This window comes from Pleurodeles waltl, chromosome 8 (genome assembly GCF_031143425.1).
Source record: "Pleurodeles waltl isolate 20211129_DDA chromosome 8, aPleWal1.hap1.20221129, whole genome shotgun sequence".
Lineage (NCBI taxonomy): Eukaryota > Metazoa > Chordata > Amphibia > Caudata > Salamandridae > Pleurodeles > Pleurodeles waltl.
In genome coordinates this window covers 1,157,297,919-1,157,442,097 of record NC_090447.1, presented here as the reverse complement: position 1 = coordinate 1,157,442,097, position 144,179 = coordinate 1,157,297,919, and positions in this window count along the sequence as shown.

Genomic DNA, 144,179 nt, shown 5'->3' with positions numbered 1-144,179 from the left:
TTCTCCGCCCCTTGCTGACATCACTGCCAGGGTCTGGCACACCAAATGTTCAAAGAGAGCTCCCTCCTAGGTTTGCTCCAGTTGTCTGGGCCTTCTCCTTTGTTCAGTAGGCTTGGGCAGGCCATCCCTGGTCCAGTAAGACAGCTGAGTGGTTGATGCAGATAATTCCATCCCAACTCCTTTTCTCCTCAGGAGTGGGGTGACATATTGCTAACTACTCCCTTTGTGTGGGGAGGCCTTTGTTCCTGCTGCTGGAGAGAAATGCTATTAACTGGGCACAGCAGAGTGACAAAAGGCTTGGGCTCTGATCCTGAGCTGAGCCAGAGAAATATGACAGTACTGGATGACCCATAAAGTATACTGATATCATTTTGGAAATTGCAGAAGTGATTTTCCTGCACAGGATACACCCCAGTTTAGGGCATCAATGGTCTGTATAGGCCATAAGAAAACAAAACTGCACTCTAAGGCAGTTCTTTCCCTATGTGTTCAATAAGGTGCCACTGTAGACAAAACAGTAAATCACACTGAATTTTCCTATTAGTATACACTACCATTATAAGGCATATCCCAGCTCAATACCTAAGCCTGCAGAGTCTCCACTGCGCCAGGCTACCTATGTGCAGTTACCAGGCTGTGCACAACACTAGTCTCCCGCATGCAACCCGCATGTGTATGGACAAGTGTGGGTACCCATGTTAATGTGTAACCAGCTAAGTGCACCTTACCCTTGCTACGTCACAGTGGCCATATCTTAATAGGTGGACACAGGCGGTAAACATGCACAGTCCAGTTGCCATTTGATTACTGCAGATGAGACACATGTAGTGAGACTCACAGACAGAAAAAAGTCGGGAACCGGGTGGTTCAAAAATAAAAAAATCAGGGTGTACTGAACAGGTGGAACCCAATTGCAACACCAAGTCAGGGGCAAGGAGGGCCACTCAAGACCCTTTACAGGTAAGCTGCTGTTGTGGAGAGGAGGAAATAGTGATGACAAAGGCAAGGAGAGGCTGACAGAATTTTCAAGAGGCACCTAGTTATTCACACTAGTGATCATGGACTGCTCCTTGGAGGATAAAGGTCCAAAACCCAATTGAAGTGGCTCAGGAGGGCCTGCAATATTGTTAAATTTAGTTGCTATACATATATGGCTTGAGGAGACCTGACAATCCTCTGAGTATCCTACCTCCAAAAGTTTCTACTTGTGACTGCATAATTCCAAAAACTGACCCCGAGTAGCAGGTCTCTCGAAGGGACTGGTGCATGATCCCAGTCTCTTTGTTGAAATTGCGATTCTGTCACCACAACTGTGTCAAAGCACTGTGCTTCCTCTGACCCAACTACCACTTGGACAGCCCTATTCCTGTGGGCCATGGGGCTCAAGTCATACAGGGGAAGCTCAACAGTAAGTATTGCCTGCCACAAAACATGGTAACACTGTTATAGACATAGACTGCACCTGATCATTCTGACTAGGGAACTGGTGGCCTGGGGTCACCTTAACCCTCCCCAAATGTATGGGTGTGCTGAGAAAAGACACTCAGCACCAAGCATGAGTGCCAGTTGTGTGAGAAGGGTAACTTGGGTCCTATAGGAGAGCACTGCACCTGAGTCAATTATGAAGTTCCTGGGAGAGCTGTTAATAAAAAAAAGCAAAAGCTGGGTGGATCAAAATATTTTCCAGCATGATTGCTAGACGTCTGATGGAGAACCAGAATACGGGCTGGAGCATCCAAGTACTTTAATAAATGCTATGCATATTTTAGGTCTCGACAGGGAGATTTAAGAGCCCATTTAGAGTTTGGTAAATGCATGTCATCTGCCAGAAAGACCAGATGACCTGTCTGCTAAACTCATGGTTCGTCCTAAGCATTTTCAGGCTAGGGAAAAGGATGGTGGGGCCTAAACTTACTTTACTGTCAGAAACCATTTGCTCACCACTACAAGTCTGACAGGTCACACATTTCTTTGCTCAGGACTGCCACACAAGGCATGGAATTCTCATGCATTGAAATAAATTAATGGCCCCAACACGCTTGGAAATACCCCCTGTATGCGGAAGTAAATTGATCTTTGACACATGGATACAACAAAGATGGCTTCTGCTCTCAAAAGTCTACTGCCTACAGTGCAACTGCCACATCCATAGTAAGTGGCTATCTATAAATCAGGAAAGCATTCCTATACCAGACGGGTAGAGGTCACCTCTTTTGCTTACTTGGTAAGTGGTGTGGCCACCCATCATTCTTAAAATTATTCTAATATGTTCATGTTTTAGATCTGCCTGAAAGTTGTATGATTGCCTTATTTTGGTTTGGTTTATTGAATGCAAATGGTTATTGTTGTCAAAGGGTTTTGGTCTCACCCTGCCAACAGATCCTAGCAAGACAAGTTAGGATGATGACAAGGCTTACCTAAAGCAGTGTATTCCGCAAGTATCTAAATGAACATCATGCCTATTTAACCTGTGGAGTTTTAATTGGAAACTCGTCATAAACATATGACAACTCCAATATGTGAACAAGATTCAGTGGACAAACAAACTTCCATCCCGAAGGACATCAGAATTGTTGCCAAAACACTGCCTAGTAAAACCAAATTTGTAGTTATTGTTCTTCCCTATTCGACTATCCCCAAGGTAAAAAGGGCTGGATGACACAAAATGCTGGACTACAAATGTAACATTATTGACAGCACTCTAAAGAAAGACTTGAGGTTCCAAAAACACATAAATAATACTGTTAAAATGTCTAATATCTCATCAGTTTCTTCAGATAGACAATTTTTGTTTTATTTGGCCATGACTTTAAACAGATTGAATAAACTTTTGTCCACTGCAGGTTTCCCATTTAAGATTTTGAACTTCCCATTTAAGGATTATATAAATGTTAAACAGCCTGCTTAGTTCACAAACATATCCTCTTAAAAATGCCATACAATATGAAACTAATGGTCTGGTTTGGAGTTTGGCGAATGGAGTTATTCCATCACAAACATGACGAATATCCCGTCTAGCGTATTATCATCCCATTATATTCTATGGGAACTGTAATACGGCTGATGAGATATCTGTCACATTTATGATGGAGTAACTCATCCTCCAAACTCTAAATCAGGCCCTAAGGATCTGGTGGATCCTGATGCTGCCACAGTATGGATACTTTTCTGCTTCTCCCTCTTTTTAACAAAAACACTCTCAAACGTTCTTTATCCAGATGCACTTCTAGGATCTAGAACTCATATCCAAACACTACCCACCCCATACCTTCTCTCTACTTGTGCAAAACCATACTGTTATTTTTATAACCATGTCCTTTTTTTAATTCACTAGTCAGTTTCCTTGTTACTTTTTGCATGAAAATATTTTTCTTCTGCAATCACAGTTTATGGTAGGATCTACTGGAACCCCCACAGTTTTTAATCTGTTAGTCTGTCCATTGATAGTTCCCCCGATCTCTGCTATAATTTTGACCTTATGACTCTGGATGAAAACTCCCCATAATCGACTACACAAATACCTTGAAATGTCCTGTTCATGTACATATGTAGAATAAATGTATATCCTTTTTCCTCTATACTACTTTACTACATAATTTGCATCTTTGGTTTGTTTAATCTATCTAACCACTCCTGTATGTTTTTAAATTGTGTAGTGCCCTTTTCCAATATTGCTGTGCATTTGCAATTTGTGCACTGCTTTTGCTTATACACAATCTTGATGGGATCACATGTGCCCCCTTCTCAGCAAAACTTTCTAATGTCCAGTCAGGATACCTACATGCTACATAAACACATTTAGATAAAACATTAAGCATGGCTGAAGGTGAATATGGTATGTATGAAAAAATCAAGTCAGTGGCACTGGTCAACTGGCAATACCTGTACATAGGTGAATAAATGCACTAAAACACAAGCATGCATGCAACAATCCAGGAAACATCAGGCAACTGATTACAGAACAGTGCCATGTCACTAGTGCACACCACATGTCTCTAAAGATAAATAGTGGAGAGTGATCAGGGATTATAATACACAATGGAAGTAACTCCAATATCATTAAACCCAGAGAATTCCCAAAACACAAATCTTTCTGTGGAGAAAATAGGGACAATGTGTCAGACTCCTAAAATGACCATCTGAGGAAGGATGAGAAGAAAGAGAAATGAATCGAGTACTTCTGGTGCAAAATACTAATATCAGTGTGGTAAAACCAAGAGAGGCCAAACCCTTTACTGAACATCTGAAAGCATTTTGCAATGAACATATATGTTGTTGTGGAACACAAGCATAACATGTTGGCAGAAGGGTTTCAGAGTAGTAACAGATACAATGTCAGTGCTGTCTTTTCCATATGTTAAAGGTCACAACAAACTGGTCAACTACTGCAATCCAACCTTCTTATCCAGAGCATCTTTTACCTCTTTTCTGAATTCTTAAAAGTTATCAATAACATAACACTAAGCACAGGAATTTGAATTAGCCATTAAACATAAAAGGAATGTCAGAGTACTTTTATTATGAAAGTAGGAGCATAAACATTCATGTGAGAGCTAGTTTTAAAAATCACGCACAGCAAATGCGTAACTACTGAAATAGTTAATGGACCTGTCCAAAAACCTGCAAGCCAGTTCCACGATTTTAAAGATTGATTGGTAAGCTGCTAAAATTACATGAAAAAAGGCTTAGATGTCACTAAATAAAACAGATCCAAAAAGACAATGGAGTAACAACAGTCATCTATAGTGGATCAAAAAGTGAACATCTGCACTTTTGAGCAAGTATTGCACACAGCCCCTGCTTTGCAAGGCCAGGGCTTTGACATTTGGTGTTTGTGGTTTGCATCATTTAACAAAGGAAACACATGTTGACAAAATGTTTCTATGACATGACATTGGGGTCAAATGTTTTGTGGCTGAAAAACTAATGTTGGCTTTACATTCATTACATTAAAATACAGAGTACAAAAATATTGAGTAAAACATATAGGCCCTCATTACGAGTTTGGCAGTGCCTGGACCGCCAAGCCAGCTGTGGCGGTCACATTGCTGCAAGGCCGGAGGAGTAGAACGCCATATCATGACCATGGTGGTGATCAGAACAGAACACAGCCAATACACTGCCAGTACCACCAGTGCATATGGACCTCCGCGACCGGCAGTAGGCATATCTAGACCGGCGGAGACCATGTTTCTGGTGAGCATATTATGAGGTAGCACACGGCAAGGATTTCCTGTGCAGTCGCACCGCCAGGAAAAGCCTGGCGGAAATGAGCAATATAAACGTTCACTTTCAGAAACAGACACGTCCTCAGCTGCAATGGAACCCAAACTTGAAGTCTTTCCACTGTTCCTATTGGCCATACAACTCCAGAATGAGTGTCGGCGATGAAGACAACAACCGTAAGTACACCTGCCTAGCATACACTGGAGGAATGGCAATTAGTACACACCCACACACACCCGGCACAGCTAGTGATGGCCACAAGCACACGCAAACAAACACCCATACCAACACATACAGACACCTAAATACGCACACACAAACAACACACACCACCGCCAAAATACACGTGGCATACACACACCACACCGCAGACACACACCACTGCCACTGTCAAACACATTCATACACAACACCATTGACTCACACAATGACAACATCATTGCAATCACACAAACGCATTGGCAGAGAGGCACACCGCACACCTCTACATACTGGCAGCAACACGTAACAACAGAACATAACCAATCCAAACCAAAACACTGCCAAACAACGTGTCAGAGCACACTCCATGTCCACCCAACATACAAACCACATCACAGATGCATCACTACACACACGGATGCGCACACCACTAGCACACAATGCCACAGAACACCATCACGACACATCAAAACAAGGCCATAGCACGCCATCCACCCACATACATGTGGAAGGAAAGGCAGGACAAGTATGTAACCTTCGACACCAACGGTACCGTCGTGCAGATGTATTGCAATAAATAAAATTAGCAAAAGTCCAACTATATACAACATAAGCCTACTGGCCAGTCCACAAATCTAAAGTGCCCCAGGCACACAGGGCGAAGTATCTGGCCCCAACTTGACTCCTGACTGCATAGTGGCCTCCACATGGCAGGGGCATCAACGGGGCAGGCAGGCACCTCTGGGGCGGGGGGGCAGAGGTGGGGGCTTGGGTTTGGGAGTGGGTTCCTTTGGCGTGGGTTTAGGTCTAGGGGGTTTGGGTTTTGCCTTAGACTTTGGGGAGAGGCCTTGTCCTTGGATTTCGGAGGGCTGGCCTTCTGTCTGGTGGGGGTTGATGTTTTAGCAGGGGAGGGTCATGGGCAGCACCAGGGGAGGGGGATGAGAGTACTGGGAGGATGAAGGGCTGGGTTTGGGGAGGGTAACGGGGTGCTTGAGGGTACGACGGGCTGGGACAGTGGGAGGGAACAGGGAAAACTCATAAAGGAATCTTTTTTTAGGAACACAAGGGTGGTCATGGGAAAAACATTTTGGAGTGGAGGGAGAGGGAGTGGTTGTGAGGTGTGTACATGTAGGTGTCTTGGATGCAGGTGCATGGGTGGAAGCCATGTGTGTGCTGGGAGTCTGTGGGGTGGGTGAGTGAGGGCATTTAGGTGTCTTGGGATGAGGTGGGGGAGGAGATGCAGGGAGATGCCAGGGTGGATGTGTGAGTGTCTGTTGGGGTGGCACCTGCAGGTAAGGTGGATGTGCTGCATGTGGGGGTGTTGGCAGTCATGGTGAGGGTGCATGTGGTGTATGGGTGGATGTATGCAGGTCTGCTATTTTGGTGACGATGGGTATGAGGGGACTTGTGGATGGATCCGGGACTGTTGTGGTGATAACAGGTTTGAGTGGTGTAGTGTCTATGAGGGAGGTGGTGGTGGGGAGTCTGTGTAAGGAGTTGATGTTGTATCTGCATGTGTGAGTTGTCTGTGAATGGCGGTGGTGGGTGCTGTGGTGCTTGTGTTTGTCTTTGCGAACTGTGTCTGTTGGGGTGGATGAATGGTGGTCTGACTGTGTGTTCTGGATGGATGTGGGGAGAGGGGTGTAGGATTGGGCATAGGTAGCTGGAGGGGGGACGGAGGACGAAGGGACATTGGCTGCCATCAACGAGGAGGCCAGAGCCTGAAAGGATCTCTGCAGGGCAGTCAGGGCACCTTGAATGCCTTGCAGGTAGGCATTGCTCTGCTGCATCTGTGATGCCAGTCTCTGGATGGCATTCACGATGGTTGACTGTTCCACAGAGATGGAACTCAGGAGGTTAATAGCCTCCTCATTAAGGGCAGCAGGGCTGACTGGGGCAGAGGCAGAGTACTGCGGCAAAGGAAATGCCCACCCTCCTGTGTGAGTGGGCATGGGCAACTGGGTGGGGAGCTACAGGGAGGGCAGTGCTGGTAAGGGGGGTGGTGGACAAGAATGGTGCTGAGCTAGGTTCAGATGGGTCCACCACTGCCTGGGAGTGTCCATCGGAGGAGGAATCCAAAGAGGATGTTGTAGATCCAGTTTCCCCTGTGGCACTCTCCTCACCCTCTGTCCCACTGGTCACCTCGGCTCAGCTGGTATCAGCCTCCTGGGTCCCGTGGGCTTCAGCTTCTCCACTCACTGGTGCCCCTTCTCCTTCGCCTGTTGATGCTGATGCACACAAAGACAGAGGAGGAGAGGGAGGGAGGGTGGGAGAGAAAGAAAGTGTAGAATGGGTCAGTACCTACCCATCATTCACACAGAACGACAACTTATCATTCTGCTGGTGTGCCAATGCAGGGCATGCCTTCACATTGACATGCATAACTGTGGGAAATCATATGGGAAACCAAAGCTATGCAGAAAAAACCTACTGATGTGGGAACATTGGCAAACATTGACTACAATACAGGTCTAACAATGTATACTTGCATAGTACTTTTCACATTCCCATGGTCAATTAACTTGCCATATCCAGTACTATATAAGCTACCATGATCATGCATGGGAAGGTAGCATGCCAACAAATCCATGTTCAATGTGGTCAGTAAGTACTTGCCCCCTGCATCCATCTACACATTCAGGTAAAGGCAGCTGATTGAGAACTCAGAAATTACCTCTGTCGTTATGGCAGAGTACTACTGATGGCAATGGCTTTACACCTCAGGTAAACAGATGCTGATGGAAGAGGCAGGTCTCTCCAAATATGTTAAGGGTGACCAGACAAACCCAAACATGGAATCAGTCCCTCCTAAGTCACTGTCTTCATGGTATTGGCACAAATACTCAATACAATTCCTGCCAGGGTGGCTGACACCTATAGTCCATGTGCATCTGCCAATGATCCACACTACATCTTACCACCAGCATGCTACCCAAACCCATACAAGCCAAACTTTAGTGAGGTGTGAGTGTGTACTTACCTTCTTGAGGCTGCTGTGCTGCCCTCAAGAGCCCAGCCACCTAAGGATAGGCCACTGCCAAAATGCTGGCCATTAGGGGGGTCAGCGTCCGACAAGCAACCCTCGCTCGTTGGTAGGATGTCCCAGCTGGGCCTCAGCGGTCTTAGGGGCCCAGGGTCTCAGGTCCTTCCACTACTTTTTGCAGTGGGTTCTCCACCGACTAAGGACCCCCAGGGTCTGAACTTCCTTGGCGATGGCATGCCAAATCCCCTTCTTCTGATGAGTGCTGACCTACATGGGTGACTCAAACAGAAGGAGAAAGTCATGTAGAGTGGCATCACAGCAACAGAAGTGAACTTCATACATCAGACACATCTCATGCCCACACTAACGTGTCTTAACGGCACAAAAGCATTAGCTCCATTGTCATCTGCATGCATCCACTCTATGTGTTTCGTGACAACACCTTTCAGCCTCACACACACCAATATCAGACAGGACAGTATTATTGGATTCACCTGCTGCTCTGGTGCCCCATACAACTGTACATATAGAGGAAGGACCCCTTCCACTAGCTTTTTTAACTCCTCCTCAGTGATGGCCGGGGCCCTATCTCCTGCAGGATGTGGCATTTTGGCTTTCAGAGACAGTACACAACAGCTCACACAGTGGTGGTCTTGCTTGCAGGAGTGTCAAGAGACAAGTGAGCTATGCAACCGAAAATGGCGGTTACGGCCGCCGCATACATGATCAGCACCACTGGCGGTGATCTTCATTGGCCCCAGTCTCCCACAGGCAACAATGTTATCCAATGAGGAGGTGCACAGAGGTTGTGACTTCCTATTGCCATGACGACTAACGCTGGTGGGATGAGGTCACTTACATCTGTCCTGTGCATGCAGGACAGGCGGCTGCTATTTTACATGTTGTCTGTGTATTGTAGGTGTGCAATGAATGCGCCATGGATGATATGTAGTGATGATTGCATAGATTGACTATGTCCACACAACAAAGCTTAGTTCACACATGTCACATTAATGGACTGTGTAGTTAGATGGACTGATGACAATAAAAGGACACTTGCACTCACTTGCTGCATCATTGACGGCGTACCCATATCTGTATGTTAAAAAAGTTACATACAGCTAATTGCCTGTGGGAATAGGGTGTTGTCTTCAACCTGTGGCTTTTCCTCTCTCCTATTAGTAGATACTGTGTAATGGTAAGAATGAGACATGCACCAGTGTACCGCCCCCAGCCAACTTTGCTACCCTGGAGAGAGACACATCACCCAGACCTATCGTCTAAACCAGCAGACCATCATGGAACTGTGTACCCAGTAGGAGGCGGATCTCTTGCCTGCCATTCGGAATCCCAATGCAGTCCATCGCACAGTACAGGTCATATCAGTGCTACACTTCCTTGCCTCAGGCTCGTTCCAGATTACAGTGGCCTTGGCAGCAGGGATGTCACAGTTGATGTTCAGTATTGCATTGAAGGATGTACTGCGTGCTTTGCTTAAATACCTGGACAGCTACATCAGGTTCCCCAATGTGTGGATTTACCCACTGTTAAAGCTGACTTCTATGATTTGGGAAATGTCTTTCAGGTGATAGGGGCCATAGATGGCACCCACATTGCTGTGGTCCCTCCCAGGGTCAACAAACAAGTGTGCAGGAACAGGAAAAACTTTTACTCCATAAATGTCGAGGTGATGTGTCTCACTGACCAGTATATCTCCCAAGTGACGGCCAAGTTTCCTGGATCTGTGCATGACTCCTACATTCTGAGGAACAGCAATGTCCCACACATGATGGCACAACTTCAGAGAGAGAGGTCTTGGCTCATTGGTATGTCTCCAATAGTATGTGTGCAACTATAATGTCACCTCTCATCACAATCTACCCTGTGTCCCTACCGGTATTGTGATAGGTCCAACATTTGTGCACACAGGTGACTCTGGATATCCTAACTTTCCGTGACTGCTGACACCAGTGAGATACCCGACAACAGATGGTGAAACCCGTTTCAATGAGGCCCGCGACAGAACAAGGCGTGTCATCGAGAGGACCTTTGGGCTGCTGAAGGCCAGTTTCCGGTGTCTACACTTCTCGGGAGGTGCCCTGCTCCACAGACCACTAAAGGTCTGCCAGATCGTTGTTGCCTGCTGCATGCTACACAATCTGGCCCTGAGACGTCACATTCCATTACTTGATGTTGAGGAGGTGGCAGCTGGACCAATGATCATCAATACTTCCAATGGAAATCAGGTATGTGTGAACTGTATTGTATGTGTACTGTACTCCTGTCTGCCTTGTGACATTAATCCTCCTGGCGTGTGCCATCAGGGAGGTGTTACTGTTCAATTGTCAGAGCTAAGTTTCGATGCTGTTGCCTAGCATCACATCTGCAAATCATTGGCCATGTTGTATGTTCCCAGTAATGCAATGTCAATGCAAAAGCACAGCCAACCAATGTAGTGTTTGCAGTTTAGCTACTTTTTCTCACAGTACACAATGGGCGAATTTGGTACATAACTTATATTGACAGTGGACCTTGGCTTTAGTTGTGTGATGTCAGCTGTGAGGGATCGAGCATTGTGAATGCATGTTTTGCAAATGTGGATCTGCCATGGTATTCATTGTTGATGTCCCACTTCCAAATTCACACTAGGGAGTATGACAATGTCCTGCAGGTGTGCTGAGGGGGCAACATTGACTCCTATTGTGATGGTTGTCTCTGTATTGCTATATTTGCAGGTCACTTACGTTGTGCTGCTCTGGTACCTGGCTGGACTGGTGGCTCCCTTCACAAAGGATTACAGTGTCTTGCTGTTCTACCATCAAACTAGCTGCACATTGCCCCCCGTCTGTCCATCTTACAGACTTTTGCAGGTTAATGATTTCACGGAAATCACATGTTGTACTACAGATTTTCTTACTTGTCACAATAAAGACACGTGAGCAGTAGCCGAGCTCAATGATGTTTATTTTTTTAACAATTGCAGTGGGTGAAGACTGTGGTCATGGTGGATGAATTCATCAGAACAGTTGGCCCATCTGCAGGTAGACCAGGTCCAGTATCCAAAGGCCATGGGAAAATGGAGACGTGACAGTGGACAGTCAACAGGGTGTGTCAATGGCAGACAAGGGAGAATGTTCAGGAGAGGGTTACTTCCAGGCAGTTGTTTTGGTTGTGGCATCAGGTCCTGCAGGATGTCTGGATAGACTACCTCACTTGCGTGAGGGGTCCTCAGCTACAGAGGGAGGGGCGCTAGTGGCCTGTGGGTCCTCTGGCAGGAGCTCCATTCCACTAGTTGCATCAGAAGTGGGTGGCTCTGTTGGTATGTGGATAGTGGAAGGGACCTGCTGGTGGGTCGAAGACGCACCCAGGATGGTTGTTAGTTCTTTGAGCACCCCTGCAATGGTGGCCATGGTAGCACTGAGGGTCTGCCACTGCTGCATGGCCTCCTGGTGGTATTCCTTGTGCAGCCTCTTGTTTTCATGTAAAGTGGAGAGTATCTGGCCCATCTTGTCCTGGGATTGCTGGTCTGCTCCTAAAACGTGGTTGATGGCCTCCTGGCCAGTTGTTCTCCTTGGGGGCCACATCCATTGACCCACAGGTGCCTTCCTGTTGCCCCTGACCCCCTGTGCCCCTGGAACAGTGTGCCCACTCCCAGTTACACCAGGACCTTTATTGTCTTGGGTGTGAGAGGTAGACTCTTGTTCCTGTACTGTGGGGCACACTGCCGATTGACTAGTCCATAGGACACAGGATTTGGGATGAGGGGTTGGTTGTGCTGTTGTTACTACAGGGGTGGGGAGCTCAGATGTGGGCAGGGTGAGGCTGGTTGTGGTTGACTGACTAGTTGTCCCAGATGGACCAGGTAAGTAGTCTATGTACAGAGTAGTAGTCCTCACTGGAGCCTTCATCCTGGGGAGGACTGGCTGTCTCTGGCATCCTCTGCAGGGTGGCAGTGAAGGGGTACCTGTCGACGGAGAGGGAGTAAGTTACATTGTGGAGGTTAACTTGTTCATATCATTGTCTGATGCATTTGGTGGCTTTACTTGCTATGACAGATGCGGCAATGCAGACATTGTTTGTGACATTGGTTTCATTTTCCAATGAGGGTTGTGGTAGGGGATAGCATTCCTGTTAGTGCTGTGTAGTGGTATGCAGTCAAAGCATACAGTTGGTGTAGGTGGTACAATGATTTTACGTGCAGGTGCTCCACTGTGAAGTAGGAATAGCAGCTTTTCATGTGTAGGGAGTAATGCATTGTGGGAGTTGTAGTGCTTGCCAGTGCAAGTGCTATCCATACACTAGGGAGGGACTGTGTGGGGATATTGGCAGTGGGGTGGTGTGCCATGCAGCGGAGGGGCATTAGGTGATTGGTGGGGGGAGTAAGTGTGAGATGGGGAGAATTGGGGAATGATAAAGTGGTAGGATTGCATACTATACAGGAGTCGTTGGTGCCAGGGGAGTGTTAGTGACTTACCAGAGTCCAGTCCTCCGGTTATTCCAGTCAGGCTCTCCGGATGCAGGATGGCCAAGACCTTCTCCTCCCATGATGTGAACTCTGGGGGAGGAGGTGGGGCCCACCGCCAGTCTTGTTGATGGCAATTTGGTGTCTCGATGTCATGGAATGCACCTTCCCCTTAAGGTTGTTCCACCTCTTCCTGATGTCCTCCCTTGTGCATGGATGGTTGCCCGCTGAGTTACCCTGTCGACGATCCTCCGTCATAACTCCATTTTCCTGATTATGGATGTGTGCTGGACCTTCGCTCCCAACAGTTGCGGCTCTACCCTGATGATTTCATCGACCATGACCCCCAACTCTTCGTCTGTGAATTATGGGTGCTTTTGAGGGGTCATGGTGGTTGTGATGTGGTTGGGGAGGGTGTTGTCCACAAGGGTGATGTGTATGGTGCTTCATGGGGTGTGAGATACTTAGTATTATGTGCTGGTGTGTTGTGGTGTTTATGTACAGTTGTGATGTGTGTATAGTGCTCATTGTGCAGTTGTATGGTGTGCGCCGAGTGTGAAGTGTATATATGCCTATGATGTATCAGTTCTAATTTGTTGGTTTGTGGGTCCTTGCTGTGTCTACCTTTGGTTGTAGTTGCAAAGGGTTGTGGGTTGTGTGGGGGTGTGTTTTATAGTGGCGTGTGTGTGTGTCTATTGTGTGTATGTGTCTCAGGTGTGGGGTATTCGTATTGCCCAATGTGGTGTGGTGTTCAGACTGGGGTGTGTTTTTGACTGCAGCGGTTTGCACCGCCAACGGTTTACCGCCATGCGATGACCGCTATGCTGATTTGTGGTTCGTGATATGGAGGGCGTTTTTTTGTCGGTGTGACGGTGCTTGTGGTGGGACTGCCTCTCTCCTGCCCTCAGTCGGCCTGGCAGTTTCGGATTTGAGGCTGTTTTTGAGCAGTTTTCAGTATGTAGCTAGTAATATGGCGTGTTGTCGGTATTTTGGCTGCTGCCACCACAGCGGTCTTCAAAAAAGACCACCAGACTCGTAATGAGGGCCATAGCATACACATGTGTATATTATTTAAAAGTATATAACATTATAATAATGTAAATACAACTAACTACCTTTAGAAATTCATATATAAAGATATGTATATTTTAAAACCAATGTAAACATTTTAAAAAGTAAAAGAAATATTATACTTAAATACAAATTAAATATAAATTAAATAAAACTATTCAAAATTATTACATTGCATGCAAATTCTGTACATTGAAAATGTTTAAACCACTAATCTATTATGACATAGGTAAAGTTACAGAATAATTTGAATGAATAATTAAATGTAAATATAAAAAGACATTACCAAAATTATTATTACTCCACAAAATTTAAAAAATAAAATAATAACATAAATGAATTTTTTTTAAAATGAAACAATCAAAACCAATATATAAAATAACCAATATTAAAAAATGTGAATATAAAAATCATGTACAGACATTAATAAAATGGAAAGCATATTTACAAGTCTACATCAAAATAATAAACATAACAAAACAAAATAAGGAATGAACTAACTGCTTTAGGACAAAAATTTAAAGAAACACATTAAAAAAGTGTTTGGTTTAGGAGAGTTCAGATTTAGGGGCAGATTTAACAGCCCCTAGAGACACCGGAGCGTCACTTTTCATGATGCTCCTGTGGTGCTCACTGCTGCTCCATATTTATAAGGAAGTGTAATGCCACTTTTTGTTTCGTTACGCCTCCTTGTAAAGATAGGCCCCTCCAACGCAGTTTTCTGCATTAGAGGGGCATGCAACGGGTGTTCCATCGGAACCCATTGCTTTTGATGCCGCCTCAGATTTACAAGTTGTCGTAAACCTGAGGCAGCGCCAAAAGCTAATGCCATCCTAGGTGGCATGGCTTTTATTCCTTCTCATTTTTTGCTTTTTCTATGTGTGTTGCATTCTGCATTCTGCAGCACGCATAGAAGAAGCAAAATGCAATGGATGATTGTTTATGTGCAGGAAGGTGTTTCTTCCTTCACATAAACGATCCTTCCGAATTGACGCTTGGGACTTCTATGTGTGCTGCATTTTGCAGCACACATAGAAGTGCCAAATCACCATCATAGAGTGTTTCTGTGCAGGAAGGGAGACCTTCCTGCACATAACAAATCTATCCCCTCAACGCAGACACCCTTGCACTATGCGTTGGTGCAGGCAGCTTAATTTAGCACCGGCACAGGGGGAAACACAGGGCTGGATCGTATTTCTGTAAATATGGCGCATCCCTGTGTTTCAAAAGTGGCGCAGCGCGGGGTTGCTATTTTTGCCGCAGCACCTTTGGAGTGCCACTTTGGCTTAAATCAGGGCCTTACTATTTACCATTGTGACCTAAGCAACAGTGAGGGGAAGTATTGGGCTTTGAAAGGGTTGGATTTACTATTCTCAATACTACCTAATCAACAGCAGGGAAAGTGTATTGCCCTAAGCAACAGCAGGGAAAGTGTTGGACTTTACAGGGTTCAGATTTACTCTTCCCAATCCTGAATTAATCAAAAAGGAAAAAATATAAAACAATTTAACTACTTAAGTGTGTGTATGTATTTTATATATTTAAAATTAATCCCTTTACAGGGTAGGAATAGGACAGGAAACAACTCCAAACTGGGGGTTGAGTAGGGGAATGGGCTTTTCCATAGGAAACATTTTCCATAACATTTAGCATGAGGAAATATACACACTTAAAGTTCCTCATGTGGAGCAAATGGACTTCGAAAAATGTTTTCAGGGGTACTGTGAAAACCGCAGTAGTTATGGCTTCCAAGAAACACATGTAGACACCTTTGTAAACTCTCTATCTTAAATCTACTGTAAATGTTGGCGTAAATAGTAGATTTACAATTTGTTTGTGTATTGGGTGCCAAGTGTTTTTGGGTTAGCCTAAAGGGAGATGTCTACTCAGTGACCTTTGATTTTGTGAAACACCATTTTATGTATTGTTTCTTGTGTAAAACATTGTGAGACATACCCACCAAGGCACTAATACATCTGTGGTCCTCCCAGTATATAAGTTTCAAATAAGTGGTGTTGAAAATTGGGTTTCTGGTTGTTAGAGTATGCATCCTGTACATGTAGGAACCATAGTCCCAGTCAGGGTTAGTCAGATACACACTGTAAATTAAACTGAGCTCACACTCTGGTAGGTTGGCACGGAGCAAGCAGGCTTAACTTAAGAGGGGATGTGTAAAGTATTTGTGTAACACATGCAAAGTAACTCTATGAAAACACCACATAAAGGCTATGTTTAGAAGACTAGAGAATATGTATCTGAGTAAAATGAGACCAAGACAACCAAAATCCAATCAGTAGAAGCTGAGATATGAATTTTTAAAGAATAAACTAATAATAGTGCTTAGAAGTCGCCAGCGGTCAAAATGTGACTTGAGGTCGTGCTAGACCAGAGCAAATCCAAAGTTTAGGCAGACCGCGATGGAACGCAGGTCAGATACAGTACCAGGTAAATCTTGCTGAACTTTTACCTTCTAAGTTTGGTGCAAAGAGTCTGTTTACAGCTGCAAAGAGCTGCCAGGTGTCGCAGACGGATGGGTTGGAGCCTTGCAGTCATGAACGGCCACACTGCTGTGTGAAGGGACAAAATTGTGCCCGCTCGCGCTGATCCTTTGTGTGAGTGATGCAGCTCTGGTGCGAATTGGCCCATTTCCATTCGCAAAGAACCCACCAGCTTGTTTTTCTAATAGCAAAAAGAGTACGAAGATCACTTCCAAGGGCCCAGGACTGGAAAGGCACCTCTTAGGGGTCAGGAGTTGATTCAATACGGATCCAGGAGCTCTAGCAGGTGCGTTGTAAGAAGTCTTTTGTGTCCCTGAGACTTCAAAAAACAGGAGACAAGCCAGCAAGCCCTTGGAGTCGCTCTGGGTTCAAGAGAGATGGGTCCAGTCCTTGTCCTCAGCAGGGTAGTGATCAGCAGGCTGCAAGAGGAACTCAGCAAAGCAGTGAAGCAGTTCCTCAGAACAGTCAGTCAAGCAGAGGGGCAATTCTTGTAGCGCAGTAGTCCTTACTCCAGAAAGGTTCTTCCCATGCCCAGTAGTGTACTGTCTTGGTAGGATCGGAGCCCAAGTACTTATACCTAAATGTGCCTTTGAAGTGGAGGTGACTTTAAAGCAGCTCCTTGAAGTCCACAGGCCCTCATTTTATCCCAGCCCTGGCTCCAGATTATAAGTAGGGGCTAATCATCCCTTTGTGTGGGGACAGGCACATCCATATTCTGCGTAAGTGTCATCTCCCCTCCACCCTTCCTGCTCAGGAAGGCCCACCAGAATGCAAATGATTGCTCAGACACACATACCCTTCCTGTGTTTATGGCTGTCTAGAGGGAATGCACAAGGTCTAGCCTAGCTGTAAGGTACCCGAGACGTGTATTGGAGACAGGCTGGAAGGCACACAGAGTAGTAAGAGAAGAGAAATGGCTACTTTCTAAAAGTGGCATTTCTAAAATAGTAATGTTATATCCAACTTTACCAGTAAAGAAAATTTATCATTTTAATTCCAAATATATGAAAAATGACAATGCTACTCCTTTCTGATCAGGAATTGCAGCTTAAAAGGATATTAAGGAATTCTCAATGCTGACCTATGAAAGGAGTAGACCTCACAACAGTGAAAAATGACTTTAGGAGTCAGGACATGTAAAATTTAAAAAGTAAATGTCCTGCCTTTTTGCTTACATAGCACCCTGCCCTTTGGGCTACCACAGCAGTGACTTATATGTACCAAAAAGGGATTTTAAGGCATGGCAAGGGGTTTTAAATGCCAAGTTACAGATGAAGTGAAAGGGCACACAGAAGCTTAGACATGTTACAGGGCTACTTAAGTGATGGGCCCAATCAGTACTGCAGGCCCGTTTTTAGCATTTAACTTGAAGGCCCTCAGTATATGATATACTACTTTTCAAGGGACTTACAAGTAAATTAAATATGCCAATTGTGGATACACCAATGTTACCAAGTTTAGGGGAGAAGCACATGTACGTTAACACTGGTCATCAGTGGTAAAGTGCTCAGAGTCCTAATGCCAACAAAATGATTCAGCAAAAAGTGGAAGGTAAAAGGCAAAAAGTTTGGGGTTGACCTGTCAGAAAGGCCATTTCCAACAAGTGGTAATGAAAATGGTAATGAAAGTGCTGGAGAAAGTTGAAGATAATTTTTGCACAATGTAAGCTGAAGTATAGGGTTGTTTTAGTGAAATGTGAAAAAGTTATTTTTCTAATAGTTCCTGCATTAGAGCACGATGACATTTTTATGCGTTATGTAATTGAAATTTTTTTTTTTGCTCATAACTGAAAACAATTGGTAATTTAGGCATCGTGCATTATGTCTCTTGCACATATCCAATTCCGTAGCCAGGGAATGTTGGCCAGAGTTTTGACACAATAACTCTTCTGATATAAGATTTTAAAAGTAATTGCAATTTTAATTTCTTTTGGAACGGATTACAACATTTTGTAGCGCATCATTTAGTTATTTGGGAGTCTAGTTTTTGAGGGTTAAAACTGGACAAGACCCAACCCATACTCTGATAGATAGCTTGTGTTAATAGCAACTTTTGGATGCATATTTGTTAATCTGGTTAATGTCTGAGTAAAAAATTTATTTTGGTGTAACATTTTTTTTATAATTAACATGTACACGTACGGGGCTCCAGGAGAGTTCTTGGGAACTCATAAAGTAAATACAACCGTTACTATTTTAACTTTCTGACCAGCTATCGTTCATATAAGGAAAGCTGCTGCCTTGTTTTCAATTTTCAGCATTGTTAACACGATGCAAAATTCGGGCTATTTCGAATATCAATTAAGGGACAATATAGGCTGCTTTCTACCGCTGCTATCATTATCATTAAAACTTTATGAAAACTACGGATGATCTAATCCTGGTAAAAACGTATTGGCCCAATTTAACCTCAGAAATGTCTGCATGGTCTTGGAACCTTGGATCTGTGGCTTTCAAAGAAAGAAAAAGGAAATTGTTTATGTGACAGTTTAGAAATTAAGCTCTGCTTCTTGTATCGAAATGTTTAATACACACTAAAATGCGTTTCTGTCAACATGATTATCCCCATACTCCACATGTATCTCTTTGAAGATAATAAACATTAAATCCACAAAGACTAAGGGGTCTTGTTTAGAGTTTGGAGGACAGAATATTTGATCAACACATGCCAGATATCCTGTCTGCCAGATTGCAAGTCCCATTGGCTCTGATACACTTATGACTACCGGAGGCAGATCCTCCTCCCACCTCGCCGCCAAGACCTGGAACACCCTTCCCTTGCCCCTACGACAGACTGAAGACCTGCTGACTTTCAGGAAGCGGCTCAAAACCTGGCTATTTGAGCAGTAGCAGCACCCCCCCCCCCCCCAAGCACCTCGAGACCCTCATGGGTGGTAGTGCGCTCTACAAATACATTGATTGATTGATCGATTGATACAGCCAAATGGATGCCTGCCAGGTTAGTGATGGAGCCTCACATCCACTAAAATCTAAATCAGGCACTAATGACCCCACTCAGGCCAGACTCCTGCCCACCATATTTTGAAACCTCAACCGGCCTTGCAGAGACTATTGTGCCTTCAGGGAATCCACTGTCTGTGTGACCACAGAAGAGCCATTGCGGTTCCTCCTAAGGCACTGAAAGTTTGGTCAGCGGCTGCAATTTTTCAGGAGGCCTCTCCCCAAACTTCCAACTCCCAAACTGGGAGTTTGTTTTTAAAAAAGAAAAATCAATGGCCCTCACAATTGTTTGCTGGGATGTAGGGCACTTTTCTATTTTTTTCTGATTGGGACCACCAAGTGTTTACTGGTGGTCCTGAAGAAAAAAAAGGTACATCAGATGGTCTGCCCCAAATAGGGCACACAGTGGGAGTTGGGGCTGTTGCTATAGGGTTTCTGGTGGCAGAGCCAGTGGGGGCACCACTGTCAGAAACATTACAATCTGCAATGCTCTAAATAGAACTGGAAAACTGTGAGTTTGGGAGACAGGGTCACCACTACATTCATTGCGGAATATCCTTCTCACAACATTCTAAAAATTCATTCCCCCGAGGGCCATATTGCTAATAGAATATAAACTCTGATATTGTAACAAAATCCTGCGTGCATAGAGGTTGGCATTCTGAGACAATGTCTGTGATTGGTTTTAACTAAAGCAATCTTTTTTTAACAAAATGCAGTTCATTTTTGTAGGAGGCTGGCCTGGTGTGTAGTAGGTACCTATGGTACTTACACCTTATACCAGGTCCAGTTATTCCATATTGGTGTAGTGTAGGCAGTGTCTAGAAGACAGGCTCTCTAGAGGTAGCTGTGGACGAGCATCCAAGGCTTATCTAGGAGAAATGCTAAGCTCATGCAATACCACAATAGTCACAAAGTACTCACACAAATAAAAGAAAACACTCAGGGGGTTATTACAACTTTGGAGGAGGTGTTAATCCGTCCCAAAAGTGACGGTAAAGTGGCGGATATACCACCAGCCGTATTATGAGTCCATTATATCCTATGGAACTCGTAATACGTCTGGTGGTATATCCGCCACTTTACCGTCACTTTTGGGACGGATTAACACCTCCTCCAAAGTTGTAATAACCCCCTCAGTGTTACAAAAATAAAATAACTTTATTTTGGTGACACAAATAATAAAAATACCTTAGAAGCTATACTCCCTTAGGAGGTAAGTAATACACAAATTATGTACACTACTATGCAGGAATAGGCATACAAACAGTTAGAAAACAGTGCAATTAGTGAAAATCACAAGAGTTAGGAATGGGCCTGGGGGAGCACAAACCATATACTAAGAAAGTGGAATGCGAAAGTCGGTCTCCCACCTAGGCAAGTGTAGGGTGCAGAGGAGAGCTGGGAGTACTTAGAAACCCCAAATGTAAGTACCAGAACCCACCCCAGTGACCAGGAAAGCAGGAGTAAATCACAGTCAGTTTCTTCGAACACACATAGAGGAGAACAGAAGAATATTGCAAAACCCAGAAGAGACTACAAGACACCAATAGTGGATTCCTGGACAAGAAGACCTGTGGAAGAAGGGGACCAAGTCCAAGAAGCACAGAAGAGTCCAGGAAGAGCAGGAGCCGCTGCTAACTTGGAAGAAGGTGCAAAAGGTGAACCACCGGTAAAGAAGAAAAGTAAGCACTACATCAAAGAAGATGAAGGTGGGTTCCTGGAGGGTGCAAGTGATATCCCACACCGGACAGAGGATTGCAGTTAGGTTTGTGTTGCCGGAGTCTGCCAACAAGCCTTGGCACATGCAAAGCTTGCAGTTAGCAGAAAATGGCACTGCCCGGGACCAAGAAGGACCAGGTAGACTATACTCAAGCGGGGGAGTCAGAGGAGGCCCTCAGAAATCTAGAGAGCCTTCAGAAGACCAGGCAGTGCACACAGGAGTCCCACAGCATGGGGACAAGAAAGTTGCAGAAGAGGCCCATGCACCACTACGACAAAGGCTTCCATGCTGCTGGAGAACCACTCAGGAAGCTGTGCATCGCAGGATAGAGTGCTGGGGGCTAGAACTACAAGATGCACGAAAAACTTGGAGGAAGGATGCCAACAAGCCTTGGCAGCTACAAATGACATGATGCATGGGGGTACTGTCTTCCGTGAGGAGGCAAGGTCTTATCTCCACCAAAGTGGGACAGCTGGAAGAGAGGATCGTCGGGACCACTTCAGTGTACCACCCATGATGCAGGATTCAAGCAGCTCTGCAGGAGAGGGGATCCACACATTTGGCCGTTGTCACATTTGGTGCCTGCTGAAGCAGGGGAGTGACTCCTTCACCCCAAGGAAGATTCCTTCTTCCTTCTTCCTTCTGGTGCAGGCTGAAGACAGGCTGTCATCGGAGGATGCACAACCGGGAAACTGTTGCAGTTACTGGCAGGAGGCGGAGATACAATATTTCAGGAGGCGTCTTGCTTCTCTTTTGCCGCTTGTAGGTTCCTGGAGGGTCCATGTGCAGTTTTGTCAGTGAGAAGTCGAATTGGAGGATGCAGAGGATTCCTGCTGGAGTCTTGCAATCCAAATCTGAGGATTCACCTAAAGGAGAGGCCCTAAATAGCCCTGAAAGGGGGATTGGTCACCTAACCAGATAAGCACCTATCAGGGGAGGGCTCTGATGTCACGTGCTGGCACTTGCCACTGTGATGGAATTATTCTTCACATCATATACCCGGAGTCCTAATTACCATCAATGTTTTAGTTTTACACCAAACTCAGTTTATCAGTGTGAATTTCATGGTGAATTACGTTGTTTCCGCTGTAATTTTAGATTAGTTCTGGTTGCATACTGTTAGAAATGGGGTTTTTGGTTGACAGTCAGGTTACCCCCTGTTCAAGCAAGGACCTTCACTCTAGTCAGGGTAAAAGAGAATCACCCTCAGCTAACCCCTGCTTACCCCCTTGGTAGCTTGGCAGAGCAGTAGGCTTAACTTCAGAGTGCTAGGTGTAAAGTATTTGTACCAACATACACAGTAACTTAATGAAAACACTACAAAATGACACAACACCAGTTTAGAAAAATAGGAAATATTTATCTAAACAAAACAAGACCAAAACTACAAAAATCCAACATACACAAGTCAAGTTATCTATTTTTAAAGATTAAACTAAAAAAATAGCGCTTAGAAACAAAAATGCTTCGATGAGATGTTAACACGGCGTCGTGACAGAGTCGTTCCCAACAAGCCGACACCAGCGGCGCCGGACACGGAGTTGTGTAGACCCCCAAGTACAGTACCTTTGGTGAAGAGTGAAAACAAGCCGATGCACGAAGTCGGGGATCGCGGCGTCTGTGCGAAACGTTGAATCCGCGCACTTCGAGCGGCGTCGGTCACGACGTGGTGCGCTGACTTCCATGGAGTCTCGGACTTCAGCGGGGCTGCAGCGGCATCGGGCCTGCGAAGAGCGTCGCATTCCAGCGAAGGTTACGGCATCGGGTGCAGGCGGCGTCACCGGATTCAGCAGTGCCGTCGGTTCGGAGTCGTCCGAAGTCGATTTCCTTGGATTTCCACCAGCTTTCCTTTCAAGGGCCCAAGGACTGGATAGGGCACCACTTTTCAGAGCAGGAGTCTCTCCAGAGACTCCAGGTGCTGGCAGAGAGAAGTCTTTGCTGTCCCTGAGACTTCAAACAACAGGAGGCAAGCTCTAACTCAAGCCCTTGGAGATTTCTTCACAAGATGGAAGGCACACAAAGTCCAGTCTTTGCCCTCTTACTCTGGCAGAAGCAGCACTGCAGGAAAGCTCCACAAAGCACAGTCACAGGCAGGGCAGCACTTCTTCCTCAGCTATCAGCTCTTCTCCAGGCAGAGGTTCCTCTTGGTTCCAGAAGTGTTTCTCAAGTCTGTAGATTTGGGTGCCCTCCTTATACCCATTTTAGTCTTTGAAGTCACCTTTCTCCAAAGGGGACTCACATCTACTTGTGAAATCCTGCCTTGCCCAGGCAAGGCCTCAGACACACACCAGGGGGTTGAAGTCTGCATTGTCAGAGGCAGGTACAGTCCTTTCAGAGGAGAGTGACCACTCCACCCCTCCCTCCTAGCAGAGATGGCTAATCAGGAAATGCAGGTTACACACCGTAACAAAAACAGTAAAATCAGAGTCCAGCACACATCAACAACCTGGGGAACAGAGGCAAAAAGCTAAGGGAGACCACGCCAAGGATGAAAAGTCTAACACGTGTCCCCTCCAGTTAAAAGTGGGGAGCAACTACCCAACCTCATGGGAGTTCTCATCACTAAGGCGGAAGAACCTGGACAGACCATCAGCATTGGCGTGCTCTGTACCAGGACGATGTTCCACCGTAAAGTCCATCCCCTGTAGGGAAATGGACCACCTCAACAGTTTTGGATTCTCACCCCTCATCTGCATTAACCATCTGAGGGGCCTGTGGTCGGTCTGAACTCGGAAGTGAGTCCCAAACCAGTAGGGTCTTAGCTTCTTCAGTGCCCAGACCACATCAAACGCTTCACGTTCTATGGTACTCCACCTACGTTCCCTGGGTAGTAACCTCCTGCTAATGAAGGCTACGGGTTGATCTAGGCCCTCTTCATTAAGCTGTGAAAGTACTGCTCCAAAACCATGCTCTGAGGCGTCTGTTTGCACAACAAACTCCTTGGAGTAGTCAGGTGCCTGCAGCACAGGTGCTGTGCACATGGCAGCCTTCAGGGCATCAAAAGCGTTCTGGCAAGCCTCTGTCCAGATCACTTTCTTGGGTTGCTTCTTAGAAGTCAACTCAGTGAAGGGTGTAACAATGGTACCATATCCCTTAACAAACCTCTGGTAATATCCTGTGAGACCTAAAAAGGCTCTCACTTCAGTCTGGGTCTTGGGAGGCTCCCAAGCTAGAATCGTGTCAATCTTAGGCTGTAGGGGTGCCACCTGGCCACTCCCCACCTGGTGTCCTAAGTACACCACCGCCCCCTGCCCTATTTGGCACTTGCTCGCCTTAATAGTGAGGCCTGCCTTCTGCAGGGCCTCTAGCACTCTCCAGAGGTGTTGCAGGTGTTCCTCCCATGTGGAACTAAACACAGCAATGTCATCCAGGTAGGCGGCACTGAACTCATCCAGTCCTGCCAACACCTGGTTGACCAACCTCTGAAAGGTGGCAGGGGCATTCTTCATCCCAAAGGGCATCACATTGAAGTGGAAGTGCCCATCTGGGGTAGAGAATGCTGACCTCTCCTTTGCCCCCTCAGTTAAGGCAATCTGCCAGTACCCAGATGTTAAATCAAAAGTACTGAGGTACTTGGCAGCTCCTAACCGATCAATGAGCTCATCAGCTCGGGGGATGGGGTGTGCGTCAGTCTTGCTGACCGCATTGAGACCCCGGTAGTCCACACAGAACCTAAGTTCCGGAGTGGCACCAGGAGCAGCAGCCTTTGGGACCAATACCACTGGGCTGGCCCAAGGACTGCTGGAGTGCTCAATAACCCCTAGGGTTAACATTTTGGAGACTTCCTCCTTAATGCAAGCCCTGACCCTGTCAGTCACCCTATAAACCTTATGTTTAACAGGTGTACTGTCCCCAGTGTCCACATCATGTGTGCACAGGTGTGTGACTCCTGGGATCAGGGAAAACAGCGAGGCGAACTGTCCCAACACGTGGCGACAGTCCCTCTGCTGTTCCTCAGTCAGGGAGGGGGAGAGGATCACTCCCTCCACAGACCCATCTTTCTCTCCTGCAGACAGGAGGTCAGGAAGAGGCTCACTCTCTTCCTCCACCCCATCATCTGTCGCTAGGAGCATGGATAGCTCAGTTCGCTCAAAGTGTGGTTTGAGGCGGTTGACATGTAGGACCCGCAAAGGGTTCCTGGGGGATTGCAAGTCTACCAGATAGGTGACCTCGCTCTTTCTTTCCACCACCTCAAAAGGCCCAGTCCACTTATCTTGGAGAGCCCTAGGCTCCACTGGTGCCATGACCTACACTTTTTGTCCAGGCTGAAACTCAACCAGAGTGGCATTCTGGTCGTACCACCGTTTCATATCCTCCTGGCTTGCTTCCAGGTTCTCCTGAGCGAGACTCCTGAAGCGGGCAGTCTGGTTTCTTAGTGCCAGCATGTAGCTAAGTACATCCTGGGGTGGTTTACTAGGAGCTTTCTCCAAAGCCTCCTTCACCAGACTGAGCGGTCCCCTCACAGGGTGGCCATATATGAGCTCAAAGGGGCTAAAGCCAAGTCCCTTTTGAGGCACCTCCCTGTAAGCGAACAGAAGGCATGGCAAGAGAACGTCCCACTTACGCCTCAAGGGCTCTGACAGGCCCTGAATCATGCCTTTCAAGGTGCGGTTGAATCTCTCAACCAGACCATTACTTTGGGGGTGGTAAGGTGTGGTGAACTTGTACGTTACCCCACATACCTTCCACAGAGACTTCATATAAGTGGATATGAAGTTTGTATCTCTATCGGATACCACTTCCTTGGGGAACCCCATGCGGGTAAAAACTCCCATCAAGGCACGTCCCACCACGGGGGCAGTGACCGTCCTTAGAGGGATGGCTTCTGGGTACCGTGTGGCATGGTCCACCAAGACCAGGATGCACCTGTTGCCCATGGCTGTCTTGGGATCCAGAGGCCCCACAATGTCAATTCCTACCCTTTCAAAGGGAGTACTGACTAAAGATAGAGGTTGGAGGGGAGCTTTGCATTTCCCCCCACTCTTGCCACTTGCCTGACAAGTCTGACAAGACCTACAATAAGCAACTGACTGCTTGTGCATCAAGGGCCAGTAAAAGTGGGAGACAAGCCTCTTATAGGTCTTGTCCTGCCCCAGATGTCCTGCCAAAGGCACATCATGAGCCAAACCCAGTAGGAAGGCCCTGAAGCACTGGGGTACCACCAGCATACAAGCTGACCCAGACTCAGGAACCTTAGGCTCACTATACAGGAGGCCATCCTCCCAATATATCAGGTGAGTACCTGGCGCCTCGCCAGCCGCCTGGGCTGCAGCCTGCTGCCGCAGCCCCTCAAGAGTAGGGCACTCCTTCTACGCTGTGCAGAAAGCTTCCCTGGTGGGTCCCCGTTCCTGCTGCCACTGTGACAGCTCAGGGACCTCCCCCAGTTCAGCCATCTGCTCCCCTGTAGGCTCCGGGGCATCACCCTCAGGCTCTGCCTCCTCCCGGACCGTGGGAACTTCTGGGGCCTGTTTCCCGCACCCCCTGCCCTTCCTCTTCTTGGCGGTCCCCTGGGCCACTGTTTCAGGCTCCAGGGGCTCTTGACTACCCTGATTGGCTGCCATAGACCGGGTGGATACGCATACCCACCCAGGCAGACCCAACATCTCCAAGTGAGACCTGTGTTCCACCTCCTTCCAAGGGGAATCCTCCAGGTCATTACCTAGCAAACAATCAACAGGCATGGTTGGACTCACAGCTACTTGCCAGGAACCTGAGACCCCCCCCCCATTCAAAGGGAACCTGCGCCACTCTGCAGAGGTGCTCAGAGTTGTCTATCGCAACTACTTGGTGAAGTACCCGGGGATCAATCTGCTCTTCAGACACCAGGTGACTCCTCACTGTAGTCACACTGGCTCCTGTGTCTCTCAGAGCCTCCACCCTCTGTCCATTGATGGTCACCCATTGCCTGTACTTCTTAGTGTTATCAGTCACTAGGTTTCTCTGGACCATCTCACTGTCCCCTAGTGAGATAAGGGTCATTTCTGCTGGTTCCCACCCACCTGAAACCAACTCCTCCCCAAGCGCTACACTTGCCAAACCCTGGGACGGTGCACCAGTGGGTGCCGGTGTACTTTTGGGGCATTTGGGGTCCCCCCTCACATGACCCACCTGGTCACATGCATAGCACTTACGGGGGGGAACACCTGCCACTGGCTTCCCTTTGGACAACCATGGCTTCTTTTCACTGGGGGGTTGGGAATCCTTACCCTGGGAATCAGTTTGGGGCCCTTTAGAGAACTCCCCCGGTTTGCCCTTACCCCCCCTTTCTTCTGAGAGGGACCCTGCCCACCCTTGGCGTGGTCTCCCCCATACCTCTTTTGGACCCTGGTGCTCTCCCAGCGGTCCGCTTCCTGTGCAAGCTTCCTGGGGTCAGTCAGCTTGCTGTCAATGAGGTGCTGGCACAGCTCTGGAAAACATAAACTGTACAAGTGCTCCCAAGCAATTAAATTGTAAAGCCCCTCATACGTGTTTACTTTACTGCCCTTCACCCAACCATCCAGTGACCTGCAAAAAGAATCAACACGCTCCAACCATGTTTGGGATTCCTTTCTCTTGTAGGATCTAAACTTTTCCTTGTACTGCTCAGGGGTGAGACCATACCTGGTGAGTAAGGCCTCCTTCATGACAGGGTAGGTGAGATCCTGAGCATCCCCTAAGGCTGTCAGGGTGTCCCTCCCCTCTGCCTCAAAATGCTTCCACAGGGCTGCCCCCCAATGAGCTTCAGGGACCAGGTTCATGTGGAGAGCTGACTCATAACCCTTGAACCACAAGTAGATATCATCCTCCCTCTTATAATCCCTCACAAGGTCTTTTGGGATGTGTACCCTTCTCTCAGGCTGCACTGTAGGATTGCTGCCACCATATCTACTGGACTGGCTTCTATGATCCATCTCTCTCAAGCTAAGCTCATGAGCCATCGCAAACTTCCTCTCCTCAAGGGCTAGCCTCCTCTGCTCCAATTGGTACTCCCATGCTGCCTTTCTGTCCTGTAACTCCTCAGGTGTCAGACCCTTGGATGAGACACTGCTACCTGCCCTGGAGACCTTCTCCCTGGACATAACAGGCCCACCCACAATACCATTGTGTACTGAACACTCTTCCTCATCTCCCTCATCCTCTGTGTGCCCTTCAGTGCTCTTGGCTGTCACCCAGGCCCTCAGCGCCTTTTGCAGCTCCTCCTTCCTGGATGAGCTCTTAATGGGACAGTCAAAACTTTTACAGAACTGCTTCAACTGAGCTTTGATATAACTCTCCAATTTCTCAAGGTCAAAGTCAGCTCCAACTGATGCATCTCCTGCATGGGACATGATGAAGATTCAAAAACAAGTGTAAAGTTCCAAAGGCAGAAAAACAAGTTCCCAAATGAAGTTCCAAAGAAAGTCAATCAGGGAATCAGCAAGATAAAAATGAATGTAGAGCAAAAACAGTCCAAATAGAAAAAAAAAGAAACTCACAAGACTATTAGTATGTGGTCACGTAGTGGTCTAAACTCAAACAGTAGTGTACACTTAATTACTGTATGTCAAGTACAAATACAAGTCCAAATCCCAACTGCTGATCACCAATGTTAGAAATGGGGTCTTTGGTTGACAGTCAGGTTACCCCCTGTTCAAGCAAGGACCCTCACTCTAGTCAGGGTAAAAGAGAATCACCCTCAGCTAACCCCTGCTTACCCCCTTGGTAGCTTGGCAGAGCAGTAGGCTTAACTTCAGAGTGCTAGGTGTAAAGTATTTGTACCAACACACACAGTAACTTAATGAAAACACTACAAAATGACACAACACCAGTTTAGAAAAATAGGAAATATTTATCTAAACAAAACAAGACCAAAACGACAAACATCCAACATACACAAGTCAAGTTATGAATTTTTAAAGATTAAACTAAAAAAATAGCGCTTAGAAACAAAAATGCTTCGATGAGATGTTAACACGGCATCGTGACGGAGTCGTTCCCAACAAGCCGATACCAGCGGCGCCGGACACGGAGTCGTGTAGACCCCCAAGTACAGTACCTTTGGTGAAGAGTGAAAACAAGCCGATGCACAAAGTCGGGGATCGCGGCGTCTGTGCGAAACGTTGAATCCGCGCACTTCGAGAGGCGTCGGTCACGACGTGGTGCGGCGACTTCCATGGAGTCGCGTTCTTCAGCGGGGCTGCAGCGGCGTCGGGCTTGCGAAGAGCGTCGCGTTCCAGAGAAGGTTACGGCATCGGGTGCAGGCGGCGTCAACGGATTCAGCAGCGCCGTCGGTCCGGAGTCGTCCGAAGTCGATTTCCTTGGATTTCCACCAGCTTTCCTTTCAAGGGCCCAGGGACTGGATAGGGCACCACTTGTCAGAGCAGGAGTCTCTCCAGAGACTCCAGGTGCTGGCAGAGAGAAGTCTTTGCTGTCCCTGAGACTTCAAACAACAGGAGGCAAGCTCTAACTCAAGCCCTTGGGGATTTCTTCACAAGATGGAAGGCACACAAAGTCCAGTCTTTGCCCTCTTACTCTGGCAGAAGCAGCACTTCAGGAAAGCTCCACAAAGCACAGTCACAGGCAGGGCAGCACTTCTTCCTCAGCTATCAGCTCTTCTCCAGGCAGAGGTTCCTCTTGGTTCCAGAAGTGTTTCTCAAGTCTGTAGATTTGGGTGCCCTTCTTATACCCATTTTAGTCTTTGAAGTCACCTTTCTCCAAAGGGGACTCACACCTACTTGTGAAATCCTGCCTTGCCCAGGCAAGGCCTCAGACACACACCAGGGGGTTGAAGTCTGCATTGTCAGAGGCAGGTACAGTCCTTTCAGAAGAGAGTGACCACTCCACCCCTCCCTCCTAGCAGAGATGGCTAATCAGGAAATGCAGGTTACACCCCAGCTCCCTTTGTGTCACTGTCTAGTGTGAGGTGAAAAACAACCCAACTGTCAAACTGACCCAGACAGGGAATCCACAAACAAGGCAGAGTCACAGAATGGTTTAAGCAAGAAAATGCTCACTTTCTAAAAGTGGCATTTTCAAACGCACAATCTCAAAATCAACTTTACTAAAAGATGTATTTTTAAATTGTGAGTTCAGGGACCCCAAACTCCACATGTCCATCTACTCTCTAGGGGAATCTACGCTTTCATCATATTTAAAGGTAGCCCCCATATTATCCTATGAGAGAGACAGGCCTTGCAACAGTGAAAAACGAAGTTGGCAGTATTTCACTGTCAGGACATATAAACCACATTACTATATGTCCTACCTTATCCATACACTGCACCCTGCCCTTGGGGCTACCTAGGGCCTACCTTAGGGGTGCCTTACATGTAAGAAAAGGGAAGGTTTAGGCCTGGCAAGTGGGTACACATGCCAAGTCGAATTTACAGTGTAAAAATACACACACAGACACTGCAGTGGCAGGTCTGAGACATGATTACAGGGTTACTTGTGTGGGTGGCACAACCAGTGCTGCAGGCCCACTAGTAACATTTGATTTACAGGCCCTGGGCACCTCTAGTGCACTTTACTAGGGACTTAACAGTAAAACAAATATGCCAATCATGGAGAACCAATTACGTACACATTTTAAACAGGAGCACTTGCACTTTAGCACTGGTTAGCAGTGGTAAAGTGCCCAGAGTAACAAAAACAGTAAAATCAGAGTCCAGCACACATCAACAACCTGGGGAACAGAGGCAAAAAGCTAAGGGAGACCACGCCAAGGATGAAAAGTCTAACACATACCTTCTGCACAGGAAGTAGTCTCTTTTGGAACAGAGGCGTGTTTAACATTTGAGTAAACTTTGAGCTTACTGTAAGAACGTAGGCATGTGAAACCAGGACACAACTTCAAAGGTAACTCGCTTTCTTTATTCATAAATCCAGTTCTTTCGTAGCGAAAACATCCCGACCTCCGTCTCTCTCCCAACCGTCATTTACCACTCCTCTCCATTCTCCTCTCGCTCACCATTCTCATTCATCTCCTCGCGCACACACCACCAGACATTCTAACACTCACCTTCTTGCGCTCCCAACCCGGAACTAGGATATAACACTTCTCCCTTCTTTAACCAAAACAACAGTAACAGAACATAAACATTTTTTTTTTTTTTTAACATGCAAACTAATTACAACTAACTACAGTATTTTGTAAAATAGATACTTCACAACAAGTTATAGTCTTTGAGATATGACGGAGGTTTGACAGATCTGTTCGATCTCCTCACATGTGAACTGCACGGCAACTCTTCCGCGATATCCTTCCAACTACTTGAGTCTGAGTTCCGTGCATCCTTCCGACCACTAGAGTCTGAGTTCTGTGTGGAGACTCCAATGGCCTTCTTATGAGACACATTCCTACACAAAGAATTGAGATTTCCTTTAAATCTAACAATTCTATTCAAATTCCAAACTCTATGATCATCTGTTTTCACAGCATTAGTAAACAACTTCACAACCTTCATGGGACCAGAGAGTTTTTTTTTTATCAAAGGATTTTTGATAAGAACATAATCACCAACATGAACTTCCGTTTTCTTCACAGCATGAGTTTTATCAAAATAAATTTTACTCTTCATCTTCTTTGCACACTCCCTGGACCTCCACTCATCATTCACCATCATCCTACCCCTGCCATCAAGTAAATTATTAACCCAAGAAGGTTCCAATTCAGAATTTCCACGCCTACCTCGAAACAGAGTAAAAGGTGTTTCTCCTGTAGACGTGTGAGGGGTATGTCTTTAGAGATAAACCTTTTTTAGCACTTCTTCCTTCCAATTCAATTGGTTATCTTTTGCAATTGAGATAGTTTCTTTGAGAACCCGATTGAAATGTTCCACCATACCATTACCCTCGGGATGATACAACGAACAGAGTTTGTGTTTGACACCACACCCATGCAAAAACTCATTCATTTCTCCTGAAACTAACTGCACTCCATTATCTGTGAGAATGGTAGTGGGTAAGCCTTCTTGAATTATTAACTTCTTGATAAATTTTATCACCTTGTTAGTTTTGATACTCCCAGTAAAATTTACCTCAGGCCACCTTGAAAACATATCAATAACCACAATCACGTATTCAGTCATACCACCACTCTGAATGGGTCCTAAGATATCAAGTGCAATATCATGCCACGGCCCTTTTGGAGTTTCCTTAGTGATCATGGGTTGAACACGAGGTTTCAAAGCTTTTTCACTCACCGCACACTGTAGACAATCTCTAACAACCCTTTCAGCTTGCATGTCCATTCCTGGCCACCAATAGGAGGAACGCAACCTCTCTTTGGTTTTAGATATGCCCATGTGACTATCGTGAGCCTGATTTACTAATTGACTCCTCACACTTCTAGGAGGTACCAACCTCGTACCTCTCAATAACAACCCATCAACACAAACCAATTCATTTCTCACATTCCAAAATTCAGCACTTCCCCCACAACTTTTATTTTTAATCCTCCAATCCTCTTGTATCAACTTGATGACTTCCTGTAGCACCACATCTCTTGAGGTTTCTTCACGCCATTTGACCTCAGGGATTATTTCAAAACTGACTTCACACACTTGATCAAAACATTCTGTATCATCACCCTCCAGACCTTCACTCTCATAGTTCCTACTTTCTGTAGAAACTAATCTAGATAAAACATCAGCCGACAAGTTATGAGAACCAGGGACATATTCTACAATAAAATCGTATTCCTGTAATCCAACAATCCACTTAGTGATCCTACTAGAGACAGAATCAATTCCCTTAGAGTAGAAAACTTGACATAAAGGTTTGTGATCAGTCCGCACGACAAAAGAACCTCCCCACAAAAACTTTTTTAACTTCTTAATTGCCCAAAAAACTGCCAGTGCCTCCCTCTCGATCACAGAATATTTGCTCTCAGCACCTCTAAGACTCCTAGAAATGAAGACAATGGTATTTTCAGGATTTAAACCACCTTGTTGTAAAACTGCTCCCAACCCTTTGTTACTGGCATCGGTCGTCAAAATAGAACGCATATTGGGATTAAAATTCTTGAGTGCAGGCGCTATCACCAGAGAATTCTTGATACTACTAAATTCCCTCTCACACTCATCATCCCACTTGAAATCAGTACCCTTTTTTAGCAAACTTCTCATGTTGAAACATGAACTGGCAAAATTCCTGACAAATTTACCGTAAAATTCAGCCATACCCAGGAATCGCACTAGTTCCTCCTTCGAAGTGGGAGAAGACAAACACCGAATAGAGTCAACCAGTTCTTTCTTGGGTAAAACACCCCCACCAGAAATAGTGTGCCCTAGATAATCAATGACCTCCACTCCAAACTTGCACTTCTCAGCCTTTATAGTTAGACCACTTTCAGTTAACTTCTTAAGTACCTCTCTGAGTCTTGTCATATGTTCTTTGAAGTTCTTACCATAAACAAGTATGTCATCTTGATATATACATACTCCACACAAACCTTTCAACACACGTTCCATCAACCTTTGAAAAACAGAAGCAGCAGAGATCAGACCAAAAGGTAATCGTACAAATCTGAAGGTGCCATATGGAGTAATGAAATCTGTGTAGTTTCTACATGATTCATCTAGTTCGACTTGATGATAAGCCGACGTGAGATCTATTGTAGAAAAAAACTTAGCTCCTGAGACTGTAGACAGCAATTCCGTAATGTTAGGAAGCGGATACCTATCCACAACAACACACTTGTTAAGCTTGCGGAGATCCACACAAAGTCTGATCTGGCCATTCGCTTTCCTTGCAATAACAATAGGGGCCAACCATTCTGTGCCCTCCACTTCTTCGATTATTCCTTGATCCTTTAGTTTCATTAACTCAGTTTGAAGATCATCCCTTATGGAAAAAGGTACGCTCCGTACTTTGCTGCAAAAAGGAACAGAACCAGGAAACAATTTGATTTTGTGTGAATAACCTCGCATGCAACCTATCTTATCACTAAATAGATTTCTGAAGTCTTGACGAAGAGTGGAAATGAAATCTGGAACCACATCAGTGTTATTTACTTCTCTCACACCCGGCAGTTCCTTAAGAACAATAGAAGGAGAACTGTTGGGGTCAAGCATCACTCCCAAATCTTTTTGATGCCACCAGCTAATTATGCTATCCCCTTTTTTTGAAACATACACCTTCCCCGTAGCAAATCGTTGAGCATATTCCAGTAAACCTATGAAATAACCATGTAGTTCTATGGGTTCTCCACCATAAGCGCATGGTCTGATGTCAGGTTCGAAAAGTTGAACTTTGCCTTCTAGATGTTCTTGATACAGTTGATTAGATATTATTGTTATTTTGGCACCAGAGTCAAAAAGCATTAAGGTTCTTGCCCCTTCCACTATTACGTAATCTACTGGACCCTTAACTCTGCAGTCAGAAATCTGTAAAACAATCTGACCACACTGAAAGTCATCAAGCCTCTGAGTTTCATCAAGGTCAATATCAATGGAGGCGACAGACTTCTTAAACTTCCTTTGGTTGCATACCGCAAAAAAATGACCCTTCTTCTTGCAGTACGAGCAGTAAGCTTTAGCAGCCGGACATGATTTATCATTGGCAAAATGTCCTTCTTTGCCACATCTAAAACATCTTTTATTGTTAGCAGACCCTTGAAAGGAGTTATTGGGTCTATTGTCTTTCCGCACTACAGACACTTCCTTGTACTCTTGTTTCTTCATGACATCAACACACTTTACCGAGTGTTCAATTCTCTTTGCAAGTAAGATGACCTCATCTAGATGTGGATCATCTAACAACCATAGTTCGTCACGTACTTTATCCATTTTGCATCCTAGCATGAATTGATCATGAATTCGTTCATCCAAAGTAGAGCCAAACTTGCATGAGGAGGCCAAACGTCTCAGGTCTGTTAAGTAATTCTCAACTGTTTCTCCTTCAACTTGTAGTCTCCTACCAAAATAGTACCTCTCCAAAATTGTGCTGATTTTCGGTAGATAATGTAAGTCTAATTTTTTAATACAAATTTCATATTCATTTAAGGCAATAGAATCAGTGTCAGGAATATCTGGAAGATGGTCAAAAATCTCTTGACCTTCCGTACCTAGGCAGTGAAGTAACAAAGCAGTCCTCCTTTCAGTACTAAGTGATGTACCACAAACTCTAGAATATCTTTCAAATACCTTCTTCCATTTGCTCCACTTTATTGGAGGATCTCCAGGAGTGGAGAGAAAAAAAGGTGGAGCAGCAACATTCTGCATTGTGTATGGAGAAAGAAAAAAAAAAATTATATATATATATATATATATAATTAGTTAGTGAAAAACTAGACGAAAAGATTTGTTTCTGACAACCTTGTGAGGCAGTCGCAGGAGAGACGGCACGCAAGAAGGAACGGCAAAAAACTGCGTGATGGCAATGAACTCCGAAATTAGCACTTCATATGACTTTCAACGATAAGAAACAGAATTATCCTGGAAATGGGAAACACTGAAGGATTTTAGTTTTTTTTAAAAGCATGAAAGTTGCTTTAAAAACGGGCTAGATATGCGCTGGCATCAGCATGAGAATCGCCCTGACATCAGCAAGCACTTCAGTTGACTTGGTAACAGTGAGTTCAAGAGCGCAATCTGCGCTCAAATCTAAAATGTGAAAGACGAACGAAACACGTTTGAAAACAAAGAAAACCATGAAGGCCTAGTAGGCAGCTTACGGTTACAGTTCACGCAAGTTCATTGACCTCTCCTTTTCCTTCCGTATATGTTTTCTCAAGTCAGGATGCTTTCCGAAGTTGGCGTGGGAAAAGCCTCTCGTCGCCAGTGTAAGAACGTAGGCATGTGAAACCAGGACACAACTTCAAAGGTAACTCGCTTTCTTTATTCATAAATCCAGTTCTTTCGTAGCGAAAACATCCCGACCTCCGTCTCTCTCCCAACCGTCATTTACCACTCCTCTCCATTCTCCTCTCGCTCACCATTCTCATTCATCTCCTCGCGCACACACCACCAGACATTCTAACACTCACCTTCTCGCGCTCCCAACCCGGAACTAGGATATAACACTTACTTTAACAGGAAACCAATTTTCAAATTCCCAGTATGCCTGGTTGTCATTTTGAGACGATTTTCACGATACAGTAATTGAGAGCAGGCACCAACACAACCGGAAGCGTTGAGTACAGGCAGAAAGTGTAGCTAGAGCACAAAGGAAAAGAAAACAGAGCGAGTGAATTCACAGTGTAGGATGCGTCTCTTCAATAGGGCGGGTGGTCAGTATTGTCAATTGTAAAGCCTTATGAAGTATTTCAGATCAACTGGAAACCATATGAGAGGGCATAGAACCCAACACAAATGTATGTGCATCAATTTAACCAACTGTAAAATTTGTCCTGGGTTTACACTTTGTTCTGGTGACTCTAAGAGAGTCTCATCCCATTCAATAATAGCCCGATGCTATATGTCAAGACCTCACTCCAGTGCTGAATTGGTTGCAAACCTGCGTGTTTTTTTTCTGAAACATGGATCTGAAATAAACTGTAGGAAAGTGTAATTGTTCAGCATTGTAGGGGCTCCTGGCGTGTGCATTTAACAGTTTATGTGAGTTTGTATTTAGTTCATATTCATGAGCTACTGTATTACAACAGGAACATACATCATTGAGACAATGTGCGAATGCTCTGCTTGGCGGACCTCCATATCAAACCATGAAACTTCTCATGGTTATCGAACGATTTTTTCATCTTGTATAGCAGTCGTAGTACCCAAAAATGAATCCAGTGGAACAGGATCCTAATTGTTTCTTAGTTCATACTCACATACTTGTATTTGTTTTAATGTTTTCCACTTCCATATCATAGCTGTTCAGCTTTCATTTGACATGTTACTTATGAGTGATAAGTGATCATGGGCCATATGTACTAAAGCATTTTCCCATAGACACAGAATGGGTAAAATCCTTTGGTACATCTGGCCCCATGTGTCTTATTATTAAGAGACATTGTTTTACCGCTTTCGTCAACATGTTTTTGGGTCTGATGCATCAAAAAGTTTTGCAGCCCTAAAACCCCTAACTTGCTATGTGCAAAAAGTATATTGTAAATCACACGTGAGTTTGGGACTCTGGATCAACTCAGTGTAATTTCCCTGCCGTTCGGAAGAAGGAGCTGCGTTCCCCTCCTTATAAAAAAACGCAGTGAAATGTTTCAATGTTTTGTGACTGCAATGCAACCCTAAACAATACAGAAAAGCCGATCCCTCAAATGGGATGTATTGCATTTGCAAACTGGGATCTGTGCATGAGAGGCAGCTTCCAGTTTATGAAAGTGATACCTTCACACAATGCCATTTTTTGTTGCAGCCGGACTCTTTTATTGCAGTTTAGATGAATGAAGGACTTGGGGTCTGATGGCCTTCCGGAGCTTCATCCATGCACCCAGAGCCATTTGGAGAGATTCACAAAATAAATCCTTTCCTCATAAAAAAAAAAAGGGAAGGGCATCTACGAATTCTACGGAATGTCACTGCTGTGCTGTGATGGATCTGTACATCTACAGCGGGCATAAATAATCTTGTGCCGCATCACAGATGGTGTACAAAAATTGGATTGGATTTATGATCTGATGATCCAGTCTTAGTACATTAAGCCTACAGCCTTTATTCACCGAAACCATGTAGGCAACATCGAAATATGATGTTTCACGCAAAAGCAAGGATTTTGACCTGCAGGAAAAACAGGTGCTGAGGGCTGCACGTGATAAAGGAACGCTCATTAAATAACCCTGATAAAGTGAGTGTTTTTTGTGTGCTTTTTTGCAGTGGCCAGCACTAGGTGTCTATCACATGGCAACTGCAATTGCAAAATGGCTCTGACTTTCCCCGTGATTAGAAAGTTGATTGTATTATTATCAACACCGTTGAAGAAGCAAAAGAAGGAATTATAGTACAATATAAAGCTTGGGATGAACTTTTAGTATTTAAAAGAAACAATTTCCAACTGACCTAAGGAAATCCAATACGCTGGAACTGGGTTTATATTTTCATTTCCACTCTGTAGCTCTGCTTTTAGATTAATTTTAAGCTAACAAATGTAGCACTGCGTGTAAAAAATATTTTCAAAATATTCTTTTAACTGCCAAATAGAGCTCGAGTGTACTCCACAATGACAACAGTTTTTTAAGACAGTTTATGGTGTTTTGGGTGCAAGTCTGTAATCGATCAGGGACTCTATTTTGCTTTACTGTGGCATTCCAGCACGTCTTTTGTTTGGGTCGGGGTTCTTTTGTATCTTATTTTAAAATATTTACATTTCGCCTATTACTCTGGGCAAGCAAAACGCTTACTTCCTTTGTATTGAAAGTCCCATTGCTGAAACTCATGGATATTAATAAAACCCGATCTATCAGACAATGGTTATCATACCTTGCTAATGCCGAAAATCTAAATTTTTCATCCTTTACTGGGCGTGTGGTTATAAAAACTGATATCAGTTTTAGAAGAAGATAAGTTACTTCTTAAGCTCTGCAATAAGTTCCCTAGAACCAGTAAGCACTTCGGTATTCAGATAACTTGTCAAAATGTTCACTCAGATCATAAACAATGTTTGGGTCCCTCAGCATTTTCACACTGGGCTATACATATCCGTATTATACCTATATACCTAAAGGCATTACAAAGTAAAGAAACCGTATTTATTGATAATACTTCTCCATTGGAAAGCTTACCTTTGCAGCATCTGCTCTCATTTACATACGTATATATACCGAATCCGATTCCAGAACTGAGCATGTCCAAAATATATGTAAATTGGCCTCCCTGGCCTCTTGGCAGTTAGGGCACTTTGCGGTAACAACACCAACTTTTTCAGTGCCCTTGGCAAAGTAGAAAGTATGCAAAAATTGTTTATTTTAGGAAAGCAGGCGTAGTTCATAGAACGTACTTGCTAACAACATCATGTCATTTGATGGAATATTGTCCTTCCCATTTATTTCCAGGCTGGCCGCTTCTCTGTGTCATATATTTTTCCAAAGACAGCAGCTAATTCCGTGCTTGTCCGTACCTGTGCACTTTTGTTCCAACTAACTCCACTGTCTTTTTTTAGCTCTATTGTTATTTCTTGTGACCTTACATTAACATTAAGTTGCCAAGCATATGGAAGTCATTGGCTCACAATGCTTTATTCAGTTTATCGTTTAAGCACTATGGTAACTTGGTAGATATCCACAGTGATTGGAACATATTTTAATGTTGAATACCTGCCTCGGTGTATACATCGAGTAATGTCTTCAAATTCTGCTTGAAGACTTGTAAATTAACATTTTAAAATTTTTGATCTGAAAATGTAGGGTCTGATCAAAGGTCACAGCTAGTGGTTGATTATCTACCTGTGCTTTCTTTTTCCGAATAAGAGTGCTGGCCATCACAGACTTCATTGCTCCCCTAGCCGTAGACTCCAAGGACTACATCTTCCTCAGCAACCTAAAATTCCACATTGACAACCTCAACATCACCCACCTCCTGGACAGTATGAACAGCCTCTGATTGAGCCAGAATGTCCACGACCCAATATACACCACACACTGGACCCCATCTTCACCTCCACCAACTGAGTCAAATAAAGCTACATCACAGAACTCAAATGGCCCAACCGCTCCATTGTCACCTTTAGCAACTCCAGCACCTGCACCACCACCTCAAAGATGACCAGCACCCCCTGGAACAAAATTTCAGAGACCAGCTGAATGGACGCCCTCAACCCCTCCATCCTGCTTCTGCCACCAACCTTGAAAAGAGAATTAAGAACTTCAACTCCTGGTTCACCAAGTACGCCAACACCATTGTCCCCATCAAGAGCAATAACCAGAGAAAAAACCCCAAAAGGCCAGCTGGTACTCTGAAGAACTCAGAACAGAGATACACAACAGCAAACAGTTGGAGAGGAGATGGCTCACCAGCAAGAACACCTCCTACAGGGCAACCTCCAAGGCCTCACGTGACCTTTACCAGCACCTGCTGCTGAGGGCAACAAAGAAGACAGCCCTAGTCACATGCATCAAAACCAGCTCCATTAACACCAAGGAACTTTTCAACATTGCTAAGGAATTCCCAAACCTGACTGAAAGCAAAAACAACATCACACAATCATGAGAGCTGTGTGACAACCTTGCCAACTTCTTCCATGACAAGATCGCAACTATATACAGAAACTTTGAACCCCAACCTACACCTATGGAATTCCTTGAAAGACATGCCACAACTGCAACCAACATGAACTACAGACTGATCACCTGGAACCTCCTCTCCACCCAGGACACCTCCTCCAGATGAAATCCATTAACTCAGGAGCTCCCACAGACCCATGTCCACACCACATCCTTTTAATCTCAGAAACCAAATGATCGGCCAGGAACTCACCACACTGCTCAACATCTCTATCACCACTGCAACATTTCCCGATGCCTGGAAGCATGCCAAAGTCAGACCTCCGCCAACCCCACCAAAACTCAAAAACTACAGACCAATCTCCCTGCTCCCACTCTCAGTGAACCTACTGGAAAAGTTCATCAACAAGCAGCTCATGACACACCTGGAGGAGAAGGAGCTACACAACACCTCCCAAACCAGCTTCTTCAGCAATCACAGCACCAAGACCACGCTGATTGCAGCCACCAACGACATCTGAATCCTCCTTGACTGAGGCAAACAGTAACTCAGATCCTCCTCAACCTCTCAGCAGCCTTCAACACCATATCCCATCACACGCTGATCGAAAGACTCCACCACATTGGCATCCAAGGGGATGAACTCAGACGAATCACCTTTTTCCTCAATGGAAGACCGCAGAGGATTCACTTCCCACATTTCACCTCCGAACCCAAGGATATCACCTGCGGTGTCCGCCAGGGCTCCTCATTCAGCCCCACTTCTTCAAAACATACCTGACCTCACTGTCCAACATCATCAGATCCCACAGCCTCAACATAATTTCCCACAGAAAATACACCCAACTCATTCCCTCACTCACTGACAACTCCACCACCACCAGGACCAACTTCTACAGATGCATAACAAGCGTCGCCGATTGGATGAAGAACAACTAGCTGCAGCTGAACATGGAAAACATGGAAGTACTGATTTTCAGTCACAACAGCAACACATGGAGTGACTCCTGGTGGCTATCAGACCTAGAACTCGCACCCACTCCCTCTGACCTCACCAGGATCCTCGGAATTAACAACAAGATCACCATGAAATCACACATCAACACTGTCTACTCTGCTTGCTTTCTCGCTGTCTGCATGAATTTTCAACTATTATGCTCATTGATGTAGATATTAAAGTGCTCACTAAGGTTTTTGCCTCTAAATTACACAAGATAATACCATTGTTTATCCATGAGCCTCAGGATGGTTTTGCACCAGGATTCTCCTCCAGGAATTACCTAAGAACTCTGGCACTTCCCCCAATGGACTATGAGGAATCAACAGTTAGAAGAACTAACTATCTTGTTGGATGCTGACAAGACCGGTAAAGTAAGTTACCTTTTTCACACTATTGAAAAGAATGAGCTAGGCCAAATTTTTATTACAAAGTAAATGGCTGTATGATTCCCTCATTGCCGGAGCTGTTACTCAAGATCTTGCCATATTTTTTGGAGCACTCATCAAGGATGTGTCCTGCCTCCACTTCTTTTCTATGGTGTTAGGACCATTATTGGCTGTTATGCGATGTGCAGAGACTATTCATGGTTTTGAAACATGTGTAGGGCAAATTAAAATGTCCATTTGTGCAGACAATATACATTTTACATTATCTGATCTGGAAACATCCATATTTGAAACATTTTGGGTATAAAATCATCAGGGGAAAATGCAACACACTTCCCAAGATCAGGATTGTGACAAGGGACAGTCTTCACAGATTTCTATTGGAAATGGGTTGCCGGTGAGTTGAAATACTTGAGGATAGCAACTAGTAAGGACTTCAAATGTATGGTAGAAGACGACTCCAGAAGAGTTAGACACCAGGGAGTTACCACACAAAATATGTTTTCAAAGGAGGAGGCAACAGTATTTGAATTTCCATGCAATGCTACCTCCTTTACAAAGATGGTGGGCACAGGCGCTCCAGCACAAAGTGAATATTTTATTTAGTAATAGGCACCAATGAATTCATTTATAGCTCTATGGTTGGAAATATAAATTGTTGTCCGTAGAGGAAGGTGCATTTTATTTCTTAGACTTTTTTAATATATAGATAATATACACACACATGCATTTGCATATATATAGAAATATGTAGATGCCACAGTGGCAGTCACCACCGTATAGCTATACCTCAGTTATAGTTTCCAAATGAAGAGTGTTTTGTTTTGCTATTAACCCTTGTGTCATTTGCTGAAAAAAGTTCATCTGTCTTGGCTCCAGCATGGAAAGTTTCCCCCTGATATGTCAAGGAGGGGAGCAATGAAAAGGGGGGTTCCAATAGTGCAGCTTCCCATGTTAATTCCCATGGGAAACTTTGCTCTTCTATACAGAAATGTATCTAAATGGAGTACATCAAATTTGGCAAAAAGTCAGAACTTTATTAGGAAAGTATGCTTTTTGTGATTTAGTGTAAATTTAGCCATTTTGAGAACTTAGCATTTAAATAAGAGCTCAGTTTGGGCATGAAAGAGTTAACACGTAATCCATATTTGGAATGTTGGTGTCCAGATATGCTCTTATTGGACAGTTTAAAGGAAAGTAGTCAATCATGATTGGCTGGCCACAACATGAACAATATGTTATGTCAGCCACTACAGTTATCAGAGAAACGATCCCTTTTGTCCTAAAAATGAGTATAAAAAAGCATATTAGGGGGTAGGGAGAGCACACCCTGATCCCTAGGGGCAAATGAGGAAGTCCCAAAGGAACTCCCCACGCCATTGATTGGCTGTCCACAACACGGATAACAGCCTTTACAGAACTTGTGGACACGGTCCCCATAGAAGTGTGCTGGAGTGAATACCAGGTTTTGAGACCCACAAAGAAGAGCACATATAATCAGTGATAATAGATGTTCTTCACAATGTAAATCATTTGTTGGTGGTTTTATACTCATAATGGGTATTCTGGTAAGTTCTCAGGAGAGTTTATGCTGTGAAAAATGCTGATCCTCTTCCTTGATTTAATGAACCATGTTTGAGAGAAAACTGTTTTCTCCCATGATTTGTTCATAGAGTTTATGGAAGTTGCTCACCTGCCCTAAACTCCACTCATCCATGAACCCTAAAAACTCCTTACCACCTGAAACTCCACCCACGCCTGATCCCTAAAAACTCCTCACCACCCCTAAACTCCACCCACCTCTGACCCCTAAAACCCATAATTGCTTCTAAACAACTCAAGAAACCCTCACTACCCCAATCTTCATCCAAATGTGTGATTTTAGATGTTCCCTCAAATTAATCTTTCCTTTAAAATAGTTCCTTTCATTTTTGATTCATATGTATGTCTTTAAAACTGTCTTTTCTTAAAATTGACTTTCCACAATTTGGGTTCCTCCAATGTGGTTTCCCAATTGGACCCTGGCCATGGGCAGTGTTGTAATCAATTATGTAATTCAGATGTCAACAGTAAAGGAATCAATGATTTTACAGAATATGCCATGAGTGATGTAGTATGTGAGGTCATAAGAAGTGCACAGCGTGGAATTGGTTGCAGGGTATGCCTGTAGCCAGACCCTGTGCCCATGCACTCAACCCTCTGTGGGTGGCCAATCCCCGCCGTGCATGGGTTACAGCCAACCATCCCCTAAGCTGTGCATAGTTTGGTCGTGCACAGCACAGGCTTGGTTGCAGGGCATGGCCTATGGCCAGGCCTTGCACCTAACCCCTGCCATAGGTTAGCCCCAGGGCCAACCACCTGCATGAGGCCAACCCATCAAAGACACTTTTTTCCACTTTTTTAATGACTTCTGAACCCATAGGACTCTTGTGGCAGGCAGTGCAGTCTTTGAACTCAAATGAGAACCCATGAGAGTTCAGCTGGATCACGGTAACTCCTCAAAACATTTTTTTATTTTATTTTGGTCCCTGTGGGGGTGAATGTCTCAGGGACACCCCACCCACTAGGTCTAGGGGGTCAGGGTATACCTACTTTGCCACCTTGGTTTTTTAGGACACTGGGAATCCTGCAGGACTTGTGGGAACCTTTAGCTCCTGTGAACGCTAGGTGACCGACAGGGAAAAAAAGCACCATCAGCCAATCAGATTGCTCTGTTATTTGAAGTTACACGCCATTAGGACTCTTGCGAGAGTCCCATACACCCAAGCATCTAGATATACAAATATTTGAAACCTTATTTTTTCAAAACCTACTGAACAGATTGCACCAAATCAAAAAAAGGCACATTTTGGCTCCAGAGTTCTGCCAAATTTGGTGTAATTCCATTCAGCTGTTTGAGTTGTAGTGCTGTTCATAAATCCCTATGGAAATTGCATTTTTGGACCACCTTCTTTTTGGCTCCTAATTTACAGATCACCCAAAAACTTACCAGGAAAGAGCAGAGTTGGATGAACTTTTTTAAAAGTTTCATTAAAATTTAGCAAACCAAAAAATGCTCGTCCTATGGCAAGTATGTCCTAACTGTAACTACACAGTATATATATTTTTTTAATGAAAAAAACAAAGTTGAAACTGAAAAAAATCAGCACTTAACGTGGTGTTATAGTTGGGTGCTGGAATGAGACACAAATTAATGTAAAAAAAAAATCACTGAAATACTCCAGTTATAGTTTAGTGAATTGAGAATAACTTGAGCCCCCATCATGCACTGCTTGTGAACTCACATATTATATCACTCAAAACAAATAGTGAATATTTAAGACATCATCAGTGATATGATCAATGATGTCATTTAATATGTCACAAGTGATGTAATCTGTGTAGTCATAAGCAGTGCATGGTAGGTGTGTGTAATTTGTAGTTAGCTCACTGAGCAATAATAGATCAATTTTAGTGGCATTTTGGTTTTTAAAAGTTATGTTGTGTATGACTTTGTCACCTATCTATAATGTCACTTACCCTTTTTTCATTGAATTTCATTTTTGTTATCACAAGCTAAGGCCGTATCACCATTTCTAGCTTTGATGTCACTTTAGCCTTTGTTTTTTTCAGTACATTTCTGTTTTGTTTTATTGGAGCACTGACAGAGTATCAGAAAGAAAAGTATTGTGTGAACAGACTGTTGTCTCAAAAATATCAAGGACAAAAATATAGAGAAGTAAGTATGGATTTACTATTTTTAACTCCACATCCACATATCTTGAATATAAATATAACATCATGGTACATATATGGGGACTTATATATAGTAAAACTTTGCTCACTTTGCTTACCTAAAGAGACTTACCTTCACAATATTTTTGTCCTCGATATTCTAGAGTCGATATTGTGTCCCACCATATTTTTGTTACCAATAGTTTGTTTAAACACCTTCTTTTTTATCATATTGAGCCATCACCCCTAAGGATGGCCAACACCCCACTGCACACAACCTTCAGGAGTGTGCAACCGTGTGTTAGCATTGTGCTGTTTCTACTTCAATTGGCCAACCACCATTGCATTCAGCCAATGTCCTTCATAGTCCTGGGTGGCCACATGGCGTGGTGCCCCAGACCCTCCGGCAAGGCCTCTGTTGTCAACTTGCTGCCCGTGCACTTCCCATCTACCCTCTGAGGTCAGTGCACTGCCCTTGATTCTCTCACCTGCCCTCTGTGGTCCACTGGGCTGCTTTTTTCCCTGTCTGTCCACGAAGGTCAGCTTGATGCCCTTGCCCTCAGCCTGCCCTCCATGGTGCATGTGCTGGTTCTGTCCCCTCCATGATACATTGTGCTGCTGTTTCCCATCCTTGCTACCCTCAAATGTCAGCAGCTGCCCTACTCCAACTCTCCCCTCCATTTTGCTAGTGCTGCCCCTGCCCCTCCTGCCTATCTTCTGTGGTCCCATGTGCTGTCCCTGTCCCTCTTGGCTGCCCTTGAGGGCCAGCTTGCCAGTCCTGACCCTCTATTGTGCTTGTGCTGCCCCTCACCACTCCCCTTTGCCCTACACGGTTAGTTGTGTTGCCCCTCCTGCTGCTGTCCAACATCAACTTGCTGCCACTAGCCCCCAGCCTGCCCTTTGTGGTGCATGTGCTGCCCCTCCTGCCTGCCCTCAATTGCTTGTTGTGCTGCCCCTGCCCTTTCTGGCTTCCATGTGAGATCAGCTCATTACTCCAGACCTGCCAGCCCTGACCTCCATGGTATGTGTGCTGATACTGCCTACGCCTGCTTGCTCTTCATGGTCTGTTGTGTTACCCCTGCCCCTCACAGCTGCACTCCAGGATCAGCTTGCTGCACCTGGCCTGCCCTCTGTGGTGCATTACTGACCCTACCCACTCTCACCTGCCCTCTGAGGTCTGCTGCACTGTCCCTAAATTTCCTGGCTGTCCTCCGATGTGATTTTGCTGCCCCATGACCACTGGCCTGCCCTCCATGGTTCATGCATTGCCTCTGCCCCTTCCTGTCTACATTTCATAGTCTGTTGTTCTGCTTCCATCCCTCCTGGCTGCCGTCAGAGGTCAGCTTGTTGCCATTTCCTCCACGCCTGCCCTCTTTGGTACATGTGCCACCCAAATCCACTCCTGCCTGCCCTCTGTGTTCTGATGTGCTGCACCTTCCCAGCTGGCATGCCCTCCAAGAACAGCTTTTTATTCCTGGTCCCTGAGCCTGCCAAGCATGGTATTTTAGCTGCCTCAGCGCCCTCTTGCCTGCCGTTCATGGTTCTGTTGTGGCGTGGACGATTGTGATACCACTGCTCCCCAGTACTGGCCTTAAGGTAATTTTTCTGCCTCTGCCTCTCCTGCGTGCACTCGTGGTCGCATATGCTGTCCCTCTCTCCTGCTTGTCATGGTTGTCTTGCTGCCCTTGCCCCTCCAGTCTTCCTGGCCTCTTGTGCTGCTCCCGCTTCTCCTACCTGCTCTCCAAGTTCAGCTTGATTTCCCTTGGGCCTCCCAACTGACTTCTGTGGTCTCTATGCTATGCCGGCCTCTCCCACCTGCCCTCCATTATCTGTTGTGCAGCCTCTGCCTCTCCCAGTGGTTCTGCATTGTGCTTGTCCTCCCTTACATCTCACAAGGCTGGTTGTTTTATTTTAATGATTTCTTTGCTAAAGGTGGTACCGAATAACTCTATCTTTCATTGATTTATTCAATACTGTAGTAACAATGAAGTCATTAAAAGAAAAGCTGCGGGAGGCGTGGCTACGCCTATGATAATGGCGGTTGCTCTGTTAGAGTGCTCTGCCACCTGTGCAGGCCATTTGTGATAATGGATCCACTCTGTGGGACCTTCACCATGGATTGAGCACCACAGGCGGCTGTACTTGACACTGGCATCACCCGGACTACCCTGGTTCGATGGGCTGCTGGCTGTGGCAGAAAGGCGGTCTTCGGCATGGCCAACAGCATGGAGAGAGATGAGGTGGTGGCCGGGCCTGCAGATGAGGGATGCTGTGGCCCATATGGAGGACTGCTGGAGGGCTTCCAATGTCAAGAGGGCCCCCCCCCCAGCACTGACATAATACCTGGCAGCATGGCAGAATCCAGGACAGCTGGAAAAGGAGAGCTGGACTGCAGTCTGGATGCCACAGAGTGCTGACATAAGAATTGAGAGGTGTCCACCCGCTGGCTTGTATATGCTGTAGACAGCCTAAGGCTGTGTTGACTGCCAAAGAAGCGGCTGGGGATGACCCTGAACAGAGGGAGGAAGGAGCATGCTGCCCCAACAAGCACTGAGTGCTGAAGGCCCCCCCGAGAGACTGCAGCATGCGGGAGAGTAGTCGGGGTTCACCTGTCATAGCTGCCTCTCCAGCAATCTAAAGGAGATTACATAGCGAAAGAAAGGGGTCGAGGGATGGAGGGAGCATCGAGAGTGACTATACACAAAGCAGGATCGCAAGGGGGGCCCATAACTGATCAGTGACCCAGAGGTTCATTTGCACATAGGGAGAGCCCCCTCGACAGGACGTTGAAGGTGTGAAGGAGAGGGCGGGCTGCTCTGTTGCCATGCCTTCCTTGGGGTGACAACACATCTCCCATTCACCCTGCTGAGAGATTGTGGCTGGGGCTTATCGACTCCTACTGCGCAGGGTGGCCGGAGTTGGGGCTCTCTAATTGGATTTCCTGTGCCAGGCCTCCCTTCATTCCCTTTTATCATATATGCACAAAAACCCTGGCAATTCTTTGTGACAGAGGCTCATACTGCATGCTTCACAGTCCAGGTGGACTGCAGATTTTGAGGATCACTTGGGCAGCCTGAATCCTTCGTTGAGAGAGAGTGGATTTCCTTTCCACCTTGCTGCTACTCTGAGTCCATCCCCACAAAAGGTACAAAAGATACAAAAGGTGGAGATCACCCCCCCAGGCTGCAGGAGTAGGTTCCCCCACAACTTGACTGCAGGATGGCGCATGATAAACTGACCCTCGCTGCTGCTCAACAGAAATACTGACAAGTACACCAAACACAATGCCCAAGGGCATCAAGGGGTGCCCACCAGTAGACAATAACGATCAGATATCTCCCATACTACTTGCCATCCAGGATTTCAAGTTCACCTTAGAGGGTAGGATAGGGGATCTCAAGGTTAGCATGGCACTAATCCAACAAGATCCCAGCAATACCATGTATGCGGTCAATGTAGTGGTGATCTGGCTATCAGAGATCGAAGTCACTGTTAAGTCTCATTGTGAATGCTTGGTGCATTTGCAGTGGCTGGTGAGCCAGCTTGAAGCCAGGACTGAGGACACAGAGGGGAGGTCCAGAAGGAACAGTTTGCGAGTCGTGGGAATGCCTGAAAGAGAGGAGGTATCCACACTCACCAAATTTATGTGGGACTGGCTGGTGAGCTGGGTCCCCAAAGAGGAATTGTTGACCTTTATTGTTTAGTGTGCACACAGGGCCTCAATTGTTAAAACACCAGTGAGTTCCCCCCAGTCCATATATAGAGAGAGTGCTCAATTATGCTGAAAGCGACTCTATCCTTAGGGCATTATGCAAGGTAGATCAATTGACATACATTCAACCCCATGATGATCTTCCCGGACTACATATCGAAGGTTTAACAGTAACAACGCTCCTTTCATGAGGCCAAACAAAAACTAAGGGACATGGGCCTCACATATATACTCTTGTGTCTGGACCGCCTCACGGTTATTTTCCAGGGTAAATTATTATTTTTTGACTCCCTGTACCTCTCATCAATCCATTAAGCACTGGGTGCAAAGGGGTAAGGGAGGGAGCGGGGGATGGGTTATAGGGGGGGGCCCAAGGGAATGGTACTGTGCTCTTCAGAAGCACTTAGCAAGCAGAGCGAGGAGGGCTCATTCACTAGAGTCAGTGCAAACTGATCGCAAGGAAGGATATGGCTCCCTTGCACGGGCCCTGAGACGATTTTACAGACCCAGGGCAGGAGCCACTGATGACTCCAGGAACTGAAGAATGAAACCAATAGCTGGTCTTTTTCCAAGACCTCATCTGGATGGGGTGTGGGTAGAACAGCTGACCTAGTAGCTATGTTTCCTACTAAACTGGGGATGAGTTTGTTGTGGTGGGGGTTCAGATGAAGGGAGTGAGTGAGTATTTTCATTTGGAAGTGCTTAGTTAATTAAAACCATTACACTACTGATAAAATTCATATTTAAAACACACAGGTGGTCATTACAACTCCTGGCGGACGGTGTTAAAGCGTCGGTAAGACCGCCAACAGGCCGGCGGTAAACAAATTGGAATTACGGTACAGACAAACAGCTTGGCGGTCACCGCCAACAGACAGGCGGAAGTCAATGTACCGCCCACAGTATCACAACCTACCAATCCTCCACCTTTTCCGGGGCGGATTCACCGCGGACAAAAACACGGCGGAAACAGGACTTCGAAGGGAAAACGCTCACATCTACACACCCCATAAGGAATCCGGATGACATGGAACCAGAGCTGCACATTTTTCCAGCCCTCATCTTCTTGCTCCTGTACCAGGAGCACGAACGCCGGCGGCGAAGACAACGGTGAGTACTGCACATATGACACAGGGGAGGGGGGAGGGAAAACACAGGGACACACACACGCAACACCCCCACCCCCACCCTCACCCACTACAACACACACACAAATACATATTAATACATTATAGTTACACCCTCCAACCCCCCCGGAAGAATGCAAAGACAAAAGTAAATGAGTGTAACCATTGTAATATATTAAAATCAAGTACGCAAAAATATATATATTCACCATAAACAAAATATACACCAATCTTAGTAGTCCAGGTAGTGCTCCAATGAAGTCCGTGGAACACTGGGCCCACACGGTATGGGCGAGGCCCACACAAGATCCCCTACCATGACGGGGCATCAGAGAGCAAGAAAACAGGCACCTCAGGGGGAGGGAAAGGGGGGGCACCTCAGCCGCTTGAGTGCACAACGCCAAATCCACGAGGGGGCCACATGCCTACTGTTCAATTCTGGGGAGTGCAAAGCCACAGTCTCTCAAGTCTCTACAGTGGGTGGGTTGCCCACTGTAGCATCCTGGGGAGTGCAAAGCCACAGTCTCTCAAGTCTCTACAGTGGGTGGGTTGCCCACTGCTTTATCCCGGGGGGGTGCAAAGCCACAGTCTCTCAATTCTCTACAGTGGGTGGGTTGCCCACTGTTTCATCCTGGGGAGTGCAAAGCCACAGTCTCTCAAGTCTCTACAGTGGGTGGGTTGCCCACTGTTCCATCCTGGGGAGTGCAAAGCCACAGTCTCTCAAGTCTCTACAGTGGGTGGGTTGCCCACTGCTGCTTCCTGGGGAGTGCAAAGCCACAGTCTCTCAAGTGGATAACAGTCTCCACTGGTTCTGGAGGGGGCCTAGTGCCCAGAGTGCTTCATCCTGCTAAGGACATAGGTAGTGGGTGACAGTCTCCACTGGTTCTGGAGGGGGCCTGGTGCCCCGAGTGCTTCATCCTGCTTGTGACTGACTTAGTAGCATCAGTGCCCTTGGCGCTCATGGGCCAGCGGTGCTTGGAGCGGTGGTGCCCTGTTCAGCGGTGCTTGAGGCGGCGGTGCCCTGTTCAGCGGTGCTTGAGGTGGCGGTGCTCTGTTCAGCGGTGCTTGAGGCGGCGGTGCCCTGTTCAGCGGTGATTGAGGCGGCGGTGCCCTGTTCAGCGGTGCTTGGAGCGGCAGTGCCCTGTTCAGCGGTGCTTGAGACGGAGGTGCCCTGTTCAGCGGGGCTTGTGCTGGTGGTCCTCTCTAGCCCAGCGGGGCTTGTGCTGGCGGTCCTCTCTAGCCCAGCGGGGCTTGTGCTGGCGGTCCTCTCTGTCCCAGCGGGGCTTGTGCTGGCAGTCCTCTCTATCTCAGCGGGGCTTGTGCTGGTGAGCGGGGATGATGGCGGTGGCCTCCTGGGCAGCGGGGATGATGGCAGTGGCCTCCTGGGCAGCGGGTATGATGGCGGTGGCCTCCTGGGCAGCGGGGATGATGGCGGTCTCCTCCGCCGTGCTGCTCTTCCCAGACTTGCTGGGTTTCTTGTGGCCCTTCCCCACCTTTGAAGGTGTTGCAGCTGACTCCACACTCCCCCGGGACCCCTGGGAGCGGCTTTGGTGGCTGGAGTCTTCCCCCTCTCCCGCCGGGCACTGGCCAACTTCTGATGCTTGACAGGTGGGAGACTGTCCGTGCTGTGGCTCCGTGCCACACTGGCTGCCCTCGTGGCCGGTGCACTCCAGATACTGGTGACTACAGGCACCACTGGTCCCGTAGATGTTGTGGCTGAGGTGCTAGTTTGGGACCTGGAGAGTCGGGACCTAGGAGACGGACGGGGTGGGGGAGGTGTGGGAAAGATGTCAAGGGTGGACAGGAAAAGGTTTTGGGAGACACTGGGACAGGTAGCTGGAGGGGGTTTGGGAGTGGAGGAAGAGGTTGTGAGTGCAGGAGGTGTTCGTTTGGTGACTTTGGGTGAAGGTGCATGTGCTGGAGGCTGTCGTGAGGTGGATGGCTGTTGGGTGGGTGTGTGCCTGCGTTTGTGTATCTTGGGAGGGGGCGTCACAGACACACTGGGAGAGGACACAGGGGACGTGTGGATGGTAGTGGGGGTGGTGACTGCACGTGAGTGGGGTGTGGTGGTGTTTGTGCTGGTGATGGCAGTAGTGGCTGTAGATGTAGTGCATGCAGGTGTTAGTATAGACGTGACTGGGAGGGAGGAGGGAGACAAGGAGGAGGGGGACACAGTGGAGGCAGTGGATGTTGGTGTGTCTGCATGTGTGTGATGCTTGTGTGAGTGCCTGTGGGATGTGTAGTGCTTATGTTTGCCTGAGCTTCCCTTGTGTGTTGACGTGTGTTCATGCTGGTCTGAAGGTGTGCTTAGGATAGGCTGGGGTACAGGGGATTGGGTCTGGGTGGAGGAAGTTGGAGGGGGGAGGCTAGAGACGGGGACAATTGCTGCCATCAGTGCTGAGGCCAGAGTCTGAAAAGCTTGCTGAAGGGCCGCCTGACCAGAATGAATGCCCTCCAGGAATGCATTTGTTTGCTGCAACTGCCTTTCTACACCCTGGATGGCATTCAAAATGGTGGACTGCCCAACAGTGAGGGACCTGAGGAGGTCAATGGCCTCCTCACTGAGGGCAGCAGGGGTGACTGCCCACCCTCCTAGGTGAGAGGGCACGGGGTAAAGGCTGAGGGGCTGCTGGAAGGGCATTGCTGGTAGGGGGGGTGGCGGCTGTACCTGTAGATGCGGGAGGCACAGATGTTGCCACCAACACAAGGGAGCTCCCATCAGAGAACGAGTCAGTGTCGCTGGTGTCAGCTCCTGTCCCCGCCGTGGAGCTCCCCTCGCCTTCCGTCCCAGTGGTGAACTCCGAGTCCGTAGTTTCGCCTTCCATGGACATGTTGGATGCAGCTCCCTCGTGCTCCGGTGCCACTGCTCCTCCGCCTGATGATGCTAATGCACACAAGAACAGGGACACACCAAAAGGGGGGGGGGGCGACAGAAGAAAGACATGTTGAGTGCATGCATCACCGCTACCGTTGGCGGACACGACAGACACAAAAGCCCCCTGCACTACCCCGCGCTCTTGGGCTCCACTGTTTAATCCCTGGGACATGGCCTACTAAGCTATGGACGACATCTGCACACATGGATGACACAAGGGCATGACTAGGTGTACTTGGCACTCTACAGGGGTGGGGTGCCACATGGCCTGCCTTACGGAGGGACCTTTCCTACTAAACCTGCCCTGGCCAAGGGAAACGCACAGCCCACCTCCCCCACCCAGACACCTCCACTGTGCGCTAAATCAGCAGGATGAGAGTGTACTCACCCCCTTGTGGCTGCTGTGATGCCCTCAAGCGCCCATCCAACTCCGGGTACGCCACCGCCAGGATACTGAACATCGGGGGGTCATGGTGCAACGGGCACCCCTCCCACGTTGGGAGGCCATCCCCAGCTGAGCCTCCGCCGTCTTCTTGCTCCAGCGGCGAATGTCCTCACATCTTTTCCGGCAGTGGGTGCTCCGTCTGTGGTAGACCCCCAGGGTCCGGAAGTCCTTGGCGATGGCACGCCAAATATATTTTTTGTGGTGGGCGCTGACCTACATGATTTGTACAGGGGGAAGAGAAACTTATTACCAACTGCACCGTCACAGTCATTGGCCCCCATCCCTACCCTTGGCATGTGGCACATGCACTCACCATTGTTTCATGCACGCCGCACTCTCCCCCCTTCCTTCTTACATCCACCCCTCTCCACACAGACATAGCCCATACAGCATGCTCCCAGTGTACTTACCTGTTTGTCTGGAGGACCGTAGAGTAGCGTATACTGGGGGAGGACCCCATCCACGAGTTTCTCCAACTCCTCCGATGTGAAGGCAGGGGCCCTTTCCCCAGACTCTCGAGCCATTGTCTCTTCCAGACCGAGGTCACAGCAGCACTTGCAGTGTAGGTCCTCTCTTGTTGAAGATCAGGTATCGAGTGATTGAACAGCCAGAAAATGCCGGCGTACATCGTCATTGGCTCCTGGGACCCATGGGGTCCAATGTTAATCAATGCAGCATTGTGCCGCGGTCTTCCACCGCCTACCGCAATGGTGTACAACGCCAGCGCAGTTACCTCACATCCCATTTAGAGGTCAGGCAGCCGCCATTTCAGGGGCCCACATGGCTTGATTTGTAACTGCGTCACACATACCTAGGCCTAGACTCAACACACATACAGGCCACTTTTCGGATTATGATTCGTGTTCTGTGTAAGCTGTGAGTACGTACCTAGGAGTTGGTTGACTCTGTGCTCGCTGTTGTCCTTCATAGGCACCGTCCGCTGGGACATGTGAGGAGATAGCGGCATCCTCCGGTGTACAGACCGCTGGTGGACCTATCGACAATGGAGGAAAGACATGTGATCATCACATACAGGCTTGACCGTGCCACAATCCATGAACTGTGTACCCAGCTGGAGCCAGACCTGATGTCAGCTATCCGCCATCCCTCAGGAATCCCCCCTCAAGTGCAGGTGCTGTCAGTGCTCCATTTCCTTGCAAGTGGGTCATTTCAAACAACAGTGGCCATAGCATCAGGCATGTCCCAGCCTATGTTTTCCAACGTGTTGTCCAGAGTGTTGTCTGCCCTGCTGAAACACATGCGGAGCTACATCGTTTTCCGTCAGGTGGAGGATTTGCCTACAGTGAAAGGTGATTTCTATGCCCTGGGACATATCCCCAACATCATAGGTGCCATTGATGGGACACATGTGGCTTTGGTCCCCCCCGCAGGAGTGAACAGGTGTACAGAAACCGGAAGAGTTATCATTCCATGAATGTGCAGATGGAATGTTTGGCCGACCAGTACATCTCCCATGTTAATGCCAAGTTCCCTGGCTCAGTGCATGACGGCTACATCCTGCGGAATAGCAGCACCCCTTATGTGATGGGTCAACTCCAGAGGCACAGTGTGTGGCTATTAGGTGAGCACCTGTAAGCAAGTCAGTGGGAATGGTTGTCTGGGGATATCCCTACAGGTTAGTGTGTGTCTAACAGTTGTCCCTTGCCATTTGCAGGTGACTCTGGATACCCCAACCTGTCATGGCTACTGACCCCAGTGAGGAATCCCAGGACAAGAGCAGAGAAACGCTACAATGAGGCCCATGGGCGAACACGGCGGATAATCGAGCGGACCTTCGGCCTCCTGAAGGCCAGGTTCCGGTGCCTCCATATGACAGGTGGATCCCTATTCTACTCACCAAAGAAGGTGTGCCAGATCATCGTGACCTACTGTATGCTTCACAACTTAGCTTTGCGACGACAGGTGCCTTTTCTGCAGGAGGATGGTCCAGATGGCGGTGTTGTTGCAGCTGTGGAGCCTGTGGACAGTGAAGACGAGGAAGCAGAAGAAGAGGACATCGACAACAGGGACTCGGTGATCCTGCAATATTTCCAGTGAGACACAGATAAGAATACAACACTGCCTGCTACATGTACTTTAACATTACTACCTCTCTACTGTCTGTCGTTTTCACCCAGTGTATGGTCACTGAGTTGTCACTTTCCCTTACGATTTCACAGATGTGGGTCCCACTGTGTGACATCTGCTTTAATTCCTCATGGACTAGAGCTGTGTGACATAGGTATGTCGACATTACAATTGGAAGAGCTTTTTGCCACAGTAATTGATAATACACTAATTCAAAATCATAGACTAACTCCAGATTGTTTTGTGCTTCAAGGGTGTTTATTTAAGTGCTCAATATTGGAGGGGGTTGCAAAATGGGGAGGGGTGATGGTGGAGGTATGTCCATGGCAGAGTCCAGTCTATTGGTCTCACAGGTGCATTGCCCAAATGGGCATAGGAAGTGGAGATGGGGCAGTTTGAGGATGGACAGGGTGACAAAGTGGGACAGAAAGGTGACATTCAGGGTTGTCTCATTTCTTGGCGGGGGTCTTGGCATCGTTCTCTGTCTTTGTCCTGGATCTCAGGGACCGGTTGCAGGGTGGTTCTCCTTCTGCAGGGGGTGGGGTGCTGGTGTGGTGGTCCTGTGGCGGTTCCTCCTGTCCACTAGCGCTGGCAGAGGTGGTGGGCAGTTAATCATCCAGGCTAGTGTCAGGGGCCCCTTGTTGTTCCACAGTGTCCCTCCTGGTGTTGAATACTTCCTTCAGCACCCCTATGATGGTGCCCAGGGTGGAATTGAGGGCTCAGAGTTCCTCCCTGAAGCCCAGATACTGTTCCTCCTGCAGCCGCTGGGTCTCCTGAAACTTGGCCAGTACCGTTGCCATCGTCTACTGGGAGTGGTGGTAGGCTCCCATGATGTTGGAGAGGGCCTCGTGGAGAGTGGATTCCCTTGGCCTGTCCTCCCCCTGTCGCACAGCAGCCCTACCAGTTCCCCTGTGTTCCTGTGCCTCTGTCCCCTGAACGGTGTGCCCACTGCCACTGCCCTCAGGTCCCTGTTGTTGTTGGGGTGGTGGGTTAGCCTGGGTTCCCTGTAGTGGTGGACACACTGCTGCTTGACGTGTCCTGAGGACAGAGGTATGGGCCTGCTGGGTGGGTGCTGTGCTGGTGTTTCCAGAGGGGGGAAGCTCTGGAGTGGCCTGTGACTGTGTGATGGGAACCGACTGTCCCGAGGTCCCCGATGGGCCGGGCTGGTCATCTAGATCCAGTTGGACAGAGCTGTAGTCATCACTGTGGGCCTCCTCTGTTGGTGGTGTGGACATGTCTGGACCCTCCTGTGTTGTGACGTTGGGTAGGGGTCCTACAGGGGTGTAAAAGCATGATTATTGCATCTGTGTGTGCCAAGGTGTGCAATGGGTGGTGACCGTGTACCCCAGTGCTTGCATTCCTGTGTGGGAACTTGTGTGAGGATGGTTTAGGTGGTTGTATGGGTTTGTGCAATGGGCATGCTTTGGTGTTGGTTGTCCATGCTTTGTTGTTGCTTGGAGGGCTTGGTATTGGGATGTGTGGTTTGTGATATTGGGACATTTGTGAGGAGTTGGAGTGATGGGGGTGAGGGTGAGGGTGGGGGTATGTGATGGCATGCAGGTTGGGTGGGGGATGAAATAGTGAGAGATTTGACTTACCAGAGTCCATTCCTCCTGCAAGGCCCTCAGAATGCAGAATCGCCAAGACCTGCTCCTCCCATGTTGTTGGTTGTGGGGGAGGAGGTGGGGCTACGCCGCCAGTCCGCTGAACCGCAAGGTGGTGTCTTGAGACCACGGAACGCACCTTCCCCCGTAGGTCGTTCCACCTCTCCCTGATGTCATCCCTATTTCTTGGGTGCTGTCCCACTGCGTTGACCCTGTCCACTATTCTTCGCCATAACTCCATCTTCCTAGCAATGGAGGTGTGCTGCACCTGTGATCCGAATAGCTGTGGCTCTACCCGGATGATTTCCTCCACCATGACCCTGAGCTCGTCCTCCGAGAACCTGGGGTGTCTTTGCCGTGCCATGGGGTGGTGTGGGTGATGTGTGGGGTGGTGTCTGTGGTGATAAGTGTGCTGATATGTAGTGGTGTGTAGTGTGAGGTGCGTGGAATTTATGTGGGTGATGGTGTTGTGTGTCTGTGGATGCCAGTTTGTTGATGGTGTGTCTCTCTCTGGCCTTCTCTCGGTGATTCTGGTCATAGGGGTTTGTGGGTGATGTGGGTGTGTGTTTTATATGGTATTGGGTGTGTGGGAGTGGTGTGTGTATGTGTATTAGGTGTGTGTATTTCGATTTGTCCAATGTGGCAGTGTTTTGTAAAAGTGTGTGTATTTTGTGCGCGGCGGTGTGTGCCGCCAATGGAATACCGCGGTTGAAAGACCGCTGCGTGGATTCGTGGGTCGTGATAGGGTGGGCGTATTTCTGTTGCCGTGATGGTGGAGGTTTTGTTTTCACCAGTTTATCACTGACCTTTGTTGTGGCAGACCTGTGTGGGTGTCTGAATTTTGGCCGATTCCGTGCTGTGGGTCATAATAGCTGTGGCGGATTTCCGTGGTCGCGGGAGTGTGTTGGCGGTGTTCTGCACGGCGGTAAGCGGCATTTACCGCCAATGTTGTAATGACCGCCACAGTTCATAATAATATACGTGTGCAGAAAACAATTCGATGACTGAAGTGCTAATGTGCCTAGATACTAAAATGCCTCAGTCCCTGTAGCAAAAAGTGCAAAATGGTCATTAGACAATGACTTCTTCTTTTACTTGCATACAGTTCTGTATCGTCTTTATTTTCCGACACATTTTCCTTATACATTATCCACTTAAATAGTTTGTGAACCTAAGATAATGGATGGAGAAAGGTGCTAATGTACTAGAATGCCTATCACAGATAAAATTTACAGCCGGCAGATTTGTTCCTAGCATCTTTCATATCACAGTTCATGCATCAATACTGAAAAAAACGCTTATTATTCTATTGCTTAAAATGTTGCGAAAAAGACCATAAAACCTCTTATAAAATAACAAATGTGAGTTTGAAAGCTAAAGTAAATGCACAGTAAAAATACTGAAGTTCACAATAAGATTCTGCGCCACATCAGTAAACAGAGGCCAGGAAGCAGTGGGCCAGTATTTAAGGCTCAGGATGTTTATGCCAGACAAAGCCCGCTCCACTCCTGCAAGATATCTCACAGTCTGAGAGATCAGTCTTTGATTTGCTGAGTTGAGACAGCTTAAGACGGCGTACCTGCACGTTCTTGCCCCCAGTTGTATTCACAGCGGGAGCAGCAAGTTTTTGGCACGCAGACAAGGTGACATTGCAGAGGCAGAACATATGGATTTTGGTTTCCGGAACAAGCCCACATAGGCAGCAGGGCCTGTCCTTTTCCTGTTTACCAGAAGGATCCCCAGACAATGTAGCAAGTATTTCCTTTTCATACTGTACTTGAAAACTTTGCCCAGATATGGCTGGGGGCTAAGGACTTTCAGCTGTTAAGATTGACCAGGGATGGTGCAGTTTCTCAAAAGTTGACTTATTCTCTGCCAGCGACAGTTGCTTTGTCACCTTTTTGGTAATTTTTTTGAAGAGCTTGTGGTTGACAGCTGATGACTTTAAGCTCTCCAGGCCTAGCTGCTCTGTTGAGGCATCTAGATAGTTCCCAGCCAGGGAGCTGGACTTGTTTGATATTTCCTCTCATATGTAATGGTTTATAGTGTTTCCAGTCATGTTTTTCAGTTTATGACAAAGGTTAATGAAGGCTGCACACCTGGCGAGAGACTGTCTGAGCAGACCAAACTCCAGCCTGATCTGAGCTAGTGATGTACATCAGAGGAGCATATAAAGATACCAATATAAATGCAGACTATAGTATCGTCCAGAACCTTGGAGTCTCTCCCACGGAGAGCAACACTTCTGGAAGCCAGAGTAGGAACCACCTTAGCTCTACCTACTTCAAGAAGTGGGCTAAATGAATACTTGTTCAGTTTTTCGGAGAGCCTCCTGAAGCCCTGAAGAGAAGGCAAAAGGTGAAAAACTGCACTGAATACCACAGTAACAGGAACTGGAACTGCAGTACTTGCACCCCAAATTAATTTGTTTTCCTCATAACTATTGGGGAGCCCCTTTAGAATCCCCACACATGATCTGGATGGGGGGCAGGGTACATCCATCCTGTCCTCTTATAGGCTAGCCAATCAGATCCCTCAGTACTGCAAAACAAGTCCTTGTTCAATGGTACAGAAGAGACCCAAGGGAGAAAAATCTCCCTGAGCCCATTTTTCTTTAAATGAGGGTGCAGCTCAACTCCCACAGTACAAATTATCTATTTAGACCTACATTTTTACCTCCTTCAAGCCCACCCGGAGCATCTTTTTCAAGCACAAATTTCTCAAAAACAGCAGAAGTGTATTACACCAAATGAAAAAGCATGCTTTTTGAGTAAATATGTAACTACCAAATATGGTATTTTTTTTAGCTGGACCTAGAGAAGAACAGAAGAGTACTGGACCTGCAGTTTGAGATCCGTTTGACGACATGAGGGGCTGGATTTACTCCCACTTATACCCAGGATTAAGAAGTGGACTTCAAGGTTCCTGTGTGGCTATAGTAACCCAGCAATCTGGAAGAAGACTTTTTTCCTGAATTGGCCAGCTGACCAGTAGAAACTGGAACTGGACTGGACCCTGCTGGTAGCCTCTGCTGGAGTGAGTCCTGCCCCTAAGTGCTGCCCATGAGGCCCTGGGAACCTTGGAAGTGGTTAAGAGGAACTATTTCAGCAACTCTGAAAAGCTAGGACTTAGAACATTTTGCAGACCTTCGGATCGTCAGCTGGATCTCTGGGCAAAGCTGTCTGACTTTTATGCGAATTCTTTGGATACAGCAATAAGCTTGGCCGGTGAAAGATCTTGAACTGCATAAAAAAGAGTAGGGACGGATTTAATTCATGGTGGTAAAGACACTCTGTCGCAACAGAGGTCCACCTGCGAAATTAATTGTGAGAAGACCTTAGGGTTAATCACTGGGGAGACTACTCCAACTCCACCGTGAGTAATCCCCTCCAAAGGCCCTAAGGATAAGGGATGTCGGAGGGTGAGCTGTCATTCCACTCATCTAATATAGATGGGCAGAATTGCAGGTCAGTTTTCACTGCCTATCACCGCCAGGAAACCCATGGTGGTAGGGGGAAATGAAAACTGCTAAATGCCTCCCTTGCCATGAGAAAGAACATCCATGATGAGAGGAGCATTGCATTTTCTATTTTCAAAAAGTGCCTGTTTGTTATGGACAGAGTCCTGTACCAAGCAGAAAACTGAATTGACAGAAACCATCATGACAGCTGTTCCTGCCGATGCATTATAAGTCCATAGATAGAAATCTTGACTGGGTGAACGTGTGAAAAATATCCGCAGGATGCAACAGCTTCTTTGTCCATGAAATATGCATTACTGTCCTACTCAGAGCTTTTGCCACTAACAGCAATGGCTTTAGCAGTGCCGCATCTAGCAGCTATCTGGATTCAAGAAATCTATGTCGATAAAGCTGACAACAAAGCCCTGCTTGTACATTTCAATTTCAATTTACACTTCAGAGACTAAGGGCCTGATTTAGAGTTCGGCAGAGGGGTTACTCTGTCACAAATGTGATGGATGTCCCGTCCATCGTATTATGGGTTCCATAGGCTATAGTGGAATTGTAATATGGCAGATGGATATCCGTCACATTTGTGATAGAGTAACCGCGTCTGCCAAAATCTAAATCAGGCCCTAAATCAGAAGATAAAATCTTGGGCAGGACAATCATGCTTTGTATATTTGACGTTTGCTCCATCGTGGTCAGCCTGAAATCATGCCCCAGTCCTGGTCAACTGTCAACAGTGACTACTAATTGACACTTTACTTTTTCCTGACACTTTTGGCCTTTGATGTTTAAACATTAAAATGGTTCCAATCACTGGATTTTCATTGTTTTAGTGTTGTTTTGTTAATTACTTTTTCTGCTTTTACAAAAAGGCGTGGAATTTTAATTGCATTCGGTTTTTTACCTTTTAACTGTTTTTGGTACTTCTAAATACTTAAAACATTTTTTGTTAAATCCATCTGCTCTGTGCAATAGCTACGAGAGGTAGAGCTCAGGTTTAAATTATTGAAACCTTTGTCTTGACCATACAGGTTATTGACTTTATTACTTATGGTGGACCACCTTCCACCCTGAAAAATAAATCACTGTCTTACACCAACAAAACGCACATTTCTCAAAACATTTACAGACACATCTACAGTCTCAGGCAAGCAATGATGTTTTTAAAATGTATGTTCGAAATGACTATCTTATGCATGGTGTACCTGGCAGATTTTAGCCTTGATAGATTTTTCTGGCTGTAGAACTCTTGCACTTTGCCCCTGCTAATCAATGGTAAAATGCCTGTGTCTCTCTTTCAACCTGATGAAATTGCCATACTCCCGATTTGCATATTTAACTTACCTATACGTCCCTAAAGTATATGGCACCCAGGTGTACCCAGGGCCTGCAAGTTAGATGCCACCAATGGGCTGCAGCATCTATCATACTACCCACTATAGTGACAGGACAAACATGACTACAGGGCTGCCACTTGTAGCAAAATTATGTAGGTAATAACTACAAATTTGACTAGTCAAAAATAACCCCTTTTGACAGATCTAAATCCTCCTTTTAAATATCAATCATTCCCCCACAATTAGTAATTACTGCCCCTAGGTTAGGGAGCATGGCATTTCAAGGTAGGACATACAAAGGCTTACTGTTAAACCTCTCCTTATGGTGAAATGTCCCCAAAATGCTATGTTCACTATAAGAGGGTTGGCTCTCCATAAGAAAGCTTTGAGATAAAGTTTTGCACTTAAGATTCTTATTTCGTCCTAGGAAACAGCTACAAAGTTCAGTTTTGTACTTTTTAAAATATTTGTTAAAAACCCAGTTCAATGGTAATGTTGGATTTGTAAAAATATTGTTGAATTTAGAAAGTGGCCAAGATGGCGGCTTACACGGACGCTTTCTGAGAAGCTCCGTAAGCGGCCCGTAAATGAATCCTTTATCTTCTACCCCAGCGTGTCCCAGGTGTACCCCCATAAACGTGGTGCCTGGACATGGGAGAGCCATTTGTGCGATCGGCGGCCCCCGGATGTAGGCTGTGGATCGAGCGGAATCGGGGCCGGAGGCCGGACTGCCGAGGCCGCTAGAGAGGAGCAACGGAAAAGCCGGGTGAGCGATGCTGCAGCCCAGAATAGCGCAGTGGCTTGGATCGTGGAGCCACAAAGGATTGCACACCGCTGCAACAGTGGAGACAGATGACCCGTTGGGGCAGGGGATCGGGGCTGCTCGGGCCAGTCGTGCGTCTCTTCTCCCCCCCCCAGGCGTGCTAAACTGGGGCCTCCTGGACAGCGCCGAAGGTGCAGGGACAGACTGCCCATTGGAGCACTAGACTACGGTTGCAGGGCCTGGCCGTGGGCCCCCCTGGACGAAGGGTCTTGGCCTGGTGACAGGGCGTGTCTGACAGGAGGGGTGTGCCGGCCGATGTGTTTTGATTGGACCCGAACCAGGTCCCCATCGAGCGGAGACTGAGCTGGGGGGCTCAGCGAACCCGTCCTGCTTCGACCGGGAGTTTGGAGATCGGCAGGAGCGGGGCTGCCTGCGGGCGTGGACAGAGGAAGAGGAGATCTGAAGGCTGGAGGGCGCACGCAACAGTGCACAGACGACAGCAATCAGAGGTGGCACAACAACGGTCTGCGCCTGCCGAACGACAACTGAGGGGACCGCGCCTAGCGGAGTGGGTTCTGGCCCGGAGCGGCATAGGGCAGCTGAGCTGACAGCGCCCGACGCATATGCAGGTAAGAGCGCTGGTGATGGTCTCACCTGGCTGCCGCACGGAGGAGGTAAGGATCCCCTGATGAGAATATTCCTGGTGAAGCGGGGCCCTCCAGCCACCCCGTGGCCCAACTACCACAACATCAAAAAGCGCCTTAAATACGCAGGGCCCCGGGCCAACAGCCACAAGTGGATCACCCGCTAAATACTGAACTGAACCAGTGGGCTCACATTGGGTCGGCAGCTGGGGGGCCACAGCGCCGAGGCCCTGTGGGTTCCCCGAGCCGGGCTGTTACGCCGGTCTCACACAGTGGAGCTCTACCGGGAAGTCGACATTGGTGCTTGGGTCTGTGGAAGATTACCTCCCCCACTCCGGCACTCACACCAGATCCCGAAATATAACCAACCTGTCAGAGTCACCAGATCCTCGGGGTCTGTGCACTTTCCCAACACGTCCACCACTGAACAGCTCCAAGACTCTGATAGATAAATCACAGAGAATGAGAGAGTTCAAGAGGGGAAGAGGGGATTAGGAAGGGAACAGCTGGGAAGGAGACCTGTAGTAAGAAAAAGGTTAGAACGCACAATATGAAAATTATATCTCCTGAAATCAATACTAGACTATGATTCTAAGCCTAGTCACTCTGAAAACATGAACAATCTAAGAGTTAAGTTTAAAATGACTAAGTTTCAAGATGGCCGGGTACCTGTAGGGGAATCAAGATGAATTAAATGAAAACTTTCTTATTCAAGTACTTTCCTTTACATGAGAATCAGAAAAACATTCTGACTAAATTTTAAACCAGTTATATAAATCCTGTTTTGAGAATGTATACTAGGACCATACAATATTGCATCTAGAAACTCTGGCCTTCTGTGTACTCTTAAAATGTTTCAACACAAATTGTGCATATTGCAGATATATATATATACATATATATATATATATATATATATATATATAGTAAACACCATAAAAGGATTGTGCACCATGAATAACACAATATGGATTCAGGAAACAAATCACATAACTTGTCAACTCGAATATTACATAATAAATATCTTAGAATAGTGGCACACAATAAACAACATGAAATAAGCTCGAGGAGAGAATCGTGCCCCTTGCCGAGTCGAGTGTCACCATGTAAAATACCAAGAAGTGGTAGCACGCAATGAATATCAAAGTCAAATCATCATTAATTGAATTGCGCGTCTTGCTGATTCGAAAAACATGATGTAAATGTCAAGAAATAACAGCTCACAATAAATAACAAGATTAAAGCACAATGAAACGAATCGCCCTTCTTTTGACGATCCTTCAGCCACCATGTAAACGTCAAGAAATGGTAGCGTGCAATGAACAACAAAGTTAAATCCTCATGAAACGAGTTGCGCGTCTTGCCAATTCGTAAACATCATGTAAATGTCAAGAAATAGTAGCGCGCAATGGACAACAATGTTTAAACACCATAAAACGAATCGCGCGTCTTGCCGATTCTTAAGCCACCATGCCAATGTCAAGAAATGGTAGCGCGCAATGAATAACAAAGTCAAACCTTTATGAAACAAATCGCGCATCTTGCATATTTGTAAACTACCACATAAATGTTAAGAAATGGTAGCGAGCAAGTAATCTGTTACTCATTTAAGAATTAAACCAAGAATATGAAAATTCTCAGTAATGGTGTGGGGATAGTCCAACCACCGTCTTACCGCCTGGAACAATGATCACCAATGAAGGATGAAGGGCAGAAGACTGGAAGATCCAAATAGGCCGCCGGGACAGGAGCTCAGGAAGAAGCTGCTGCTCTGCACCGGGACCTCTGAATAGTGAGCACTGGGAGTTGGGCTGGCTCTCTTTTATAGAGTCTTGGCCCAGCCCAGAACCACGCCCAGGCATGTTGCAGGGAAAGTCTCTGGAAGGCCCTGGAAAGGGGCCACACCCTAACACACTCTGAAAACCTGCAACAATACATTGCAAAGGAACAGTATTTGTAAGCATATTAAAAATAAGTTTTCAGGATTGAACTCTGCAATGCAAAAGGTTAAACCACAACATATCAGCACAATGCATAAATTACGTTGTTTTGAGAGTGCTGGGTTTTTGCATTTTTGTCGCCAATAGAGCGCGTACTGCTCTGGTGTTGACAGTACTCCCCTCTCCCAGACGCGCTCTAGGGCCTGGTTTGCTTGGATTAAGACGATGAAAGCGTCTCACAAGTACTGGAGCATGAACATCAGATGCGGAAACCCATGAGTTACTTTCAGGACCGTAACCTTTCCATGGAGATTAAGTACCATAGATTACGCCCTCTCAGTTTAGAATCCAACACTTTCTTGACTTTGTATTCTTCTTCCCCTTGTACTAGAACAGGAGATGGATGAGGGTGGACCTTTTGGACTGCCTTTTTCAAGAGGGAAGTGTGGAACACTGGATGAATCCGTAAGGATCTGGGCAATTGTAGTTTATAGGTCACCGGATTGATTTGCTGAAGGACAGTATAAGGACCTATGAATTTGGGGTTAAACCTGTGCTTCTTCTTTAAGTCTATGGGCCTGATTCTAACTTTGGAGGACGGTGTTAAACCGTCCCAAAAGTGGCGGATATACCACCTACCGTATTACGAGTCCATTATATCCTATGGAACTCGTAATACGGTAGGTGGTATATCCGCCACTTTTGGGACGGTTTAACACCGTCCTCCAAAGTTAGAATCAGGCCCTATATGTTTTGTGGAAAGCCACACTTTGTCACCTGGTTGATATTGCGGTCCCTCACAATGTTTCTTGTCATAATGCCTTTTATATTTTTGTTTGGCTTTTTCTAAATGCTGTTGAATCCGTTTCTGGGTTTGATATAAATGCTGAATGGTTTCTGACACAGCTGGAGTAAGAGAACTTTCTTGAGGAATTGTGATGGGCAAGGTGTCAGGATGATAGCCAAATAAACCAAAAAAGGGTGTAACACCAATAGAAGTGTGGAATGAGTTATTGTAAGCTAACTCAGCTAACCAGAGCATAGATGTCCAAGAATGAAGTGCCTTTTCAGCGTAGGCACGTAGGTATTGTTTCAAAGTCTGATTTATTCTCTCCGTTTGACCATCTGTTTGAGGATGGTGACTAGTAGATAGCGTAGATGTCACTTGGAGTGTTTTAGACCATGTCTTCCAGAAATTGGAGGAAAATTGTGACCCCCGATCGGAGAGGATAACCTTTGGCAGTCCATGATAACGAACCACTCTGTTCGGTAAAATAGTTGCCAATTCACTAGAAGTGAGCAATTTTTTACAGGCGATGAAATGTCCATATTTCGTGAGACTATCTACTACCACCAGAATTACTGAATGCTGCTGAACCACTGGCAGACCAGTAATAAAGTCTAAAGAAATGTGCTCCCATGGACGAATTGGGGTTGGAAGTGGATGAAATAACCCTTTTGGTTTTGAATGACTTGCTTTAATGCGAGCACAAACTTCACAGTTGTTTACCATTGCTTTTACATCTTTTGTTAGGGTTAGCCACCAAAAATAGCGTTGGATCAGTTCAAGAGTTTTAGGAGTACGTGGGTGACCTGCCGTAGGTATAACATGCAACCAATGAAACACTATCTTGCGAAGTTTGGTAGTGGGTACGAACAAACGAGCGTCATGAAAGGGTAAACCTTGCTTGATTTACCTTTTGGGATCTGCTTGGGCCCATGTTTGCCATTTTTCAACAGTGAAAGAGTTGCGAATTTCTTCAAAGAAATCCTCAGTTTTTATGATACATAGAACCTTGTCAGGAGCATTGATAGCTCTGGGGGCTTGAAATGCAGGCAACGTGGTAGACTCTTGACGGGACAAGGCATTAGCCTTGCAATTATCTTTACCAGGCCGGAAGGTTACTACAAAATCAAATTCGGCAAAAAAAAGCATCCAGCGTAATTGCCGAGGGGGTCAAAAGTCTGGCGGAACTCATGAATTGAAGATTACGATGATCAGTATATACTGTGACAGTGTATTTGGCCCCCAACAAATGATGTCTCCATTCTTTAAAGGCGTCACAAATTTTTCAGCAATGACATAGTTCTGTTCGGCTTCGTTCAACTTCCGAGACATATAAGCTACAGGATGAAGTTGACCAGTGTCTTTATTTCGTTGTGATAAGACGGCTCCTATTGCTACATCTGAAGCATCAGCTTCCACTATGAAAGGTTGATTCGCATGAGGATGAGTCAAGACTGGGGCAGTGGAGAAAGCTTCCTTCAAAGTCGAGAAGGCTTGATCAGCTTCTGGGGACCATACAAACTTTTCTTTCTTTCTTAGTAGCTTAGTGATTGGAGCCACTGTCTGGGAGAAATGATTTATGAACCTCTGGTAAAAATTTGCAAACCCCAGGAAACATTGTACATCACAAACAGTCTTTGGGGTGGGCCAATCAGATACGGCTTTTACTTTATTTTCTGCCATCACCATACCTTGAGGGGTAAGAATAACCCCTAAAAACTCAACTGTGGTAACATGAAACTCACACTTGGTTAGTTTGTTATATAAATGGTGTTTTCGAAGGTTTGCAAGAATTTTCTTGACATGTTGGACATGTTCGTTTCCATTGTCTGAGTAGATCAAAACGTCATCGATGTAGACTATGGCAAATATGTCGAGGTACTCTCTAAGAACGTCATTCAAGAAAAATGTTAATGCTGCTGGTGCATTACACAGACCAAAAGGCATGACGGTGTATTAAAAAAGGCCATATCTTGTCTTGAACGCTGTTTTCCATTCGTCACCCTCTCTCATTCTGACCAAATGATAAGCACCTCGAAGGTCAAGCTTAGTGTAGATTTTTGCTCTCTTTACTTGTTCCAATAAGACCGGAATTAGGGGTAAAGGATATTTATTCTTGATGGTGACTTTATTCAAACCCCTATAGTCGATGCAAGTTCGAAGTTCTCCATTAGCTTTCGGAACAAAAAACAAAGGCGAAGCTGCAGGAGACTTAGAAGGGCGAATGAAGCCATTCTCCAAAAACAGATCTAGGTATTTTCGTAAATGTTGATTTTCATGTTCTGACAGGGCATATACACGACAGTTGGGAAGTATCGCACCTGGGGCTAGATCAATTAGACAGTCATAAGATCTATGAGGAGGTAGAGTTTCTGCTCCTTTCTCATCAAATACATCTTTGTAAGATGAATACTGTTTGGGCAGCTGAATTTCTTTCTCCGCTGCAGTAGCTATGTAAGAGTTGCAAACTTTTGGTACTTGAATCTTTTGGAGACATTGTTCGTTACATAACGCAGATGAGAACACGATTTTTCGTTCTGCCCAATTGATCTCCAGATTGTGATGAGTTAACCATGGCAAGCCGAGTATAATCCCATATTGGGGAGCATGGATCACGTCAAGGATGATTTTCTCTTTATGTTTCTTTCTTTGATTCTTATCTTCACAAATCATTGACAAGGGGATAGTCTGAGGAGTTACCGGACCTCCAGTCAAGAGTTTTCCATCGACTGCCTGGATGATTTCTGGGGTCTTCTTTTCAATACATGGGATCCCCCATGCAAGAACCAATTGGACATCAACAAAGTTCCCAGTAGCCCCAGAATCGACTAGAGCTTTTTTTAAATAGATCTTTTTCTTGACCTGAACTCTTATTTCCAGTTTAAGATGTCTCGATTGTGAAGGGTCCACGGTGACACCCAAGTGCAACCCTTCTCTGCATCTTGGGTGTTTTAGTTTTCCAACTCGACTGGTGCATTGACTGCGACCTTCTGAACTGGACCTTGCTTGTTCTTTGGTTTGATTGGACAATCTTTGGCAAAATGACCTTTTCGCCCACAATAAAGACATTGTCCATTTTTTCTGCGTAGGTCCTTTTCATCTTAGGTCAAAGGTCTTCTGATGGTTCCAATTTCCATTGGTTCCGGCGTTCTTTCTTTCGGAGTTCTTGAGTCTCTGTTATCATGAACGCGCCATGAATATTTTTCAATCTTTTTGAGCGTTCCTTTACGTTCTGCTAAACGATGATCAAGTCTCAAGACAAGATTTATTAATTCTTGACAGTCTGTAGGTTTTGGGTCGATTTGCGCTAAGATATCTTTTAGTTCCTCTTTGAGTCCCTTGTAAAACAAGACCGCTTGTTTTTCTTCAGGCCAGGATGTCTCGGCAACCAGCCGGCTAAAGTTGGCTAAATACGACACTAGGCGGGTCATTCCGACCCTGGCGGTCGGTGGCCGCCAGGGCCACCGACCACGGGAGCACCGCCGACAGGCTGGCGGTGCTCCTACGAGCATTCTGACCGCGGCGGTTTAGCCGCGGTCAGACGCGGAAAGCCAGCGGTCTCCCGCTGACTTTCCGCCGCTCGTAGGAATCCTCCATGGCTGCGGAGCGCGCTCCGCAGCCATGGAGGATTCCGACTCCCCCTCCCGCCATCCAGTTCCTGGCGGTTCTCCCGCCGGGAACCGGATGGCGGGAGGGGGAGTCACGGGGCCCCTGGGGGCCCCTGCCGTGCCCATGCCTATGGCATGGGCACGGCAGGGGCCCCCGTAAGAGGGCCCCTAAAAGTATTTCAGTGTCTGCAAAGCAGACACTGAAATACGCGACGGGTGCAACTGCACCCGTCGCACCTTCCCACTCCGCCGGCTCTATTACGAGCCGGCGTCATCGTGGGAAGGGAGTTTCCCCTGGGCTGGCGGGCGGTCTTGCGAAGACCGCCCGCCAGCCCAGGGGAAAACTCGGAATACCCTCCGCGGTCTTTCGACCGCGGAGCGGTATTTCGGAGGGGGGAAGTCTGGCGGGCGGCCTCCGCCGCCCGTCAGACTCAGAATGAGGGCCTAGGTCTTGATTCCCTTGGCGTAAATCTAATAATTCACGATCTGCTGACTGTGTTACAGTTCTACGATCAAAAACTCTCTCAAATTCATGAACAACATTTCTCCAGTTGTATAACAAGGGACTATTTTTATGCACAAGAGGAATTGCCCAAGTAGCTGCATCCCCAGACAGATATGATAACAAGAAAGCTACTTTGGACTGGGCATCGGTGAAAGTATTTGGTCTGCAGGTGAAGTGTAGTTCCACTTGAACCAGGAAAGATTGCGCTTTCAAAGGGTCACCTGAGAAACGTTCTGGGGGAGCTAAAGGAATTGCAGAAGGAACATTTAGGGAAATCGGATTACTTCCAGAAGCTTGAGAAGAAGTACCTGGCCAAGACACACCTGTGGGACTTTGTTCCTTCTTCTCTACCTTATCTTGCAACTGACTCACTCTCTCTGCTAAGCTAGTTGTCAATTCTTTGGATGATACCACCTCTGCTTGGAGCTGGGTGATAGCCTTGACAAGCTCGTCTAGTGTGGCCATGCTGAGAACATACACAAGCCAGGAGGATAATAATTTGTGGGCTCACTATTCTGTCAGAGTCACCAGATCCTCGGGGTCTGTACACGTTCCCAGCACGTCCACCACTGAACAGCTCCAAGACTCTGATAGATAAATCACAGAGACTGAGAGAGTTCAAGAGGGGAAGAGGGGATTAGGAAGGGAACAGCTGGGAAGGAGACCTGTAGTAAGAAAAAGTTTAGAACACACAATATGAACATTATATCTCCTGAAATCAATACTAGACTATGATTCTAAGCCTAATCACTCTAAAAACATGAACAATCTAAGAGTTAAGTTTAAAATGACTAAGTTTCAAGGTGGCCAGATACCTGTAGGGGAATCAAAATGAATTAAATGAAAACTTTCTTATTCAAGTACTTTCCTTTACATGAGAATCAGAAAAACATTCTGACTAAATTTTAAACCAGTCATATAAATCCTGTTTTGAGAATGTATACTAGGACCATACAATATTGCATCTAGAAACTCTGGTCTTCTGTGTACTCTTAAAATGTTTCAACACAAATTGCGCATATTGCAGATATATATATATATATATATATATATAGTAAACACCATAAAAGGATTGTGCACCATGAATAACACAATATGGATTCAGGAAACAAATCACATAACTTGTCAACTCGAATATTACATAATAAATATCTTAGAATAGTGGCATACAATAAGCAACATGAAATAAGCTCGAGGAGAGAATCGTGCATCTTGCCAATTCGAGTGTCACCATGTAAAATACCAAGAAATGGTAGCACGCAATGAATATCAAAGTCAAATCATCATTAATCGAATCGCGTGTCTTGCCGATTCGAAAAACACGATGTAAATGTCAAGAAATAACAGCTCACAATAAATAACAAGATCAAAGTACAATGAAACGAATCGCGCTTCTTTTGCCGATCCTTAAGCCACCATGTAAACGTCAAGAAATGGTAGCGCGCAATGAACAACAAAGTTAAATCCTCATGAAATGAGTTGTGCGTCTTGCCAATTCGTAAAACATCATGTAAATGTCAAGAAATAGTAGCGCGCAATGGACAACAATGTTTAAACACCATAAAACGAATCGCGCGTCTTGCCGATTCTTAAGCCACCATGCCAATGTCAAGAAATGGTAGCACGCAATGAATAACAAAGTCAAACCTTTATGAAACAAATCGCGCGTCTTTCCTATTTGTAAACTACCATATAAATGTCAAGAAATGGTAGCGTGCAAGTAATCTGTTACTCATTTCAGAATTAAACCAAGAATATGAAAATTCCCAATAACAGTGCCAGGATAGCCCAACCACCGTCTTACCGCCTGGAACAATGATCACCAATGAAGGATGAAGGGCAGAAGACTGGAAGATCCAAATAGGCCGCCGGGACAGGAGCTCAGGAAGAAGTTGCTGCTCTGCACCGGGACCTCTGAATAGTGAGCACTGGGAGTTGGGCTGGCTCTCTTTTATAGAGTCTTGGCCCAGCCCAGAACCACGCCCAGGTACGTTGCAGGGAAAGTCTCTGGAAGGCCCTGGGAAGGGGCCACACCCTAGCACACTCTGAAAACCTGCAACAATACATTGCAAAGGAACAGTATTTGTAAGCATATTAAAAATAAGTTTTCAGGATTGAACTCTGCAATGCAAAAGGTTAAACCACAACATATCAGCACAATGCATAAATTACGTTGTTTTGAGAGTGCTGGGTTTTAGCATTTTTGTTGCCAATAGAGCGTGTACTGCTCTGGTGTTGACACCACCACCGGAGCCTGACTGACCACGCTTCGTCTTAACTGCCCAGGAGGCCCGAAAAACTAGAGTTTTCGCTGCGCACCTCAATCATGGTCAAGCCAAAACCCTCCAGGCCACACTCCTTGGCGGACGCAGAGGAACTAAATCCCGCAGGTCCAGCTGGGAAATAGGCTGCGACGCTGCAACAAATGAATCTGACACTGCAAACACACTCAGCGCAGTTTGATAAATTGTTACAAGCAGTACTAGAAACAAAAACCGCTCTGGGAGGGAAAATAGATTCTGTAGCAATTGAAGTAAACCTTCTCAGGGTGAACCATCGCAAACTGGCAGACAGAGTAGACGACAACGAACGGTCGCTAGCAATGGTTCAACCAGGAATACAAGACCTGCGTGACCAAGTGCAACGAATGGAAACAGAGATCAGTCTACTCCAGAAAAGAACAGAGGATGCGGAAGGACGCTCTAGAAGAAATAACGTCAGATTTATAGGTTTCCCGGAGCGCACAGAATCACCCAATGCTGAACAATTCCTGGAAAAGTGGCTCCTAGACAATGTCATGTTAAACACGGCCTCACCGATGTTTGCAGTGGAGCGCGCGCACCGGATCCCGAGCGGCCCACCGAGGCCGGGGGCCCCGCGACCTCTGATGGCGCGCCTGCTGAACTTTCGGGACAGGGACACCATTCTACAGAGGTTCAGGACCCAGGGCCCAATACAGAAGGACAATGAGACGATCACGGCGTACCCAGATGTAAGGAAATGCCTCTTTGGCATGGTTACCCCCTGACTTTTTGCCTTTGCTGATGCCAAGTTATGATTTGAAAGTGTGCTGAGACCTGCTAATCAGGCCCCAGCACCAGTGTTCTTTCCCTAACCTGTACTTTTGTTTCCACAATTGGCACACCCTGGCATCCAGGTAAGTCCCTTGTAACTGGTACCCCTGGTACCAAGGGCCCTGATGCCAGGGAAGGTCTCTAAGGGCTGCAGCATATCTTATGCCACCCTGGGGACCCCTCACTCAGCACAGACACACGGCTTGCCAGCTTGTGTGTGCTAGTGGGATAAAAAGACTAAGTCGACATGGCACTCCCCTCAGGGTGCCATGCCAACCTCACACTGTCTATAGGTATAGATAAGTCACCCCTCTAGCAGGCCTTACAACCCTAAGGCAGGGTGCACTATACCATAGGTGAGGGCATAAGTGCATGAGCACTATGCCTCTACAGTGTCTAAGCAAAACCTTATACATTGTAAGTGCAGGGTAGCCATAAGAGTATATGGTCTGGGAGTCTGTCATGCACGAACTCGCCAGCACCATAATGGCTACACTGAAAACTGTGAAGTTTGGTATCAAACTTCTCAGCACAATAAAAGCACACTGATTCCAGTGAGCATTTTATTGTAACATACACCCCAGAGGGCACCTTAGAGATGCCCCCTGAAACCTTAACTGACTACCAGTGTGGGCTGACTAGTTTTAGCAGCCTGCCACACACCAGACATGTTGCTGGCCACATGGGGAGAGTGCCTTTGTCACTCTGTGGCTAGTAACAAAGCCTGTACTGGGTGGAGGTGCTTCTCACCCCCCCCCCCCTTGCAGGAACTGTAACACCTGGCGGTGAGCCTGGCTCACCCCCTTTGTTACAGCACCCCAGGGCACTCCAGCTAGTGGAGTTGCCCGCCCCCTCCGGCCACGGCCCCACTTTTGGCGGCAAGGCCGGAGGAGATAATGAGAAAAACAAGGAGGAGTCACTGGCCAGTCAGGACAGCCCCTAAGGTGTCCTGAGCTGAGGTGACTCTGAATTTTAGAAATCCTCCATCTTGCAGATGGAGGATTCCCCCAATGGGATTAGGGATGTGCCCCCCTCCCCTCAGGGAGGAGGCACAAAGAGGGTGTAGCCACCCTCAGGGCTAGTAGCCATTGGCTACTAACCCCCCAGACCTAAACACACCCCTAAATCGAGTATTTAGGGGCTCCCAGAACCCCGCAAAATAGATTCCTGCAACCTAAGAAGAAGAAGGACTGCTGATCTGAAAACCTGCAGAGAAGACGGAGACACCAACTGCTTTGGCCCCAGCCCTACCGGCCTGTCTCCCCACTTCTAAAGACACTACTCCAGCGACACGTTCCACAGGGTCCAGCAACCTCTGAAGCCTCAGAGGACTACTCTACATCTAGAAGGACCAAGAACTCCTGAGGACAGCGGCTCTGTTCCACAAAGACTGCAACTTTGCAACAAAGAAGCAACTTTGAAACAACACGTTTCCCGCCAGAAGCGTGAGACTTTGCACTCTGCACCCGACGCCCCCAGCTCGACTTGTGGAGAACAAACACCACAGGGAGGACTCCCCGGCGACTACGAGACCGCGAGTAGCCAGAGTTGACCACCCTGAGCCCCCACAGCGACGCCTGCAGAGGGAATCCCGAGGCTCCCCCTGACCGCGACTGCCTGCTTCAAAGACCAGACGCCTTTTAAAGACACTGCACCCGCAGCCCCCAGGACCTGAAGGATCCGACCTCCAGTGCAGGAGCGATTCCCAGGTGGCCCTCTCCCTTGCCCAGGTGGTGGCTACCCCGAGGAGCCCCCCCCTTGCCTGCTTGCATCGCTGAAGAGACCCCTTGGCCTCCCATTGAAACCTATTGCGAACCCGACGCCTGTTTGCACACTCCACCCGGCCGCCCCCGTGCCGCTGAGGGTGTACTTTTTGTGCTGACTTGTGTCCCCCCCGGTGCCCTACAAAACCCCCCTGGTCTGCCCTCCGAAGACGCGGGTACTTACCTGCTGGCAGACTGGAACCGGGGCACCCCCTTCTCCATTGAAGCCTATGCGTTTTGGGCACCACTTTGACCTCTGCACCTGACCGGCCCTGAGCTGCTGGTGTGGTAACTTTGGGGTTGCCCTGAACCCCCAATGGTGGGCTACCTTGGACCCAACTTTGAATCCTGTAGGTGGTTTACTTACCTGCAAAACTAACAAACACTTACCTCCCACAGGAACTGTTGAAAATTGCACTGTGTCTAGTTTTGAAATAGCTATTTGCCATTTGTGTGAAAACTGTACATGCTATTTTGCTAATTCAAAGTTACTAAAGTTCCTGAGTGAAATACCTTTCATTTAAAGTATTGTTTGTAAATCTTGAACCTGTGGTTCTTAAAATAAACTAAGAAAAGATATTTTTCTATATTAAAACCTATTGGCCTGGAATTGTCTCTGAGTGTGCGTTCCTCATTTATTGCCTGTGTGTGTACAACAAATGCTTAACACTACCCTCTGATAAGCCTACTGCTCGACCACACTACCACAAAATAGAGCATTAGAATTATCTCTTTTTGCCACTATCTTACCTCTAAGGGGAACCCTTGGACTCTGTGCATACTATTCCTTACTTTGAAATAGTGCATACAGAGCCAACTTCCTACATTGGTGGATCAGCGGTGGGGTACAAGACTTTGCATTTGCTGGACTACTCAGCCAATACCTGATCACACGACTAAATTACAAAAATTGTCATTAGAAACTGATTTTTGAAATTTGAGCTATTTTTCAAATTTTTTAAAAGTCCTGCTAGGGCCTTGTGTTAGTCCCTGTTAGCATTTCTTTTAGATTTTAAAAGTTTTGTAAAAGTTTGAATTAAGTTCTAGAGATAGTTTTAGATTCTTAAACAGTATTCCAACTTTTAGAAACATAGGCCCTCATTCTGACCCTGGCGGTCCTAAACCGACAGGGCCGCGGGCAACGGAAGCACCGCCAACAGGCTGGCGGTGCTTCATTACCCATTCTGACCGCGGCGGTAAAGCCGCGGTCAGAAAAGGGAAACCGCCGGAATACCCCTGGCAGGGCTGAACCTCCATGGCGGCGCTGCAAGCAGCGCCGCCATGGGGATTCCGACCCCCTTCCCGCCAGCATGTTTCTGGCGGTTTTGACCGCCAGGAACAGGATGGCGGGAAAGGGTGTCGTGGGGCCCCTGGGGGCCCCTGCACTGCCCATGCCACTGGCATGGGCAGTGCAGGGGCCCCCTAACAGGGCCCCAGCATGATTTTCACTGTCTGCATAGCAGACAGTGAAAATCGCGACGGGTGCAACTGCACCCGTCGCACCCCTGCAACACCGCCGACTCCATTCGGAGCCGGCCTCTGTGTTGCAGGGCCTTTCCCGCTGGGCCGGCGGGCGCTCCTTTGGCGGGCGCCCGCCGGCCCAGCGTGAAAGCCAGAATGGCCTCTGCGGTCTTTTGACCGCAGAGCGGCCAAATGGCGATGACCGCATGGCGGGCGGCGCAGTCAGAATGACCGCCATAATGTCTAATGCAGAAGAGAATGTGACGGAACTCAACGTCACCCCTTACCTGCATCTTAGGATGTCAGAGTTAAGGTCTCTCTGCAAAACCAAAAAGATTAAAACTGGTTCAAACCCTACCAAAGCACAGCTCCAGGAGCTTTTGGCAGAGTTTGCTAAGAACAACCCCTCTGAGGATGCCCTCCCAGAGGAAGAAGCTAGTGAAGTGGAGGATCTCCCACCCCCACCCCTAGTTAGGGAGAACAGGGTCCCTCAAACCCTGACTCCAAATGTGATAGTCAGAGATGCTGCTTCTCTCACAGGAGAGTACAGCACCTCTGGAATCACTGAGGATAGCCTCAGTGAAGATGACCTACTGTTAGCCAGGATGGTCAAAGGATTGGCCTTAGAGAGACAGCTCCTAGCCATAGAAAGGGAAAGACAAGAGATGGGCCTAGGTCCCATCAATGGTGGCAGCAACATAAATAGGGTCAGAGATTCTCCTGACATGTTGAAAATCCCAAAAGGGATTGTAACTAAATATGAAGATGGTGATGACATCACCAAATGGTTCACAGCTTTTGAGAGGGCTTGTGCAACCAGAAAAGTAAACAGATCTCACTGGGGTGCTCTCCTTTGGGAAATGTTCACTGAAAAGTGTAGGGACAGACTCCTCACACTCTCTGGAAAAGATGCAGAATCCTATGACCTTATGAAGGCTACCCTGATTGAGGGCTTTGGATTCTCCACTGAGGAGTATAGAATTAGGTTCAGGGGGGCTCAAAAATCCTCGAGCCAGACCTGGGTTGATTGTGTTGACTACTCAGTAAAAACACTGGATGGTTGGATTCAAGGCAGTGGTGTAAATGATTATGATGGGTTGTACAATTTATTTGTGAAAGAACACCTGTTAAGTAATTGTTTCAATGATAAACTGCATCAGCATCTGGTGGACCTAGGACCAATTTCTCTCCAAGAATTGGGAAAGAAGGCGGACCATTGGGTCAAGACTAGGGTGACCAAGACTTCCACAGGGGGTGACCAAAAGAAAGGGGTCACAAAGTCTCCCCAGGGGAAGAGTGTTGAGACATCCAAAGGGAAAAGTAAAGAGTCTTCTATAGGGCCCCAAAAACCTGCTCAGGAGGGAGGGTCCAGAGCCTCTTCACAATCCAATTCTGGGTACAAGGGTAAAAACTTTGATCCCAAAAAGGCCTGGTGTCGTAGCTGTAATCAGCAAGGACACCAAACTGGAGACAAGGCCTGTCCCAAGAAAGGTTCCACTTCTAACTCTACTCCAGCTAACACTGGAATGGCCAGTCTCCAAGTGGGATCAACAGTGTGCCCAGAGCAAATCAGGGTCCACACTGAAAATACAGTAGTCTCTGAGGGTGGGGTGGATTTAGCCACACTGGCTGCCTGGCCCCCTAACATGCAAAAATACAGGCAGCAGCTCTTAATTAATGGGACAAGTGTAGAAGGCCTGAGGGATACAGGTGCCAGTGTCACCATGGTGACAGAGAAACTGGTTTCCCCTGGTCAATACCTGGCTGGACAAACTTATCCAGTCACCAACGCTGACAATCAGACTAAAGTACATCCCATGGCTATGGTAACTTTAGAATGGGGAGGGGTCAATGGCCTGAAACAGGTGGTGGTCTCCTCAAATATCCCTGTAGACTGTTTGCTTGGAAATGACCTGGAGTCCTCAGCATGGGCTGAGGTAGAACTCAAAACCCATGCAGCCATGCTGGGTATCGCTGAACTGGTGTGTGTCAAGACAAGGGCACAGTGCAAGGCTCAGGGTGAAAAAGTGGTGTAGGAGCCTGGAAAAAGGGCCCAAACCTCCAAGAGGAAAGGAAAGAAAACTGGGGAACCAGTTTCAACACAACAAGAAAAAGAGAACCTCTCTTCTCAGGAAGAAGTTCTGCCCTCTGAGGGAACTGAGCCCATGGAGTTAGAACCTTATCAGGTTGAGCTCCTAGGCCCAGGGGGACCCTCAAGGGAGCAGTTGTGTAAGGGGCAAGAAACCTGTCCCTCTCTTGAAGGCCTTAGGCAGCAAGCTGCTGAAGAGTCCAATGGAAAAATAACAGGAACACATAGAGTCTATTGGGAAGATGGACTCCTTTTCACTGAGGCAAGAGATCCCAAACCTGGTGCCACTAGGAGAGTGGTAGTGCCTCAGGAGTTTAGGGAGTTAATTCTAACCTTAGCTCATGACATTCCTCTTGCTGGGCATTTGGGACAGACCAAGACGTGGGAGAGATTAGTCAACCACTTCTATTGGCCCAACATGTCCCAGAAGGTCAAGGAGTTTTGTGCCTCCTGTGCCACCTGTCAAGCCAGTGGTAAGACAGGTGGACACCCAAAGGCCCCCCTCATTCCACTTCCAGTGGTGGGGGTCCCCTTTGAAAGAGTGGGTGTGGACATAGTGGGTCCACTTGAACCTCCCACAGCCTCAGGGAACCAATACATACTAGTAGTAGTGGATCATGCTACTAGATACCCTGAAGCAATTCCCCTTAGGTTGACTACTGCCCCTGCAGTAGCCAAAGCACTCATTGGTATTTTTAACAGAGTGGGATTTCCCAAGGAGGTGGTGTCTGACAGAGGTACCAACTTCATGTCAGCATACCTGAAACATATGTGGAATGAGTGTGGGGTGACTTACAAATTCACCACACCATACCATCCACAAACCAATGGTCTTGTTGAAAGATTTAACAAGACATTGAAAGGCATGATCATGGGGCTCCCTGAAAAACTCAAAAGGAGATGGGATGTCCTCTTGCCATGTCTGCTTTTCGCCTACAGAGAGGTGCCTCAGAAGGGAGTAGGGTTTTCCCCCTTTGAACTTCTGTTTGGCCATCCTGTAAGGGGACCAATAGCTCTTGTAAAAGAAGGCTGGGAGAGACCTCTTCATGAGCCTAAACAAGATATAGTGGACTATGTACTAGGCCTACATTCAAGTATGGCAGAGTATATGGAAAAGGCAAGCAAAAACCTTGAGGCCAGCCAACAACTCCAGAAGTTGTGGTATGACCAAAAGGCTGCTATGGTTGAGTTTCAGCCATGGCAGAAAGTCTGGGTTCTGGAGCCTGTGGCTCCCAGGGCACTTCAGGACAGATGGAGTGGCCCTTACCCAGTGCTAGAAAGGAAGAGTCAGATCACCTACCTGGTAGACCTAGGCACTAGCAGGACCCCCAAAAGGGTGATCCATGTGAACCGCCTCAAACTCTTCCATGACAGGGCAGATGTGAATCTGTTGATGGTAACAGATGAGGACCAGGAAGCTGAGAGTGAACCTCTCCCTGATCTCCTCTCCACAGACCCAAAAGATGGCTCAGTTGATGGAGTGATCTACTCAGACACCCTCTCTGGCCAACAGCAATCTGACTGTAGGAAGGTCCTGCAACAGTTTGCCGAGCTCTTTTCCCTAACCCCTGGTCAGACACACCTGTGTACACATGATGTGGACACAGGAGACAGCATGCCTGTCAAAAACAAAATTTTCAGACAGTCTGACCAAGTTAAGGAAAGCATCAAGGTGGAAGTCCACAAGATGCTGGAATTGGGAGTCATTGAGCACTCCCGACAGCCCCTGGGCTAGCCCAGTAGTCTTAGTCCCCAAACCTCACACCAAAGATGGAAAGAGAGAGATGAGGTTTTGTGTGGACTACAGAGGACTTAATTCTGTCACCAAGACAGATGCCCATCCCATTCCAAGGGCACATGAATTGATAGACAAGCTCGGTGCTGCCAAATACTTAAGTGGTCAGCGATTGGTAGGTGTTTTTATGATTAACCCTGGGTGAATTCATAGGGATGTTACAATCTAATTCATTACTATTTTTTTCACATGTTTGATTTTGTGCTCTGTTATTGACAGGAACACTTTAGAGTGTCAACAAGGTTGGCTTGTGCTATACCCAATTTAGGTATGGTTTGTCTCACTTGGGGTCACGGTGGATAGATTTGGTGTTTTTGTTCACACTGGGTTTATGTGGCTATAGTATCTCTATTAAGTGAAGTATTTATGTAGTACTGCACTCCCTTTTCCTTAGGGTCGTTTGTGGGTGTAAGCTTTGAGGTCCTTTTGGTACTTTGGAACTCTTTCTATCTAGTACTATTTATACTCTCTATTTTCCTCGCGATTTGTACCTTGGTTCCTCCCTTTCATTTTCAAACTGGGTAGAGTTGACCGTACGCTCACTATAAAATTATATTTACATTCTGGATTGTATAATAAGTATTTTGATGCAATTGGTAAATATGTTAGTTATGGTATTATGGGTTATCTTGATTGAAATTAAAGATGTATATGTAAGTTTTGTGTTTCATGTGGAATGTATGTTTTGTTTTATGTATGTACATTATATGTAGCTCTTATATGTTTAATATTCTTTGCAGCCTCGAAAAAGTCACTGGGAATATTCACTCCCATGACGAAACACGTGTTGGCTGTCTCTGTCTTTCATTAAAAGATGAATTCTTCACTTCAAGGACTCCTTCGAATCTCTATTTATATATATGTTTCATGCCCTGAATTGGACTATTGAAATTTTGAGTTTGAATATTAGTAACTACTGATTATATAGACTACAATTTATTTACGTGTGCCTTGGTCTCTGTGCTATTAATGTGGTGTGTCTGTGTTGACACATTTAGGAGGTAGGGGAAGATCCTCCTGGGCCGAGAGCACCGTACTTCAAATTAATAATAATTTTGTTTTATTACTCAAGAGGGGATTGTTGGGAGCGTTATTTTTCCCTGAACGTTTCTTCCCATTAGTATATTATATACTTAAGTACCTTTGACTTGACAGCAGGGTACTGGCAAATCAAAATGGCACCAGGAGCAAAAGAAAAGACAGCATTCTCCATACCTGATGGGCATTATCAGTTTACTGTTATGCCCTTTGGTTTAAAGAATGCACCTGCCACCTTCCAAAGGTTGGTGAATCAAGTCCTTGCTGGCTTGGAGTCCTTTAGTGCAGCTTATCTTGACGATATTGCTGTCTTTAGCTCCAGGTGGCAGGATCACCTGGTCCACCTGAAGAAGGTTTTGAAGGCTCTACAAGCAGCAGGCCTCTCTATCAAGGCATCCAAATGCCAGATAGGGCAGGGAACTGTGGTTTACTTGGGACACCTTGTAGGTGGAGGCCAAGTTCAGCCACTCCAGCCTAAGATCCAGACTAATCTGGACTGGGCAGCTCCAAAAACCCAGACTCAAGTCAGGGCATTCCTTGGCTTGACTGGGTACTACAGAAGGTTTGTGAAGGGATATGGATCTATAGTGACAGCCCTCACAGAACTTACCTCCAAGAAAATGCCCAAGAAGGTAAACTGGACTGTAGAATGCCAACAGGCCTTTGACACCCTGAAACAAGCAATCTGCACAGCACCAGTTCTCAAAGCTCCAGATTACTCCAAGCAGTTCATTGTGCAGACTGATGCCTTTGAACATGGGATGGGGCAGTTTTGTCCCAAACAAATGATGATGGCCTTGACCAGCCTGTTGCTTTCATTAGCAGGAGGTTACTCCCCAGGGAGCAGCGTTGGAGTGCCATTGAGAGGGAGGCCTTTGCTGTGGTTTGATCCCTGAAGAAGCTGAGACCATGCCTCTTTGGTACTCACTCTGTAGTTCAGACTGACCACAGACCTCTCAGATGGCTAATGCAAATGAAAGGTGAAAATCCAAAACTGTTGAGGTGGTCCATCTCCCTACAGGGAATGGACTTTATAGTGGAACACAGACCTGGGACTGCCCATGCCAATGCAGATGGCCTTTCCAGGTTCTTCCACTTAGAAAATGAAGACTCTCTTGGGAAAGGTTAGTCTCATCCTCTTTCGTTTGGGGGGGGGGGTTGTGTAAGGAAATGCCTCTTTGGCATGGTTACCCCCTTACATTTTGCCTTTGCTGATGCCAAGTTATGATTTGGAAGTGTGCTGAGACCTGTTAATCAGTGTTCTTTCCCTAACCTGTACTTTTGTTTCCACAATTGGCACACCCTGGCATCAAGGTAAGTCCCTTGTAACTGGTACCCCTGGTATCAAGGGCCCTGATGCCAAGGAAGGTCTCTAAGGGCTGCAGCATATCTTATGCCACTCTGGGGACCCCTCACTCAGCACAGACACACTGCTTGCCAGCTTGTGTGTGCTAGTGGGGATAAAAAGACTAAGTCGACATGGCACTCCCCTCAGGGTGCCATGCCAACCTCACACTGCCTATAGGTATAGATAAGTCACCCCTCTAGCAGGCCTTACAACCCTAAGGCAGGGTGCACTATACCATAGGTGAGGGCATAAGTTAATGAGCACTATGCCCCTACAGTGTCTAAGCAAAACCTTAGACATTGTAAGTGCAGGGTAGCCATAAGAGTATATGGTCTGGGAGTCTGTCATGCACGAACTCCCCAGCACCATAATGGCTACACTGAAAACTGTGAAGTTTGGTATCAAACTTCTCAGTACAATAAATGCACACTGATGCCAGTGAGCATTTTATTGTAACATACACCCCAGAGGGCACCTTAGAGGTGCCCCCTGAAACCTTAACCGACTACCAGTGTGGGCTGACTAGTTTTAGCAGCCTGCCACACACCAGACATGTTGCTGGCCACATGGGGAGAGTGCCTTTGTCACTCTGTGGCTAGTAACAAAGCCTGTACTGGGTGGAGGTGCTTCTCACCCCCCCCGCAGGAACTGTAACACCTGGGGGTGAGCCTGAAAGGCTCACCCCCTTTGTTACAGCACCCCAGGGCACTCCAGCTAGTGGAGTTGCCCGCCCCCTCCGGCCACGGCCCCACTTTTGGCGGCAAGGCTGGAGGAGATAATGAGAAAAACAAAGAGGAGTCACTGGCCAGTCAGGACAGCCCCTAAGGTGTCCTGAGCTGAGGTGACTCTTACTTTTAGAAATCCTCCATCGTGCAGATGGAGGATTCCCCCAATAGGATTAGGGATGTCCCCCCCTCCCCTCAGGGAGGAGGCACAAAGAGGGTGTAGCCACCCTCAGGGCTAGTAGCCATTGGCTACCAACCACCCAGACCTAAACACACCCCTAAATCGAGTATTTAGGGGCTCCCAGAACCCCGCAAGATAGATTCCTGCAACCTAAGAAGAAGAAGGACTGCTGAGCTGAAAACCTGCAGAGAAGACGGAGACACCAACTGCTTTGGCCCCAGCTCTACCGGCCTGTGTCCCCAATTCTAAAGACACTGCTCCAGCGACGCGTTCCACAGGGTCCAGCAACCTCTGAAGCCTCAGAAGAGTACCCTGCATCTAGAAGGACCAAGAACTCCCGAGGACAGCAGCTCTGGTCCACAAAGACTGCAACTTTGCAACAAAGAAGCAACTTTGAAACAACACAGGTTTCCCGCCAGAAGCGTGAGACTTTGCACTCTGCACCGGACGCCCCCGGCTCGACTTGTGGAGAACAAACACCACAGGGAGGACTCCCCGGCGACTACGAGACCGTGAGTAGCCAGAGTTGACCCCCCTGAGCCCCGACAGCGACGCCTGCAGAGGGAATCCCGAGGCTCCCCCTGACCGCGACTGCCTGCTTCAAAGACCCGACGCCTGGTAAAGACACTGCACCCGCAGTCCCCAGGACCTGAAGGATCCGACCTCCAGTGCAGGAGCGACCCCCAGGTGGCTCTCTCCCTTTCCCAGGTGGTGGCTACCCCGAGGAGCCCCCCCCTTGCCTGCCTGCATCGCTGAAGAGACCCCTTGGTCTCCCATTGAAAATTATTGCGAACCCGACGCCTGTTTGCACACTGCACCCGGCCGCCCGTGCCGCGGAGGGTGTACTTTTTGTGCTGACTTGTGTCCCCCCCGGTGCCCTACAAAACCCCCCTGGTCTGCCCTCCGAAGACGCAGGTTCTTACCTTCTGGCAGACAGGAACCAGGGCACCCCCTTCTCCATTGAAGCCTATGCGTTTTGGGCACCACTTTGACCTCTGCACATGACCAGCCCTGAGCTACTGGTGTAGTAACTTTGGGGTTGCCCTGAACCCCCAACGGTGGGCTACCTTGGACCCAACTTTGAACCCTGTAGGTGGTTTACTTACCTGCAAAACTAACAAACACTTACCTCCCCCAGGAACTGTTGAAAATTGCACTGTGTCTAGTTTTAAAATAGCTATTTGCCAGTTGTGTGAAAACTGTACATGCTATTTTGCTAATTCAAAGTTCCTAAAGTTCCTAAGTGAAATACCTTTCATTTAAAGTATTGTTTGTAAATCTTGAACCTGTGGTTCTTAAAATAAACTAAGAAAAGAAATGTTTCTATATAAAAACCTATTGGCTTGGAATTGTCTCTGAGTGTGTGTTCCTCATTTATTGCCTGTGTGTGTACAACAAATGCTTAACACTACCCTCTGATAAGCCTACTGCTCGACCACACTACCACAAAATAGAGCATTAGAATTATCTCTTTTTGCCACTATCTTACCTCTAAGGGGAACCCTTGGACTCTGTGCATACTATTCCTTACTTTGAAATAGTGCATACAGAGCCAACTTCCTACACCGGACTATACTGCGGAAGTACAACTCAAGAGAGCATCCTTTACGAGAGTAAAACAACTTCTACGAGACAATAATTTATCCTATTCTTTACTCTTCCCCGCACGACTCCGGGTAATCGATGGGGACAAGACCCATATCTTTCCGTCCCCCGAAGATGCATGGACTTGGCTACACGCCAAGGGCATGGCTCAGCTCAAGCAAGATGACATTAACCGGGACACCTGGATCACACCCCTACCCCGCAGACATAGAAAACCTAAGTCCAAGATACGTCTATCACAAGCACAGGTAGCAGAAAGCCAAGTAGGAGCCCTGCAGGAAGCCAACCTGTTTAAATCTCCACCGCGCCAGACATATCGAGAGCCAGACGGGGTGGGCACGAGCCCCTCGATGGACCCATCCAGTGGCTCTTCTTCCCCCTCGGTGCTGGGCCCGGAGCTCACGCCGCGCATGGCGGATGACCTTTAGACCCTACACTGCAGAGCGCAATGACAGAATATAGTAACAGGTTCCATCGGATGCAGCGGGGGGACTGCTGGTCGCAATCGGTTCCAGGAGCATCTTCCTCATACAGATATTGAGTCATGAGGAATCGGCAGGGGACACGCCCAAGGGAGAGGAATATCCAATCGGGATCGCCCAGAAGGGTCACGCCAGATGGACCCCGTACCCCCCCACACACCCCATGGGGATACCAGAAGGACCCTGTTAAGACAGTTACCGTATTAGGAACCGGTTGTGCCTCAGTATTATCAGTTGGATTTCACAAACAGTTCCTCTTCTCCTCTCTCTTTCCCTCTTCTCACTACTATACTATGCGAGGATACTCCACGACGGGTTACTGGGGTTGGACAAAATGGGGAGACTGGGTCATGTTAGGCACACGATCACCATCCTGGCTGTGCATAGGGCCCCATGCCCCATCCAACATACGCTAACATGCCTAACTATAACATAATGACCTGGAATGTGCGGGGAATGGCTAGTCCTGTTAAACGCAACAAGATTCACACATATCTTAAAAGGCACAAAGTTCATATCGCAATACTCCAAGAAACACACTTAGGGGTTCATTCTAACTTCGGCGGGTGGCAGAGGCCGCCCGCCAAAGTTCCCCCGCCAGAATACCGCAGCGCGGTCAAATGACCGCCGCGGTAATTCTGACTTTCCCGCTGGGCGGGCGGGCGACCGCCAAAAGGCCGCCCATCCAGCGGGAAAGCACCAGCAACGAGGATGCCGGCTCCGAATGGAGCCGGCGGAGTTGCTGGTGTGCGACGGGTGCAGTTGCACCCGTCGCGATTTTCAGTGTCTGCCAAGCAGACACTGAAAATCAATGTGGGGCCCTGTTGGGGCCAAACAGACACTGAAAATCAATGTGGGGCCACTGGCATGGGCACTGCAGGGGCCCCCTAACAGGCCTCAGACCGCCAGGGTAGGAATGACCCCCTTAATCACCGAAGAGCTAAGCAGCCTACAGAATAAATGGCGAGGCCTCGTTTATGGCACCCCTTCCTCTGTGTATGCTAGGGGGGTACTAATATGGATAGCCCCAGAGGTACCTAACACTGTAGACCACCACAAAATAGATACGGAGGGCCGATATGTGCAGCTAGCGGACTCACTAGATGGCACACCACTGGTCACAACCGGCGTGTATGCTCCTAATGTAAAACAGGGGGATTTCCTCTTGTATCTCACTCCCCAGCTCTTTCAGGACCCCTCCCTGCAATACATATGGGAAGGAGACTGTAACTGCGTACCCGATTTAATAGCCAATAGATTGCACCCCACCTTAAACAGAGCCCCCTGCAGGAAGTCTTCCCAGGTGTTTCAGGCATGGATCTCGGAACTCGGGCTGGCAGATGCATGGCGCACACTAAATCCCCTGGGCAGGGAATACTCCTTTTTCTCCCTGGTACACCATCTTCACACACGCATTGACTTGATACTTAGCTCTAATGCGCTGGTTAGCAACTTCACGGGAACCATGTACCTCGCTAAGATGCTATCAGATCACTGCCCGCTGATGGGCACCATTGGTTGGGGTAAAATGAGAACGCGCATCCCCACTTGGCGACTATAGCCCAGCCTATTACTTGACCCCCCATTTCGTAGCGAACTATCAGAGCACCTCTCAACGTATTTTAAGCTTAATCAAGGGACAGCATCCTCATGCGCTGTAGAGTGGGACTCCCACAAGGTTGTGGTGAGAGGCATATGCATGGCAGCGGCGGGAGGGACGAGGCACACCCTATTGGATGACTTGAGGAGGGCCGAGTCTGAGCTTCGACTGGCGGAGACGAGCGCAGCGTCAGGCGGGGTGGCCCCGGGAGACCTCCGCTCGCTCCAGAAACAAGTAGACATGACCGACAGACGCTTAGGCAATTATGACTACCGCCACTACATAACCAGAGGACACGCAGAAGGAGACCGCTCTGGCAGATTACTAGCCTGGTTGGTGCGTATAGAACAACAACACAGACTAATAGGAGCAATAGTATCTGAAGCGGGGACAATGATTAACACCCAATCAGGAATAAACTCTGCTTTCCAGCAATACTATAGCAACCTTTATGCAGCGCAGCCCCCCCCATCCACACAGCAACTGTCGGAATTTTTTGAAGTACTTCCCCTGGCTCGACTAACGGAGTCACAACGGGAGAGGCTAGACATGCACATTGATGCAGCAAAGGTTCAACTTGCCCTGCAACAATTAGCGGGGGTAAGGCTCCGGGCAGTGATGACCTCCCGACTGGGTACTATCGAGCGTGCTTGGGACAATTGATCCAGCCCTATGTCGAAATGGTACATGAAGCGTTAGAGAGAGGCAGGCTATCAAAGACACAGCGTGTAGTGATAATTGTAGTACTCCCGAAACCGGGGCGGGACCCACTAGATGTACGATCATACATGCCACTCTCTCTCCTAAACCTAGACTGTAAATTGATAGGCAAGATCCTAGCTAATCGTCCACTCCCACTAATGCTGTATCTGGTTCACGAGGACCAATCGGGCCTTATCCCAGGGTGAAACACATTTATGAATATTAGGCGCCTACTGCAAACCATACATGAAACGCCCCCCTCTAGTCATGACTGGGTAGCGGTCTCACTGCATATCGAGAAAGCGTTCGACACTCTGGCCTGGCCCTTCCTGTTAGAGACTTTGTCCCGCCTGGGATTTGGGAGAGCTTATTTGAAGTGGATAGAAACATTATATGCAGACCCCGTCGCCAGAGTAAAAACAGGCAGAGTGATCTCACAGGATTTTCCGATAGGCAGAGGCACAAGGCAAGGGTGCCCACCGTCTCCGCTGCTGTTTGCACTGGTGATGGAATCCCTTGCAGCGCGATTCAGAATGAGGGCACGGGAATGGGGTATCCCATATAGGGAGGGGTTCCAGATTATTTCATTGTACGCCGACGGCGCGTTGATATACCTACGTGACCATAGCGCCTCGCTTCCGGATATACTACAATTGCTAGAGAAATTAGGAGATATCTCAGGCTTGCGGATCAAACGGTCTAAATCCTGCCTATTCCCACTGGCACCGACACTGGTGGAACGGCGACTCAGCACCCCAACATATACACTACCATGGGCGTGCACAACATTTAAGAATTTAAGTGTACATATATGCCACAAAGCTACCGACTTGAGGGAGGGCAACCTGGGAAGAGCACTCCGCTCTATAAAAGGATCTTTACGTTTTTGGGGATGGCTACCGCTCTCGCCCATAGGAAGAGTGGCAATTGCCAAAATGATAATATTACCACGTATGCTTCACCATTTCACAGCTTTGCAATTACAAATACCTTGTGATTTTTTCTCATCGCTGAATAGCCTCACGGTGGAGTTGATATGGGGCAGAAGTCGCTGGCGAGTAGCCCTAGCTGCCACACAACTCCCCTTAGAACTAGGAGGGCTGGGAACACCACACTATGAACTGTATTACGCAGCAGCGCAGGTACAGTGGACTTGGTGTTGGTTACAGGGCCCCTTGAAATCCGAAGCCCAATCAGTACAGACCGCTCTCAGACGCACAAACATACTGCAATGGTTGCTTGACGGCAGCAGTCTGACCGCTCAGAACAATATCCTGATGCGGACAGCGCATTGGTGCTGGGGCCACTATATACTAGACGGAAACCACACTCCCCCATATTCACCCAAGATAGCTCTCTTATCTGTCCCAGGGATCTCTAGACTGTCCAAGCAGCACAATATACAACAATGGCCCGAGAGAGGTGTCCAAACAATCGGCGATATATATTCGGAGGGCCTCATGTTATCCTTCACAGAACTAATCGTGAGGTATGGTGTGGATAAAATATGGTTTTTGACATACTGTGCCCTACAACAGCTTATGCGTCACACCTGTAGATGTGGAGACAGAGAACCTCCCACATCACCAATACTGCACGAGTTGCTCTCCGGCTTAGGAGAACAACGCAGCATTTCACTGCTATACAAAATACTACTAGATAACCCGGAGGTCGCCCAACCCAGGGCAAAGGCGAGTTGGGACAACACCCTATCAACCCCATTAGACTGACGTGACTGGAATATGGCACTGGGTCTGGTCCGGTCTGTGTCTCGCAACCCCAGGTTTCGCTTTACCCAGTTCAATTTCACACCGTCTGCAGGGCATATTCCCTCAGTCTCCCCGTGTGTGCCCGCGATGCGGCGAAATAGGTGCAACCTTTTTCCATATGACTTAGGAATGCCCCCCTCTCTTGCACGCCTGGCAGGTGGTGACTACCTTGATGGCTGAACTGGTTGGACGCCCGCTCTCCCCCACACCTGCTTCATGTCTCCTGGGCATCCGCCCTCACCCAAAAAAGAACAAGCAAACACAGAAATGTATCGAACTGGCTTTCATCCTATCAAAGCGATTGATAGCAATGCGATGGAAGGCACCGGCTGCACCAGACACTCAACAATGGTTGAAAGATTTGCTGCAGTGGGCGAGGGCGGAGGCACACACGTTACACTCATTCCAAGACAGAGGATTACAGGTCAAGGGGATAGACACATGGGACTCCCTGGTTGCATCTCTAGAAGCCAAGGACGACTACCGCCCGCCTTGATAAAGTGACTATGCCTGACCACTAGATCATTATTCATAAATTCAAGACTCAACCAGACCTTGAAGCCTACGGTCGCATGTCAAGTCCTGACCCCAACCCCACACCCACACATCAACTACACTGCCCTTAGAAGTATAAACAAAATGAGCAGGCTCCCCCTAGTTACTATATAGCAAACGGAGAGGACCATACAGGGGGGGGTACTGGTTCGGGGGTAACCACCGGGGACTAGGATGGAAGTGGGTGACCGTTTGCAGCACATCAGAAGAAGAAGTCGTTGGCCCCTCTTGTGAGGCCACAACTACGCTGTTCTGGTACAGTAGCACCCAATGCATTACATCACTATAGGCGATTCCCCCTATCCCTCCTCAATATCAGAGATCCTGTCTATGAGTGCTTCTCCTTCCACCCCTCCCCTCCACCCTCCCCTTTCCAGGCCACTTATACAAGCACATCTTTTCTAGGGCGGTACCCGCCCAACGATAGACCACTCATGTCCGGCACCCCAGTCTAGACAGCTCACACAGTTAGTCGCATAGATCTATCATCTTCTTCTTCTTCTCTTTTTCCTCCTTACTCCCCATATATCCTTCTCACTTTGGATTTGTATATTGCGAATAATAACGTGAACCGTGTTGACTGCTCAAATGTATACAATACAATGATCTTTTACATTAATAAAAAGATTTTTTTTAAAAAGTACCTTTATAAAGTTGCCTGTTACCTGCCTAAAGCCCTTTTGAAAAGGAATGAACTCCCTCTCAAAGCTGAGACAGAGGTCTGGGGTATGGGACGGTGTTTTGTTTCTGTGGCAGGATCACTATCTGATATGTGCCCAGGAACTTGGTTAACTTAAAGGAGGTTACCCTGTCAAAGGCATATGTAGCTAACACCCAATCTATCCCCTTCCTTTGTTTGTCCAGCTGGTCATGCACTAAGCCCAGAGGGAGGAACTGTTCCCAGAATTGCTTTTGAGTGACAACAGAGATGGAGTTGTTCTTTTCATAGGCCACACCTCTAAGGTGGGTACAGGCACTCTGCATAGGGGAAGAACAGTTCTACCATGTAGGTTTTGGGCAGAAAGTGGCACTGTGGGATTGTTTGCAGTAGGGCACACAGGATGTGCTGCAAAATAGGGTTGGGGTATCCCTGGGAACTCCTTTACCCCATTGTTTGCAGCTCCAGAAAAGGAACTAAGTCAGAAGGTAAAAGTCTTCACTGGGCAAAGGCATGAAAAGAATCTGACCAGCAAGTAACCTTCTCCGTGCCCAAAAATCTCCTCCTCAGAGCTTTATTTCGAAAACTAAACAGCTTCACTGAGACCTTGCCTAGCTGCTGACCAATGAGATGGAGCCTTCTTTGGTCATAAAATGCCGTCTTGCCATACTGAGGATTTTTGACTTCCATTCCAGAGACTAAGGGGGTCATTCCGACCCCGGCGGTCATGGACCACCGGGGCCGGGGTCGGCGGGAGCACCGCCAACAGGCTGGCGGTGCTCCGCAGGGCATTCTGACCGCGGCGGTATGGGCGCGGTCAGACCAGGAAAACCGGCGGTGCCCCGCCGGTTTTCCGCTGCCCTGAGGAATCCCCCATGGCGGCGCAGCTTGCTGCGCCGCCATGGGGGATTCCGACCCCCTCACCGCCATCCTGTTCCTGGCGGTTCCGACCACCAGGAACAGGATGGCGGTGAGGGGTGTCGTGGGGCCCCTGGGGGCCCCTGCAGTGCCCATGCCAATGGCATGGGCACTGCAGGGGCCCCCGTAAGAGGGCCCCACTTTGAATTTCAGTGTCTGCTTAGCAGACACTGAAATCCGCGACGGGTGCTACTGCACCCGTCGCACCCTTCCCACTCCGCCGGCTCCATTCGGAGCCGGCTTCCTCGTGGGAAGGGGTTTCCCGCTGGGCTGGCGGGCGGCCTTCTGGCGGTTCAGAATGAGGCCCTAAGTCCAAAGGCAAAACTTCGAGCCGGTTCGAATCTGGGGCCAGATGTAGGTAGGTAAAAATTTGTGAATCGGAAATAGCGACTCCATGCGAATCACTATTTCCGACTAACAAAACAAAATGCTATAAAGACTCGCCATACCAAATTGCGAGTCGCAGAGGTGTCGCACCGCATTTTGCAACCTCCGTTTTAGCGAGGTCGCAATTTGCGTGAAGGGCGTGGTCCGGTGTCGCAAATTGCGACTGCCTCACAAATTGCCTGCAGGTGCAACATAACAGTTGGGAAACTCACTTCCTGGCTCTTGGTGATGACATCAGAACCAGGAAGTCACCAAATAGAACTGGGAGGAGGGAGGAGCACACCCAGCCCAAACTGCAGAACCACACGCAGGTGAGAGGAGCTGCAGCAACAATGGAGAAGGAGACAGGCAGTGCTGGCAGGAAGAGAAAACTAAAGTTCTCTGACAAGGAGTTGGAGTTTCTAACGGAGGAGTGCTGCCTGCACCATGACCAACTCTTCGGCAAGGCAGCAATGAGTGTCCGTGACACTCAGAAGAAAAGAATTTGGCAAGACATCCAAGAAAAAATTAATGCCATTGGGGTAAGCCACCCCACCCTAGATGAAATCAGGAAAAGGTGGCATGACCTTCGTTCCAGGACCAAGAAGAGGGTTGCGGAGCGCATGAGGGAGATGAAGGGCACTGGAGGAGGCCCATCCACCATTCCACCACCTACAGCCCTGGAAACCATGGTGGAGACAACACTGGAGCCGGAGGCTGTGCTGGGCATAGGAGATGTGGACAGTTCAGCGCCTGGAACATCAAAAAGTGAGTACCATGATATATGCTTTTACACCCACAAATGCAGTATACACACAATCCCAGTACACAGCAGCAGGCGCCACCAGACTAGCTCCATTCCAGTCTAGCAACCTCTAGAATAGTGCATTATGGGCAATGTAGTACAGTGGTCCAAATATAGGCAAATGTTTATCATGAAGCAAAAAACAGATGTGCAAGACTGACAGTGTATCCCCTATGTCCCACAGGTCTCCCACAAGGCTCCCCCATCAGTGAACACATGCAGGGTGAGGAACATGGGCCAGACCCACAGGAAGAGGCTGCCAGTGACACAGCAGGGCACAGCAGGACACCACCACCCATGGAAATGCCACCAGAGTCCATGGAAGATCCTGCGCTGGACATGGAGGCAGCAGTGGTAGCACCAGGGCCCAGGCCTACAGAGAGGCACACACAGCCAGCAGCAGGAGCAGTGCACAGACGCCGGCGCAGAGTGCAGTCTGTGCACAGGGATGATGTTGCAGACGTTGAGTTTGCGGGACTTGAGGCATCACTGGTACAGGGTCAGCACCTGCAAAACAGACAGTTGCGGTCAACAAACAGGAACCTTACAAGACTGCAGACCACTATGACCCATGGGATGGCTAATGTGGACAGTCAGTTCCAACATATGAACACACATCTGGGGAACCTGACATAGGCCATCAAACTTTTGGTCAGGGAACTGGTGGCTGACAGGGCACAGGCACGGCGCAGGGAGCGCAACACTGCAGCCTGGTTTGACCGACTTGCAGCATCCATTGGGCGCCTCGCTACAAAAACCACCTGCCTGTCAAGGCGCACTGTCAGCCTGTAGGTCGAACTGGGTCATTTCGCTGGGGATGTGGCACGGGGACTTGGCCGCATCAGCCATGCGGTTGACATAATGGAGACCAGGCAGGCTGCATGGGGCACAGGGGATACCCCGCAGGACAGCGAGGAGGGCTCTACAATAAGCAGTGTGTCTGCCACTGATGAGCGTGCACTGCGGAATAGCAGTGCACGGCAGGGCTCAGGGGACCCACCAGGAGTGAGCCATGGTGGCCGCAGTAGGAGGAGGCTGTGAGCCACCGAAATGTACTATTACTGAGGCACATGCAATTAACGTGTCTGATTTGACTTTTATACAATTACAGACTGTGGCATACTGCACATTTGTAATGATATCATAATTAAGCTATTAAAAGGTTTTGTTTGTTTCACTACATAACCGGGCTTTCTGTGTCTGACATTAGTGAGTGTGGTCACGGTTGCCATGTACCTGCCAAAGTATTGGGTTGCAATGTGGTTCCGTCTCTGTCTGCCCTCATTTGCAATGCTTCTATCCCCAGGCTGTCGGTGTGGTAGCTCTTGCTCCTCAGCCTCCGTGTCTGTGTCTTCAGGGGTGAGATGTAGCCCACGTCTGGTGGCAATGTTGTGTAGAATGTCACAGGCGGCAACTATCTTGCATGCTGTTTCTGGGGCATACTGGAGTGCACCTCCACTTTTGTGGAGGCATCTGAATCTTGCCTTTAACAAGCCAAAGGTCCTCTCAACTACAGTTCTGGTCCGCCGATGTGCAATGTTATATCGCCTCTCGTTCTGATTGCCAGGTGTTAGGTATGGGGTGAGTGTCCATGGTCTCAGGGCATATGCACTGTTGCCTGTTTGACAAAAAAGGCAAATTTAGCAGGGCATCACAGAGTTACACAGTGACCTGTATGTATGGCTTCAGAGTGTAGACACCAATACCTGATAGATATTCGTCTCCAAACTCCCCACGTTCTAGGCGTTGGTGTATCCCACTGTGCCTGAATATGTATGAGTCATGTGTACTCCCAGGATATTTAGCTACAATGTCAGCAATGACATTATGGGTGTCACATACCACCTGGTTGTTTAGTGAGTGGATACATTTCCTATTGCGGAACACATATTCCCGATTTGCCGGTGGATATGTGTCCCGTCCACACACCCTATTACATGGGGGAAGTTGGCAATTCTGTAGAAGTCCAACTTGGTGCTGTTCATTTCTGCCTCATTCCTGGGTAGGTATATATCTGGACATGTGTGCGAGTATGGCATCTAGGAAATGTCTGAAGAATCGTGCGAGTACACTTTGGGATACCCCACCTCACACAGCAATCACCCACTGATAGCTACCCGAGGCCAAGAGGTGCAGTGAGCATAGCACTTTTACATGTGTGGGAATGGCGCTGCCACGCACTGTCTGTTGTTCAAGCTGAGGATTCAGCAGTTCAATTATTTCTAAGATAACAGCACTGCTCAGTCTATATTTGTCATAAATCTCCTCCTCAGTTTGTTGGAATAGTGTCTGCCTGGTTCGATATATCCTCTCCTGTCTCTGCGTCCTCCTCCTCTGCTGGGCAGCCTGGAATCTCCTTCTCCATGCAATCACGTACAGTTCAGCCATTTTGAGTCACCCAGATGCCTTCTGGGTCTCCTTTTATACTTTGGTTCTGGTTACCACCTGCTCTGAATCAGTGGTAATCTGGATGTGCAAAACGGGCTTTTTGCGACAAGTCGCAAATTGCGACTGGCTTTTGCATATGGTTTGTGACTCGCAATTTGCGACTTCCTGATTGCGGGTCGCAAAATCAGGTCGCAAATGTTGCGAGTCGGTTCTGGGTCGCATTGCTATTTGCTATTCGGAAATGGGATTTTGCATCCCATTTCGGATTTTGGGGGTCGCAAATAGCGATTCGGGCCATTTGCGACTCGCATAACTTTGCTACATCCAGCCCCAGGTTTCTGTGTCTGCCCCACATTCCATTGTGATTGTCCTAAACCTGAACCTAAGTACCCATCATGAGCAACCAGATGAATACGATTGGCACTTAATGCTTTTTAGCACTATATTGAACCTCAAACTTTAAAAATGTGTAACTCTGGTTTCTCTTATTGGAATTTTGTTGTTTCATTTGTCATTTTATTTATTAAAATTTACCCTAATTTTCTAAATTGGTTTGACTGTTTTATTGTATTATGTTTTGACTTTATTACTGTTTGAATAAGGTAATACCTTACAGATTGACTTTAAGTTACACTTGTTTGTTCCGGCTGTAACTACCTAGGGTTTGAACTCTGGTTAATTTAGTGATTTTAAGGTTTTACCCTGGCACGAATTGTAATTATTCACCCTCCCAATTACTACCCCAATTTTATACATTGGATTTCAGTTGTGGGATCCAGGACTTGTGAACTTGCAGCACCGTTCAGTGACTTAAGTTGAAATCAAAAATCCCTTTGTAATCTGACTTCATTTTTCAAAATTACCTCAGATCTTTCAATTGGCTATTTTTTTTTTTTTATAAATATCAGTCCTACCCTCCAAGTTTCTGCACCTGTTATTTATAAAGGATGGTTGTGGGCCTGAGCAGCACTGAAAGCCTCAACATGGCAGATCTTTAAAAAGATGTGTAAGGAGAGAGGTCTGAAGCTGGCAAAGGGGACCAAGAAAGTCAAGTACCAGATAGCCCTCAAAGACTGGAAGGAGGTCTGTCTGCTACAGGCCTTCACACAGGAGAAAGAGGTTGATGGATTGGAGAAGGGAGAGAAGAATAAGGCTGCAGAAGCTCCAGTGCCAGTGCAGGATGAGCCTGGAGGAGACAAATCCCGGGCTATATCTAGAGCAGGGAGCCTATCATCTTCCCACTGTCTACCCCAGTCAGAGATGGAAGACAGACAAGCAGGGAAGGCTCAGAATTTACAACTGGCACACCTTGCCCTGCTGGAAAAGAAAATGGCTGCAGAAGAAAAGAAAGCAACCATGCATGTCTACTGAGGAGAAAATGGCAGCAGCAGGGATGGCATCGGAAGAGAAAAAATGGACTTGTCCTTGAAGAAGAATAAAGCCCTGCTGATTAAGCAATTACTAGACCTGAGAGCCAAAAGGGCTTCTGAGTCTAGCCATGATGGTGGCAGTGACAGTGAACTGACTAGGAGAGGTAAAAGTGTCCACATCCCAAAAGATCATGTGCCTGCCTATGTGGTAGGAGATAACAAAGTGGTTTAAGGGCTATGAGGTTGCCTTGTCTATGCATAGAGGTCTGGAGAAGGACTTGGCCACTAGCCTGTGAAACCACATGCCCTGTAGGGGCAGGAACATCTTATTGACCCTTGAGAAGGCTGACAGAGAGAAATATGTCTCCCTGAAGGAATCCCTTAATCTGAAGTTCAGTCTAACCCCAAAGAAGTATCACCTGAAATTCAGGGATAGCCACAAGGAAGTGAGGCACTGGATGGACTGGTGAAGATCAGCAAAGTAAATGATTATCATGGGCTTTATAATTTGATAATTAAATATCACATACCAAACAATTGTTTTATGGAGTTGTGCCAGCGCTTCATTCACTCTAAACTGAGGGTACCCAGAGAAGGAGGTTGAACTCTGGATCAGTACCAGAGTGTCCAGGAAGGTACCCGGTAGGGGCCACAAGAAAGATGGGTCAGGTTCCCCTCAATAGAAGGCTGAGGAAACAGGGAAAACTCAAAGGGGTTCTCTAAAAGCCCCAACTAAATTTTCAGGGGCAGGAGTCCCACTCATCCTTTGACCACAAGAAGAAGGATTTTGTTTGGGAGGGAGCCTCAGAGGCCTTACCAGCCAAAGTGCTTTAGGTGTTTCCAGGAAGGGCACAAGAAGGGTGAGCCCATGTGTCCAAGGTGAAAGCAGCCACTGACTCATGGGCCTACCCCATTTATTCCAAGTATTGTGCTGGGGCGGAGGTTGCCCCTGTTAACTTGAGGGAGAGTAGTCTAGAGGTTCCACTAGTATCCCTGGGTGACATATAGACGGTACCTACAGTGCCTTTGTCTGACAACACAAAAAATGACAGGCAGTAGCTGTCTAACAAAGAGCAGAGGATGGAGGCTCTGACAGGTAAAGGAGCCAGTGTGACTACTGTTAGGTGTAAATATTATGTCTTCAGAAGAGGATATATTTAATGTTCTCCACCAAGTTATGCCAGCTAATGAGCAGGTAAGCTACTACCTGTTGCTTTGTTCCTCTGGAGATGGATGGGGTCTCTGACTTTCTGAAAGTAGCTTTGAATCAAGTCAGACCTGCAGATTGTCTGCTGGGGATAGACTAAAGCACACAAAGTAGAATGCAGTGGAGCTCAGGTCTCATCTGGAGATATTGGGATTGTCTGAGTGGGTTCTAATGACCACATTGTCCACGGCAGCCCGTCAGGGGAGTCAGAAGGACCTGGCGCCTGAAAGAGTGGTCCAGGTCCCTGCCAGAAAGAGAAGAGGCAAGGAATGTGGAAAATCTGCCCGGGAAGATCCCAAAGTCCAGGAGGAGGCCGAGCCTGATAGTAAGGCTCAGGAACCTACAGGGAAAGACATTGCTGCTCTGGGAGATCTTCCTGAGCTAGTCGGGTGGGAAGCTGCAGGAAGACAATCCCAGGCAGAGTTCTGTTAGACAAAGAGGGACTGCTCTACCTTTGAGAGCCCATAGTTGCAGGCGCAAGCCCAAGCCAATGGCGACACCTCGAGTGGTCACCACATTTAATGGGAAAATGGTCTTCTGTATAGTGAGTCAAAGGCCCCTGAGCCTGGGTGAACCTGAGTGTTGCTTGTTCCCCAGTGTTATGGGCCCTTCAAATTGGAGCTGGCTCATGAGACACCCTTGACAGGATAGTTCGGGTGGGGCAAAACCTTTGACTGCCTGTTTGCCAACTTTAAATAGCCCCAGATAACGGCCAAACAGATGCATCCTGTGTTACCTTCCAGAGCAGAGTAAGTCAAGGATGAGGTGTAAAGCCCCCCTGCAACCATTCTCCGTGGTGTGGACACCCTTTGAGAGGGTGGGAGTTGATATTGTTGGGTCCCTGAGCCCCAAGACACTCTTAGGCAACAGGCGTATCCATGTCTTGGTGGAGCATACCACAAGGCACCCTGAGGCCATACCTCTCTGGACTTTGACAGCACCCATGGGGGGAAGGGTACTTTACCTGGTGGGTTGCCTGAAGGAAATTGTGTCTGAAAGGAGCACCAACTTCCTGTCAGCTAAATGAAGGCCATGTGGGATAAGTGTGGGATAACCTACACGGTTTCCATATGACCCACCAAATAGGCTTGTTGAGAAATTCAACAAAACTCTTAAGGGCATAATTATAGGCGTGTCATACTCACTAAGGCACCCGTGGCACTACCTGTGGCCATGCCTTCTCTTTGACTACAAGGAAGTGTCCCAGATGGTATTGGGTTTTAGCTCCTTTGAGCTCCTATTGGGCCACCCTGTTAGGAGAGCTTTCATTATTGTCAATGAAGAATGGGAGAAAGATCGGAAGAAACCATCACAAGATGCAGTAAGCTATATGTTTGCCCTCAGGATGCAGATAAAATGCTTCTGGAAGGAAGCCACTCAGAACTTTGAGACTAGCCAGCAAGGTGATGAAACAGGTGTATGACCAAAAGGCCTAGTGGACCGTGACCTTGCTAAATTCGGTAAGTCAGGGAGATCATGGAGCTTCAAGCCATAAAGGAGTAGTGGACTGGGCCCTTCAAAATCAAGAAAAAGAAGAGTGAGGTCACCGACCTGATATACCATCAGCTATCCACCCCCTAAGGTTACTGCATGAGAATCGCTTTAGTCCCTACTTTGAGGGACTGAGTTACCAATACTCATGGTAACAGATGGTGGAGAGGAGAAGGAGAGTGGACCCCTTTCACACCAACTGTCTTCCAAGAAGCAGCATGGTTTAGTGGAAGGAGTTTTCCACTCTTCCACACTGACATCAGAGAAGCAGAGGGACTATCCCCAGTTACTGGGACTGTTTTCATCACATCTATCACTTATTCGCCCGGCTCAATTATTGGTGCACCGATGATATTGATATAGGTCAAGTTTCTGTAAAGTCGGTCCTGGAGAGCCGGGTCCATGCCAGATTTTTAGCATAGCCACATTTAGGAACAAGATGTTTCAGAAATCTAAATTTTTCTAAACGTGGATATGCAAAAAATCTGGCATGGACCCGGCTCTCCAGCACCAACTTTGCAGAACCCTGATATAGGTGATAGCATGCCTGTCAGAAATAAAATATACAGGATGTCTGACAAAGTGAAGGTCAACATCACAGGTGAGGTTTCTAAGATGCTGGACTTGGGGGTAATTGAGCCCTCCTTTAGTTCCTGGTCCAGTCCTGTGGTTTTGATATGAAAGGCTACCTCCCCAGGTACCTTCCCAGAACTGAGATTCTGTGTGGACTATAGAGGTTTCAATTTAGTCACCAAGTCAGATTTACCTCCTGGGAACATTGATAAGGAGCTCATTGGTTGATTAGGGGGCTGCCAAGTTCCTCAGCACCTTTGAATTGAGATTAGGGTATTGGCAGATTGCCCTTATGCAGGGGGAAAGGAGAGGTCAGCATTCTCAACACCAGAGGGGAATTTGCATTTCCGAGTTATGCCCTTCAGGTTGAAGGATATCCCTAACAACTTCCAGAGGGAGGTCAATCAGGTCCTTGTCAGGCCAGAGGGCTTCAGTACAGCATACCTGCAACAGGCACACCTGACTATCAGGGTCAGTAAGCAACATGTAGAATATCTCCAACCAAGATACACGCCATTATGGCTTGGGAGTCTTCCAAGACACAGACCGAAGAAAAAGCCTTCTTAGGCCTCATTGGATACTAGTGGAAATGTGTCTATTGGAAGGGCAGCGCTTGACTGAACTGACTTCCAAGAGGCACCCACAGAAGGTGATCTGGATAGAAATGTGCCAAAAAACCTTTGGCACTCTGAAGGAAGCCATGTGTTCAGCACAAGTGCTCTAGCACCTGCCTTGTCAAACGGGTTGCTTTTCCAAACAGGTACTTCAGAGCTTGGAATAGGGACAGTGTTTTTCATTGTGTACCAAATATATAGCAATTAATTTGGTACCAAGAGTGAAAAATGGGTATCAAGGAAACCTATGTATTTAATAAATGGACACCAGATACAGAGTTTAGGAGCAGTGGGTGCTTGTACATCTCTGAATTTTTGGGTGCCCATACTAGCATGGGATTCAGACTGCATTTCTCAAAATGTCATCTTTCCTACACACTGGCTTACATTTGGAAGGCATGAAATGCAGGGAAATACAATAGGTAAAAACAACTGTTTTACTATTCTGTGTTTCCCCAAGCCTCATGATACCTCACGTGTGTTGGTATGCCTAGTGCCCACGGTAGAAAAGGGCTCAAAACGCAACTTAGACACATCACAAACTTTGACTAAAATGTACATTATAGTCACATTTATGTGATGGAAAACCCTGGAGTTTGTGTAGAGCCACAAATTTCCAACCACCTACCATTCCTCCAAGTCTGCAAATATAAATGGTGCCTTGCTAACGTTGGTAGGCCTAGTGTTGCAACATTAAGGGCCCCAAAATGAAACACAGACACATCACATTTTTCCCCTAAAAAGTGACTCTTTTTTTGCAATGTGGGTAGCTTGGATTTTAGGCCTTAGCTTAGCCTGCACATAGTGCACCCTAGAAAACCTGCACAGTTTAAAAACTAGTCACCTGACAACATCTAAGGTGGATTGACTTTTGTGGTTAGCACCAGCTTTACTTATCCAGAAGATCTTGCAAACCTCAAACTTTGACTAAGATACACATCTTACTTACATTTCTGTGATGTCAAGCTCTGGAATCTGGAGAGAGCCACATATTTCCTGCCGTCTTGCATTTTACCAAGTCTGCTGATATAAATGACACCTCACTTGTATGGCTAGTCCAAGTGATCATGACAGGAAAGACCCTAAAAAAACATGGACCCATCATATTTTTCCACTGAAAAAGGGACCCTTTTTTGCATTGTGGACAGCTGGGGATTTTGGGTTGTAGCTCAGCTGCCAACTAGGGACTTTTTTTAAAAACAGACTCCTAGGCGAATTCATGGTGGGTTCTCATGCCGGATTTTCTTAACTAGAAGCCCTTTCAAACTTCAAACTTTAAATAAAAACAAATGTCCTCATATTTATGTGATAGAAAGTTCCGGAATCTGTAGAGAGCCACACATTTCCTATCAGTTAGCATTCCTCCAAATGGAACCTCACTTGTTTGGGTAGATCTAGTGTCGGTAACAGGAAAGGCCCCAAAATGCAACAAGATACATAACATTTTTCCACTAAAAACTAACCTCTTTTTGCATTGTGGGTAGTTGTGGATTTTGAGCCCAAGCTCAGACGGCAACTAAAGAAACCTAGCGAACCTACACAGTTTTGAAAAATCCCCTCGAGGGCAAAAAGACTGTGAGTGTCATTTTGGGGGTAGGGGCTTAGTCTGAAGTCTGGCCAGGGCATCCCCACGCCCAAAAATAAGAAAGCAAGTCTTTCTGATGTCCAGTGGACTTTCTTCTACCCGAGGGTCGGATTGGAGGTAAAGACCTCCTATATGCCGCCCTGAGGAAGGGCAGAAAAACAGTTGTCATAGGCATTAGGGATGGGAATTTAGCCCGTTGCCTGGGTGGGCCATGCCAGAGGGGCAGAAAGACCTTTGTGGCTGAGAGTGGGGGAGCACTAATCCATTACCAGGTGATGCTCCCCCTCCAAAAACTTGGGCCTAGTGGGCTTTCTGACCCAAGCGACATATTGCAGGCACTGACCTCCTATCTGCCCCCAGGGGGCAGCTGCAAGACTTTTATGACTGGGAATAAGGGGGAGCACTCAACCTTTCCCAGGGGGCCGCACCCATCTGAAAAATAGTCACTTGTGCCTAGTGTGTGGATCTCTGCTTTGGGCTTGCCCTCCTGTGGCCATCCCCCAGCATGAATCCACTAGGAAAGGATACCATTGGAACGGGTGATTGTTCCTTTTCCATTGATTCCTACCCCATGATAATCTGTGCTTAGGTGACTGGGATATGGCCCTGAACACGGATGCAGTGAAAGTGAAACAAGCTTGATCGACTCATTTCAGTTTCACTTTCTCTTTAAAGACATCTGTGTGCCATGCACACCTGTCATCAGTGTAGATGAAACAAAAACAGTCTTGGTTGTTGGGGAAGCTCTTCTTCAACAGCCAAGGCAGAAATTAGAAAAAGGAAGTCCCTCTGGTGCTCAGATCAGAGAGATTTCCTGCCTCCAATGTGAGGCCATCCTCGAGCCATCCTCAGCACCTGAGCACTGTTGCAGTCATTGGCTCCAACATGTTTTCTGCATCGAAGCAGTTAAAATTATCTCAAAATGTAACCTTTTCAGGCACTGTAATCCACTGTCTTTCTGGCTACAATGCACAGGTCCTTGGGTTTCACAACTATTTCTAGATGTTAATAGCTGTCATGTTCTGAAATATGCTAATTTCACAGTTCTTGGTGATCTCAATTTTCACTTTGATATCGAGCATTGCTCCACTGCACTGGATCCTATCTATAATCTAGAGCTATTCAGCGTATGCAGTTTGTGAGATTCCCCACAGATGCTTTGGAACATTTCCTATATCCTGTCTTCACTAATTTATCTTCAATAGTAGTCGGCAGTCTTTTTACACCTAGATTGGATCTGTGTTTTTACTGACCACCTGGAAAACACTTCTCTGCACCATCTCTGCTACTCCCTAGAGTGGTCTATAAGCCAAGCCAGTAGTGGAAAAATAATGACCCAATATTGAGTAGACTTCTTGCTGGCTCCATGCCTTGCCTTGCTACTGCAGTGAAGGAGGCTGACAGGATATTGACCACCTTCCTCTTGGACACCCTTGATGAATTTATTAATCTGCTGTCCCTAGGAGAGTTCTGAACCCCTCTGCATCATGTTTAGATGCAAAGCTCTTAATACTCAAAAGAAAGTGCAAAACTGGGCATTTCAAAAGTCCCCTGGCCCTTCTTGTAATCTTGAAACACAGTTTAGAGGGATGAAATCTACATCTGCCACAAACCCAGCAGGGTGGCTCATACTTCTTTAATTGCAAAAACTATTGAAAAGTTGTCTAATTCAGCTAGGGAGGTTTTTTCCTTTGTTAAGAACTTCATGGATCTGAATTCTAAAGTCCTCCACATTTCTTCCAACCCTACTAGATGTGAGGACCTCGCTTGGTCCTTCTCTGATAAAGTCAGAGCCATTTACTTTGCTTTTTTCATAGCTCATGCAAACAACACAGACACGGCCAAGTTGTAGTCTGATTCAGGCCCCAATTCAGTCTACATTACATCCCTTCTCTTTGGAAGCTCGTTCAGCCTTAGCCTCTACTATCAAATCCAGCTCATCAAAGAAAACACCTTAGCCCCATGCCTTTAAGTCAGTTTCAGGAGTTTTTGATTTGATTCACTTGGGTCTTCTCAATCTCTCCACCTCTCCTGCTACAACCCCCTTGGCTTAGAAGCTTAGAGTGGTGGTTACACTCAATTTAAACCTCTCACTAAATGTGCCTAAAGCAGATAATTACTAGCCCATACCTTTTCTTCCTTTCCAGGCCAAGCTACAGTAAAAATAGATCAATCGGCAACTGTCAAGTTATATTTAGTCTCACAATCTTCTCGATCCATTGCAGTCTGGCTTTTACCCGCACCACAGCACTGAATTCACCTCATTGGTGGTATCAGAAGGACTCATTTCCATGTGAGTTTGATAGTTTAGACACCAGAAATGTATAGGATCAGCTTCCAAGTCTGGCTCGCTTGGATATAGGATGGATAGCCAGATTAGAGGTGACCCTTGCCCAAGAAGGCCCAAAAGGCAAAGCAAAGAATCTTGAATTTGATCTGCTTCACCACAGGGAAACGGTAAAGGCCAGCCAACAGGGTAGAAACTGAGTGATGCTTAAATAAATGTAACTTAGCCCCAATGATGCCAGTTTTATGAAATAGCACAAAACTTGGCTCTTCTAAATAAGCTTTAAGCTTTCCTTATGGTATTCAGTAGCACTAGGAAGTCCTAGTTGAGTAGCTATGCCCTTTATAAAAATGTAAATTCAGTGGGGGAGCGTAGTTCTAACCGCCTACTGCTGGGGAGGGGTGTGTTGGAAATTATCATCTTTTGCATGGGGTACCCCTGGATTTTGCCTTAACCATGTTTTGCTGACCCTAAAACTCTGTGTACTTTACCTCTGCTATCTAGTGGGAAAGTGCATGTGCTTGATCTTTCAACCTGATGAAATTGACATAATTGGCCTATTTAACGTACTTATAAATCCCTTGCATATGGCACTTAAAGTGTATCAACGGCCTGTAAGTTAAAAGTCACCAGTGGGCTGTAGTACCTTACCATTTGTGCTACCCACTACAGTGATAGGGCAAACAAGGTTGCAGCCCTGCCATGTGTAGCACAGTTAAACAGGTTTTAACTGCAAATTCAACTCTCTTGACAGGCCTAAACCCTCATTTGAAATAATAATAAGTCACCACTATGTAGGACTTATTGGACATAAGGAGGTTCTGTTCCACAGGAAAGCATTAGCATTCAGTATTAAACCCATTGTTGCTTTTTCTAGCGATAAAACAGCTACAAAGCGACCTCTGACCCTGTTTACCAGGCAGGTCGCTCCCCACGCAGCCCCTGTGAGACCGCTGACCGCTGCTTTATTCCTGTGTCCTTTTGCTGCCTTGTACTGCTCCCCTCACCTTTTTCTGCCCAGTTTGTGGTCCTAAATCTCTGTTTCCCTGCGCACCGCGTCTCCCCCTCGCCGCCCGTTTCCCGCCGCCGCGTCCCGTAGCTCCGCCCCCCTCGCACCCCATTGGCCGCCCCGCTCCCACCTCCCAGCTGCTCCTCCCTCCCTCTCCGACTCATATGGAGGCCGCGCTGCGGTAGAGAGAGCGACCTCTGACCCTGTTTACCAGACAGGTCGCTCCCCTCACCGCCACGCAGCCCCTGTGAGACCGCTGACCGCTGCTTTATTCCTGTGTCCTTTTGCTGCCTTGTACTGCTCCCCTCACCTTTTTCTGCCCAGTTTGTGGTCCTAAATCTCTGTTTCCCTGCGCACCGCGTCTCCCCCTCGCCGCCCGTTTCCTGCCCCCGTGTCCCGTAGCTCCGCCCCCTCGCACCTCATTGGCCGCCCCGCTCCCACCTCCCAGCTGCTCCTCCCTCCCTCTCCCACTCATATGGAGGCCACCTGCGGCCGCGCAGTGGGCGCGCCTCTGGCGCGCCTAAGGCAAGCCCGTCTGCGCCCGACTGTGCCTGGCCCGCGCCCAGCGCCAGACCCCCTGACCCCCGCAGAGGCCAGCCCAGCCGCAAGACCTACAACGCCGCCACTCTCATCGCAATCAACACTGGCCGGATCCCCGGCTGCTGCAGAGCCACCCCTAGACGCACCCACGGGCCCTTCACCTGCCAATCCTGCAAGTTCTCCTGCATTCAGACACGGACCGCACCCGCCAAGCCAAGCACCAGCAGCAACCACCTGAAGTGCATCCTGCTCAACACCCGCTCTATCCACAGACACGCCGTGGAACTCTGGAACCTGCTCGACACCACATCTCCAGACGTCGCCTTCCTCACAGAAACCTGGATGAACGCCTCCTCAGCGCCCTACATCGCCATCGCCATCCCGGACGGATACAAGATCACCCGGAGGGACCACGTCAACCAGACAGGAGGAGGCATCGCCATCGTCCACAAGAACACCATCCGCATCACGACCAACTCCGACGACACCCTCACAGCCGCCGAACATCTCCACTTCCAGATACACACCGACCCCAAGACCACACTCAGAGGCACCCTCATCTACAGACCCCCAGGACCCCGCACACAATTCAGCGAAGACATCGCAGACTTCATCAGCCCACACGCCCTCCCCTCCGCTGACTACATCCTCCTAGGGGACCTCAACTTCCACCTGGAGAACAACAATGACAACAACACCACCACCCTGCTGGACAACCTCGCCAACCTCGGACTCAAGCAACTGGTGAACACCCCCACCCACTACGCCGGACACACGCTTGACCCAGTCTTCTCCTCCAGCAAGTACATCTCCTTCATCCACTCCACCGGACTCCACTGGACAGACCACAGTTGCGTCCACTTCAGCTTCAGGAGCTGGAACAAGATCACCACCGACCAGCTATCCACATCACTGAGCCAGACCCCTCCCGCCAGCTCAGCGGACCCCAACCAAGCAGCCAACAACCTCACACAGTGGATCACCAACTGCCCTGACAACCTCGCACCTCTGAAAACCCATCCCACCAGGCCCAACAGCAAGAAAGCCTCCTGGTTCAACAACGACCTCAAGAACTCCAAGAAGAACTGCCGCACCCTCGAGAAAGCCTGGCGAAAAAACCCGACCACAGACAACATGACCGCCCTCAAGCACGCCTCCCGCAAACACCACCAGCTGATCCACACCACCAAGAAGACAGCATTCAAAGAACGACTAGACAACAACGCACACAACAGCAAGGAACTCTTCAGCATCGTCAAAGAGCTCTCCAACCCCAGCGCCGGAAACAACGACATCACTCCCTCACAAGACCTCTGCGACTCACTCGCCTCGTTCTTTCACCGCAAGATCGCCGACATACACAACAGCTTCGGCGCACAGACCACACACCCAACCACCAAACCGACGCCCCCCAACACCACCCTCCGCACCTGGACCCCAGTCAGCACCGAAGACACCATCCAGATGATGAACACCATCCATTCCGGTTCTCCAACCGACCCATGCCCCCACCACGTCTTCAACAAAGCCGACTCAGTCATCGCACCCTATCTCCGGGACATCATCAACTGCTCCTTCAACACCGCCACCTTCCCGGAGAGCTGGAAACATGCCGAACTCAGCGCCCTCCTGAAGAAACCATCAGCAGACCCCACCGACCTCAAGAACTACCGCCCCATCTCGCTCCTCCCGTTTCCTGCCAAAGTCATTGAGAAGACCGTCAACAGACAGCTAGCCGCCTTCCTCGAGACTAATGGATCCCTCGACCACTCGCAGTCCGGCTTCCGAGCCAACCACAGCACCGAGACCGCCCTCATCGCAGCCACCGACGACATCCGAGCCCTCCTCGACAACGGGGAGACAGCGGCCCTCATCCTCCCTCCTCTCCGCAGCGTTCGACACTGTCTGCCACCGCACCCTAGTGCAGCGCCTCAGCAACATCGGAATCCAAGAGAAGGCTCTAGAGTGGATCATCTCGTTCCTCGCCGGAAGAACCCAGAGAGTCCGCCTCCCCCCGTTCAGATCCGAGGCCACCGAAGTCAGCTGCGGCGTACCACAAGGATCATCACTCAGCCCCACCCTCTTCAACGTCTACATGAGCCCCCTCGCAGCCATTGCACGCCAACACAACCTCAACATCATCTCCTACGCCGACGACACCCAGCTGATCCTCTCCCTCACCAACGACCCACCGCCAGAACCAACCTGCACGAAGGGATGAAAGACGTAGCCGAGTGGATGATGAACAGCCGCCTGAAACTGAACTCAGACAAGACGGAAGTCCTCATCCTTGGATCATCACCCTCTGCCTGGGACGACTCCTGGTGGCCCCCTGCCCTGGGCAGCGCACCCAAAACAACGGACCACACACGCAACCTGGGCTTCATCCTGGACTCCTCCCTCTCGATGACCAGACAAGTCAACGCCGTCTCATCATCATGCTTCAACATCCTACGCATGCTCCGAAAGATCTTCCGATGGATCCCCACCAAAACCAGGAAGACGGTCACCCAGTCACTCGTCACCAGCCGACTGGACTACGGTAACACCCTCTACACCGGAACCACGGCCAAACTACAGAAAAGACTCCAACGCATCCAGAACGCCTCCGCACGCCTCATCCTTGACATCCCCCGTCACAGCCACATCTCCGGACACCTGAGAGACTTGCACTGGCTCCCCGTCAGCAAGAGAATCATGTTCTGTCTCCTCACCCACGCACACAAGGCCCTCCACGACCTGGGCCCCAGGTACCTCAACAACCGCCTGACCTTCTACACTCCCACCCGCCAGCTATGATCGACCAGCCACGCCCTCGCCGCCGTGCCACGCATTAGAAAAGCCACCATGGGAGGAAGATCCTTTTCCTACCTGGCAGCCAAGACTTGGAACTCCCTCCCCATCCACCTCCGCCTGACCCAAGACCACCTCTCCTTCAGGAAGCAACTCAAGACCTGGCTGTTCGAGCAGTAGCGGTCCCCCCTCCCCCAGCGCCTTGAGACCCTCCGGGTGAGTAGCGCGCTATACAAATTTCTTGATTGATTGATTGATTGACAAAGCACATTCTTGAGCTTTTTAAAATAGTTATTACAAGTCCAGTTCATTGATGAAGTCAGATTTGTCATAAATATTGTAGAATAAGTACTTTTAAAAAGTTGCTGTTATTTGCCTAAAGCCTCTAGGAGTCCATTGCATGAGCTTCTATCTTTTATCCAGGAGCTGAATAGTCCAGTTGATGAGATGCAAACTTGTTCCCAAAGCCAAGACAAAGGCCTTGGGTATGGGGAGGTGTTCTGTTTCTCTGGCAAACTGACCATCTGGGCTGTGATGAGGAACTTAATTAACTTCAAAGAGGCTTACCCTATTACAGGCAGATGTAGCTAACACCTTAGCCTGTCCCCTTCCTTTGTATTCTAGGCAGTTATGCACCAAGCCCAGAGGGTAAGGAGCTGTCCCAAACTGATTTTACGTGACCACAGAGGACGGGTTGCTCATTTTTCTGGACACATCTCTAGATGGGCACAAGAACACCGCACATAGGGAGAAAGGTTGTGCCATTTTGGTTTGTGGCACAGAGGATCACTGTGAGATTGCTGCCAGTAAGGCACACAGCAAGTGCTTCAAACATGGTTGGGGTTGCCCCTGGAAACTGTTGATCCATTGGCTGGTCAAGGGTCAGAAGTGACCCCACCCACAGGCTGTTGTATAACCCACAGTGCTTTCCTCAAAACACTTTCTGGACTTATGGAAGAGCTAAAGAGGACTGCACCTGCTGTCTTCGACCTGACAAGTGTGTGGAAGACTGGACCTGCTCTCCTTCTTGTACCCAGAACAAAGAAATAAACAGCAAGGGTCAAAAGGATGATCTACTGTTTGAGCTGTATGGACACAAAAGGTCCAAGAGACCCTTTTCCTTTATTTCCAGCTGCCAGTTCCTACTGGACCTTCCCTGGGCCCTACTACTGGCTTCTGTTAGAGTGCGTATTGATCCCCATGTGCTGTCCCCATGGTCCTGGAACCTTGGCTGGTATCAAATTGTATTCCCCCAACAGATCATGAAACCTGGGAGTAAGAAACTTTTTGGTAAATATTTGGTCTGAGAACCGGCGGGGGACCAGGACCAACCTGCGAAGCCAATTTGGAGAAGGTGCATTCCATTGCAGCTGAGCCACAGATCTCTGTAGCACTCGCTATATTATTCTCTGCAGCAGCAAATCCTCTTCAGCAGGATCTCACAGAGAAGGTATCTGTCCCATTAAGCCCACTTGGTTACCTAAAAAAAAACAGATGATAAGACATACAAATCAGATTTCTCTTTTCTTAGCCTAAATGTCTCCCCTGGGACATTATGTGGATTTAACACTTCTGCATGTATAATCTACATATAACATCAAGTTAGCTTTTTGTCTAATGTTTCTTTAACTAACAGCTCATGTAAATAAATTTACATATGCAGGTGTGTCTTGTACTGTTCATTTTCCCTTTCTGTATCAAGGCAAATATATTTTTTATTAAAATGTGTTTAATTAAAAAAACAAATAAAACAATTTATGTAGTCACAGTTTTTCTCCCCTTTCAGTTGGTGATTGGTCAAACTAGCTAATCTTCACAAACCCATGCTTACAATGTCACATTGACATACCCATAAACACAAGCACAGTCTAAAACAGCTTATTCAGCTATGACAGTATATATATAATATATATTTATATATATATATATATATATATATATATATATATATATATATATATATATATATATATGTATATAGATATATATTTATATACACACACATATTACAGGGACCTTATACCTAGGAAATAGAATAAACAAACTACTTCTTTGAAATTCAATAACAAATTAAAGGTTGCAGGGATGTTATAGTAATGCTTCGATTTTACATGCACGAAACCATAAAAAATTCAGTTGTTTTAGCTATTACAAGCAACTGTAACTCATGCCCTAAGGTAACTATAATTCAGGACCTCGCCATGACCAGTTTTCTCACCAAAATAATTGTACTTCAAATGTTACAGTGATAATATCAATGATGCCATAGAAAATATGATGAGCAATGTAATATCTGGGGCAATTAGCAGTGCATGGTGAGGGTGCGGCTTATAGTTACCTTAGGGCACAAGTAATAAATACTTGAAATAACTTAGAGTATAACAGCTGAATTTCTATGGCTTTTGTGTGTAAATTCTGAACTTAACTGTAACGTCCCTGTAACCTTTAGGTTTTTAGTGAATTTGTAAAAAAAAATTAAATTCTATTTCTTATCTATAATATCCCTGTAACCTTCGGTTTTACAGTAAATTGTTAGGGTTTTTTAATGTTAAGTAAGATGCCCATTGCAATGAATGGTGGAGGGGAGGGTTGGGCTCATGGCTCGGCCTGGCATTGTGCTATCTCCACGCAAGCTTGCCTCTCCTTCCCCAATACTCCTTGCCATTCATTGTCCAAGTCCATGCCCCTGCCACCTCATTACAGCCCTGTGTGGCTGTTGTTCTGCCATTGCCCTTCCCACCTGCCCTGAATAGTTAGCTTACTACCTCATCCACCTCCTCCCTACCCTCTTCTGTCCCAGTCCATGCACCAGCCCCCTCCCTCCTGCCCGCATGATCCGATGTCCTGCCACTGCCCTCCATTTAGCTTGTTATCCCTGCCCACTTCTCCTGCCCTCCATTGCCCAGTTTTATGCCCATCATTGCCTTCCTGCTTAGCTTCTCTTGCCCTCCGGCTTGCTGCCCCTCCCACCATCCCACTGCCCTCTGATGTCTATGTGCATTTCCTGATTCCTAATTATTGCCCATCATGTTCCATGGGACTGCAACCGCCCCTCCTATCTAATCTGAGTGTTCTGTTGAGCTGCCACTGCCCCTCTCACCTGCCTAGAATGGTCAGATGTCTGCCACCTGTCCCTGTCAAGTCCACCCTGTCGGTCCAGGTTCCATGCCCCTATCCCCACCCTCCTGTCCTCTAATGTCCATTTTGCTGCCATCCCTTCTGGCCTCCATGCTTTTTTGTGATTCAACTGCTCCTCTAGCCTGCCCTGCATGGTCTTTTGAGAATGTCTTTTTCTGCCATCTCATGTCTGTGTCCAGCTCATCCCCTAGCCTTCTGTCCTCCATGGTCCTTTGTGCATGACCCTGGCCCCTCCCTCTTTCCCACTGTTAGGAATGGCAGTGGTTTGCACCCTGTCCAAGTAGGGATCCTCACTCTAGTCAGGATAAGGGAGTCAAACAGGGTAGGATAACCCCTGCTCACCCCCATGGTAGCTTGGCACGAGCTTGGCACGAGCAGTCAGGCTTACATCAGAGGCAATGTGTAAAGTATTGGTACACACACACACACACAGTACCACAGCGAAAACACCACAAAAGTACTCCACACCAGTTTAGAAACATAGCCAATATGTATCCGAGTAAAACAAGACCAAAACAACAACAATCAAACATACACAAGTAAATATATAATTTTTTTAAAGTTTAAGCAAGTGTTAATCCATAGGAATCAATGGATTTATCTCTTTAGCATAAAGTACCTGGGATGGGCTAAAGACAACGGTGAATGCAGGGGAGGTGAGGCCCTGAAAAGCAAAGCGATGCATTGGTTCTTTACTACGCAAGGGAGGTGATGCGTTGATTCTTTCCTCGAAAGAGAGGCAATGCATCAGTTCTTTATAGGAAGGTGAGGTGATGCGTTGATTCTTTCTTCGCAGGAAAGGCCATGAGTTGATTTCCTAACATGCAGCCTCGGTTCATTACTGCGGTGTGGGGTCGATGAGAAACTGATACCCTGGGGTCGATGCATGGAAAATCCAGATGTGGTGATGGATCCATGTTGAAACAGGTGCAGCATCGATTCTGCGGCCACAAGACAGGCAGTGCATTGATTCTCAAGCCACTAGATTTTTCAGCTGTGGAGAGTTGGTGTGTGGGTTTTCTCTGTTCAGGGCATCAGCTCACATTTCCAAGGGCACAGGGACTGGAATAGGTGCCACTTGGCAAGTTATGACTCTCAGCAAAAGAACCCATGCACTAGTGAATAAAGTCTTTGATGTCCCTGAGACTTCTTAACAGGAGGCAAGTGCAGTTCAAGCCCTTGGAGAAAGTTTAAAGGTAGGATGTAGAAAGCAAGCCCAGTCCTTGCACTCCCAGCACAAAAGCTGCAAACAGCAGGCCAGCACAGCAAAGCAACAGGCAGTCCCGTCTACAGCATTCAGCTCTTCTTCCCGGCAGAATGTCATCAGTCCAGACGTGTTCTAACTATGTAGTGTCAGAGGCCCAGTAATATACCCATTTCAGTCTTTGAAGTAGGCAAACATCAAAAAGAAGTCTTTGTAGTGCACAAGACCATGCCTTTCCTTGCCCTGGCCCCAGACATACTCTAGGGGTTTTGAGACTGCTTTGCGTGAGGACGGGCACAGCCCTATTCAGGTGCAAGTGTCAGCTCCTCCTACCACTCTAGCTCAGGAAAACCCACCAGGAAATGTAGGACACACTTCAGCTCCATTTGAGTGACTGTCTAGAGTGCGTACTCAAACAGCCCAACTGTCATCCTGGCCCAGACGTGTATTCAGTAGACAGGAAGAGGCACAGAATGGTTAAGCAAGAAAATGCCCACTTTCTAAAAGTGGCATTTTCAAACTCACAATTTAAAAACTAACTTCACCAAAAGTTGCATTTTCAAATTGCGAGTTCAGAGACCCAAAACTCCATACCTCTATCTGCTCCCAGTGTGAAGTTACACTTAAAGGACATTTCAAGGCAATCCACATGTTACCCTATGGGACTGATAGTCTTTGCAATAATAAATAATTAATTTAGAAGTATTTCACTATCAGGACATGAATCATGCAGCAGTACATGTCCTACCTTATAAATACACTGCACCCTTCCCCTAGGGTTGCCTTGGGCCAACTTGATGGGTGGCTTACATGTAGCACAAGGGAAGGTTTGGGCCTGGCAAGTGGGTGCAATTGCCAGGACGAAATGGCAGTTTAAAACCACAGACACTGCAGTGGCAGGTTTAAGACATATTTACAGGGCTACTCATGTGGGTGGCACAATCAGTGCTGCAGGCCTACTAGTGGAATTTGACTTAAAGGTCCTGGGCACACACTGTGCACTGTGCTACTAGTAAATCAAATATGCCAATCATGGAGAAACCAGTCACCAATACATTTTAGACAGAGAGCATATGCACTTTAGCACTAGTTAGCAGTGATAAAGTGCCCAGAGTCCTAAAACCAACAAAAAACAGATCAGAAAAAAAGGAGGAAGAAGGCAAAACATTTTGGGATAACCCTGCAAAAAGGGACAGGTCCAACACCCACCATGGCTGTTGTACTGCCACTAACCCTCCTACCTGCCATGCATTGTCTCCTTTGCTGCCACAGCCCTTCACACCTGCCCTATGTAGTCAGCTTGCTGACCCTGATTCCCTCCCACCTTCGATCTGTTGTCTGTGTGCATGCCATTATAGTCTAACTGTTGCCATCCGTGGTGTTTTGTGCTTCCAGTGCCCATCCTGCTTGCCCTCTATGGTCAGTTTGCTGCTTCTGCCTTGCCCCCTAGCCCACTGCCCTCTGTTTTCCATGTGCAGGCCCCTATCCCCTCCCTTCTGCCTTGTCTTGGCCATTTTCGTTCCCCTACCCTTCATGGTCTGTTATGCTGCAACTGTCCCTCCTGTCTGAGTACTATGGTCAGCTTGCTGCCCTTGCCACTTTCCCCTTTGCTCTCTCTTGTTCATATGCATGTCCCTGTTCCCTCCCTTTTGCTTTCCATGGTCTGTTATGCTGCACTGCCGTCCCGCTTGCCCTGTGTGGTGTATTGCACTGCTGTAGCTCCTGATGCCTGCCCTGGAAAGTCAGTTTGGTGCCCCTTCCTATCTCCCTCCGGCTCTCCGTTATCTGAATCCATGTTTCTACCCTATTCTTCCTTCCCTCCATGATCCAATGTACTATACTTGCCAACATTTTGATTTTGGCAAGGAAATTAAAAAGAAAAAACTTGGAAATTGATTTTCCCCATAGGCGTACATTGAAAAGAGGAGATTTTAGGCAGGAAACAGATAAAATAAAGCCCTTTTGGGATTGAAGCATTGAAGTCTCCTACCTGAATCAGGCCAGTTGGCATGTATGGTTGTACTGCCACTGCTTCTTCCTTCTGCCCTCAATGATCTGTTATATTGCCACAGTCTTTCTTGCTTGTCCTGCATGGCTGGTTTGTTGCCCCTGCACCCATTTCCCCTGCCCTCCATGGTCCGTTGTGCTACCACTGTCCCCCCCTATACCCACCGTGGTCAGCTTGTTGCCTCAGCATCCACATCCCTCCCCTCAATTATCCTAGTCCATGCCCCTGACCGCTGCCTCCCCACAGTATTCTAATGAACAACTAGATAGCTAACAATCTATCTTTATTACAAAACTGTGGCTCTCCTAACGTCATCTTGATGTAATGAAAACTGCAATACCTCAAGCATTTCCTTTAGAAGTTATAAAAAGGAGAGGGTCTCATTTCCATAGAAATTGGGGTTAGTGCTCTAAAAAACTAAACTGCGGACACACTGTCTGAGTTCTCAAATAATGACTAAGCACTTTTAAATTATTTGCTATCTTTATGTTTTTTTAACCAGTTGATCACTTAATTATATGTTTTACTTAGGGGTGAGGATGTGGTATTATGGCAAGAGCTGCAGACTTTGCAAATGGGGAATCAGGTTCAAGTTTCAAAATCCTGTGATTCTGGGCAAATCACTTAGGCCTTCATTATGACATTGGCGGTAAGTCCCGCTTACCACCATGCCGACTGCTGCCAACATACCGCCACTGCAGTGGTTTACTGCTGCCCATATTATGACACATACATAACAATCCGTCACTATACAGACACACACATAAGTCTGCCAGCACAAAGGTCAGTGATAAACTGGCGGTACCAAAACCCACACCGTTACGCCAACAGAACAACGCCCACAGCATTATGACCCACGAATCACTCCGGCGGATATTCAACTGCGATAAACGTACATAACATCGCACTCAAAATACACACACACAAACAAAACTACACCACATTGGAAAATTCAAACTACACACACCTAACACACATACACACACTCACATCACTATAAAACACACACCCACATTACCCACAACCCCTTACAACTCAAGAAAATTGATAACTGAGGGAGAAACACATCAAGAGCACCCACAGAACCAGAGCCACTAAACACCATCACCCATCCACGCACCTCACAGCACAAACCCCAACACATCACCCCACATACCCTCACACACACCACTCACACTACACCCATGGCACCACAAAGATACCCCAGATTCTCAGAGGAGAAGCTAAGGATCATGATGGAGGAAATCATACGGGTAGAGCCACAACTATTTGGATCACAGGTGCAGCAGACATCCATTGCTAGGAAGATAGAGCTATGGCGGAGGATCGTGGACAGGGTCAACGCCGAGGGACAGCACCCCAGAACAAGGGATGACATCAGGAAGAGGTGGAAAGACCTATGGGGGAAGGTGCGTTCCGTGGTAGCAAGACACCAGATAGCAGTACAGAATTCTGGCGGTGTTCCCCCACCCACTCCCCCACAACAAACAACATGGGAGTAGCAAGTCTTGGCAATAATGCACCCTGAGGGCCTGGCAGGCGTAGCAGGAGGAATGGACTCTGGTAAGTCAAATCTCTATTATTATCACCCCCCCTATATGCCATCACAAACCCCCACCCCTACCCCCATCACTCCACCACCTCACATACACCCCACCAACACAACCCACCCCTCCCACTACCAAGCCCTGCATGCAACACTAATGCATGGACAACCATCACAGACCTGCATGTACACCCATCACCAAAGCATGCACACTTGAGACAATCACCTATCCAACCAAATCACCACTCACACAAGCCTTAGCTGCCAGGGCAATCACAACCACACAATGTCACCGGAGAGGAGGTGCCAGCAACATCCAGTCCCCCGCCCTAAAAGAGGCCCACAGTGATGACAGCAGCTCTGCACACCTGGATCAGGATGACCAACCTGGCCCATCAGTGACCTCCGGACAGTTGGTCACCCAGGCACAGTCCCATACCACCCCAGAGTCTCCCCCCTCAGGAAACACCAGCACAGCGCCAACCCAGCAGGCCCATACCTCTGTACCCAGGACACGTCAATCAGCAGTGTGTCCACCACCACAGGGACACCAGGCAACCCCACAAACACAGGACAAACAGGGACCTGGGGTCAGTGGCAGTGGGCACACGGTTCAGGGGACAGAGGCACAGGACAACAGGGAAGCTGGAAGGACTGCTGTGCAACAGGGGGCAGACAGGCCCAAGAAACTGACTCTCCATGAGGCACTCACCAACATCCTGGGAGCATACCACTATTCCCAGGAGACAATGGGCCAGATACTGGCCAGGTTGCAGGAGAACCAGTGGCTGCAGGACGGACAGTAACTGCGGATCAGGACTTAAAGGACATCCACACCACCCTGGTCACCATAGCAGGGGTGCTGCCAGACATGGCCAACACCATGAGGGAGGCAGTGGCACACCAACGGGCCCCTGACACTAGCCATACCGATGAACAGCCCTCCACCTCCGCTGACGCTAGTGGACAGGAGGCCCCGTCACAAGAACAACAGGCCAACAGCACCCCACCCCCTGCAGAAGGAGAACCACCCCGCAAATGATCCCTGCGATCCAGGCAAAAGCCAGAGAACATTGTCAAGAGCCCCGCCAGGAAATAAGACTCTCCTGATTGTCACCCTTGTGTCCTACTCTGTCACCCTGTCCACCTTGAACTTCCATTGCTCCCCTTCCTATGCCCCCTTGGACAATGCACCTGTGATACAAATAGACTGGAACTTTTACCTGGACTCTCCACCACCACCACCCCAGCCGATAGCAATACCCCATCCACTTATTAGGACATAAATAAACACCCTTGTCAAAAATACAAGTATTGAGTCTGTCAATTGATTGAACTATGTATTTGTTTAACAATCTGTAGATATTGCAATTCAATTGTACAGTAATGCGTACATAGGTATGACCTGTAGTTTGCTGCAGTCAATACACCAAGAGCCAGAGTGGGGCACATATATCTGTAAATAAACATGTCAAAGGGTACAGTAAGTGGCCATAGTAGTGGGAATATCAGCCTGCCAGTGACAATTTCCAAATACAAAATTGTCAATGGAAGGTAAAGTTACAGTGTCTTACCTGTGTGTCACTGGAAGTACTGTCGTATGATTGATGTTCTATTGTCCACATCCTCATCTTCTGCCTCCTCTTCGTCACTGTCCACAGGCTCCACCGCTGTCACACGCCCATCTCCAGCCTCATCCTCCAGCAGAAAAGGCACCTGGAGACGTAAGGTTAGGTTGTGCAACTAGCAACATGCCACGATGATCTGGCAGACCTTCTTGGGTGAGTAGCACAAGGAACCACCTGTTAGATGGAGGCACCGAAACCTGGCCTTCAGGAGGCCGAAGGTTCGCTCTATAATTCTTCTTGTTCGCCCATGTGCCTCATTGTAAAGTTCCTCTGCCCTTTTCCTGGGACTCCTCACTGGGGTCAGTAGCCATGAGAGGTTGGGGTAACCAGAGTCACCTGCAAATATTGAGGGACAATTGTTAGACACACACTAAACCTTATGGCCAACCCCACACCCATACACCAACATATACTGGGTGGAGACCATGAGCGCACCTATTAGCCACACCTGGGGCCTCTGGAGTTGAACCATCACATATGGGATGCTGCTATTCCTCAGGATAAAGGCATCATGCACAGACCTAGGATACTTTGAATTGGCATCGGACATGTACTGGTCCGCCAGGCACACTCTATGCACATTCATAGAGTGAAAGCTCTTTCGATTTCTGAACACCTGTTCATTTCTCCGGGGGGGGGCAAATGCAATATGTGTACCATCAATTGCCCCAGATGCATAGAAGTCAGCTTTCACTGTGGCCAAATCCTCCACCTGGGGGAAAACAATGTAGCTGCACATGTGTTTCATCAGGGCCGACAACACTCTTGTTAGCACTATTGAGAACACTGGCTGTGACATTCCTGCTGCCAAGCCCACTGTCACTTGGAAAGAACCAGTTGCCAAGAAATGGAGCACAGATAGGACCTGCACAAGAGGGGGAATCCCAGGGGGGTGACGGATAGCAGACATCAAGTCTGGCTCCAATTGGGCACACAGCTCTTGGATTGTGGCCCTGTTAAGTCTGTAGGTGAGGATAATATGCCTGTCCTCCATTGTTGCCAAGTCCACCAGGGGCTTGTACACGGGCGGATGTCTCCATCTCCTATTCAACTGCAGCGGTTGCAATCTAGGGGGCAAAACAATGAGCATCTGGTCAGTATTCAACATTTCCAAAATATACAGTGCATTGCATGTTGTGACTGAAACAGTATGTTGTTGTATAGGCCCAAATGGTGCCTATGTGTGTTGTGATGCAGTTAGGTGCCAAGGCCTGCCCCCCCCCGAAATGGTGTCCGACTGTCCTGTGTGAATGGACATGTGGAAATGAGTTAATGCCGCTGACGTTGTGTGCCGTTGCGGGAGGCGGTCGAGTACCGCCGTGCAGCTCCTCATTGGTTGTCATTGGGCCCTATGGGTTACAGTAGCCAATGGTGTTGTACACCGGTGGTGATGGTACGCATCGCCGCGGACGTGACTGCCATTTTCTATCTGTTCACTGACTTGCTACCTGACCTTCAACAGGAGAGGACCTACACTGCATGTGCTGCTGTGACCTGTCTGGAACCGACCATGGCTCGTGTCACTGGGGAAAGTGCCCCTGCCTTCACTGCGGCGGAGTTGGAGAAACTGGTGGATGGGGTCCTATCCCAGTACCGAATGCTGTATGGGCCTCCAGACCAACAGGTGAGTACACTGTGAGCACGATGCATGGGGCATGAATGCATGGAGTGCTGTATGTGAGGGCCTTGTGTAAGGGGGGGTTGTTGAGGGCTCCTGGGCAGTGTGTTGCATGCATGGTGGGCAATGTATGTGCGTAAGGGGATGGGGGGGATATGGTGGGCCATGAGTATAACAGACTGGATGGTATGACTGATACCTTTTTTCTCTGTGTATTTCTCTGAAGGTCAGCGCCCACCAGAAAAAGGGTATATGGTGTGCCATCGCTAAGAATGTGCAGACCCTGGGGGTCTACGGCAGGCGGAGCACTCACTGTCGCAAATGGTGGGAGGAACTGAGATGCTGGGCAAGGAAGACGGCGGCGGCCCAGCTGGGGATGGCCTTCCAACGAGGAAGGGGTGCCTGTCGAACCCTGACCCCCCTGATTTCCCGCATATTGGCGGTGACCTATCCGGAGCTGGATGGGCACTTGAGGGCATCACAGCAGCCACGAGAGGGAGAGTACAGTTTCACATTATACTACTTGTGCGTGGTGGAGTGGTCATCGGGTGAGGGATGTGGGCCTGTTGGTGCTCCTAGGCCAGGCTGGACATTGCAGGGTACGTTCCATATTGGGCAGGGGCTGATGATCTCCACCTCCAACCAAGTTAGTGGGCATCCACTACTGGGCAGGGCTCTGTGGGTTTCAGGTATGCTGCAATTGGTGTTAGGTATTACTGTCCATGGCCTGGTGACTAGCATTGTGACTGGTAGTGCATTGCCCAGAGTGTAGGGAGGTTCCCTCTGTGTGTGTGTGTCATGTATGCCAACAGTGGTGTTGTAGCTGCCATTGACCAAGTGTATCCTCTGTCTCCTCCCCCCCTTTTTGTTTTGTCATCCTGTCCTTCTGTGCATTAGCATCACCTGGCGGAGGAGCAGAGGCACCGGCGATGGAGGGAGCTGCATCCCACAGGGCCCATGTGGCCGAATCCACCGAAGGTGAGGCTTCCAGTGGGACGGAGGGTGAGGGAATCACCACGACAGAGACAGGAGGGGACAGTTCAGAAATTGATACCTTCTCCAATGGAATCCCTAGTGGTGGCGGACAGCTCTGTGGCCACCCCAACTACAGGTACAGCCGCCACCTCCTATACCAGCACCGTCCTCCCTACAGCCCCTAAGCGAGTTTCCTGTGCCCGCTCACCCAGGAGGGGGGGCATCTCCTTTGCCCCAGGCACCTAAGGCCCTGCCCCAGTTAGCCCTGCTGACCTGAGTGAGAAAGCTATAGACCTCATGAGATCCATCCCTGTTGGGCAGGCATCCATAGTGAATGCCATCCAGGGGCTGACAGGGTATTTGCAACAAACAAATGCATTCCTGGAGGGCATTCACTCTGGCATGGTAGCCCAAAAGAGATCAATCCAGACTCTGGCTTCCTCCCTGATGGCAGCCATTGTTCCTGTCTCTAGCCTCCCCCCTCCAACTTACTCTGCCCAGTCCCATTCCCCTCAACCCCAACCTATCCCAAGCACACATTCAGACCAGCATGCACACAAGACAACATACAGGAGTGGCTCAGGCAAACAAGCACCACACATCATCCCACAGGCACTCACACAAACACCATCCAGATGCAGACACACCAACATCCACTGCCTCCACTGTGTCCCCCTCCTCCTCCACCTCCATCCCAGTAGCTTCTCCACTCACACCTGCATGCACTTCATCCACATCCACTGCCTCCATCACCATCACACCTATCACTACACACCTCTCACTGGCAGTCACCACCCCCACATCCATGTGCACGTCCCCTGTGTCCTCTCCCACTGTGTCTGTGCCCCCTCCTCCCAAAGTACACAAACACAAGCACTCAGACACCCAACAGCCATCCACCTCACAACAGCATCCAACCCATGCACCTGCACCCAAACACAGCAGACAGACACCTCCAACAACCACTCCCTCTTCCTCCACTCCAAAACCTCCTCCACCTCCTCCTGCCCCAGTGTCCCTAAGAATCTTTTCCTCTCTGCCGTTGACCTCTTCCGCCCACTCCCCCGTCTTTCACGTCGGACCAGGGTGGTCAGAACCCAGGCTAGCACCTCAGCCACCCAGTCCACAGCCACAGTAGTGTCGACAGCTACTCCAGGTGGAATAGGCTCCAAGGAAACACCCATCTGCACTGGCAGTATGCCTGCACCAGCTGCCAAGGGGAAGGGCAAGGATGCAGCACCAGCTGGCAAGGAGGCACCACCAGCTGGCAAGGAGGCACCATCTGCTTACAAGGGGAAGGGCAAGGAGGCACAACCAGATGGCAAGGGCAAGGAGGCACCACCAGCTTACAAGGGGAAGGGGAAGGAGGCACCACCAGATGGCAAGGGCAAAAGGCCTGCCCCTGCAGGCAGGAAGGACAGGAGGCCTGGTGCTGTGACTGATTCTGAGCCCCCACCACCAACCATGGCGGTTCAGCCATCTGAGGCTGCAGGGGAAGGGCTGGAGCCTCCCACCACTGGCATCCCCGACACCAGCACCGCCACCTGCACCGCCACCAGCACCACTGCCAGCAGCAGCATCCCCAGTGAGCAGCCGTCTGAGGCTGCAGGAGAAGGGTTGGAGCCTTCCCCCACCACTGCCTGCACCACCACCAGCACCACTGCCAGCAGCAGCAGTCCCAGTGGGCAGCCGTCTGAGGCTGCAGGGGAAGGGCTGGAGCCCCCCCACCACTGCCTGCACCCCCACCAGCACCACTGCCAGCAGCAGCAACCCCTGTGGGCATCCGTCTGAGGCTGCAGGGAAAGGGCTGGAGCCTCCCCCCACCACTGGTAGCCCCTAAACCAGCACCGGCACTGCCACCACTGAGCAGCCATTGCCGCCGACAGGCAGTGTGTAGTCCTGCCTCCATGGACTGTAATGCGTCCTGACCACTGCAAATCGTGTGGGTCTGACACCCAGGTGAAAGACTGTGACCTTGCACTCCCCAAGATTTGTATCACAGGGCACAAAGCCCCCTCCAGAACCAGTGGAAGAAGGCATCCACTCACCCCCTCCTTGCCAGGATGAAGCACAGGGGGCACAAAGCCACCTCCAGAACCAGTGGAAGTAGGCATCCACTCACCCCCTCCTTGCCCGGATGAAGCACACTGGGCACAAAGCCCCTTCCAGAACCAGTGGAAGAAGCCACCCACTGGAGAGACTGTGGCCTTGCACTCCCCAGGACCAAACAATGGGCAAAACACCCATTAGAGAGACTGTGGCTTTGCACTCCCCAGGACCAAGCAATGGGCAAAACACCCATTAGAGAGACTGTTGCTTTGCACTCCCCAGGACCAAGCAGTGGGCAAACCACCCACTAGAGAGAATGTGGCTTTGCACTCCCCAGGACCAAGCAGTGGGCAAACCACCCACTAGAGAGACTGTGGCCTTGCACTCCCCAGGACCAAGCAGTGGGCAAACCACCCACTAGAGAGACTGTGGCTTTGCACTCCCCACGACCAAGCAGTGGGCAAACCACCCACTAGAGAGACTGTGGCCTTGCACTCCCCAGGACCAAGCACAGGGCATGTTGCCCCCTCCAGGACAAGTGGTGTTGTACCATCTTCAGGCTGAGGTGCCCCCCGTTCCCTGTCCCCCTGAGGTGCCTATGTATTTTTTACCTGATGCCCCTGCAGTGTTCTCTCCGTGTTGATGCAGGACTCAAGTGGAGCCGTGGCCTCTGTGATGTGGCCCTGTGGCCCACGGACATTGTAGACTGGCCAGTGTCCCTCCATTTGTATAAATGTAAATACTGTTTTAATTTTTGAGGACATATTTCTAGTATTTTATCTTATTGCACTCACTTTAATCACTTCCTTTTGTCCTTGCATTATTCCTGAGGGCCACGGGGTGGATAGGCAATGTTGTTGCATCTGTTTGTGTGTATGGTGTTGGGGTGGGGTGTTGTGTGTTGCGTGTTTGTCACTCTCTTTTTCCTCCCCCCTCCCCTGTTTGCTAGGCTGCAGTACTGACCGTGGTCGTCTTCGCCGGCGTTGGTATTCATGGTGTAGGAGGAGGTAGATCAGCATGGGGAACACCTGCAGTTCAGGCTCCATGGCGGCCTGGTTTTTTCGTGAGTGTCCAGAGGTGAGTCATTTCCTTCTGTGTTCTGTTTCCGCCGTGCTTTTGATGGCGGATAGGCCTCTTGTAATAGTGTGGACAGTACATTGTCTTCTGCCTGGCTGTTGGCGGTTACCGCCGCGGTGCTTGTTGCTACTGCTACCGCCGTGGCGGTCTGTGTGTTAAAGTGGCTGTCTGTGTGGGCGGTTTCCGCCGTGGTCATAATTCAATTTTTTTTACTGCCGGCTTGTTGGCGGTATTACCGCCGCTTTATCACCGACTGCCAGGGTTGTAATGAGGGCCTTAATCTCCCCATGCCTAAAACCAAAATCAATATGTCCTTGTGTAATGTAACTGATGCTCTTGTAAATCACTCCAATACCTTTGGGTCATGTATGCACTATATAAAACTGCAAAAAAAAAAAATGAAATTAAGTGATTGCAAACTTCTGTCATTGGGCTATACTTGGGTTACATTTGGATGATATGTGTGATACATTTGGGCTCTTGTTTCTCTGGTGGCTGTCTTGGGAGACTTATTTGCTCCAAAGCGCCCTAATTTCCTCATTTACTACAGTATTTTCATTAGTGAATGCGTTCAGCTTTCAACTTTGATTCCATCAAGATAGTGGTCAAATGTGTCACACTTTTGGAATAATCTCAGAATGTTGGCACTCTAGTTGCTCATTAGAACATTGTAGTAAAGCTGCTGATTACTTGGCAGTGAAACAACAGGCTTTTGCTGGTGTTGAAAGTACATGTTTCACACTGCATGTCAGAATGTTTTAATGAAATAGAAGAGGAATACATTTGGGAACTCACTCAAAAGTTGTCCTAGTTTTCCTCTCTTCAGCACTAATCATAATTTCTATGACAAAATGACCCCCCTCATTTTTTCTATTTTAAATGTTTTACGTTTTACCCATTAGATTCAATCAGTAAGGCTTCAGGTGTGCCACACTTTTGTAATAAAAAAGACTATTAGCACTCTAGTTGTTCTTTAGAAGACCCTGGGAGGCTGCAGTAGAATGCAAGGAAATCAACAGATAGACTGTTCTGGTTGGACGTTCATGTCATGTTTTACTGAGAATGTCAGACTTCATTTTAATATGGCTGAGAAGAATGATGTGAATTTACAGAAAATATGCCCTCATTTTAGCTTCTGGAGTACCTTCCATAACCTCCAAGGAAAATCACGAGAAAACAGTTTTCTCTCAAACATGATTCATGAACTCCCAGTAGGGTAAAATCACCTTACCACAATTCCTAAAATTAGTATGGTACCATCAACAAATGATTTGTATTGTATTTGTTATAACCCTTTATATGTTCTCCCTTTTATGCCCTCAAAACCTGCCATTCGCTACAATGCATTTCAATGGGGTGCTATTGTGTATATTGCTCCCAAGATTGCTATCAGCACTTCCTGGTTGAAGTGCTGACAGCCAATCAGATCTCACCATGAGATTTGTGCTTAGGCTCATCCCAGATATACAGTTTTTTTTTTACCTTTCATATCTCAAAAACTACTGAATGGGTTTACACCAAACAATGAAAAGGGCACTTTCTGGAGCAAGAGCTACCCTTCTGTAAAATCTGGTGTAATTCTGTCCAGCGGTATGGGCTGTAGTTGTGTCTATAATCTCTATGGGAATTATTGTGAAATAAAAACACTTTTCAGACCATCCCCCCATTTTGCTCAGCCCCCACTTGATGGATCACCCTGAAACTTTCCATGCACAACAAGAACCTAGAGGACACTTTTGTTTTGGAAATTTCATGAAGAATAGTCAAATGGTGCCAAAACTTTTAGCGAAGCAAAAAAAGGCTTTTCCTTTGGAAACTAGGTCCTAACTATGCCTACCCACTGGTGTATATATACGCACTTTCCAAAGTTCACGAGCGCCCTTGGCCTCTTGTTACAGTGGTCTGCATGCAGGTGTGAACCCTGGAAACTACTGCAGCAAACTCTTGTTTTAAAGTAAAAAACACAAGACCACAGACATTCTCAGATGCTAAAAAGTGATTTAATGAACAGCATTTTTGGATGCAATGTTATCTAACAATGTTAAGAAGCAATGGAAGTAATGTACATAGAATGGTGCTAACTGGAATATTGAGAGAAAATGGAATATAGAATGTGGAGTGAACCAGGTGGTGAAGGTGGATGGACAGATGCAGTGTTCTGGTTAGTTCTAGTGAATTACACTTCACTAGATCTTACCTGAAGACTCAAGGCCTCATTTACAAGAACTGACGCATCGCTGCTTTGTGGCAGCGATGCATCAAAAAAAGTGTGCTGCGTCAAAAAAGTCTACAACACTATGCATCAAAAAGGTTTACAACACCATGGATGTGCCTTATTTACAATCAGAAACAACCACAAATAATGGACAGAATGCAGAATCAATCAAACACTCACCCCAGTCACAGTCACAGTTCTGGGTTTAATCCATCAATTATTTTGCTCACCATGCCACCCTAGTTTGGACAGATGCAAATCAGTCTTGACCCTGTTCCTCATGGGAACAGTCCAGCCCGAACTGCCAGGTCAGGTCCTCGCTGAACCGGAAACAAGCATCCTTGGACCGGTTTCAGGATATCACCATTCATCAGCCAGGATAGCTTGAATCCAGTGGCATAGTGAGGCCGGGACCCACGTCTAGGCACACCTGGCCCACTTAAGGTTACAAAAGCAAACAAACATGGATGGAATGCGGAATCAATCAAACATTCATCCCCCCTCAAGTCACAGAACTGGGTTTAATCCATCAATTATTTTGCTCACCATGCAACCCCAGTTTGGACATAGCCAGATGCAAATCTTTCTTGACCCTGTTCCCAATGGGAACAGCCCTGCCCAAACAGCCAGGCCAGGTCCTCCCTGGATCAGAACCAAGCATCCTGAGACCAGTTTCAGGGTATTACCTTTCATCAGGCACTCTAGCTTGAATCCAGTGGCATAGTGAGCCCGGGACACATGTCTGGGCATATCCGGGGCTCCTAAAAGCAAACAAACACAAATTATAGATGCACTCCATGGCGTAGGGTCCCAGGTTGCATCATAAATACTAATGAATCCAAGGGATGGATGCCGCAATTCATCCACTCAAAAAATGACGCATTGTTGAAGTTGGTGTCAGAACTGACGCAACTTCAGCAATGTGTCAAAAATTGAGGCGATGCATCAGTACAGATTGATGCATGGAGCCTAATGTGTGAGGACTAATGTAAAAGACTGTAAAATGGTGGAATATCACCATCTACACTTTTACATTCGTCCTGGATGTAAGAGGCAATACATGCAGTGTGGTTATGTGTCACATTACATTGGACATAGTCTGCTTATGTGTATGTAGAAACCTGAGTATGCATGATGTAGTGACTGACAGTGTAATGTAAGTTAATACCAGTATGTGTTGGAATGTGAAGTGGCAATATATATATTACATACCTTTTGTGTGTACTTACCTTTTGCCCTTTGGGATACGCAGGCCTGGACATGGGAACACCTTCCTCCATGGAGAAGTGACAATCCTGGTCTGTCCCGTACAAAAAGTATACAACATCACATAGCATTGCTGCAGTGGATGACGATATCATAGGTGTCATGGTCCCAGCTTGGTGAAGGGGACCTACAACATGAGTTTCACATGTGTAGACGACTACAACTAGTGGGAATGTGAAAAACAGACATCTTCCAGGGTGTGAAGTGACTTCAAATAGCCAAATTCATGTTTTAAAGCCACTTCATTAGTCCTTAGGCCTGGGTGTTGGTGGCTTAGGAATTTTGATGCACTGCAGGCTCTAGGTGATTCATCTTGAAGAAGCATCAAATGAGGAAAATGTTGTAAATACCACCACGTCAGTTCTAAGTGACTTTTTCTGATGGAATGCCAATTCTGCTTGCATTAAATTCGAGGTGACTCAACAAGATCTGGCACAGTTTTTTTTTTTACTCAGGGCCAGAAAAAGTGACAGCCAAATGCGTCACGTTGTAAAAATTGAGCTATCACAGCACCGCTGCCGTGTCAAAAAAAATTATGCAACAGTGTTGCAAGGTCTTGTAAATAAACCCCTTTGTGTCTTAATATTGGTAACAAGTTGGCCAACAGCAGGACGTCTGATGTCCCACGCATGTGAACATTTGGACCTGAGAAAGCTTTCTTATGCAGAGACTGCTCCCGGTGTTCTACTTATTCAAGTGGTACCAGAGAGGCAGAGAGGAGAGCGGTCAGCTTTTCCCATGATCAATTTTTTCTCAAACATACTTGCATTAAGGTACAGTCCTTGGAGAACTGATCCGTAGCACAAGAGTGTCTGAGGCATCTTAGGCGTGTGACCCCGGCTATCTTGCGGCTGTGCAGCTACTCATTGATGCGCCACGTATCATGTTCTGGTAGCCATTTTGTGTCAGTCTCAAAACAATGTGCAGTTAATATTGTGGCTGGAGAATCAGGTCATTGATGTGCTATGTACCACTTACTGGCTGCCATTCACTGGGGCCAATGCAATGTGCATCGGGCCAATGCAATGTGCATCAATCAGTGACACACACACCATTAAAGTCAAGTGAAGCTGAAAAATAATGTGCCATTTAACACATACGATGTCGCAATGTAGAACTAGTGTGTTTCAATCAGTGATACACCCACCTTTCTACTACAGATTAAGAAGATATAACATTTGTTTGAAGCCAATGAAATGTGCATTTTTGGCAGAAGTGTGTACTGCAACTAGTGCATCTCGTTCAGAGACACACACACCTCTTATCAAATTTTATGAACATTGCCCCGCATTGTTCGGTGATGCGCACACCATTTCTTGGCAGAAAATACAATTCTGTAATTAAAGTGCTTCAACCTGTGATGCACACACCGTCAAATAAAGACATCATAGTAGCATCACATATTTATGTCTTCAGTATTTGAGCATCAATTATTGTGCATCGTTAGTGTTGCGCACACCTCAAGTGCAAAAATTGAGTTTAATAACATTTTTAAGCGATCGAAAATGCAACAGTCGATAGTATCCCCCCCTCATTTTCACCTAATTCATAATTACCTGAGGCTGACTGGGAGCAGTGGAAAGCAGGGCTTGAAGAATATCTCGATGCTCTTGATGGAGAATAATTTGCACACAAGAAGAATTTTGACATTTTAAAACATTGTAAGGGCAGGGAGGGTTGCTAAGTTTTAAAACGTATTCCCTGAAAAGTAGTACCTTAAGGGGAAGGTGAAGGAGAATATGCTTCCACCATCAAGTCTCTTGATGTGAGGTTTAAAGCATCCAAGAATGTCATAATGGAAAAACATACGTTTTACAAAAGGGGACAAGTTTCAGGAGAATCTGCATCCAGTTTTGTTGGACCTTTAAGGATTCTAGTTGTATCTTGTGAGTATAAAGCTTTTGAAGAAGAGATGATGAGAGACAAACTAATAACAAAAAGGGGCAAGAAGCCTTGTTATCCGCTCCAAATCAAACATTACAAAAACCAATAGAAATAGCTACCAGAATTGAAAGTACAACATCAAATATTGTGTTTTCTCTGTTCAGAGTGAATATAATAAAGGGAAAAAGAAAGATGCATTAGAGAGATCGAACAAAAGTGAAAAAGTTTAAACAAAATGTTTCAGGTGTGGAAGTACATCTCATCTTGGTAATGCTAGTGCGTGCCCAGCCTTAGAGAAGTCACATGAAAAATGGATGAAAAAGGAACATTTCGCAAGGGTGTGCTGGTCAGTTGGCAAGGCATACTCGAGCAAAATACATAAAGCAGAATCAAGCAAACTCAAGTAGTTCTTCTAGTGAAGAAAGTGAAGTTCTGACGATTTGCTAAATGTTTTGAGACCAGCATAAGGAGAATGTGTGGGGTGTGGCATTATATGAAATAAAAAGACCGTTCTTGTTATCCATAAACAGTGTGGATGTGAGCGTTATGGCAGATTCTAGATCTCCATTCACACTATTGAGTGAAAAAAGATGGAGGGGAGCTTGTAGTGGACAAGGGACTCAACTGAGGAGTTCTGCCATTCGCCAATTTGGTTATTGTTGTCAATCCATTGAAGTGTTGGGAGAGTTTGAAACAGAACTACATTTCAAAAACAACATTTCAAATGTGATTGTTTATGTAGCCAAGGATTCTTCATGGCTGTTGGGATGGTATGACCAAGGAAATGTAGTTATTCTGCTAGATACCAATAATCCTGACTGTTAGAAACTGCGGTCTCTAGTTAGCAGAAGTAAGCACACTGTCCAAATAGGGACCACAATTCTAATCACAGCAGGTCACAACACAAACTAAAATATCCTGTGTTCACCCCCAGCACAAAGCAGGCAGACCTAACTTAGAAAGCAATGTGTAAAGTATTTGTGCAATAACTTATACAGCAACACATTGAAACCCTACTAAAATAACTCCACACCAAGTTAGAAAAATACAAGTTATTTATATAGAGGAATTCAGATAAAAAACGGGACAGATTCAATGAGCGTACAGCAAGTTAAACTTTGGCAAATGTAACTCGTATTGCTTTGAAATTCAGGTGCACCTTTCTTAAGAGTGTTACAGTAAAGTCAATGTACAGGCTCAGAGACAATGAAAGGTTGCCGGGAGAGGGTCAGTGACAGAGCATACGGGACCCCATTGAGACAATACCTGTGCGGGAAGCACGCCCATACTCGACGCACGGCTCTTGACACGATCGGTGAGCAAATACACTTCTCCTGAGATACTTGTTACAGTTCAATAGGCGGGGTCCCAGCTGCAGAGTGGTTCAGAGAGTGCAGGCAGCACCACAGCTGTAGAGCAGCACAGGCTGTGAGGAGGCACCACGCTCGCTAGGGGTAACCCACAGCAGTAGACACAACTCTTGGGTGGGCGGCTCATGAGCTAAGGAGAGGCTTGCACTCGATGATGGTGACCTGGGGTAGTAGGCACAGCTGCAGAAGAGCAGTGTGGGGGCTGCAGAGAGTCTCCATGCTCACTAGTGATAGTCTGTGGCAACAGACCTAGTTTTGGAAGAGTGCCATGGTGAATGCAGAGAAGCACTGAGGGGCATATTTAAGAGCTCGTAGTGCCATTCCAACGCCTGTGCGAGGCATAATGTATGCAAACGGGGTGTTTCCCAATCAGGGGGTCCAAATAAATGGTGCAAGGAAATCTAAGAGATATCCTTCCACCATTTTTTGGCACTTTTAGCGCTTCCTCAGAGCAGGCGTTAAAAGGAGGCTTCTATTGCTTACAATTGGCCTCTGGGTGTTTTTCAGCATCAACATTTTTTAAACTAATCCTGCAAAGCACCGGACTAGCATCAAACATTTTGACGCTAGTCCCCTAACTACCGCCATGGTGAGCCATATTTTAAATACGGCACACCCATTGTGGCATTAGGAGGGTGCTAAGGGGTGCAAGAAAAGTTGCGCTACACTGTGTGCAGCACCACTGTTCTTAAATATGCCCCAGAGTTCATTAGCAATATTTCAGGACAACAGGCACAACTTCAGAGGACCGTAACAGGGTCACTGGGGCTGATGAAGTGGGGTTCATAAGGTATTTGATGTCCCTTAGATCACAGGGAAAAACTGGGGACACGCCAGGAAGCCCTTGGAATTCACTTCTGGTAAGAGTCCTTCTTGCGCTGTCAGAGAGCAGCAGGCAGCAAGGCAACAAGCTGCAGAGCAGTTCTTCCAGAAAAGCAGTCCAGTTGAGTCCTTTGGGCATCCCAGCAGTTCTTCTGACAGGGTCTTAGTTTCTGATCCAGTGGTGTCTGATTTGAGGGGGTGAGAGCATGGAGACTTATACCCAAATGTGCCTTTGAAGTGGGGGAGACGTCAATGAGTGGTTTTGAAGTGCACCAGTTCCCTTTGTGTGGGGTCAGGCCACTACCCTTTGAAATGTAAGTGTGAGCCCCTCGACCCTTCTTGCCCAGGAAGACCCATCAGTATGCAGATGAATACAGATGCAGCTGGGTTTCCTGTGTTGATGGCTTTCTGGATGGGATGCACAAGGGGAGCAATTTCTAAAATAGTAATGTCAAATCCAACTTGACTAATAAAGATGAGTTATCCTTACCATTCCAATGATGTGAAACATGAAGTAGCCACTCCTCTCTGATCAATAATTACAGCTTAAAAGTTCTTTAAGGAATCCCCAATGCTGGTCTATGAGAGGAGCAGGCTTCCCAGTAGTCAAAAATGACTTTGGGAGTTTTTCACTACCAGGGCTTATAAAGCCTAATATTACAAGTCCTGTCTTTCACATACACTGCACCCTGCCCAGTGAGTCGTGTAGGGCCTAGTTTAGGGGTGACTTATATGTAATAAAAGGGGGTTTTGGGGCTTGCCAAAGGGTTTTACATGCCAAGTCAAGGTGGTAGAGAAACACTCAGGCCTTGCAATGGCAAGCCTGAGACATGGTGTTGGGGCTACTTATGTGGGTAGCACAATCAGTGCTGCAGGCCCACCAGTAGCAAATCATTTACAGGCCCTGGGCACATGTATTGCACTTTACGTGGAACTTATAGGTAAATTAAAGGAGCCAATTGGGTAGAAGTCAATGTTACATTGTTTAGAAGAGAGAGCACAAGCACTTTAGCATTGGGCAGGAGTGGCAAAGTGTGCAGAGTCCTACAACCAGCCAAAGCAAGATGAGAAAAATGGAGGGAGGCAAGCAAAACAGTTGGGGGAAGACCAGCCTAAGGCTGTCAGGTCTAGCACTGACCAAGTGATACTTAAGAAGGAGTATGTGCAGGCTTTATCACTAAAGGCAAATCCATGGGAGTAGCTTTACCCAGAAGTGTTCCAAGAGAAGCTGCAATTATTCAAGGGATTCATGCATAAAATAAGAGTTAAAGGTGGTGCTTAGCCTGTTTGTACATAGGGTCTACAGAGTACTTTTAGCCCTGTAAGTGGAATTAAAGAAGGGGCTTGATAAATTATGCAAATATGGAGTAATAGAACCCAATGAATCACCTGACTGGGTGGCGCCTATAGTTTTAGCTCATAAGACTAATGGTTCTATTCTGATGTCTGTGAATCTCTGTGATCTAAACAATCAATTGTGGGTTGGTTGTTACCCATTGCTTAATATCGCAGCGATGTTGTCTACACTTAAGGGTGGTAAGATTTTCAGTTTGCTTGATATGACATCTACATATTATCAAATTAACCCATATCCAGAGTTTAGACATTATGGCCCTCATTACAACCCTGGCGGTCGGTGTTAAAGCGGCGGTAATACCGCCAACAGGCCGGCGGTAAAAAAAAAAGAATCACGACCATGGTGGAAACCTCCAACACAGACAGCCACTTTAACACTCCGACCGCCACGGCGGTAGAAACAAACATAGCGGCGGTAACTGCCAACAGACAGGCGGAAGACAATGTACCGCCCACTGTATTAAAAGGCACCAATCCGCCACCTTTTCCGGGGCGGTACCAATGCCATCAAAAGCATGGCGGAAACAGTACTTTGAAGGGAAACCACTCACCTCTCGACACCCAACGAGGAACCAGGACGCCATGGAGCCCGAGTTACAGGTGTTACCAATGTTGGTTTACCTCCTCTTCTACCAGGAGCAGCAAAGACGGCAGCGACGACCACGGTGAGTACTGCACCTAGCACACGGGGGGAGGAAAAAGAGAGTGACACACACACGCAACACCACCATCCCCACCCTCACCCTCACCCCCATCACCATACATGCATCAACATCACATTTACACCCCGTAACCCCCTGGAAGAAAGCAAGGACAAAATGAAATGATTGTATCAAGTGTAATCATCAAAAATCCAGATAGGGAAACAGGTCTGTAAAAGATCAAAATATACAAATATGTACAGCAACTACATAAGTCCGGATAGTGTTACATTCATTGTCCATTGACCAGTGGTCCCAAAATGCATGGGCGAAGCCCACACATGATACCTGCCTCTAATTGGAGAAAACACTGCTGGGGCATCAGGTCGAAAATAAACAGGCACCTCAGGGGGAAGGGGAGAGGGGGCACCTCAGCCGGATGAAGGGACGACGCCACTGCTCCACGAGGGAGCTCCATGCCCACTGCTTGGTCCTGGGGAGTGCAAAGCCACAGTCTCTCAAGTCTCTCAAGTTGGTGGTTTGCCCACTGTTTGGTCCTGGGGAGTGCAAAGCCACAGTCTCTCAAGTCTCTCAAGTGGGTGGTTTGCGTACTGTTTGGTCCTGGGGAGTGCAAAGCCACAGTCTCTCAAGCCTCTCAAGTGGGTGGTTTGCCCACTGTTTAGTCCTGGGGAGTGCAAAGCCACAGTCTCACAAGTCTCTCAAGTGGGTGGTTTGCCCACTGTTTGGTCCTGGGGAGTGCAAAGCCACAGTCTTTCAAGTGGGTGACATGTTCCACTGGTTCTGGAGGGGGCTTGGTGCCCAGAGTGCTTCATCCTTCCAAAGGACTGGGGTAGTGGATGTTTTTCTCCACTGGTTCTGGAGGGGGCATGGTGCCCAGAGTGTTTCATCCTGCCAAGGACTAGGGTAGTGGATGCTTTTCTCTACTGGGTCTGGAGGGGGCTTTGTGACCAGAGTGCTTGATCCTGCCAAGGACTTGGGTAGTGGATGCTTTTCTCCATTGGTTCTGGAGGGGGCTTTGTGCCCACAGCGCTTCATCCTGCCAAGGACTGAGGTAGTGGTTGCTTTTCTCCACTGGTTCTGGAGGGGGCTTTGTGCCCAGAGTGCTTCATCCTGCCAAGGACTGGGGTAGTGGATGCTTTTCTCTAATGGTTCTGGAGGGGGCATGGTGCCCAGTGTGCTTCATCCTGCCAAGAACTGGGGTAGTGGATGCTTTTCTCCACTGGTTCTGGAGGGGGCTTGGTTCCCAGAGTGCTGCACATGGTGTGTGGCAGTTCCCATTCCCTCACCTGGGTGTGTGTGCCACGAGAGTTTCTGGGAACAGTTAGCATGATACTCCATGGAGTCAGAGAGATACTCCACCCTGCTGCGACTTTGCCTGCCAACTGCTGGTACTAACAGTGCTGGTTGTGGTGCCTCATGTAGTTAGTGCAGGGTCCAGGATGTCTCCTGCAGCCTCAGATGGCTGCCCACTGGGTCTGTGCACGTCGCGGGGCAGGTGGCGGTGGTTGCGGCGGTGTCTGTGGCGGAGATGCTGCCGGTGGTGCATGTGTCAGCACCTGTGGAGGGAGACAGCAGGAGACCCATTGGGGATGATGCTGGGGACAGATGCAGAGGCAGCAGACGTGCAGGTGGTGGTGCAGGTGGCCGTGCAAGTAGCGGTACAAGTGGTGGTTCAGGTGGCGGTGGTTGCGGCCATGGCCCCCGCCGTACAGGTTGCTGTTCTGTTTGGCAGAAGGGGTGACACCAGTCCCTCACCCGGAAGCTCTGTGCCCTGAGCTGACTTCCCTTTAGCCTTGTGTCCCTTCTCCACCTTGGAAGTCGCTGCTGGGACCTTGGCACTGTCCTCTTTTGTCTTGGAGGAGGTCTTGCTGGGTGGTTGGTGTGGCTTTTCCCTACGGCATGTGGGCCCCTTCTTCACCTTGGCAGGTGGCGGAATAGGGTGATCCTTGGCCTCGCTAGGTGGCGCACTGACAGTCCTGATGGGTGCCGCCCGCGATGTTACTGGACTTGCAGGGACCACAGTGCTCAAGGATTTGGTGGCAGAGGTGCTGGGCTGGGATCTGGACATCCTGGCCCTAGGGGAAGGACGGGGGGGAGGTGTAGGGAAGAGGTCAATGTTAGCCAAGAAAAGCTTTTTAGACACACTGGGACGGGAGGATGGAGGGGGTTTGGGTGTGGAGAAAGAGGTAGTGGTTGTAGGAGATGTATGTCTGCTGAGTTTGGGTGAGGGTGCATGGGGTGGAGGCTGTTGTGAGGTGGATGGCTGTTTGAGTAGGTGTGTGCCTGCGTTTGTGTAGTTTGGGAGGAGGGCTCACAGACACACTGGGAGAGGACACAGGGGACGTGTGAATGGTAGTGGGGGTGGTGATTGCATGTGAGCGGTGTGTGGTGAAGGGTGTGCTGGTGATGGAGATAGTGGCTGAGGATGTACTGCATGCAGCTGTGAGTGGAGACGAGACTTGGAGTGAGGAGGGGGACGTGGAGGAGGGGACACAGTGGAGGCAGTGGATGTTGGCGTGTCTGCATGGGTATGGTGCTTGTGTGAGTGCCTGTGGGATGTGTGGTGCTTATGTTTGCCATGTCCACTCTTGTGTGTTGATGAGTGTGCATGCTGGTCTGATGGTGTGCTTGGGATAGGCTGAGGTAGAGAGGATTGGGTCTGGGTAGTGGAAGTTGGAGGGGGGAGGCTGGACAGAGGGACAATGGCTGCCATCAGTGCTGAGGCCGGAGCCTGAAATGCTCTCTGTTGGGCCGCCACCCCAGAAATAATGCCCTCCAGGTATGCATTTGTTTTCCTGCAAATGCCTCTCAATACCCTGGATGGCATTCAAAATGGTTGATTGCCCAACAGTGAGGGATGTCAGGAGGTGACTAGCCTCCTCACTGAGGGCAGCAGGGCTGACTGGGGCAGGGCCTGAGGTGCCTGGGGTGAAGGAGATGCCCACCCTCCTGGGTGAGAGGGCACGGGAAACATACTGAGGGGCTGCTGGGAGGGCGGTGCTGGTAGGGGGGGTGGTGGGAGTACCTGTTGATGCGGTGGGCACAGAGCTCCCATCAGAGGAGGAGTCGCTGTCACTGGTTTCTCCTCCTGTCGTGGAGCTCCCCTCACCCTCCGTCCCTCCGTCCCACTGGTGCCTTCAGACTCTGTACATTCACCCTCCAGAACCATGTGCGTTGCAGCTCCCTCCTGCTCCGGTGCCAATGCTCCTCCGCCAGATGATGCTAATGCGCACAAGGACAGGGCGTCACAATAGTAACTCCGAACATGGCCATGAAACATGTCTAAGATCACGGAATTGTCACCCCAATACCATTCTGGTTTTGGGGGGAACAATTCCATGATCCCCCGGGTCTCTAGCACAGAATCCGGGTACTGCCAAACTGCCTTTCCGGGGTCTCCACTGCAGCTGCTGCCAACCCCTCAGACAGGTTTCTGCCCTCCTGGGGTCCAGGCAGCCCTGGCCCAGGAAGGCAGAACAAAGGATTTCCTCTGAGAGAGGGTGTTACACCCTCTCCCTTTGGAAATAGGTGTGAAGGGCTGGGGAGGAGTAGCCTCCCCCATCCTCTGGAAATGCTTTGATGGGCACAGATAGTGCTCATCTCTGCATAAGCCAGTCTACACCGGTTCAGGGATCCCCCAGCCCTGCTCTGGTGCGAAACTGGACAAAGGAAAGGGGAGTGACCACTCCCCTGACCAGCACCTCCCAGAGGAGGTGCCCAGAGCTCCTCCAGTGTGTCCCAGACCTCTGCCATCTTGGAAACAGAGGTGTTGGGGGCACACTGGACTGCTCTGAGCAGCCAGTGCCAGCAGGTGACGTAAGAGGCTCCTTCTGATAGGCTCCTATCTCTCTTGATAGCCAATCCTCCTTCCTTAGTAGCCAAACCTCCTTTTCTGGCTATTTAGGGTCTCTGCTTTGGGGAATTCTTCAGATAACGAATGCAAGAGCTCACCAGTGTTCCTCTGCATCTCCCTCTTCACCTTCTACCAAAGGATCGACCGCTTGACTGCTCCAGGACGCCTGCAAAACCGCAACAAAGTAGCAAGACGACTACCAGCAACATTGTAGCGCCTAATCCTGCCGGCTTTCTCGACTGTTTCCAGGTGGTGCATGCTCTGGGGGTAGCCTGCCTTCACCCTGCACCAGAAGCTCCGAAGAAATCTCCTGTGGGTCGACAGAATCTTCCCCCTGCTAACGCAGGCACCAAAAGACTGCAACACTGGTCCTCTGGGTCCCCTCTCATCCTGATGAGCGTGGTCCCTGGAACACAGCAACTCTGTCCAAGTGACTCCCACAGTCCAGTGACTCTTCAGTCCAAGTTTGGTGGTGGTAAGTCCTTGCCTTCCCACGCTAGACTGTAAAGCTGTGTACCGTGTGATTTGCAGCTTCTCCGGCTCCTGTGCACTCTTCCAGGATTTCCTTCGTGCACAGCCAAGCCTGGGTCCCCAGCACTCCGTCCTGCAGTGCACAACCTTCTGAGTTGTCCTCCTTTTGCGTGGACTCTGGTTCACTTTTCTTCTAAGTGCCTGTTGGGGTACTTCTGCAGGTGCTGCCTGCTTCTTTGAGGGCTCTCTGAGTTGCTGAGCGCCCCCTCTGTCTCCTCCTCCAAAAGGTGACATCCTGGTCCTTCCTGGTCTTCAGCAGCACCCAAAAACCTATATCGCGACCCTTGCAGCTAGCAAGGCTTGTTTGTGGTCTTTCTGCATGGGAACACCTCTGCAAGCTTCATCACGACGTGGGACATCCGTCTTCCAAAGGAGAAGTTCCTAGTCCTCTTCTTTCTTGCAGAACTCCAAGCTTCTTCCAACCGGTGGCAGCTTTCTTGCACCTTCAGCTGGGGTTTCCTGGGCTCCTGCCCCCCCTGGACACTGTCGTGGCTATTGGACTTGGTCCCCTTGTCTTACAGGTACTCAGGTCCGGAAATCCATTGTCAGTGCACTGCTGGTGTGTGTTCTTCCTGCAGAATCCCCCTATCACGACTTCTGTGCTCTCTGGGGGTAGTAGGTGCACTTTACTCCTACTTTTCAGGGTCTTGGGGTGGGGTATTTTTCTAACCCTCACTGTTTTCTTACAGTCCCAGCGACCCTCTACAAGCTCACATAGGTCTGGGATCCATTCATGGTTCGCATTCCACTTTTGGAGTATATGGTTTGTGTTGCCCCTATACCTATGTGCTCCTATTGCAACCTATTGTGATTCTACACTGTTTGCATTACGTTTCTTGCTATTACTTACCTAATTTTGGTTTGTGTACATATAACTTGTGTATATATATTACCTTCTTACTGAGGGTACTCACTGAGATACTTTTGGCATATTGTCATAAAAATAAAGTATCTTTATTTTTAGTAACTCTGTGTATTGTGTTTTCCTATGATATTGTGCATATGATGTAAGTGGTATAGTAGGAGCTTTACATGTCTCCTAGTTCAGCCTAAGCTGCTTTGCCATAGCTACATTCTATCAGTCTAAGCTGCTAGAAACACCTCTTCTACACTAATAAGGGATAACTGGACCTGGCACAAGGTGTAAGTACCTCTGGTACCCACTACGAGCCAGGCCAGCCTCCTACATTGGTTGTGCAGCGGTGGGATAAGTACTTGTAACTACTTACCACTTTGTCATTGTGTACTTTTCATAAGAGAATCATATACAAAACAGTTCCTACACCCCCGTCCGGTTCTTCTTACTCATTGGCCACAAACCTCCCACACTGGCCCAGAAATACATACACTGACCATCCTCACATGCTGGCCTCTGCCCCACCCCCGTATCTACCATCCACACCACTCCATATATTCATGTCCCATACATCATGCTCACAGTGTACTCAACTGTTTGTCTGGAGGACCGTAGAGTAGCGTGTACTGGGGAGGACCCCAGCGACCAGCTTGTCCAACTCCTCTGCGGTGAAGGCAGGGGCCCTTTCCCCAGACACTGTAGCCATTGTCGCTTCCAGACTCAGGTCACAGCAGCACTTGCAGTGTAGGTCCTCTCCTGTTGAAGGTCAGGTATCAAGTGAGTGAACAGATAGAAAATGGCGGTCACGTCCGCGGCGGTGCGTACCGTCACCACCGGCGTACATTGTCATTGGCTCCTGGAACAAATAGGGCCCCTCCTGGGCCTGGACATTGCTGATGGCTCCACATGGAGCTGTCGTCAATGTAGCAGTGCGGTTGGTGCAGCAGCACCTGTCACCCATATCTCTGCCCATAAATCAGGCAGTGACATGTGCAACGGGGCTGTTCATGGGGCCCCTGCACTGCCCATGCCAAGCGCATGGGCAGTGCAGGGGGACCCCAGGGGGGGCCCGGGCCCCCATTCCGCCAGCCTTTTCCTGGCGGGGAAAACCAACAGGGAAAGGCTGGTGGACACATGTTCTTTATCAGGCGGGCAGTGCTGTCAGAAAAGGAACTCCGGCATCGTCAGGCTGCCTGGTGGCAGTAGCCTGGCAGTGACGGAGTTCCCCCTGTTGCCGTCCCGCCATGATCATAATATGGCGGGCCGGACTGCCTGTGTTCATAATGACCGCCATAGTATTTTGGGCCAATATTTTTTTAAATAAGAGAATATTGTTTTGGTATATATCCTATGCTCAGGGAAAGCTGACAAACTACTGAAAATTACTTTCCGACATCTAAAAGCAGAGATGTCCATTGAGAGCCATTGAGAGCCATCTATCTAGAGACCAGTGTGAAAAACCAGTGTAAAAAACAAGTGTAAGACCTTTTGGCCCGACTCTCAATAAGGACAGTGTGAATTGAAACAACATCCAAAAAGTATTTTCATCATAGTATCTCTACATCTTTCCATTTTACTAGCTGTACAATAATTGGTAAATCTGAAGGGCGTTCATTTTGAGTTTTAAAAAATAGTCCAACAGAATCTGTCTTGATTTGGATCATTGTGTCAATCACAGAAAACACCATCGTATTCACTTTAGAAGCAAGAGTCTGTTTAAAATTAATTTGGGATTTTTGGGCCTAATTTTGATATGTTTCTAAGGGTCATTATTCCTTATCAGGTCTCAAATGACAAAAAAATAGTTTGTACCACCCCATAGTCTCTCTGGCTAAAACAACATCAGAGTCTAGTAAATACTTTTCAGCTACTGAGCCCAGACCAATATAGTACTGAATAAATTTTCTTGTTTTAAAGTTCTAACAGTATTACTGACCCTTCATAGTCCAGGTACTAAGAGGCATATTTACAAGAAAAAGGTGCATCATAGATGATGCGCCACTTTAGTAGTACCCCCCTACCGGCACCTAAGAACACCATGGTTGCATCGTAGTTACAGTATGGCAAACCATGGCAGTGCTTAGTGCAATAGCATCAACTTTTTTTATGCTGTTGTGAAACTTTGCTACACTAGCATCAAAAATGTTGAAGCTAGTGCAGCAAAGCACTGGTAGGCCCATTGAATATAATGGGTGCATCACTTTAACGCCTGCTCTGCGCAGACATTAAAAATGATGGAAAAAATGGGGCAGTGAAATGTTGTAAATTTCACTGCACCATTTCTCCAGACCTCCCTGTGCCAGAATGCCCCTCTTGCACCCATTATGCCTGATGCAGGGATAATGTGGTGGAAGGGGTCGCAAAGTGGCACAATGCAACCACTGCGCCACTTTGTAAATATTGTGCAGCAGAAAAGCCACCGTAAGCACTGCCTTATCATCAAAAAAATGACGCAATGGTGGTGCTAAGGTGGCACAAGGGGCTTGTAAAGATGGCCCTAGGTTGTTTCTGAAAACATCAAATGGAACTTTGTGGCGTTTTCCGCTGTCTGTTTCTTAATATCGTCCTTCTTCCTCTTTAAACTACTGGGGTTCAATGCAGGAGTCTAGCATAGCGACGGGGAGTATGTGCAACCTTAGCGGCTAGATTATATATATCATTTGAGTCTACACTGTCTTCGGCCCTCGTGGTGTTAGAATTATGCTCATACAAGGAGGTAAAATGAGCCCATTCGGTACAGTTTAATCCTGATTCCAAGTTCCTTTTAAGGCCTCAGTCGCCCATCCGACCAGATCCCAAAAATGTGTTGTGTATATTTCCGTGGTCTTCAGTTCGAGCATTTGCCAGGCTTTAATTTGTAAATGTGTCTTTTTTGATATAATTAGAAATTTACACTTTTTCTGGGATTTTTTTAGGCATTCATTGTTCAGTTCAGTATTGTCTCTTTCTTTTAATGCATGTGATAGTGCCAACTACTGGAACTGACCTTCTTGTTCGAATAACTACAGCGCCAAGGTACCAAAGCTGCTGGTTGATTGGTGGTCAATTTACCCCCAGTTTTTGGGGTTATGGTCAGGACCTTTCAACCTCTGACCTATTCTTCCATCCTTTTGATTGGCCAGATTTGATGAGTATGCTGTATTTCTGCTTCCAAAGCTGAACATGCCCTTAGTTATCCCCCTCGTCTGTGTCCCATTTGCTCAGTACTCCAATTTTCTATTCTTGGTTGGACTTCAGAATTAGGTTGCCCAGTTCGGAATCTCACATTATCTTCTGCCTGATTGTCCACTGGGCAGAAAAGGTCAGCCACTAAGAGGTCCTTGTCACTTTCCATCCCTTGAATAGTTCTCACATCGACACAGCATGCGATGCTTCAAGACTGATTATTAAGTAATCATTTGGGCTTAAATATTTCCCTGAGGCGTATGGCAGTTTTGCTGGTGTGTTTAAAATCTTAGGATCATTAGGGTGCGAAGAGCATTTGTTGACATTAAATTGGACAGTATTTCCCACCATTTTGGTATCTTTGTATCAATCTAGGATGATTCTGGAGACTTTCAATGAGATTTGTTCCTTCCTTAGTTACAGTCTAAAAGCTTCTGTGTGGGTTAATGTTCAGGTTGCAAAAATCAGTGTTAGTTATGCTGAAGCAGACGTCTTAATTAGAAATGTATTAATGAGTGTTTATGTGTTTCGAATAATGAATTATGTAGAAAATGAAATAACGTAGAAAAATAATGCGCACTTTGAAATTGTGACCTCGAAGAATGTCCACCAGTGATCATAATACTTATGAAATATTGAAAATGTATTAGGTTAATGTAGTAATATGTCATATTAAGGGTTATGAAGTATGCTCTAGATTATTAATTGTAGGCCTTAAGCTAGCAAGTGTCTTGGCCTAGATTTGCCAGGCCTCATGCAGAAGCTGTATTTCTTAGCATTTAAAAGAAAATGCTGACAGTGTGAACTAAACTGTGAAATGTTCATTTTAATAAAATGCTTAGCAGAAGCTTTCCATGAGAACCAACTAATAGGAGACAGTGTCCTTAAAAGTGTAACAACTGTGTGTAATGTGTGCAAGAGATTTTTTCCCAGGATGTGAACAATGAAGACACTGACTGGAGACGAGGATGCCACAAATTTGATACCAGGCAAGCAAGATGATGAGGAGATTGTAAAACAGCCCAACAACGTTGTGTGAAGGGCAAAATATTTGAATTCATAGATTTGGTATAGAATTATTATTGGATAGAGTATTAACGTACGATTAATTGACCATTAGGGAATTAGGGGATAGTTTGGGTGACTTTGATATAACAATGCGACAGAGGGAACTTAGGCAGAAGAGGAGACCAGAGATCTAGAGTGACTTTGGGAGAAGAAGAGATTTGAGATTCTGTCATTGGGCTCATACTCTCTGACTGAGAGCCTGATGCTTTGCTGATCGATTGATGACCTGAGGACGAAGACTGATTCTGTTTGCTGACCCATAGCGTGGATAGATAGATTTGACAATATGACTGTAATGTATTGTTATGCCTTTTCTTTCTAGGTACCAACTGAGCTGTTTTCATAGTTTTCTATAGCTAGATGTTTTTCTAAATACGTGTTCTAAATTGTTTTGCATGAAGTCCAACATGCTGATGCTAATCTGGGTTAGTTAAGGCTATCTAAACGATGACTGACAAAATTTGCAGAGACAGATGTTTGATGACTTATCTTGCTGAGTTCTATGTATGCCTTTCACTATTACAATTTACTTTGTTATTGATTTGTACTGTTGCCTTAGAATGTATTGTGATTCAAGCCTTGGTTAGTTTGCGTTTCTTCGGTTGTTTTGGTCAACCACTATTGTTTTATATGTGTTCCATTTGATTTTGAGATTAACTTACATGACTTTAGCATTGTTAACATAAGGGAAATAAAATTACTAAACCTTATTAAAGGTGTGGTTATTCATGGCTGAAAGGTCATGGTGTGTAATAATTACTGACTCAGTTGATTATTGATTTGACTAATGATTATTGATTATTGCGCATTGATCATTTTTTTCTGTTCCGGAGCTATGGTAAGTACATCTGAAACGAGTCAAAAGGTTCATTGCTCAACTTGCTCATGGAA